General features: G+C 42.8%; 3 protein-coding genes and 1 long non-coding RNA gene across 7 annotated transcripts; 3 read left to right on the plus strand and 1 right to left on the minus strand.

Moving 5' to 3' along the window:
- Positions 1–27,182: 27,182 nt before the first annotated feature.
- LOC111081246 lies at positions 27,183–31,356 on the minus strand. 2 transcript variants are annotated; one of them, XR_005968134.1, is made up of 5 exons: positions 31,285–31,356; positions 30,086–31,229; positions 29,624–30,023; positions 29,441–29,543; positions 27,183–29,375 (listed from the first exon to the last, which is right to left on the minus strand). It is a non-coding gene; the product is annotated as an uncharacterized LOC111081246 (long non-coding RNA). The 2 variants fall into 2 exon arrangements; XR_002608602.2 differs by having other exon boundaries at positions 27,189–29,375; positions 30,086–31,325.
- Positions 30,673–89,404, plus strand: LOC111081676 (4F2 cell-surface antigen heavy chain-like). 3 transcript variants are annotated; one of them, XM_041594656.1, is made up of 4 exons: positions 30,673–30,816; positions 61,374–61,734; positions 88,056–88,113; positions 88,173–89,404. In XM_041594656.1, exons 3-4 carry the CDS (start codon positions 88,058–88,060, stop codon positions 89,320–89,322), a joined length of 1,206 nt encoding a protein of 401 aa, XP_041450590.1. In that variant the 5' UTR covers positions 30,673–30,816; positions 61,374–61,734; positions 88,056–88,057; the 3' UTR covers positions 89,323–89,404. The 3 variants fall into 3 exon arrangements, with proteins under 3 accessions (XP_041450590.1, XP_041450589.1, XP_041450588.1); XM_041594654.1 differs by having other exon boundaries at positions 30,674–30,816; positions 87,947–88,113; XM_041594655.1 differs by lacking the exon at positions 61,374–61,734 and having other exon boundaries at positions 87,947–88,113.
- On the plus strand, positions 48,494–49,913 carry LOC121404688. Its single transcript, XM_041594682.1, has 3 exons — positions 48,494–48,674; positions 48,811–49,229; positions 49,755–49,913. The coding sequence occupies exons 1-3, from the start codon at positions 48,494–48,496 to the stop codon at positions 49,911–49,913; spliced, it is 759 nt and encodes a 252-aa protein (XP_041450616.1).
- A 30,872-nt stretch (positions 89,405–120,276) lies between the features above and the next one.
- Positions 120,277–123,082, plus strand: LOC121404689. The gene is made up of 2 exons (XM_041594683.1): positions 120,277–120,318; positions 121,055–123,082. Exons 1-2 carry the CDS (start codon positions 120,277–120,279, stop codon positions 123,080–123,082), a joined length of 2,070 nt encoding a protein of 689 aa, XP_041450617.1.
- The last annotated feature ends 21,097 nt before the right edge of the window (positions 123,083–144,179 follow it).

The following is a 144,179-nucleotide window of genomic DNA, read 5'->3' on the forward strand; positions in this document are numbered from 1 at the left end:
ACCTTGTGCCCATGTCACGACATGACTTTATCGACGGCTTGCTAGACCTATCCCTGTCTCAAGTCAACCATGTGAAAAATTCCTTGGGTCGATTGCTTGATCTGTGCTTTGTCTCGGATCCGACCATAGCGTTGTTAACCCGAGCCCTTCCGCTCAGTATACCTGAAGACTCCTACCATCCTACATTCGAAGTGTCAGTCGATATTGGCCCTACTGTATTGGATCGAATGAGTAGGCTATCTGAACGTGTCCGCTGCTTTCGTAAAGCCGAGTTTACGAAGCTTAATAACCTTATTAGGGATTTTGATTGGTCCGCTCTGTACTTGTGCACTGACGTTATGAAAGGCACACACATTTTTTACAATGTACTTGACACATTTTTTGATTCTTGTGTCCCACTTTCTTGTTCGGTTAGATCTGGAAAGCCTCCTTGGCTTACCAAAGAAATATCCAGTCTAAAAACCTTAAAGTCAAGACTTTATAAAAAATTTCGAGAAGTTGGTTCTCCCTCTTCTCTTTCTCACTATGTAATAGCTCGGTCAAATTTCTCCGTTCTTAACGCTCAATGCTATAAGAACTACCTATCTCGATGCAGGATACGATTTTCACAGGACCCTAAACAGTTTTACAGCTTCGTAAATAGTAAGCGTAGAACGTCCGTACATCCATCCTCGTTATCTTTTCTCAATATGTCAGCAAACATTGATCAGGCAATTGCCGATCTTTTTGCCAAATTTTTCCAAACAACCTATTCTCATGAAAGCTACTCTGGTCAGCCGTATCCATACAGTTTATCAAGGTCGAATGGCATCTTCAGCCCCTTGTTAAATGAAAGCTCACTGCTTCATGATCTTCGACTAGTTAAGCCGGTGTTTTCACCAGGTCCCGACGGAGTTCCCGGCTGTGTACTCAGGTACTGTTCCGACGCTCTGTGTGGACCCTTGCTTAAACTATTCACCTTATCCATTAACTCTTGATGCTTCCCCCCCATCTGGAAGGAATCTTTTATTATTCCGCTCCATAAGAAAGGTAGCAAGTCTGATGCAAATAATTATAGGGATATATCTAAGTTATCCGCTATTCCTAAAATGTTTGAAAAAATTTTAACTCCGCACTTGCAACATCTCTGCCAATCACTTATATCTCCGTCCCAGCACGGATTTATAAGGCGACGATCAACAACCACAAATTTATTAGAGTTTACCTCTTTTATCATTAAAGGCTTTCAAGGTAACTTGCAGACGGATGTCATTTACACTGATTTTAGTAAAGCATTTGATTCTGTAAACCATTCCCTTTTAGCACAAAAACTTGACCTTTTAGGGTTTCCGCCTAATCTTTTGAGATGGATTTCTAGCTACCTTTGTTCTAGGTCTCAAACAGTCCTCTTCAAAAACTCCTTCTCTTCACCTGTTAAGGTTACTTCTGGAGTACCACAGGGCAGCCATCTAGGCCCCCTACTATTCACACTCTTTATTAATGATCTGCCTTCAGTATTAACAAACTCTCGAGTACTCATGTATGCGGATGATGTTAAACTTTGTGTCCAGTATAAGGACATTTCATTTCACTCTCGCTTGCAATCCGATCTCAATAACTTTCAATCTTGGTGTTGTGCAAATATGTTACACCTAAATGCCTCGAAATGCAAAGTAATGACATTTCATCGCTCCAGCCTCCTATTGGCTCCTTATATCCTCTGTGGTGGTTCTCTTGAGAGAATTACCTTGGTTGATGATCTTGGTGTTAAATTAGACCCAAAGTTGAAGTTTTCTGAACACATTTCTACCATGGTAAATAAGGCCATGGGTGTGCTTGGGTTTATAAAGAGGTGGTCAAAGGAATTTGACGACCCCTATATAACGAAGACTCTCTATATCTCGCTTGTTCGTCCGATTTTAGAATACGGCTCTTGTGTATGGTGCCCCCAGTACAAAGTACACCAGGACCGTATAGAATCAGTCCAGAAAAACTTTTTACATTTTGCTCTGCGTGGCCTTAACTGGGATGCAGGTGTGAGACTGCCATCTTATCCTCGTAGATTGCTTTTAATAAACCTTCCAACCTTAGTTAGTCGTAGAAAAATGCTTCGTGTGATTTTTATGCACAACCTGATCAAGGGTGATGTAGATAGCCCTGACTTGTTGAGCCGCATAAACTTTACGATTCCTATTAGATCTACTAGAATCTTCATTCCTCTTTTCCTTCCGCTTTGTAGATCGAATTATTCCTTGCACGAACCATTTAGGGTACTTTGCTCGGACTTCAATTCCCTCTACCACATAATATCAACTACTAATTCCCTTCCTCTTCTTAAATCACTAATACTAACATACCTTTCCCGTAATTAGTTATATTTTTTGCTATCTTTGCATGCTTAGCTCTTTGAGTTGTGTTTAGCTCTAATTTTCCTCGAATTTTAGTCTAACACCTATCTTTCCTGCATGCTCGCGATCGGTTCGGTAACACGCGTCGCGCGTCATGCGGCAGCGCCCCTCGGTCGGTTGGGCGGGAGGAGGGCTGCGTTTCTGCCTGGGTTCCGCGCGTAACAGGCTTCGGCTTGGTGTCGCATGGGCCACTTGATGGTGCAGTCATTGCATATCAACGTCCAGACAAAAAAAAAAAAAACGCTTCTCGGTTGGATTGTGTCTGGAAGATACAGTCCAAAGGTGACTGTCACCCAGGAAGCGAGGAACTGTCTGAGTTGTCGAGAAGAGTCAGTGGTGTCTATCGACAACACACTACAAAAGTTTTGGTCACTAGAAGAATTGCCATCTTCTAAAAAGCCTTTAACTCCTGAACACAAGTTATGTGAGGAGCATTATAGAAAGACTACTCAAGTCCTGCCTTCAGGTCGGTTTGAAGTACGGCTGCCGTTTAAATCCGATCCAAATTGCTGTGGCAATTCCTTCGAGATTGCTAAACGGCGGTTTTTGTCGCTCGAAAGAAGATTGTCCCGCGACCCTGAGTTGAAGAAAATGTACTTGGAATTCATGGAAGAGTACCTCTCCTTAGGTCATATGTCGCCGACTGACAATACTTATCCTTCTGCTCCACACTACGTAATTCCACATCAGTGTGTCCTTCGGCCCCAAAGTACGTCGAAGTACGTCCACGAAGCTTCGCGTCGTGTTCGATGCGTCGTCGAAGACGTCATCTCAGGTGGCCTTGAATGACATTCTGATGGTCGGACCGACTATTCAAGAGGAGTTATACTCAACGCTGCTTCGCTTCCGTCTGCACAGGTTCGCCCTGACTGCCGATGTAAAAAAGATGTATCGCCAAGTGATGGTGAATGAAGCGGACAGGCAGTTTCAGTTGATCGTGTGGAGAAGAGACCCATCTGAGTCCTTGAGAATATACCAGCTCAACACTGTAACATATGGGACTGGACCTGCCCCATTTTTGGCTCTTCGGTGTTTGAAAAGGTTGAGTGAGTCTGCAAAGCTCTCATTCCCAAAGGCTGCTAAAGTTATCGGGTCCGACTTTTATGTCGATGATATGTTGACTGGTGCTGGTTGCGTGGAGGAGTTAAAGACAATTAAGTCTGATGTGGCTCAGGTTCTTCAAACCGCAGGGTTTGAGCTGACCAAGTGGTTCTCGCACTCACCTGAAGTCTCAGCATCCGAGAGCACAGCTAAATCGATAACGATCTCGGAGTCAACCAAGGCGTTGGGAATATCGTGGCTACCGCATGAAGACGTCTTTAGGTTTCAAATTGACAGTTCAGTCATGGGTCTCCGAGCGACAAAACGGAACATATTATCGGTGACATCAAAGCTGTTTGACCCCCTTGGTTTGTTAAGCCCATTGGTAATCAAGGGAAAGATCCTACTGCAGGAGCTGTGGCTTAACAAACTAGATTGGGATGAGTCAATTCCAATGAATCTGGAAACATCTTGGAACTTTCTAAAAGAATCCTTGGGTCAGCTGGAGAAGATTGCCATACCTCGCTTTGTGCATACTGATCCCATGTCACCGATACAAGTACATGCCTTTGCCGACGCCTCCATGAGAGCTTATGGAGCATGCGTCTATATCCGTTGTAAGACTGCAGAAGGTTTCAAGGTCTCGTTGTTGACCGCAAAGTCGAAAGTAGCGCCGCTCAAGACGAAAACGCTTCCAAGGCTTGAGTTATGTGCCGCTCACCTTCTCGCAGATCTCTGTCACAGACTCAAATCGCTACTCGAGGTGCCGATTGAACGAATGGTATGTTGGTCGGATTCGGAAGTGACCCTTCATTGGATCCGATCCCACCCTTCGTCGTTATCAACATTCGTTGCGAACCGAGTAGCTGAGATTCAGGAGTGGTCAGATGATGCTACGTGGCGGCATGTTCCAACTAAACAGAACCCAGCAGACATAGTTTCGAGAGGTTGTGACATTGAGGAGATTTCGCAGTCGATCTGGTTTAGTGGACCAGCGTTTTTGAAGGAAGAAGAAGAGAGCTGGCCCAGAAATCCCCACTTCGAGCTTTCTGAGGAAGAGCTGAAGCTGGAAACCAGGAAGACAGCGGTCGGACTGACCGTGGCCGCTAAATCAAATGATTTAGTGGAAATTATCGAGGGATACTCGTCACACCTCAAGCTGCTAAGAGTGTTCGTTTACGTGTTCCGCTTCATCCGAAAATGTAAAGAAAAAAGTCTTGAATTTGAAGTCAGTCCGTCACCAGTAGAGTACGATGAGGCTTTTCACAAAATTGTCGAGCTGATCCAAAAAAACGAGTATCAGGAAGAGATCGAAAGGGTTCGTAAAGGCACCAGGTTAGGCCCCAGTCTTCAGCGATTGAATCCCTTCATCAACGAAGAAATGGGGACTTGGTGCTCCTTTTCGTTGTTGCGAGTTGGGGAGCGACTAGTTAACGCTCCTATGTCATACCATGCCAAGTTTCCTTTGCTGTTGACAAAACGCTCGCAGTTTGTGCAGACCTATGTTCGCTATCTGCATCAAACGAATTTTCATGCTGGCCCACGAGCACTTGTGAGCATCCTTAGGCAGCGTGTTTGGATAGTAAACGCTCAGGAGGTCTGCAGGTCAATGGTCAGGTCGTGCATTCGCTGCTTTAAATGCAAGCCTCGACTCCAGACCCAAATGATGGGAAATCTACCCGCAGACCGGCTCCGTGCTCTCCGCCCATTCGCAGTATGTGGCGTTGATTTTTGTGGCCCAGTCTATACGACACTAAAAATTCGTGGTAGGCCCCCTTATAAGACCTACATAGCGTTATTTGTCTGTTTTGCGTCCAAGGCGGTTCATCTAGAAATTGTCTCCGATCTAACGACTAACTCCTTCTTATTGGCTTTTCAACGGTTCGTTGGTCGTCGAGGATGTCCGCTCCGCGTGAACTGCGACAACGCGACAAATTTCGTCGGAGCAAGTCGCCACTTCGACGAACTGAGGAGGACGCTGGAGACGGAAGCGGACTCAATTCGATAGTTCGCAGCGAGAAGCGGCTGCGAGTTCGCCTTCCTGCCACCTCGAGCTCCGCACATGGGAGGACTGTGGGAAGCAGGAGTGAAGTCGGCCAAAAACCTCCTGCTGAGGTCGGCCGGAAGCGCGCTCTTCACCGCCGAGGAGCTGGAGAGCGTGATGGTGGGCATCGAGGCGGTGCTAAACTCGCGCCCTCTGGGATCAATAAGCCCCGACCCAAGCGACGGAGACGCCCTGACTCCCGGGCACCTGCTGATAGGCGGGCCGTTAATCGCACCCCCAGCACCCCGGACCCCGGACCAGGAGGGTCTGAGTTGCTTAAGGCGATGGCGGTTTGTCTCGTCAGCCAGGCAAATGTACTGGCAGCGATGGTCCCGGGAGTATGTGCTGGGCTTGCAAATAAGATGCAAGTGGCACCAGGAGCAGCCCAACGTCGAGGAAGGCGACCTCGTCATCGTCGCAGAGGACAACCTTCCGCCCCAACAGTGGCTCCTCGGAAGGGTCGTCGCAACACACGCCGGGCAGGACGGAAAGGTCAGGGTGGTCGACCTCAGGACGAGCAGCGGAGCGGTCTACAGGAGGCCGATCCATAAATTGGCGCTTCTGCCTATGTGTTGAAGTCCCACAGGCCTTCAACGGGGCCGGTGTCGCGTCAAGATGCAATTTTTTATTTGGAAAAAATTTGAAGTCTAGTGTAAGATAGTTTAGGGCGAAGCGGGAGCGCAATAAAGCTCTCTCTCGCTCTTGGCGAATTCGCCCCGCTTCGCCGCCCTAGATAAGTTAGGCTTAAGAATATTTTATAACGAGAAGGAAAAAAGAGTCGATAAATAGTATTGAATTCGAGCGCACGTCCCTTTTTTAGTCTCCCTCCGTCTTTCGTTAAATATATAAAATTTGCAGCCACCAAACTCGGTTTTTTTGTTAAAGTTCATTTAGAAAAACTATTCTAAAATTTCAACCATCCTCAGCACATGCGCGGCCGGCAGACAGGAAAACTGCGGTCTCAGCACACGGGCCATCGAACGTCAAAGAAATGCGATCACCCCACGCAGCAAAACACAACCAATAGCATGGAAAAGTGCCGATCAATACGCTAAAGCGAAACCCGAGCCCCATCAGGAGTCAAGAACTAGCACACACGTCGCGGTCACCCAGCCAAAATAATCGATTATAAGACTACGAGATAATAAAGAAACCGATTAAAACTTCAAAGAACCGGAAAGAGTTGTGATTTCGCTAACAATTCTATTTCAGCTGCTGGCAAAGTTGCTGGTTTTCTCAATAAAGACCTCGTGAGTTTTAAATATCTTCTTATTCAGAACCCTGGACAGATTGATGCATATCCCAGCCTCACCAGTGGCGCCCGAGCAGGGACTTTAAAGGATTTTTATTTGGAACATTTCAACAAAACCGAGATCAGGAACTTCGTGGATTAAGGACCCACTGCCATCAAAAGAAATATTGAATAGACAAGCTGAACTCAACAATAATTCACTCCCGTAATCCGGGTGCGAAAACAATCGCGAAAGTATACGAAGTGCCGATCCTAAAAGTGCCGTGACTCAGAGCCAAAATCAACGTAAAACCTCCATGGAATATCACGACGAGGAACAAACAGAGGAGGCATACCCTGCGGGAGATTTTTCCAATCCTGGGGTCAGCACCGGCTGGATCCACAAACTCCTTCGGGACGAGCTAGAAGTCCTCGCCGAAGAATTCGGATTCGGCAGCGAAGGAACGGTCGATGAGCGCCGATAGAAATTTGCCGCACTCTTCGCCGGGCCACTCGCGCAAGACGCCTGGGTTCGCTTAGGAACCCACTGCTCGAAGAACGCGCGCTCTCGTATGGGGTGAACACAAACCAACTGGCACGGGCCATGGCCGAACTCTTCACAGACCGTGCCAGTCGCTGGTGCCGCACCAGCGGCCTACAAAGTTCCTTATGGGAAAATTTCCGCCAGGAATTCTTAACGTTCTTTTTGCCACCACGGTATTTTCAAACAATTGGAAGAACAGATCCTAGCTCGCAAGCAAGTGGTGGGTAACTATTCAAAGATTTCCTCATCGAGATACGTCTACTCATACACCACGCCGGGTACGACGCGGTTAAGCAACTAAACGGGATCTACGACAACGCCCCACCAGTATACCAGATGTACGTGTGCCTCCACGAACTGCAAAACTTGTTACAGCTAGCACTGCTGGCCACGGAGCTCGAGAGTATTTAAAAGCGGACCATCCCGACCAATCTCGCACCCCCATGACAAACGCCAGATATGCAAGGCCGGCTATAGAGCAGAGGAGCGGCAACTCCAATCGGACACCATTTCGGAAGCCCCGTTGGGACTTGGCAGACTCACCAAGGAGACAAGACACCCATCGCCCACCCCCGCGCAGCCTGTCGCCGGTGTGGTGAATAATGGCATGCAGCATACGACTGCCATAATCCTTCGATCCTATTCTGCTGGGAATGTGGCAAGCGCGGCACACGGACCATCGATTGCTGTCGCCAAAACACGTCGGGAAACGACTCGCGTCCCCGACTGACACGGGATCAGCCGGGAACGACGTCTGCCCCGACCCACGAATAAAAACCCCGCTACACATGAACGAGAACCGGATAGTGGCAATGGTAACCATAGGAGGACAGGCAACGGAAGCCACCGTCGACACAGGGGCATCCCGAAGCTTTATTAGGGCAAACCTCGCCCGACAACTAGAAAACAACACCAACCTACAAGATGCATGCGTCCGCATACGCCTGGCCGACGGCTCAGTCAGAGAGATCACCCAGATTATACTGGCGCACATCAGACTGGATCAAAGAGAAGTTCAAATACCCCTCCTTGTCCTACCAAACATGTTGGATCAAGTTATCGTCGGCATGGACTTCCTATGCGCCATTGAAACAACGATCCAGTACGATACCACACTACTACAATTACGAGATCAGTGCCCCACACCACCTATCCACACCGTTCCAACCAACAACGTACAAGGCAACGAACCCCGACACCAGAAACTGAAGCCAACGGCGGCCGTCATACGTCCGCAACCTATCCTAACAATTTCGGCACCCAGCCACGCCAACATGACACCCATACAAACCTCAGCGAACACACGACCACGACCTACCCCAACGAACAAAACGACCCAGATCGCCACGAAGAACACGACACCCAGCCCAGCCCCACCCAGCCCAACTCCAAGAAACCACAAAAAATCAACCGGGAAAACGAGTCTTACGGTCACTATGGAGCAAACGCGTCCTAGGCCAACCAAAGGGGAAACATACCCCAAAGAAACTACGAAAATCTCACACACGAGACAAGCACTAACGCACTGAAACCCGGCGCTCGACACAGGAAGCCCAGGTCCTCAAAGGAGAAAGTGAACACAGAGACACTCTCAGAGGCGATAATCAGCCCTGAACCAAGACAACAACATCGACACTGACAACGGCAGCAACAGATCGATAGCCCAGCAACAAGGGAAACAGTCTGGCTGTAGTATAACACGAGTATTACACCCGGCATACCAAAATATCGTATCCATGGTCGATACCACACTCATTGTCGCCCACATCAGCGAATTCCCACGAAGAATCGAACCACCCAGCGCGTTCGACACAACCATCCTACCAGAAGACCCGAACCAACACTTTGACCCCGAGATCGAAGACGAGTCAGAACCAGCCCCGGATTCTTGGCCACCCGACATGGCGCCACAAATTCAAGCATTTTCTCCATGACACCTCAGACATCGCCGAGCATACCACGTATTCCCGAACATTGACGAAACAGTCAAATCGTTCTACGAAACTATTAACGACGCCCTTAATATATATGTTCCTGTCATCAAATCTTTGTCGTCAAAACCTCCTTGGTTCTCCAAGAATTTGTCTTATTTAAAGAATAGAAAAACTAGGCTCTATAAAAAGTATCAGAATACTGGATCTATGATTGTCTTCGCCCAATATTCCTCCGCTCGTTCTCAATTCCTCACTGTTAATAGTCTTTGTTATAATCAATACCTTTCCCGATGTAGTAAACATTTTCGTAGTGATCCAAAAATATTATATTCGTTCGTTAATTCTAAACGTAAGTCCAATGCATTTCCTCCATCCCTCCATTATCAAAACAAATCTGAATCTTCTGCTGCTGGTATTGCAAATTTATTTGCCACCTTCTTCCAATCAACGTAATCGTCACATATCTACCATGCATCTACTCCGTATCCCTACCATTTACCCTATGCCAACAGCATTTTTCTGCCTTTCTTTTAGGAAAGTGATGTTCTAGAAGGTTTGTTAACGATTGACATATCATTCTCGGCGGGTCCAGACAAGGTACCAAGTTGTATTTTAAAACACTGTGCCCAGTCCTTATGCAAACCGTTGACATATCTTTTCAACCTATCATTAGAACGGTCCTGTCTTCCAGTGATTTGGAACGAATCCTATATCATTCCGCCTCTCAAAAAGGGTTCAAGATCTCAAATTGAGAACTACCGAGGTATTGCTAAGCTTTCCGCCATTCCAAAGCTGCTTGAGTTCCTTATTACCAGGCAATTGCAACACCTATGCAGGAGTCTGATATCTCCATCGCAACAGGGTTTTTTTAAACATCGATCAACATTGACAAACCTTCTCGAGTTCTCTTCTGCAATTAACCGAGGATTTTAAAGCTCCCTGCAAACAGACGTAATTTTCACGGATTTTAGCATGGCTTTCGACTCCGTGAACCATTCTCTTCTCATTCACAAGCTTTCTTTAATTGGTTTCCCCACTAATCTTCTAAACTGGATTTCGTCATATCTTTCTAACCGCACACAACGTGTTTTGTTTACTAATGTGTTGTCGAATGTCGTTAATGTTACATCAGGAGTGCCACAAGGTAGTCATTTAGGTCCACTTCTGTTTATTTTATTTGTGAATGACCTTCCTCAAATTATAACATACTCCTCTACACTAATGTACGCTGACGATGTTAAAATCTATCTCTCCCACTCTGATTGGTACCTACACAAACGCCTTCAACTCGACCTAAACGAGTTGCAAATTTGGTGTTCAACAAATCTCCTCTTTCTGAACCTTTCTAAATGCAAACTTATGACTTTTTACTGTCGCACTCCACACTTTGTCTCGTACGCTCTAGGAATTCGTGCCCTCGAACGAATTTCGAGTTCTAATGACCTTGGAGTTCTTTTCGATCATAGGCTGTGTTTTAATAGCCATATAGCTGCAACTGTAAATAAAGCTAAGGGTGTTCTAGCGTTTATAAAGCGTTGGTCCAAGGAGTTTGATGACCCGTATGTCACCAAAACACTGTACGTCTCCTTGGTTTGTCCGATTCCGGAATATTGTTCTTGTGCGTGGAGTCCACAGTACAAGGAGCAACAGTCCATTCTCGAGTCGGTCCAAAAACAATTTTTAATTTTTGCCTTACGTAATTTTAACTGGTATTGGATAGAATCTTGCCACCTTATCAATCGAGGCTACATCTTTTAGACCTCCCTTCTTTGCGCCATCGCAGAATTTGTAACGGCGTTATGTTTGTACACAAGCTTCTAGTTGGGCTTGTTGACTCAGAAGCACTTTGTTTCGTCATGTGGTCGTCTAAGTCAATGTTTTATGTTAAGATTATTTTTGAATTGTTTTGAAGTCTAGTGTAAGTAGGTTAGGGCAAGGCGGGAGCGCAATAAAAGCTCGCTCTTTCGCTCAAGGCGAATTCGCCCCGCTTTGCCACCGTAGGTTAGTTAGGCATAGAATGAAGTGTAATGAATTTTTAGAATATAATCGTTGAAATTGAATTCGATCGAGCGCACCTAAATTATTTCGTCCCCGCTTTTAATAAATCTTTACGCCACCCAAGTATTTCGGTTTTGTATTATTAGAAAAACTATTCTAAATTTTCATGGCGCCCCCGGGTGGACGATAAAGAACAAAAATAAAGGAATCAAATAATAGTGACAGTGACACAGTGATAGCACAAATAGTGTAACAACGAGAAGGAACGTGTGAGTCGCTTCTGGGGACGCGACTCTACTTATACCCGTACTCAGTCAGTATATACATTTTTAAGCTTATGATTTTTAAGAATTTTAGATAAAAAAAAAAATTTTACATTTTACATTTTTTTGCTACATATGATATCTACATCTACATATACAATGTATATTCTACATCTAACATGTATATTTTACATGTTCCAATTAGATTCTACATCTCCTCCGCTAGGGGTTGCTCGCGCACTAAACGCGGCAGAGTGTGCGAGCGAGAAGGAAAATGAGTTGCGTTGTCGTTTGCGGGAGGGGGAGGGGAAGCAACTGAAAATTAATTTCTTCATTCTGGCTATAATTATGATCCGATCTGATTCAGATTCGGCAATCTGGTAGATATGGGCATTTTCTACGATACTGCGTTTTTAGTTTTATCATATCTTTAAAACTGTGCCTTCCACAGATTTTCGTCCTTTGTGTGGGCGGAAGGGGGCGGGGCGAAATTTTGAAATACACTTGTAGCAGTGTGATATCACATGAGTCTGGAAACCAAATTTGGTTTCTCTAGCTCTTATAGTCTCTGAGATCCAGGCGCTCATCAAGACGGACGGACGGACAGACGGACAGACGGACAGACGGACGGACAGACGGACATGGCTATATAGACTCGGCTATTGATGCTGATCAAGAATATATATACTTTATGGGGTCGGAAACGTTTCCTTCTCTGCGTTGCACACATCCACTTTTACCACAAATCTAATATACCCCTTAACTCTTTTTTGAGTACGGGTATAAAAATACGCCAACATTAGTATAAATAATATAACTAATTAATTCTATATTATAGAATAAAAAGTATTGTATAGTTGCCCGCGTCGTGTGTGTATCAAATAACAAAAGACGTGCCAAATCCATCGTGTCGGCCGCGCAATACCCTCACCCGCTTGCTAATCGTTGCTGCTACCCTGCTGGTTACCTGCCGCTTCACCATCAGACACCGTTGCTGCAACCCAAGAGACCTATGGCCCCTTGTGATTGCACGGACTGCAAGAGGAAAGTGGCAGCTGGACTTAAAGAGCCGAACGCAGAGCCTGAGGTATTTGTGCAAAAAATTGAAAGCTAGAGCCGAAGACATACATAAATACATATATAAATTGTCTTGTGCTGGAAAAATTGCACCTCGCTTTCAATTCTTGGCACAGCCGTATGATATAGTAGAGTTTGATTTGCATGCATTTAATTTATTAGTGCACATACATACATATATAACACCATATAACACATATGTACAAAAACCATACCATACTCTATTTGAACCGCTATTTGGACGCACAATTATATATATATCGTTTACCGCAATCACTGTCCCCCCCCCCCCCTTTCCCCTCTCGTTGTGTGAAATTCGCCAAAAAGTTGGTTCGTTAACCCAAGCCGCGGTGTATAACACTGCACCGGTGCATTCTTTTCGTCTCTCGCTTTCGCTTATCCACCGTTGCTTGCTGTGTATTTGGTGGGAGAATTTCGTTGCCGCGCTTGATCAAAACGGAGCGCCAAGTGACGCGCTACCCTGTTTTTCGAGGGTATATTGTTTTTCTTGTCACTTCGCAAGTGACGCGCTACCCTGCATTCTTAGGGTATATTGTTTTGGCTGTCAGTTGGAAAGTGACGCGCTACCCTACATTCTTAGGGTATATTGTTTTCGTCTCTCACTTGGAAAGTGACGCGCTACCCTACAGTGGTAGGGTATTTCGTTTTTGCTGTCACTTGCAACCAACTAAACACCTCGTACCTCGACATTCAATTATTTTCGTTCTTGTTGAACATTTATTATTTATTTATCTAATAAAAAATATTGGTAGTCGTCGCGTAGATTATAAATAGTAAAATGGCACAAGAAAATAAGTCTGTTCTCGATGACTTAAAAAGTAAGCTCAAGAACCGAGTCAAAAGCATTCGCCGCTTAGAGGATCGATTAGAGGGTAGCCAACAAGGCCAATCTATTGCAGGAGCAAATATAAAAAATGGATAGCAAAGATGAATTTGGAGCCGAGCTGGAAGAAATGGCCATTGTAACCAAGGCAAAGATAATGTCGCTTATTAAGATAATGTCGATGCCTTGAAGCTAACAAGCGATACGCAGCCCTCGGTATCAGCTTCTACGGCCCCAACTCGTGCTCGACTTCCGAAATTGTCCCTACCAAAATTTAGTGGTAAATATTTGGAGTTTACAAATTTTATTAGCCTTTTTGAGACTCTTGTTCATAATGATGACCGGTGATTGAAAAATTTAATCATTTAATTTCATGCCTCTCTAATGAAGCATTTGGAACAATAACGGCGTTCCAAGTCACCGAGGACAATTATGCAAAGGCCATGGCCAGCCTAAAGCGAGTATACGACAACGAGTGTCTAATATTTTCGAACCAAGTCTCCGCACTGTTTAATCTGCCAAAAATCTCACAACAGTCCGCATCGTCCTTAAGGAACCTGATCGATACAGTGTCATCGTTTTATGGTTCATTACTATCGATAGGAGACGATCCGAAGATTTCGAATGCAATGCTCATTCATCTCGTTTTGAACAGAGTCGACCCAGTGACTAGACAGAAGTGGGAAGAACAGCTTGACTTCGAAAAGTGGCCGCTTTGGTCCGACTTTGAAAAGGTTTTAAATCGTCGATACCAGCATTTGTCTGCGGAAGAGTCGACAAAGCCAAAGCACGAAAAAGTCATGCCAAGCAAATCGCACAATCGCTGTTCATTTGCATGCAGCTATTGCAATTCGGGAGACCATGTAGTGGCCAACTGCACGCCATTTTCACGTCTCTCGGTTATGCAAAGGTTCGAGTTCACAAAGTCTGCGTCTTTATGTATAATTTGTCTGCAAAAGGGTCACACTGTTGTAAGATGCAAGGTAGCCAAATGTCGAGCTTATTCCCGCTCACATCACGCATTGTTGTATCGATACACAGTGACTGATAATAGTCTCGCGTTGCCGCCACCCCCAGAGAGTTCTTCTCCTCCCTTAAATCAGGATCACCCTTGCACCTCTCATGCTCTGCATACGACTTCGTTCGACAGGGTGATTTTGGCTACGTCGATCGTAAGTGTCAGAACAAAAAATGGTGAACACATTTTGGCCAGAGCTCTCCTTGACTCTGGATCCCAAACAAACTTCATCACGGAAGACCGCGCCCACCGCTTACAGATCCGTAGAGAGGAGTCCTGTATTACCTTGCTTGGTATTGGTGAATCAAATTCTCAAGTAAAGAATAAAATACACAGTGTGGTGAAGTCGCGCATAAATGGTAGTGAGTTCTCCTTTGATTTTTGGATCCTGAAATCAATTTCAGGTTATCACCCTGACCAGTCAGTTAATGTAACTGATTGGAAAATCCCAGAGAACCTACCACTGGCAGACCCCTATTTCTACAAGCCAGAAAGAATAGACATGCTGATTGGAGCTGAATCATTCTTTGAGTTATTAGCTGTTGGTCAAATAAAGCAAGGTCCTGACTTTCCAACTCTTCAGAAGACCCTTCTTGGCTGGGTTGTTTCGGGAAAATATGTTTCCAAAAGTTCTATATTGTCTCGTGACCCTGAAGTTGAAGAAAATGTACTTGGAATTCATGGAAGAGTACCTCTCCTTAGGTCATATGTCGCCGGCTGACAATACGGTTCCTTCTACTCCACACTACGTAATTCCACATCAGTGTGTCCTTCGGCCCCAAAGTACGTCCACCAAGCTTCGCGTCGTGTTCGATGCGTCGTCGAAGACGTCCTCTCAGGTGGCCTTGAATGAGATTCTGATGGTCGGACCGACCATTCAAGAGGAATTATACTCAACACTGCTCCGCTCCCTCTGCACAGGTTCGCCCTGACTGCCGATGTGAAAAAGATGTATCGCCAAGTGATGGTGAATGAAGCGGATAGGCAGTTTCAGATGATAGTGTGGAGAAGAGACCCATCTGAGTCCTTGAGATTATACAAGCTTAACACCGTGACTTATGGGACTGGACCAGCCCCTTTTTTGGCTATCCGGTGTTTAAAAAGGTTGAGTGAGTCTGTGAAGCTATCATTCCCTAAAGCTGCTGACGTTATTGGGTCCGACTTTTACGTTGATGACATGTTGACTGGTGCTGCATGCGTAGAGGAGCTAAGGGCAATTAAATCCGAAGTATCTCAGGTTCTTCAGACCGCAGGGTTTGAGTTAGCGAAGTGGTTTTCGAACTCACCTGAAATCACCGCATCTGAGAGCACAGCAAAACCCATAACGATCTCGGATTCAGATTCGACTAAGGCTTTAGGAATCTCATGGTTGCCTAAGGAAGATGCCTTTCAGTTTAAAATTGACAATGAAGTCATGGGTCTCCGAGCGACAAAACGGAACATACTGTCGGTGACATCGAAGTTGTTCGACCCCCTTGGATTGTTAAGTCCTCTCGTCATAAAGGGCAAGATCCTATTGCAGGAACTCTGGCTTAACAAACTAGATTGGGATGAGTCGATTCCGATGCATTTGGAAACAGCATGGAATATGTTGAAAAATACACTGTCTCAATTGGAAGAGATATCCATACCTCGGTTTGTGTATTCCGATCCGATGTCACCGATCCAAATACATGCCTTCGCTGACGCCTCCATGAGAGCTTATAGAGCGTGCGTCTATGTCCGTAGCAGAACTGCAGAAGGTTTAAAAATATCATTGTTGACTTCAAAGTCCAAAGTAGCGCCGCTCAAGACCAAAACGCTCCCACGGCTTGAGTTATGTGCCACTCACCTTCTCGCGGATCTCTGTCACAGAATCAAGCCCCTATTAAAGGTCCCTATCGAACGAGCTGTTTATTGGTCAGACTCTGAAGTAACTCTTCACTGGATTCGGTCGCATCCATCTTCGTTGTCGACGTTCGTTTCGAATAGGGTGGCTGAGATTCAGGAGTGGTCAGATGAAGCTACGTGGCGGCATGTCCCTACAAAACAGAACCCTGCAGATATTGTGTCAAGAGGTTGTGACGTCAAAGAAATCGTCCAGTCAATCTGGTTTGAAGGACCATCATTTTTGAAGGATGAAGAAGAGACCTGGCCAAAAAACCCTCATTTCGAGCCTACAGAAGATGTCGAGCTGGAGAAGAGGAAGAACGCGGTCGGGCTGACCGCTGCGGTAGAAATTTCGGATTTGGTAGATGTCATCGAGGGATTCTCGTCACACCTCAAGCTGCTTAGAGTGTTTTGTTATATGTTCCACTTTATAAAAAAATGTAAGAACCCGAGCATAACGTTTGAAAAAACGGTTTCACCGACCGAGTATGATGAAGCCTTTCGCAAAATTGTTGAAGTTATCCAACATCACGAGTATCGTGAGGAAATCGAGAAAGTTCGGAAAGGATCTAGAGTTGGTCCTAGTCTTTAGCGGTTGAACCCTTTCATCCATGAAGACACTGGTACTTGGTGTACTTTTTCGTTGTTGAGAGTAGGGGGGCGACTAGCTAAAGCTCCTATATCATACGATGCCAAGTTTCCGTTGCTTTTGACGAAGCGTTCGCAATTCGTGCGGAGCTATGTTCGTCATCTGCACCATATCAATTTTCATGTCGGCCCACGAGCACTTGTGAGCATCCTTCGACAGAGTGTTTGGATCGTAAACGCTCAGGAGGTCTGCAGTCAGACAGTTCGATCGTGTATCCGCTGCTTTAAATGCAAGCCTCGACTGCTGACGCAACTGATGGGAAATTTACCCGCAGACCGGCTCCGTGCTCTCCGCCCATTTTCAATTTGCGGCGTTGATTTTTGTGGACCCGTCTCGACGACATTGAAAATTCGAGGAAGGCCCCCATACAAGTCCTATATCGCGCTTTTTGTTTGTTTTGCGTCCAAAGCGGTTCACTTAGAACTTGTATCCGACTTGACCACTGACTCTTTTTTATTGGCTTTCCAAAGGTTCGTTGGGCGCCGAGGATATCCCCAGATCGTCCATTGCGACAACGGGACGAATTTCGTCGGAGTGAGCCGCCACCTCAGCGCTCTGCAGAAGGCGCTCGAGGACGGGGCGGACGCAGTTCGCGAATTCGCGTCAAGAAAAGGATGCGAATTTGCGTTCATACCGCCTCGAGCGCCACACACGGGAGGACTCTGGGAGGCAGGTGTGAAGTCTGCGAAGAGCCTACTCCTACGGGCCGTAGGCAGCGCGCTCTTGACCTTCGAAGAGCTCGCCACAGTCCTCGTCGGGATCGAGGCCGTCCTGAACACCAGGCCGCTAGGAGCCCTCAGCCAGGACCCCAGCGACGGCGAGGCACTCACGCCCGGGCACCTGTTGATAGGCGGGTCGCTCATCGCCCCCCCAGCACTGCTGACTCCGGACCAGGAGGGTCTCAGCTGCTTGCGGCGATGGCAACTTGCCTCGTCAGTCAGGCAAGCGTTCTGGCGGCGATGGTCCAAGGAATATGTCCTGGGACTTCAAATTCGGGGCAAGTGGCACCAGCGGAAACCCGACGTCAAGGAGGGAGACCTCGTCCTCGTGGCCGAGGACAACATGCCTCCACAGGAGTGGCTCCTCGCACGCGGGGAGACGGGGTGATCGACCTTAGACGCACGTCGGCGGGCACAAGTGGCGCGTACCAATGTGTTGAAGCCGCTCAGGCCTTCAACGGGGCCGGTGTTTCGTCATGTCGTCGTCTAAGTCAATGTTTTATGTTAAGATTATTTTTGAATTGTTTTGAAGTCTAGTGTAAGTAGGTTAGGGCAAGGCGGGAGCGCAATAAAAGCTCGCTCTTTCGCTCAAGGCGAATTCGCCCCGCTTTGCCATCGTAGGTTAGTTAGGCATAGAATGAAGTGTAATGAATTTTTAGAATATAATCGTTGAAATTGAATTCGATCGAGCGCACCTAAATTATTTCGTCCCCGCTTTTAATAAATCTTTACGCCACCCAAGTATTTCGGTTTTGTATTATTAGAAAAACTATTCTAAATTTTCACACTTCTTGGCCTGCTTGACTTTTCTGATCCCCTTAGAGCTACCCGTACCTTTCGTCCATTCCGTTTACCCTTCTGTAGGTCTAATTACGCTCAACACGACCCTTTTCGAATCTTATGCTCTAATTATAATAATGTTTATCACACCCTATCCCCTGAATTATCCCTTAAAATTATAGCCAGTAAGATATACCTGTTCTTACAATCCACTAATTTTTAATTATTTCCTATATCCACTTTTTTTTTCCTTTAATTTTAATCATAATTTATGTTAGCAGATAGTTGCTAGTCTTCAATAAATAAATAAATACCATCGTCATGAGGGATAATCGACTCATCAAGCAACGATACCATCCCAAAAACCCGGCCATGATGCGAATCATCGCCCAAAAAGTAGACCAATTGATAACGGATGGTCTCATCGAGCCCTCACAGCGCCCCAATCGTACTCGTTCGTAAAAAGAATGGGAAATGGCGCATGGTCGTGGATTTTCGACAGCTCAACGAACATTCCATCCCAGACGCGTACCCACTGCCCAGAATCCACTACATCTTGGAACGTCTACCACTACTCTCGATCTGAAGAATGGATATTGGCAGATACCAATGGCCAACGGAAGTCGAGAAGCAACAGCTTTCACAATACCAGGCCAAGGCCTCTATCAATGGAAAGTGATGCCTTTCGGACTACATTCAGAGCGGACAACGTTTCAGCGGGCAGTAATTGGTGCCGATATGGAACCCTACGCATTCGCTTACCTAGATAATATTATCGTCATTGGGAGAGATTTTAATGAACACCTACACAATATAAAAGTGGTTTTTTCTCGACTACGAAGAGCAAATCTACTCATTAATTCGGGAAAATGCACTTTCTTTCAAAGCCGGATCAAATATCTGGGTCACATGATCAGCGACGACGACATCCATCACGACAAAATTGCCGCCGCCAAAGAACTCAGGCCTCCTACAAATCGGAAAGAACTTCGTCAGTGCATTGGGATGGCGTCCTGGTATCGGAGATTTGTACCAAACTTCGCGACAGTCGTCCAACCGATGTCCTGCCCACTCAAGAAGGGAAAACCATGGATATGGACCGAAGCATAACAAGCTAATCAACGACCATTTCGCCCTAAAATGGCTAAATACGCTAAATACGCCCGTACGGTAGAGTGGCGAGATGGGCCCTCGAGCTTCAGCAATACCAATATGACGTGCATTATCGAGCGGGCAAACAGAACGTAGTTGCAAATGCACTATCCAGGCAACCAGTGGGAACACTCGCACGGGTCGAAAAGGAGAAGACAGCCTGCCCCTGGCTCCAGCGCAGGATACAACAAGTCCAGGAAGAGCCTCAGAAATACCCCGACTACACTTACGCCAACGGGGAATTATATCGACATCTGGGCCATGGCGCCGACGACGACTACGTATCATGGAAACTCTTTTTATACCCGTACTCAAAAAAGAGTTAAGGGGTATATTAGATTTGTGGTACAAGTGGATGTGTGCAACGCAGAGAAGGAAACGTTTCCGACCCCATAAGTATATATATTTTTGATCAGCATCAATAGCCGAGTCGATATAGCCATGTCTGTCTGCCTGTCCGTCCGTCCGTCCGTCTTGTTGAGCGCCTGGATCTCAGAGACTATAAGAGTTAGGGTAACCAAATTTGGTTTCCAAACTTATGTGACATCACACTGCTACAAGTGTATTTCAAAATTTCGCCCCGCCCCCTTCCGCCCCCGCAATGGACGAAAATCTTTGGCAGGCACAATTTTAAAACTAAAAACTCAGTATCGTAGAGAATTCCCATATCTACCAGATTGCTAAATCTGAATCAGATCGGATCATAATTATAGCCAGAATGAAGAAATCAATTTTCAGTTGCTTCCCCTGCCCCCTCCTGACCACGACCAAGCAACTCATTCTCTTTCTCGCTCGCACACTCTGCCGCGTTCAGTGCGCGAACAACCCTAGCAGAGGAGATGTAGAATATGAATGATGTAAAATATACATTGTGGATGTAGATGTAGATAACAGATGTAGCAAAAAAATGTAATATGTAAATTATTTTTTTTAATTTTAAAATTCTAAAATATCATAAGCTCAAAAATTTATATACTGACCGAGTACGGGTGTAAGAAGAGTCGCGTCCCCAGAAGCGACTTCCTTCTCGTTTATTCTTAAAAAACTCGCATTTATCGAGTTGGCATTTAATGTTGGCTTGTTCAAGGGTAATACAAATTTTTTTTATTTATTATAACGGTATTTTATTTATCGAATCTTCCCTATTAGAGACTTACGAGCATACAAATCTTAGCCTAATATATTTATTTAATTAATTACACTTAATTCATAGTGTACGTCCCTAGCTAAGTATGATTGCTGGGTGAGGAGGTCTCTTCGCCGGAGTCGTGTATGGCTAGTGTGCCAAGTTAAAGACTGCGCAAGTCTGTTAGGATGGGCTTGAAGCTTGGCCTAGTACTTTGCTTTCACTTTGGCGATTTCATCTTTAACTAATCCTACATTTAAGACTTTATGGATATTTTCATTCCGTATGTACCATGGTGCCCCTGTGATAGTTCTTAGTATCTTCGATTGAGCTCTCTGGATTATTTCTAAATTATTAACGCAAGCATTTCTCCATAGCTTGGAGCCGTATGTCCAGATGGGTTTGAGAACTGCATTGTACAAAAGTACTTTGTACTTTGTACTCCAGTTTTAGTGTTTTGGTGAACGGGTGTTTATTAGCCAATGTAGATTACTAGCTTTAAATTTAAGTAGATTTCTCTTTGCGTCGATGTGTTTACGCCAAGTAAGCCTTCTATCCAGATGAACACCAAGGTATGTTACTTCGGTGGTTTGTGGAATGTTGATATTGTTCAGACATAATGGAGGGCAAGTTTGTCTGTTTAACGTAAAGTTGACATACTTGCACTTTTGCTCATTTGCATGTATCCGCCAGTCTGCTAGCCATTTTTCTAAGGCCACGAGATGAGATGATAAGTGTTCCGTGGCCCTTCTTGGGCACTTGGAGCGACTTAATATGGCAGTATCATCAGCAAATGTCGAAGTTGTTGTTAGGCTGTTTGTCGGTAGATCTTCTGTGAATATGATATACAGTGTCGGTCCAAGCACGCTGCCTTGCGGTACACCATCTTCAATTGGATGATATTCAGAGAGAAAATCTTTGCATCGTACTGCGAAACTTCTTTGCTGTAGGTATGTCTCCAAACGCGGTCGAAAGCCTGGGCGACATCCAGAAAAACAGCGGAGCAATACTTTCAAATGCATTTCGTATCTCAGAGGTTATACGGCTTACTTGTTCAATGGTTCCGTGTTTTTCGCGAAATCCAAATTGGTGAGTCGGGATGGCACCGTTGATGTGTAGGTGTTGTTTGATACGATTCAGGAGCAGCTTCTCAAATATCTTTGATAGGCAAGGCAGTAGGCTGATAGGTCTATATGATGATGGCTTGGACTTGTCTATTCCGGCTTTATGGATCATTGTTATGACTGGTTTCCTCCATTCTTGAGAATAATAGCCCCATTTCATCATGCTGTTGAATATCACAGTAAGGAAATATACTGCACAGCTCGTCAATTCTATGATCATTCTAGGGGAGATGAAATCGTGGCCCGGAGCTTTCTTTTGCTTTGAGATTTGGTCTTTAATGACCCTTGTGACTTCTCCTGATTGGAATATAACAGGCGGAGTAGCTTCGGGATTATTGGTTGGTGGGAGCACAAAGCTTTTTGTTGCTGGGTGTGGTTTGAAGACGTTTTCTAGATGGACGGCAAATGTATTTGCCTTCTCTTTGTTGCTGCGAGCCCACTCTCCTGTTGGTGTACTCAAAGGTGATTCACTCTCGATTGGTGGCCATACGCCTGATTTGCCTTTCACAGTGGGAATCGTTTGCTAGTTGGGGAGAGTTGCTTCATATAGGATATTTGAGCTCGGTTTTTTCATCTTCTAGGGCTCTGCGTAGTAGGTGGTTGGCTATTTTTAGCCGCTCTTTCGAGGCAGGTGATCTGTGTGCTTGCCACTCTCGGCGAAGCCTTCTTTTATCGCGTAGCAGCACTTCAATGTGCCTAGAAATACGACTGCTGTTGGAAAGTTTATTAGATGCTAATATTGGTGTTGAGTGTTTTGCTGCCAGTGACATTGAGGATACCAATGCTTCGACTGACCTATCAATGTCATCTTTACAATTAATGTTTGGGCAGCTATCAATATGAGAGCTTATGTACTTCCTGTATTTGAGCCAATCTGTTTTGCTAGAAGTTAGAAAGTGTGGGCGTTCCGAAAGCTGTGGATGGTTGTAAAGGTGAAGTAGAATGGGCGAGTGATTCGATGATAGATCTGTTAAGTGATCTACATTAATCTCAGCTTGTAGCACCCTTCGTGTAACTGCAAAATCAATCAAGTCGGGTTGCTCGTTTGGATCTGTGGGCCAATATGTGGACTTGCCCGGAGAGATAAAGTCTAGCTTGTGTCGTGGGGTTATTATAGCGTTATATAGTTGTCTTCCTTTCGGGTTGGTAAGTCTAGATCCCCAATGGGTGTGCTTGGCATTGTAGTCATCAGCTGCTATAAATCGGTCACCTAGTAGGTCGAAGAATGTTACAAATTCTTTTTCGGAAATGCAGAAACGTGGTGGGCAGTATACTGCGGCTAGGTTTAGGTAGCCGCACTGAATTTCAATATGAATTGCTGTTGCCTGTAGATAAGGTGTAGCAAATGAAGGCAATGGATAATGCCTAATGCGATTCTTGATCAGAACGCCAGTACCTCCATGTGCCTTACCATCGGGATGATTTGTCGCATAGAAGTTATAGCCATCGAGGTGAAAATAGTTTTTATTTGTTAGGTGAGTCTCTGATATGAGCATGGCGTCAATGTCGTGTTGAGCGAGGAACTGTAAGAGCTCGCATTTGTGCTGCGAAATGCCATTTGCATTCCAGAAACATATATTTAGACAGGACATTTAAACACATTTCTGTTTGATTAGGAGCTCCAGGAGGAGATTTTGGTTGCGGATAAGCTCCTGCATCATTTGTTGTATTGCTACCATTGTGTTAGTTATAGTTACCAGCATTGACTCAATTCCACTAGGCAACTGGGATGGATTAACAGGGGTATGTTGGGCAGAGATTTCTGGGATCTGATTTGATGCCTGATGCTGCATTGTTCCAGCTGTGGTTGGTTGAAGTGTCGGCTAGAGACTAAGGCGTACGACCCTTTGTTGTAACTTAACGCCTGAGCAAAAGAAACTCCTGGAGTCGTAGTTGATGGTATATATGGTAAGTTTTGTCGAACGACCGGGTTTCGAGCTGCAGTTATATGTTGGTTTAGGCGATTTTTCAATTCTTTATAGACAGGACAACCTCTCTAGTTGGCAGAATGGTTTCCCCCACAGTTGCTACATTTTTTGGCAGATCAGTCCTCCTTATTTACGGGGCAGGCCTCAGTGAGATGAAAATCACCACAGGCAACGCAGACTGCCCGTAGAGTGCAATAGGTTTTCGTGTGTCCATATTTCTGGCATTTTGTGCATTGGACCGGTCCATTTCGTTTGTGTGGTTCCTCAACGGTGATCCTACGGTGCAGTAGATATTTTGTTCGTCATTGACTTGTATTTTTGTTTCATTTATGTTACCCCTTTTTACGGACGAGACATAGAATGAGTTTGCGCCAATTGTATCAGTTATTTTTTTGACCAGTTAAGCACAATTTGCTTGTCGAACATAAATAGGTGGCGGTCTTAATTTGTTGATTCGCTACACTATGCGCTGACTTCGTTGGACCACTATCGCGATTGAAGAAGGGAAACACGATGATGCTAGTCTTCTTTGACACTTTCACGAAGTGGGTCGAATTGGTACCACTCAAAAAGGCCACCACCGCTACCCTGGAACTGGCTTTTCGAGAACGAATCCTGAGCCATTTCGGCATACCCAAACGTTTTGTGTGCGACAACGGCACGCAATTCACGAGCCGATCGTTTCGGTAATTTCTACAGACAGCAGGAGTACAACTGCAACATACCGCACCGTACTGCCCCCAGGAAAATCCAACGGAAAGGGCAAATCGGACGGTCAAGACCATGATTGCCCAATTCGTAGGGGATCATCAAAACACCTGGGACGAATTAATACCGAGAATATCACTCGCAGTAAAGTCCAGCGTCTCTAAGACAACGGCATTCAGCCCAGCTTTCCGACTGCATGGAAGGGAGCCCCGTTTGCCTGGAACGCTTTATGACGAAGTCACGACGCGCACAGGGAGCCCCCCAGAGACCGCTCTTGGCAAGGCAACCAAACTCAGCGAACTATTCACCATTGTCCGAAATAACATTCAGAGGGCAAGCCAAGAACAAGGAAGGCATTACAATCTCCGCCGCCGGCAATGGCACCCCAGTATTGGATCCCTAGTACTCCTACGACAACACCACCTCTCCAACGCGGCCGACGGATTCACCGCTAAGCTGGCACCAAAATACGATGTACCCTACCGAGTCAAAGGTTTTGCAAGCTAACATCAACGACTTGAAGGAATTCCACAAGAACAGGGATGTAACCGACGAGGTAAACCCCACCACTAGCCCCCCGCAACCTCCATAGGTACGACATCAGCATAAGAGCTAAAAACACGCCCATCCGAAAGAAAGGGAGTGGTGTAACGAACCATGGATCCCATGGTTCTTCACAAGCAGTCGATGCCACCAACGATTCCCCCAGGTGAAGATATCCACACCAACGAATTCAAAACGCAGCACAGGTCGAAACACAGAAAGACGTCGACCGAAGAAAGTAAGAAAAGCGCGAACTCAGCACACGCGAGGCCAATCGACGGAAAGGCGCTGGCCAAGATTATATAACCAACCCCCACCACAGCAAAACCAAGTAACCAAAGCTCTCAAATGACAAGGTCAACACCAAATAAAATGAAAACTCAGCACACGCGCCACCAAAATCCACGAAAATGGGAACAGCAAGAGAACTGCAAAATAAAGACTCAGCACACGGGCCATCGAACGTCAAAGAAATGCGATCACCCCACGCAGCAAAACACAACCAATAGCATGGAAAAGTGCCAATCAATACGCTAAAGCGAAACCCAAGCCCGGCTCGGAGCAACTCACAACGCTTCGAAATTCGGATTCGGGGTAGTGATGCTTCAGCGAGATTCAGGTGATAATTTTTGACATCCTGTTTTCTACATGAGTCGTACAACCAAGCCGTGCGAGGTTGAAGACTATGAGATAGAGCCTCGGTCCGGTTCTAAAATGAGACACGTGGATGCCTTGTCGTGTAATGTTGTAACTGATAGTTTGCTACATCGTTTGAGGGAGGCACAGCTGTTAGATGAATGGACGAAGGTGGTCAAAAGTGTTGTCAAGTCCAAAGGATATGAAGATTTCTACATATTGAACCAAGTTCTGTTCAAAGATCCCAATAAGGAGTTGTTAGTTGTACCTTCGCTCATGGAAAATGAAATCATTGAGATCAACCACCAGCTAGGTCACTTTTCTTGTAAAAAGACTCAAGATTTTATCGAGAAGTCATATTTTATTCCCAAGCTCATTTTATTTTATTTATTTTATTGTGTAGAGTGCATCTGGTAAATGCAAAGGCAGGTAGGCCAGAAGGGTTCATCCGATAGACAAGGGGGATAAGCCTACTATATTGATCATGTTGGCCCGATGGAGTTAACCAAAAAACGATATTATTACCTTTTCGTGATTGTGGATGGCTTTTCTAGCTACGTGTGGTTGTATCCTACTCGGAGCACAGGGGTTGATGAAGTTATTAGTTGTTTGGAGCGTCAGGCTGTTTGCTTTGGAAACCCGTACAGGATCGTTTCAGATCGCAATGCTGCTTTCATAGCATCTCTTTAAGGCGTATTGCGATAGGGAGAAGATTCAACTTTTGCTAATTGGAACAGACGTACCTAGGGGAAATGGACAGGTCGAGCGTATCCATAAAATAGTTGTCCCAATGCTATATAAATTAAGTCATGAAAGTCCAGGATGCTGGTATAAGCATGTAGATAAGATACAACAGATCATAAATAATACCGAGCCGAGGAGTACCAAAGTTTAAACTGCTAACTAAACTAAAACTGCTGCTAAACTGCGTATTTCAGGTAATGTGCAGCTCAGAGAATTGATACAGGGCTGTCTGATTTCAGAATTAGATGATGAGCGTGATAGCTTGAGAAAGGAAGCAAGAGAGAATATTCAGAACATGCAAGCTGAAAATAAGCGAGCTTTCGTTCCCTCTGGATGGCAGCATTATGAGAAGCTGCAAGACTTTCTAGGATCCTTCCGAATAAATAACTTGGGGCAAAGCACCCTGGACAACGAGAGTAAGTTAAATAATATGATGTATTTATTACGTTCATTATGTTATGTTCATTGCAGATATTAATCAGTTTTTTTCGGACGTGATTGAGGTGAACCAAGACGGATCCTGCAGCTCCAGCGCACTCTCTGCGAGCAATGGGCCCCACAGAAGCGCACCAAGCTATATAGCGTAGTGGCTCCGCTCGTAGAGGTGTCCCGAGATCGCCTAGCTGCTCAGAAAGAACACCATAAAAAGCAGGAGGATCTCCTCAAGGAGCTGATCCGAACCCAGACGACATTTCAAACGGATTTTATGCAATTTTTAAACAGCAGTAGTAGGTTTTTATAATACATTTTTTTTCTAATTAAATTTTAGTAATTATAATAAATGACTAAAACTAATTATTTAAATTTAGTCTAGGTTCTTATTTTTTATAAGTACATTTTTTTTTCTCTTTAAATTTAAGTTATTATATATTTATTATTTATTAATATATACAGAGTTATAAGCATAGATTAGGACCCTTAGTAGAAAGATGAAGCTTTGGCTGCTCTGGCCTTTAGCTACTTATTATATTATATTTTATATTACGTATTAATTAGGATAGTTAAAGTGAGACTGTATTTACATTAGATACGCTTATGATAGGGGGAGAGGGTTTACAATTATTTTATAGTAAATTATTATTTTCCCATATATATTTACATTAAACTTTATGGTATATGTCAGCATATTTGAGAAATGACAAATCAGTTGTAGATTGGGTTGGGTAGGTTTTTGTAGTAACGTAATGGGGTTCTTGTTGGAGAATATGTTATGTCTATGTTTGGATAGCGCAGCACATGATGTGGTGAATATTTGAGGATGAAGATTTTTGCAATAGTTGGCAATTGCTGTTCATTTTGGAATTAAGGTAGTGTTCGTGAGTTAGTTTCGAGTGTCCGATGCGTAGTCTGGTTATTTTGGTTTGGTCTGTTCGGGTTAAATTGAGATATCGGAAAAGTGGTTGGAGTGTGGAGGATGGGGGTGAGATGGTGCGGTACCTGTCTGATGTGGCGTTCATAAATTGGAGCTTCTCCTCTTGAAACATCTTTTTTATGTATTGGTCTATGTCTTTTTTGTTGAAGTTAATGGTGTTAATTGAGGGAAGGGAGTGTGCTGTTTTGGCTCCAGGTATCCATAAAAGTTTTGTTTTTATTCTGTGCGAGAAGAGTTCTAACAAGAGCGGGGTAGAAGCTTCTGTTGTTGGTGTTTACTATTGCATCTAATGAGGACAGGGAATCTGAGATGAACTTTCCTGGGGTTTTTCTAACTAGTTCGATTGCTTCTACAATTGCTATGATCTCTGCAGAAAAGACGGAAGAATAGTTGGGTAGTCTACCTAAACAAAGAATAGACATTTCTGTGGAAATTGCAAAAGTAATAGAGATGTCCGTGGCTGACCCATCGGTATAGATAAATTTGCGGTCCGAGTAAGATTCTCTAATGGAGAGAAAGGCAGTTTGGTATACTACGTTGTTTGTGTCGGTTTTTGTATATTGTCGAAGTGTGAGGTCGACAGAATTTTTTTTAAATAACCAGTATGGCGTTTCCTTTCTTCTCCTGATTGGACCAAGAGGTATTTTGAGTTGTCTACACTTGTTGATAAGGAAATCTAAGACTGAGGATGTGGTTCTGTTTTTTTAGTGCTGTTTTGGTCAGGAATTTGGCAAAAGGGGTATCTGAACTATTGTGAAGTGATTTAAAAAGTTTGGTTTTTGAGAACGTATAACGTTGGTCGAGGGGGGCGATATTCGCTTCAGACATGAGGTTTCTGGAGGGTGAAGTACGGTAAGCGCCAAAGGCTGCTCTGAGCGCGCAGTTTACTATTGGGTTTATTTTGTTAATGGTGGATTTAGGAGCTTTACCATACAGGAAGAGGCCGATGCTGTGTGCTTGTTTTTGTGTTTCTGTTTTACGAATTGAGTTAAAGTTGTTGTTGTTTATCGCGATTTTGCTGATAAGCTTTTGAGTTCGCGCGAAGCTGGGTTTTCGGTAGCACGTCTTATCTCCAGGGAGGTTGAAGTGATACTGAATTATATATTTATTCTATTTAATATGTTGCAATTGCAGATCGTATCTGTTGTGATGAATGAATATAATCAGCAGAAATATTTCTGCTATCGGGCTGTTCTCTCTGCTCACTTAAAAGAAGTTCCCAACATTCATTAGTTGTGCTGTTGTGCATGTTTAACATGTTGTGAAAGATGCAACAATACAATATAATGGCACTGTGGTTTTTATGATGGCTATCCAGGCATTTTTCAATTATGCGGAATCTGGCTTTAAAATGCCCAAACGCATTTTCCACAACACGCCTTGCTTTGGAAAGGTTGTAATTAAAAGTGCGCTGTTCTAAAGACGCGGAAAATGGGTACGGCTTCATAAGCTTTTTGAGAACCTGGATGCCGAGTCCCCAATCAGCATTACTGGAACCTTCACTCCGCTAATTTCCTTAGCTTTTTCCTCTAGCAAAGGCGACTATTCGATACGCTTGCCGAGGCTTGACTTTTGGTATATCATTGAGTCGTTGCATCTTCCTGCGGAGCCGATGTTTACATATGTAAAGATATTCAGATATAGCTGAAGTAAATTGAAATTAAATATTTTAATAATTGACAATATTTGTTTAGGTGCGAAAATATTACCTGTAGTCTACCATTGCAAATAATACGGTTGAATACCAGCCTTAATATTTGTGGTGGTCGACTGCCTCAGCTGCAGGTGGTTTTATTTCAATGTGACATCCATCTAACATAAAAATTAAGTGATGAAATTGATTTACTTATATTTATATAAATATATTATGGATGATTTTATTGCATTATTACCAATTGCACCTAGGCACTGAGGAAACCCAAATTCTTCAAATCCTTCGACACACTCGTCAATTTGCTCGGAAGTGAGATAGTATGAAGACCTGTATTCTTCTGAGAATTCTTTTATCAATGCCCTGCTAAACTCATGCAGGATATTGCAGACGCTGTTGGCTGACACGTCCAAAAGCCTACCGACTGTTCGGTACTCAGAAGAAGAGTCCAAAGAATATAAAGCTATGGCGATACGCTTCTCCAGAGGAATTGCGGCTCGGCAGTTTGTGTCCTTCTTCCGTAGTACTTCCAGGCGAGTAACCAACAGAGAAAAACAGGACCTGTTCATTCTACAAATTTCCTTAAAGAACGCCTCTTTGTTTTCGGATACATCCTTCTCCCAAAATAAACCGAACCGCTTCTGAAAAACATAACATATCTATTTGTACTTTAAACATTGTTGCATTTAGTAGAAGCACTCACAAATGACCAAAACCTTCCTGGCTTCAGTGTTTTCCAAACAGATATCTATTCTATTATCTCCACCTCGTCAAAGTTGTCCTCATCATCATCATCATGTCCAGCAACATGATTAGCTTGTGCAAGAATATGTTTTGCTGCTGAATCACATTCACAACCATTGCAATGTTATTTATTTATATTAATTTTAACTATAAAGTTTACAAATTTTCACCGCACGCAATTGTGAGCATCAGCTATTTCTCATCAATGGTGGATGGTCTCAGTGTGAATTGGTGTTTCACATCTTTCAAAAATTCCCACCGTTCCCCCGGGATGGGCTCAGTGTGCAGATGGCATTGTTTGGTGCTTCACATCTGTTAAGAATTTCCACCGTTCCTCCGGGATTTGCTTAATGTGTAAAGCCTATAACGTTATATTGGACATAGTTTTATCATTGTCCATCAAATCGCCAATTTTTTAACTTAAACTTGCTAAAATTAAAAATTCGGAGTAAATATTTTTTTTTTGTTATTGTCATTAGCTGTGCTTGCATAGATGATGAATGGTGCCAGTGGTCACATCTGTCGAAAATTCATCGTTCTACCGGCTATCGATAAAATATTGATATTGATAAAATTATAGACTATAAATAAATTATCTATATTACTGTTTTAATACCCGTATTTAAGACATCTCATGTTATTTGTCTAAAATTCGGTGTTGGTATTGATAGTGAATTCATAAAAAACAACGTATGTATATTTTTACATATATCTGCATCCACATCTACCTAATATAAGCTACCTAATATATACTATGTACATGTGTACATTTACTTACATATGTATGTTCGTTTACACAAATAAAACTTTAAATAAATTTGAATTTACTCTAAATATCATTAATTTACATAAGAAAATATGGACAAAGTCGAATTTATACCTGGTACTAAAAGAGTTACGGGGTATATGTACTATATTTGTGGTCAAAGTGGATGAGTGTAACTCCCAGAAGGAAACGTTTCCGACCACATAAAGTATATATGTATATTCTTGATCAGCATCCGTCTTGTTGAGCGCCCAGATCTCAGAGACTATAAGAGCTAGAGCAACCAAATTTTGTTTTCAGACTCAGGCTCCCTTCCGCAGTCAAAAAGGACGAAAATCTATGTTATCCAAAATTATGAAGATACGAGAAAACGCGGTATCGTATAAAATTACCGAATCTGGATCAGACCTCTTGCGGAGGAGATGTAGAATGTACATTGTAGATGTAGATGACAGATTGAGAAAAACCGTTCGTTCTCTTTCGTAGTGACCAGACGTGTTTTTGTTTTGCGCTCCGCATTTTCCTTTTGTTTAACTTAAACAGCCGGTGTTTTTTATCTATAATTTAACTCTCGAACTAACTTACATTAAAATCATACTTTTACCGCGGGTGCATGCCTGATAATTGTGTAAAAACACAACTTATTTAAAAAATTTTGTGCGTCGGTAAGTCGTGTGTTTGTGTTGTTGCTTTTCGTAAGTACGCCCTCTCATTACATTTAGCCGCTCTTTGTCGTAGTTATTGCCATCTATCACTCTCTCTATCACCTAACTCTCAATAACTGTTCTTTCGCTCTCGCTCTTGTAACTTTTTGTGTAGTAACGCTCTCACCTATAAGCTGTTGCTGCAACCACTCTCATCTCTCATCTTTTACCGATTTCGCTTTAAGAATGCTCTAAGAATTTACTCTGCACAGTGGTCTGATTGCTATATGTTTTGAACTTTTTTTTCCCAAAGTAAAAAAAAAAATAAAAGACATAAATATGGAATTTTCTGTCGTCTGTGCCAAAAAAACCTGCAAGAAGCAGATCACCCATGACCAGTCCAATATCCCCTGCTGGCTTTGCGAAAGCGTAGTGCACGCAAAATGTGTAGGGATCTCGGGCCGTGTAGGAGACGCCATTTCCCAAAACAACGGCCTACATTATAGTTGTGAGGAATGCCGTGCTGTGGAAAACGACATGCGTTCGTTCATGAGGCAGACGCGGAGTGGCTTCAAAGAGCTGATCGTAGGCTTTAAACAGCAATATGATCGGCTCTTGGCCATGAACACTCAGTTCAGCAGTTTACAGCTGCAGGCTGAGTCTCCGAGGCGCAAGAAGTCTACTCCGCGGGACTTGCAAGTGCCGACTGCCTCATGTCCGCCGGCATCTGAAAAACTTACTCCGACCACTCCCTTAGTGCAGCAGTTGATTACGTTTGCTACTCCAAGGGCAACGATCGCTGCTGGTGAGGCAGATTCGGGAGCCGAATGCGTCACCTCGGAGAGTATGCAGTTAGAAATGTCTGTAGAGTCCGTTACCTCACATCCAATGATGTGACCGCTTTTATACAAAGCAAAATAAAAGCCGTCGGCTTAAAGGTGGAAAAATTTAACTTTTCTTACGCCAGGGAGATATCTTCCTTCAAGATAAGCGTCCCCCCAACTCAATTTGAAACCATTTGTTCCGCCAAGTTTTGGCCAGAGCATTTGGTGGTTAAAGAGTTTAAGGCTAAGAAAACGAATAGGCCCCCCATTACTCTTCCTAGCATTCAACGAGTGCTCCATCTCCATCCTCATCTTCCACCTCTACTTCCACCCATCCAAAAAACTAACTTCCTCTCTTGTAGTTACCTACCAGAATGCTAGAGGCTTGCGTAGTAAGCTCAGCACTCTTTTCCTTGAGAGTCTCGCATTCTCGAGACCTGGTTAAAGCCGGACATCCTTAGTTCCGAAGTTTTGTCAGGTCGGTACACAATTTTTAGAAATGACCGTTCGTCTTGACGTGGAGGTGGGGTCCTCATTGCAGTGGACTCAAACTTCACGTCGGAACATTTCATGGTCCAGGTTCAACAAGACCTGGAATTCCTGTGCGTAAAACTGATTCTCCCAGGCTTTTCCATTCTCATTACTTGCTCGTATATTCCACCTTCCTCGGATAGCTTAATATACGAGGATCACCTGTCCGCTTTAAAAACTTTTTCTTCCTCGCTATCAGATAAAGACCATATGATAGTTCTTGGTGATTTCAATTTGCCAGGTACTGTTTGGTCTTCGATAAACGAGTCTAATAACCTTGTGCCCATGTCACGACATGACTTTATCGACGGCTTGCTAGACCTATCCCTGTCTCAAGTCAACCACTCCCGACGGAGTTCCCGGCTGTGTACTTAGGTACTGTGCCGACGCTCTGTGTGGACCCTTGCTTAAACTATTCACCCTATCCATCAACTCTTTAGGGTTTCCGACTAATCTTTTGAGATGGATTTCTAGCTACCTTTGTTCTAGGTCTCAAAGAGTCCTCTTCAAAAACTCCTTCTCTTCACCTGTTAAGGTTACTTCTGGAGTACCACAGGGCAGCCATCTAGGCCCACTACTATTCACACTCTTTATTAATGATCTGCCTTCAGTATTAACAAACTCTCGAGTACTCATGTATGCGGATGATGTTAAACTTTGTGTCCAGTATAAGGACATTTCATTTCACTCTCGCTTGCAATCCAATCTCAATAACTTTCAATAATGGTGCTGTGCAAATATGTTACACCTAAATGCCTCGAAATGCAAAGTAATGACATTTCATCGCTCTAGCCCCCTATTGGCTCCTTATAACCTCTGCGGTGGTTCTCTTGAGAGAATTACCTTGGTTGATGATCTTGGTGTTAAATTAGACCCAAAGTTAAAGTTTTCTGAACACATTTCTACCATGGTAAATAAGGCCATGGGTATGCTTGGGTTTATAAAGAGGTGGTCAAAGGAATTTGACGACCCCTATTTAACGAAGACTCTCTACATCTCGCTTGTTCGTCCGATTTTAGAATACGGCTCTTGTGTATGGTTCCCCCAGTACAAAGTACACCAGGACCGTATAGAATCAGTCCAGAAAAACTTTTTACATTTTGCTCTGCGTGGCCTTAACTGGAATGCAGGTGTGAGACTGTCATCTTATCCTCGTAGATTGCATTTAATAAACCTTCCAACCTTAGTTAGTCGTAGAAAAAGGCTTGGTTTGATTTTTATGCACAACCTGATCAAGGGCGACGTAGATAGCCCTGACTTGTTGAGCCGCATAAACTTTACGATTCCTATTATATCTACTAGAAACTTCATTCCTTTGTTCCTTACGCTTTGTAGATCGAATTATTCCTTGCACGAACCATTTAGGGTACTTTGCTCGGACTTCAATTCCCTCTACCACATAATATCAACTACTAATTCCCTTTCTCTTCTTAAATCACTAATACTAACATAGTTTCCCGTAATTAGTTATATTTTTAGCTATCTTTGCATGTTTAGCTTTTTGAGTTTTAGTCTAACACCTATCTTTCCTGCATGCTCGCGATCGGTTCGGTAACACGCGTCGCGCGTCATGCGGCAGCGCCCCTCGGTCGGTTGGGCGGGAGGAGGGCTGCGTTCCTGCCTGGGTTCCGCGCGTAACAGGCTTCGGCTTGGTGTCGCATGGGCCACTTGATGGTGCAGTCATTGCATATCAACGTCCAGACAAAAAAAAGAAACGTGCGAGTCGTTTCTGGGGACGCGACTCTACTTATACCCGTACTCAGTCAGTATATACATTTTTGATTTTGATTTTTTAGAATTTTAGAATTTAAAAAAAATTTTACATTGTTGCTACATCTGTTATTTACATCTACAATGTATATTCTACATATAACATGTAGGTTCTACATGTACCATTTATATTCTACATCTCCTCCGCCAGCGGGCGCTCGCGTAACGAGGCAGAGTGTGCGAGCGAAAAAGAGAATGAGTAGCGGGTCTCTATCTGAAGGAGGCGGGGGAAACAACTGAAAATTAATTTCTTTATTCTGGCTATAATTATTCCGATCTGAATCAGATTCTGCAATCTGGTAGCTATGGTCATTCTCTACGATACTGCGTACTCCTTTTTCTTTTATCTTTTTAAATGTGCCTGCCACAGATTTTCGTTCTTTGTTTGGGCAGAAGGGGGCGGGGCTTAATTTTGAAATACACTTGTAGCAGTGTGATATTCCATGAGTCTGGAAACCAAATTTGGTTTCTCTAGCTCTTATAGTGTCTGATATCTAGGCGCTCATCGAGACGGACAGAAGGACAGACGGACATGGCTATATCGACTCGGCTATTGATGCTGATCAAGAATATATATACTTTATGGGGTCGGAAACGTTTCCTTCTCTACTTTGCACACATCCACATATACTTTTACGTGTATAAAAACAGGAGATTATGTTTTATTGAAAAATGAAACAGGTCATAAGTTAGATTTTAAATATACTGGACCATATACGGTAGATAGTATAGGAGAAAACATTAATATAACAATTTCAAATATAAAAGACAAAAAAACAAAAAGTAAATAAGGATAGATTTAAACTTTTTATTTCATAATCATTTAATTTTACCCTGACGTAGACATGACACAGACATAGGCATACGTATAAAATTACCATAATACATCATGATACATGATACGGAAATAAAAATTAATAAATCAAAAAAAAAAATTTCAATAAATAAATAAACAAAAGAAAACGAAAAAATATTATACATATATTTATACATATAAACATACATTTTAGTTCACAAATTTTAAATATAGTTTTAAATAAGTTTATATACTACGTTATTTTTTAAAAAGGGAGGTGTAGTGAACCCATGCATGTACATTAGGCTGGGCCTGTTTGTAGTAGGGCGCTTCCTAGTGCAGCAGATAAGCCCTCAGAAGATCCAAAGTGTCCCGCAATGAATAGGCACAGTATGATGGTTAACAAATCGGTTTATTGGGCACTCGAAACGGCGCGGTTGTTTGATTATATGTGTGTATGTATGTGGGTGTGAATATAAACGATTCTATGTATCGACGCGTACCGGAATGTACGGGGGTGGGTAGAATACTAAACTCCCGCTTAGTGAGCTGGCTGCCCGCCAACTCGCTAGCGCCAGGCAAGAGAGAGCGCGCTCCGGCTGTTAACAACAGCCCCCTGCCAACTCGCTGCTGCTACTCTCAACAGGGCCAAACAATTTTTTTTTCGAAATTCAAACGGGATACCCCCTAGTTTTGTTACCTTGGATTTAATAGTAATTTACATGATTTAATTTTTTAGCGGTTGCTACCGAATTTTGCAAACAAATTTTGCAAAAATGTTTGCTGAATGAGTTGGATAACACTACTCGACACGATTTTTCCTCGAAGAACAAAACCAACTTTTTCTTAAAGATTTGGGGCTTAGAAATGGTTTGATGATATTTTTGTTTTTTCTATGGCCGAACTTTTTTTTTGACGAATTTTTGAAGTCTGGTATTTTTTAAGTATTTTAAAGTCAAAATGTAAAAAATACCGCACAAAAATCATACTTTTTGCATTTCAATGCTTTATATTTCCCAGACGGTAAGCTGAAATCACAAAGTGTTTGGGCTTAACTTCTAGCTGTTTTAATTATCTTTCAAAATAGCAAAGTTTTTTACAACCAGACGTAAGATACTAGAGTTATAAGAGAAAAACAAGCGCTACCTCTGAAAATAGCTTTAAATAAAATACCAGACTTCAAAAATTCTTCAAAAAAAACTTCTGCCATAGAAAAAAAACCATAATTCTTTAAAAAATTTTAAAGCCCCATATCTATCAGAAAAAGTCTGTTTGGATCCTTGAGGAAAAAAAAACTTCGATTTTGTCGAGTAGTGTAATTGGTAAAATCTATTGCATATTTATTGATACCATTAATATCGTCATTAATCAGTTATTGGCAGTAAAAAACCTGCACAAGTTTTTGCCAACTAGTTATGTAAATATATCAACCTCTGCTAATCATTAATTTTTTAACAGTAACTAAAAAAAAATCAAAATAACTTTTTATCAATATGAACTAGTTTCTGAATTTCAATATTATTTGAAAAAAAACCGACGAATTTTTTTTGTTTTTATTGTATTTTTACCTAAAAATTTTAATCTTCTTTTCGTGGTGTCAACCCCCGAACATTAAACTAATAATTTTAAAAAAATTGTATAATATTATTGAATAACAAAGAACAGAATTGATGGGTCCCCTTGAAAAAACAAAAAAAAAAAGTTTGTTGGTCAAATTTTGGCCCAGCCTAATGTACATCATGTACATATGTAAAACTCTGTTATATATATAAATATAAGCGCGTACATATACGCAGTGAATATACGCAGTAAACAACTAATGTTTATGTTACACATTCCTTTTGCACAGCAACGATCTGCGACTTGAACGCAGATCGGTCAGCTACCAAAACTGCTGATCAGGCATTTCCCCAAACTCAGGCAGAACCCAAGCGCCCTAACACTGAGGCGATGGGTCTCCCTCTCAAAAGCCCCTTAATGCTGATCATGCATTTCCATTAGACTCAAGCAGAGACCACGAGCACTAATACTAATGCGGTAGTACTCTTTTCATATAATGCATGGGAGAACTCTCGCTCTCCGTTATACATAAGAACAATTGTACCCAATCATCAACCAAATGAAGCAGTCGTGCTTGCTCTATGTACTTCTAATATAAAAATGGATTTCTAAAGTTTTAATACTGCGTATCTCTAAAATTGTGGCTGCCACAGATGTTCGTCTTTTGTGGGTGCGGAAGGAGGCGGGGCGAAATTTCGAAATGCACTTGTAGCAGTGTGATATCACATGAATCTGGACGAATCTGGGAAGGACGGATGGACGTGGCTATATAGACTTGGCTACTCTACTCGACACAATAGAACTTTTTCTTCCCGCTGTGGACCAAAATTACTTTTTCTGATAGATTTCGGGATTTAAAAATGTTTAATGGTTTAATTTTTTTTTGTGTTTTATGGTTCATTTTTTCAGAGGTAGTGCTTATATTTTTCACATAACTTATGTATCATATATCTGGTTGCATATAACTTTGCAGTTCTAAAAAGCTGACAAATGCAGCTATAAATCCCAGACACGTTGTAGCTGCAGCTTAAATTAAATTTAATAATTTTTTTGCGGCATTTTTCCCCGAAATTTTGACTTTAAAAACTCAGGTAAAGTCGAAAACAATTATTCTTGGCATGCATTTTTATACCCGTACTCAAGAGTTAAGGGGTATATTAGATTTGTGGTAAAAGTGGATGTGTGTAACGCAGAGAAGGAAACGTTTCCGACCCCATAAAGTATATATGTATATTCTTGATCAGCATCAATAGCCGAGACGATAGAGCCATGTCTGTCTGTCCGTCTGTCCGTCTGACCGTCTGTCCGTCTTGTTTGACGCCTGGATCTCAGAGACTACACGAGCTAGGGCAACCAAATTTGGTTTCCAGACTCATGTGATATCACACTGCTACAAGAGTATTTCAAAATTTCGCCCCGCCCCCTTCCGCCCCCACAAAGAACGAAAGACACAATTTTAAAGATACGATAAAACTAAAAACGCATTATCATAGAGAATGACCATATCTACCAGACTGCTGAATCTGAATCAGATCGGATCATAATTATAGCCAGAATGAAGAAATTCATTTTCAGTTGCTTCCCAAATCAACCGTCAACGACTACAGACGTATTTTTTAATCGCTCCGCGGTGAAAATTCAATAAAGTCAATTAATCGCGATTAATCATAAATTAAATTCGCGAAAAAAAGCGCTCGGGGTAGGCGTGGGTACTAGCGATCGTGCTGCCCATGAATACCATCCAATCGAGTAATAAAGACTAATAGAAATAATAGAAAAGAACAAGTGTCAACGTTTAAGAGCACCAGCTCGGTAAGGAACACAAGCACTGTAAGCAAAGCCAAAATGAGCCAAGCCCGGCAACAACAACAAGACGAGCGTCGGCTCTCGCAAGCAAAAAGCAACGCGTACTTCTCTATACGCTCGCCAAAGGCAGCAGTACCAACAAAAACTGCATCATTGCAAGTGAACGAGGAGAGAGCACGCTCTCTCTCCCCTGCATTGCAAAGTGGGTCATGGAGTGACCCCAACAACGACAACAACCACAACAACAACCACTGCAATTGCCCAGCGCCCGATACTGTCGACCCACTGCGACAAGCCCCAACTCTCCCAACCAATAAGTTCAAAAAATGCTAACGGAGCGTTAATTCAGACTGGGCTCGATCGCTATGTGCAAATCAAAAGAAAATTGAGCCCACAAAATGTGAAGAACAACAATGCAGCCAAAATAACTAAAATAACCGAGAACACTGTGCCACATAAGGCACTAGCAAACAATAGATTTGCGATACTAAGTGTCCCAAACGAAGATGAGATCACCCAAACACCCAAGGCCAAAAAATTAAGACCGCCACCTATTTATGTTCGACAGGCAAATTGTGCTGAACTGGTCAAAAAAATAACTGATACAATTGGCGCAAACACATTCCATGTCACGTACATAAAAAGGGGTAATATAAATGAAACAAAAATACAAGTCAATGACGAACAAAACTATCGATCAGTTGCGAAATATCTCGAAAATGAAAAAATGAATTACTACACCTACCAACTTAAAAGTAGCAAAGGATTAAAAGTGGTTATCAAAGGAATCGAACCAACATTCCCAATCAATGAGATAATAGATGGACTTAACGATAAGGGCTTCGAAGTCAAAATGGCAATGAACATAATAAATAGAAACAAAATTCCTCAGCCAATGTTCAAAGTAGAACTGACACCTGAAAGTATGCATATAAGGAAAAATGAAGTTCACCCAATATACAAGCTTCAATACCTACTGCACCGTAGGATCACCGTTGAGGAACCACACAAACGAAATGGACCGGTCCAATGCACAAATTGCCAGGAATATGGACACACGAAAACCTATTGCACTCTACGGGCAGTCTGCGTTGCCTGTGGTGATGTTCATCTCACTGAGGCCTGCCCCGTAAATAAGGAGGACCCATCTGCCAAAAAATGTAGCAACTGTGGGGGAAACCATACTGCCAACTATAGAGGTTGTCCTGTCTATAAAGAATTGAAAAATCGCCTAAACCAACAAATAACTGCAGCTCGTAACCCGGTCGTCCGACAAAACTTAACATATATACCATCAACTACGACTCCAGCAGTTTCTTTTGCTCAGGCGTTAAGTTACAACAACGGGTCGTACGCCTCAGTCTCTAAGCCGACACTTCAACCAACCACAGCTGGAATAATGCAGAATCAGGCATCAAATCAGATCCCAGAAATCTCTGCCCAACATACCCCTGCTAATCCATCCCAATTGCCTAGTGGAATTGAGTCAATGCTGGTAACTATAACAAATACAATGGTAGCAATACAACAAACGATGCAGGAGCTTATGCGCAACCAAAATCTCCTCCTGGAGCTCCTAATCAAACAGAAATGTGTTTAAATGTCCTGTCTAAATATATGTTTCTGGAATGCAAATGGCATTTCGCAGCACAAATGCGAGCTCTTACAGTTCCTCGCTCAACACGACATTGACGCCATGCTCATATCAGAGACTCACCTAACAAATAAAAACTATTTTCACCTCAATGGCTATAACTTCTATGCGACAAATCATCCCGATGGTAAGGCACATGGAGGTACTGGCGTTCTGATCAAGAATCGCATTAGGCATTATCCATTGCCTTCATTTGCTACACCTTATCTACAGGCAACAGCAATTCATATTGAAATTCAGAGCGGCTACCTAAACCTAGCCGCAGTATACTGCCCACCACGTTTCTGCATTTCCGAAACAGAATTTGTAACATTCTTCGACCTACTAGGTTACCGATTTATAGCAGCTGGTGACTACAATGCCAAGCACACCCATTGGGGATCTAGACTTACCAACCCGAAAGGAAGACAACTATATAACGCTATAATAACCCCACGAAACAAGCTAGACTTTATCTCTCCGGGCAAGCCCACATATTGGCCCACAGATCCAAACAAGCAACCCGACTTGATTGATTTTGCAGTTACACGAAGGGTGCTGCAAGCTCAGATTAATGTAGATCACTTAACAGATCTATCATCGGATCACTCGCCCATTCTACTTCACCTTTACGACCATCCACAGAATTCGGAACGCCCACACTTTCTAACTTCTAGCAAAACAGATTGGTTCAAATACAGGAAGTACATAAGCTCTCATATTGATAGCTGCCCAAACATTAATTGTAAAGATGACATTGATAGGTCAGTCGAAGCATTGGTTTCCTCAATGTCACTGGCGGCAAAACACTCAACACCAATATTAGCATCTAATAAACATTCCAACAGCAGTCGTATTTCTAGGCACATTGAAGTGCTGCTACGCGATAAAAGAAGGCTTCGCCGAGAGTGGCAAGCACACAGATCACCTGCATCGAAAGAGCGGCTAAAAATAGCCAACCACCTACTACGCAAGAGCCCTAGAAGATGAAAAAAACCGAGCTCAAATATCCTATATGGAGCAACTCTCCCCAACTAGCAAACGATTCCCTCTGTGGAAAGCAAAATCAGGCGTATGCCCACCAATCGAGAGTGAATCACCTTTGCGTACACAAACAGGAGAGTGGGCTCGCAGCAACAAAGAGAAGGCAAATACATTTGCCGTCCATCTAGAAAACGTCTTCAAACCGCACCCAGCAACGAATAGCTTAGTGCTCCCACCAACCAACAATCCCGAAGCTACTCCGCCTATCATATTCCAAACAGGAGAAGTCACAAGGGTCATTAAAGACCAAATCTCAAAGCAAAAGAAAGCTCCGGGCCACGATTTCATCTCTCCTAAAATGATCATAGAATTGCCGAGCTGTGCAGTGTATTTTCTTACTATGATATTCAACAGCATGATGAAATGGGGCTATTATCCTCAAGAATGGAGGAAATCAGTCATCACAATGATCCATAAAGCCGGAAAAGACAAGTCCAAGCCATCATCATATAGACCTATCAGCCTACTGCCTTGCCTATCAAAGATATTTGAAAAGCTGCTCCTGAATCGTATCAAACAACACCTACACATCAACGGTGCCATCCCGACTCACCAATTTGGATTTCGCGAAAAACACGGAACCATTGAACAAGTAAACCGTATAACCTCTGAGATACGAAATGCATTTGAAAGACGGAAGTATTGCTCCGCTGTTTTTCTGGATGTCGCACAGGCTTTCGACCGCGTTTGGTTAGATGGCTTAATCCACAAAATCAAAATATTACTTCCACAGAACATCCATGGAATAATGGAGTCATACCTACAGCAAAGAAGTTTCGCAGTACGATGCAAAGATTTCCTCTCTGAATATCATCCAATTGAAGCTGGTGTACCGCAAGGCAGCGTGCTTGGACCGACACTGTATATCATATTCACAGCAGATCTACCGACAAACAGCCTAACAACAACTTCGACATTTGCTGATGATACTGCCATATTAAGTCGCTCCAAGTGCCCAAGAAGGGCCACGGATCACTTATCATCTCATCTCGTGGCCTTAGAAAAATGGCTAGCAGACTGGCGGATACATGTAAACGAGCAAAAGTGCAAGCATGTCACCTTCACGTTAAACAGACAAACTTGCCCTCCATTATGTCTGAACAATATCAACATTCCACAAACCACCGAAGTAACATACCTTGGTGTTCATCTGGATAGAAGGCTTACTTGGCGTAAGCACATCGAAGCGAAGAGAAATCTACTTAAATTTAAAGCTAGTAATCTACATTGGCTAATAAACACCCGTTCACCACTAAAACTGGAGTACAAAGTACTTTTGTACAATGCAGTTCTCAAACCTATCTGGACATACGGCTCCAAGCTATGGGGAAATGCTTGCGTTAGTAATTTAGAAATAATCCAGAGAGCTCAATCGAAGATACTAAGAACTATTACTGGGGCACCATGGTACATACGGAATGAAAATATCCATAAAGACTTAAATGTAGGATCAGTTAAAGATGAAATTGCCAAAGTGAAAGCAAAGTACCAGGCCAAGCTTCAAGCCCATCCTAATAGACTTGCGCAGTCTTTAACTTGGCACACTAGCCATACACGACTCCGGCGAAGAGACCTTCCCACCCAGCAATAATACTTAGCTAGGGACGTACTCTAAGTAATTAAGTGTAAATAATTAAATAAATATATTAGGCTAAGATTTGTATACTTGTCGTAAGTCTCTAATAGGGAAGATTCGATAAATAAAATCCCGTAATAAAAAAAAAAAAAGTTGCTTCCCCTTCCCCCTCCTGCCCACGACCACCCTACTCATTTTCCTTCTCGCTCGCACACTCTGCCGCGTTCAGTGCGCGAGCAACCCCTAGCGGAGGAGATGTAGAATATACATGGTACATCTATAATCTACATGTTAGATGTAAAATATACATTGTAGATGTAGATAGCAGATATAGCAAAAAAATGTTAGATGTAATTTTTTTTTTTAATTCTATAATTCTAAAAAATCTTATGCTCAAAAATGTATTTACTGACTGAGTACGGGTATAAGTAGAGTCGCGTCCCCAGAAGCGACTCACACGTTCCTTCTCGTTAGTTTTAGAGAGACGCATTAATTAGGCGTCGTTCAAGGTTTAAAGTTTGTAAGAATCGATGGATAAACGGAAAGTTGAAGCCGTTTGCGTTGTCGTTTGCGTTTTCTTCATTCTGGCTATAATTATGATCCGATCTGATTCAGATTCGGCATTCTGGTAGATATGGTCATTCTCTATGATACTTTGTTTTTAGTTTTATCGTATCTTTAAAATTGAAGTCAGCGAAATCAATATCAATTGCGATCGATAGTGGGAGTTCGGAAGAGCTGACTATGCGAAGACGCATTGTCAGCATTGCGCGGTCACTGCGTCAAAGACAGGATGGGGCGATGATGGTGTTGATTGAAGTGGATCAAGCGGTTCCTGAGAATTACAACTCTAGGCGCATGTTTTGGGCAGGAAATGGAATTTACTTTGTGAGTACTTTGTAATGGAAATCTTGCGCAACATTATTGCAAGTGGGCAATAAACTAGGGCAATAAATTATTGTGTAAGATTTGGTTTGGTTTATGGTTTTATATTTTGTTGAACTCTTCTGGAGTTAACACTTCCCCTCTTATTTAATTTGTCCTCAAATGAATATTAAGAGGATGGTATGTTATTGATTTCATAGTTTTGTTTAGAGTTTACTGCTCTGGTGTCAGTGTCAATCTTAATATCTGGTGTTTCTGGAGGAATGTTAAGCATAACATTTTGCGGTTTTGGACAGATTTTTGATATTATGATCAGCACTATTGCGATCGTAAACAGCGTTATGATGGTCATAGTAATTATTGAGGAATGAGTTTTCAGGAAGTTGAGATGTTTTTATACCCGTACTCAAAAAAGAGTTAAGGGGTATATTGTATTTGTGGTAAAAGTGAAGGAAACGTTTCCGACCCCATAAAGTATATATATTCTTGATCAGCATCAATAGCCGAGTCGATATAGCCATGTCCGTCTGTCCGTCCGTCCGTCCGTCCGTTCGTCTGTCCGTCTTGATGAGCGCTTAGGTCTCGGAGGCTATAAGAGCTAGGGCAACCAAATTTGGTTTCCAGACTCATGTGATAACACACTGCTACAAGTGTATTTCAAAATTAAGCCCCGCCCTCTTTCGCCACCACAAAGAACGAAAATCTGTGGCAGGCACATTTTTAAAGATACAAGAAAAAGGAGTACGCAGTATCGTAGAGAATGACCATAGCTACCAGATTGCAGAATCTGAATCAGATCGGATCATAATTATAGCCAGAATAAAGAAATTAATTTTCAGTTGCTTCCCCCGCCTCTATCAGCCAGAGACCCGCTACTCATACTCTTTCTCGCTCGCACACTGTGCCGCGTTCAGTGCGCGAACAACCCCTAGCGGAGGAGATGTAGAATATGAATGGTACATCTATTTTCTACATGTTAGATGTTAAATATACATTGTAGATGTAGATAGCAGATGTAGCAAAAAAATGTAATATGTACATTTTTTTTGTAATTCTAAAATTCTAAAAAATCATAAGCTCAAAAATGTATATTCTGACTAAGTACGGGTATAAGTAGAGTCGCGTCTCCAGAAGCGACTCGCACGTTCCTTCTCGTTTTGTTTGTTCTTGTGTTAGCTTCCCAATACCCGTGTGAATTGTTAAAATATGGCTATTATTGTAATTTGTTAATTTTGTTGCTACAACTACTAATTGTAGGAAGAATGGTGATGGGATGAATCTGGAACAAAATGAATAATGAGAAAAAAATATAAAAAGTGTTTTTCGGGTATTTTCCGATTCGTGGTGATATAATCAGATGGAATCCCGCATTCGGAAAACTTTGTTGGGGGGAGATATATATTTATTTTATTTAATCGGAATTAATTTAATTATATAATATCGGAATATTAGCAATTTTTTATATTGCTTTTGGTTACAATTTTTCCTAAAATTTACTATTTCTTTTTTGAATCTTGGAGACAACTTAGAGCCTAGCCTTGTGTTTATTTTTACCCAAATTTCCTGACCTGGTGAATTTATTTTTATTGATTTTTTGTTTTTATTGTGGTTCTTTAAATCTAAGATTTGCTTTGTCTTAAGTTTATCAATATTACTTTGTCTGCTTATATCGTATTTTTCAGGGTTGGTTGTTACGTTTCTGCCAAAGAATACCTCCAATGGTCTTTTATTGGTTACTGAGTGTATAGAAAAGTTATATTCGTAAATAGCTCAATCTAATATGTTATATATTAGCAACATAAGCATCATATTGCATCAGCCATTTCAAATGTACCACACACACTAACACTATCACACCCGAATATATGTATGCGTAAAGAACGCTTGAGAGAGTAATAAAATTCAGTTCTATTCGAGTTCTCACCAAGAACACTATGTTTTCTTCATACCGAAACATAACATTTTGGCGACGAGGAAAAACAAATTGCCGCAAAATTATCAATTTGTGTATTTCGAGCGGTAGTCTAACCAACTAGAGATCGAACGAAAAATAAACAACAATGGAAAGAAATTCCACAGACATTAATGCATTGTTGGCTCAACAGCAACAATTTACAGAAAAGCTAATTCAACAACAACAACAATGGATGGAGGCCATTCTTGCACAAAACAGTGGTGTTAAAAGACCATCAGAATCAACAGCTTGTCCGCCGTTCCCAAGTTTTAATAAGGATCAACAAAATTGGGAGACGTATTTGCGACAAATTGCGCAGCATTTCGCCGCGTATTCCGTTATCTCCGTCGAGAAACAAAAAGCATATTTTCTTTCGTGGGTAGGCACGAATGTTTTTGAATTTGTAAAAAATCTGTTCGGTAGCGAAAATTTGGACCAGCTGTCATACGTACAAATCACAGAAAAATTATCGGAGCACTTTAAACAAAAGCGTCACGTTGTTGCTGCTCGATATGAATTTTTTAAACGTCAGATGCGGGACTTACAATCTCATAAGGAATGGGTAGCCGATCTACGTGGTATAGCTCGCGAGTGTCAGTTTGTTTGCAGTTCCAATGGGTGTACAAACAATTATGTTGACGAAATTATACGTGATCAAATAATCGTACACACGCCATTCGAAGCCATACGCACAGCCACTTTGCAAAAGCTTCAGACGTCTCTCGCAGACGTACTCTCAATTGCCGAATCTTATGAGGCAACAACAAAAACAGACGCAGTCATAAAGGAGAGAGAGAACAGAGCACTGGACATGAACGCTGTACACACACATAAACAAAAATCAACAGAAACGCAGTGGTATGGAATCAAAGGGAGGCAAGAGCACTCTCAAATCTTGCTCCAGTTGTGGAAATACACACATTCGTGAAAATTTTAAATTTCGCGATGGTACTTGCCATAAATGTGGTCGAAAGGGACCTGTCGTTTGCATGTCAAAGCAGTGCAAATATATGAGAGAGAGCGATCATCACAAATACCAAAACAAGGAAAAACACGCAAACAATTCACATCGTCTCAAGCCTAGTGAAGTTGGATGGAAATAAAAATGTAATCGACCTGGAAATTTTCAACGAAATTATTTCTTACCATATGGATTCTGGCGCAACTGTATCAGTTATGAATTTCAAAACATTCAAACAACTCAAAAGTCCAAAGCTGCAGAAGTATGACCGCATTTTGCATGCGTTTGGCCAACAACAAATTCCCGTGCTGGGGGAGTTGCACACGGAAGCCAAATGTGGCGATAAATTAGCAAATGTTGTCATAATCGTAACAAAAGTAGAAAACTCAAACAATCTGTTCGGAATGGATTTGTTCAATACATTCAATTTCAAAATTTAACAAGTTTCAAATGTGAATGTAGCGCAGGGTTCTCAAATGACTGATCTTTGTGACAAGTACAAAGAAGTATTTGAACCGGCTATCGGTACAATAAACAACTTTAAGGCAAGCATTTACTTAAAGCAAAATTTCGTGCCGAAATTCTACAAAAGCAGACAAATTCCATTTGCTCAAATGGAAAAGTTCAAGGAGGAAGTTAAGCGTCTCACAGATGCCGGAATTTGGAAAGCAGTCAAATTCCGCAACTGGTCATCACCAATAGTACTAGCCGGGTGGAGCACGCCACCATCTGTGGCGACTTCAAACAAGGTGTCAATTCCCAATTGAACATCGAGCATTATCCACTGCCAACACGTGAGTCTCTATTTCATATTATCCGTCACGGCGCCCATTTCTCCAAAATCGACTTGAAAGACGCATATCTACAAATGGAGTTAGATGATGCGGCAAAAGAAATTATGTTCGTGTTATGGGTCTCTTCCAGTACCAACTTTTACCCTATGGAATAGCGAGCGCTCCAGCTATATTCCAGCTTCATCTTGAACAACTTCTGAGTGGCATAGAAGGTTGTGGCAATTATCTAGACGACATAATTATCTCAGCTCCAACAGTTGAGTAGCACCTTGCTCGCCTCGAACAAGTCCGATGCATTCTACGAGAGAATGGCATTAAATGTAAGAGGGAGAAGTTTTTCTTCTTGAAAGATGAAATCGAATATCTCGGGAGAAGAATAAGCATCAAGGGCATCCTTCCGGATACCTCGGGACTAGAAGCTGTCAAGCAATTGAGGCCCCCCATCTATCTACAGCAGCTGGATGCTTTCATGGGAAAAATAAACTACTACTGCAATTTCATCCCGAACTTTTCTCAGCTAGCGTCTCCGCTCAATCAGCTTCGGAGGAAGAACGTAGTCTTCAAATTCGGTCCAGATCAGCAGCAGGCTTTCACAGCTTTAAAAACGCACATTGGATAAAACATTGGATGTCCACCAAGTTCGTTACAGCCAAATAGAAAAAGAAGCACTTTCGATTATATTTGGGGTAAAGAAATTTCAGCAGTACCTTTACGGCAGAAAGTTCATACTCATTACTGATCATAAGCCATTGGTCACCATATTCAATCCAAGCAAGCATCTGCCAACGATGACTTCGAACTTCAACGTTGGGCTATAATCTTGATGGCCTACAACTTTGAAATAAGATATCACAGCACCACAGCTCATGGAAATGCAGACGCACTCTCACGTCTTCCTATCAGCTCAGATGAAAAGTTTGACACAGAAGAGGCATGCTACAATGTCGTCGAGATGCCATGTCCAGTAAATGCCGACATTATCAGGAACAATATTAAAAGCGACCGTAAACAAGATCTTTCACTTCGTATCAACTGGTTGGCCAGAAAAACAGCAGGAATTGAAATACTGCCATATTTTAATCGTAGATTCGCCTTGACGATTAACAATAACCTACTATGTCTCCATTCTGATATAAATAGAATCATTATTCCTCAAGCTCTACGGAATAATATTGTCAACGTCCTCCACGAGGGTCATGAAACAACTGGCACGACAACATGTGTGGTGGCCAGGTATCGACGATGATATCGCAACAATTGCAAAGAATTGTAGCGTTTGCAAGATAGCAAATCCAGGCCCTGTAGAGGAATTCCAGAGCTGGCCAAAATCGACATCCGCCTGGGAAAGGATACACATAGATTTTGCCGGTCCTATATTTGACTCCATGTGGTTAATTGGCGTCGATGCACATTATCAGTTCCCGTTTGTAGTACAAATGACATCGACAACAACTGAAAACACTATAGCTGCACTTACAGCCATTTTCGCTATTGAGGGTTATCCTAAAACCTTAGTAAGCGATAATGGACCTCAACTTACATCAGACTCGTTCAACATGGTTCTGTCAGCAACATGGAATAAACCACATCACAACCGCCCCATTTCATCCAACATCAAACGGACTTGCTGAGCGTTCAAAACGTCCGTCAGCAAAAATATAAAGGATGGGTATCGAGTCAATACAGCCGTAACAAAGTACCTCAGCTCGTATCGTTTCACACCTAACTCGGCAGGTAAAACACCTGCAGAACTTCTCCATGGTCGTCCGGTTCGTACGATTTTAAGTCAACTCTTCGAGAAGCGAACTGAAAGCAAGCAGAGGCAGCCAACAAAGTATTCTCCGAACCAGAAAGTTTTTGCCAAAAACTATGCAAGGGGAGAAAAGTGGATAGCAGCTATCATAGGTAGCATAGCATAGGTAGTATGCTATTTATCCTTCCAACATCCACAGGTTTCATCAAGCGCCACATAAACTAGATAAAGCCAAGATCTGAGCCTGATGACTGCAGTTCCAGCCCCAACAATGACAACAATCAGATTTGGTGGGCACCTGAAGACTTAAGTCCGCCTGCATCTCCAACAGCACAAAGTCAAGAAGAAGAACCGTCATCCGATCCAGTACAGAATGCTCAACTCATTCCTGTCTTCAACGAAGTGCCTGCAGCATCTGAGCAAGACGTTCTACAACCACCAGCACTCGCGAACTAGCCGCTACACACCTCAGGATTACAGAAACCGTTAAAACAACTAACAAATCATAATTTAAGAGGGGAGATGTGTTATATATTAGCAACATATGCATCATATTGCATCAGCAATTTCAAATGTAGCACACACATGCGTAAAGAACGCTTGAGAGAGTAATAAAATTCAGTTCTATTCGAGTTCTCACCAAGAACACTACGTTTTCTTCATACCGAAAATAACATAATAGTTCTCGGAATGTGTTATATATTCCTTTGTTTTTCAAACAACGCATTTTTTCTGAGAGCGTTGAATGTAATCTTTCTACTTGTCCATTTAGTGAACTTTTGTAAGGGGGTGCTGTGAAAATCTGAATTCCTAACTGGTCTTTCATCATAAACGTTATGGAAGCTGAGTTCAATGATTTTTCATTATCAATGACAACACTCTTTGACACACCAAAGTAAAACAAAATATCGTGTAAAATGGGTTTTATATCATTAACGGATTTGGATTTGATAATTCTTCCCTGTGCTAATTTGGAAAATTTGTCTATTGCTGTCAAAACTAAGTTTTTCTCTGTTGAATAAATATCAATGTGTAGAGTATAAATATTCAGGTATTGGTGTTTCTATGATTTTTGGATTGGTAGGATGTCTATCGTATTTCACTTCTTTACAAATTTGACATAGTTTCACTATACTGATGATTTTCTGTTTAATTTTTGGAAAACAAAATTTGTCCAGTAGTTGCTATTGGTTCTTTAATGCATTTCTAAGGGCTCTAATGTAAAAATTTAATATTTCTTCTTCTTGTTGATATTCGTTGCTCAGATCTTCTACCTTTCTCTGTGTAAATCTAACTTTGTACTGAGAGAAATTTGATGGGTATATTCTTTGAATTTGTTCCATAATGGGTTCTGTTGTTTGAATTCCATTAATAACGGACGAGTTAAGATGTTTTCTCAGTTTTGTGGAATTTCGTGTCGATGAAATGCTGGAAATGGTTGGCTAAATTTATAATTACTATTATTTCCTGGAAAGATAAAAATTTGGTTTTTAAAAGCATTTATTGGGATTTAAGTACTGGGCAGAACTCTCACTAATATGTTGTGTAGTGACGGAATTTATTTCTTTAATTCTAGATAGGAAATCGGCAACAAGGTTGGCTTTTCCAGGTTTATAAATTAACTGATAATCATATTTTTCCAAGAATTTCTTCCATCGTTTTATTCTTGCATTACCGTTCCAGTCGCTCATAGAATGAATTAAAGGTCGATGATCAGTATAAATTGTCACTTTCGCTCCTCCATAGAGATAATTCATTAGGGAATTTTAATGCCCATATTATTGCATTTCTTTTTCGTTTGCTGCATAATTTTCTTCGGCTTTAGAAAGTGTTCGGGAAATTAATGATATTGGTTTATCATTCTGAGCAAGGAATGCTCCTAAGGAGAAGTTTGAGGTATCTGTCGTAAGTTGAAATTCTTTATTGAAATCGGGTTATTGTAGGATGGCTCGGTTGAAATTAATGTATTTTTAAGTTTTTGGAATGACGCCAGTGCTTTTTCGTTTAGGTGAATGATCTTTCTGCTTGAATTGATTTTTTTTATACCCGTACTCAAAAAAGAGTTAATGGGTGTATATTAGATTTGTGGTAAAAGTGGATGTGTGTAACGCAGAGAAGGAAACGTTTCCGACCCCATAAAGTATATATATTCTTGATCAGCATCAATAGCCGAGTCGATATAGCCATGTCTGTCTGCCTGTCCGTCCGTCCGTCCGTCTTGTTGAGCGCCTGGATCTGATCTCAGAGACTATAAGAGCTAGGGCAACCAAATTTGGTTTCCAGACTCATGTGATATCACACTGCTACAAGTGTATTTCAAAATTTCGCCCCGCCCCCTCAAAGGACGAAAATCTTTGGCAGGCACAATTTTAAAACTAAAAACTCAGTATCGTAGGGAATTCCCATATCTACCAGATTGCTAAATCTGAATCAGATCGGATCATAATTATAGCCAGAATGAAGAAATTAATTTTCAGTTGCTTCCCCTGCCCCCTCCTGACCACGACCAAGCAACTCATTCTCTTTCTCGCTCGCACACTCTGCCGCGTTCAGTGCGCGAACAACCCCTAGCGGAGGAGATGCAGAATATGAATGATGTAAAATATACATTGTAGATTTAGATGTAGATAACAGATGTAGCAAAAAAATGTAATATGTAAATTTTTTTTTTTAATTTTAAAATTCTAAAAAATCATAAGCTCAAAAATTTATATACTGACCGAGTACGGGTGTAAGTAGAGTCGCGTCCCCAGAAGCGACTCACACGTTCCTTCTCGTTTATTCTTAAAAAACTCGCATTTATCGAGTTGGCAGTATATAAAGTATATATATTCTTGATCAGCATCAATAGCCGAGTCTATATAGCCATGTCCGTCTGTCCGTCCGTCTGTCCGTCCGTCCGTCTTGATGAGCGCCTGGATCTCAGAGACTATAAGAGCTAGAGAAACCAAATTTTGTTTCCAGACTCATGTGATATCACACTGTTACAAGTGTATTTCAGAATTTCGCCCCGCCCCCTTCTTCCCCCACAAAGGACGAAAATCTGTGTCAGGCACATTTTTAAAGATACGATTAAACTAAAAACAAAGTATCGTAGAGAATGACCATATCTATCAGATTCCCGAATCTGAATCAGATCGGATTATAATTATAGCCAGAATGAAGAAATTAATTTTAAGTTGTTTCCCCCCGCCCCCTCCGGCAATGGACAACCTAACTCATTTTCCTTCTCGCTCGCACACTCTGCCGCGTGCGCGAGCAACCCCTAGCCGAGGAGATGTAGAATCTCAATGGTACATGTAGAATCTACATGTTAGATGTTGAATATACATTGTAGATGTAGATAACAGATGTAGCAAAAAAATGTAAAATGTAAAATTTTTTTCTGTGAATATGATATACAGTGTCGGTCCAGAGAGAAAATCTTTGCATCGTACTGCGAAACTTCTTTGCTGTAGGTATGACTCCAAACGCGGTCGAAAGCCTGGGCGACATCCAGAAAAACAGCGGAGCAATACTTTCAAATGCATTTCGTATCTCAGAGGTTATACGGCTTACTTGTTCAATGGTTCCGTGTTTTTCGCGAAATCCAAATTGGTGAGTCGGGATGGCACCGTTGATGTGTAGGTGTTGTTTGATACGATTCAGGAGCAGCTTCTCAAATATCTTTGATAGGCAAGGCAGTAGGCTGATAGGTCTATATGATGATGGCTTGGACTTGTCTATTCCGGCTTTATGGATCATTGTTATGACTGGTTTCCTCCATTCTTGAGAATAATAGCCCCATTTCATCATGCTGTTGAATATCACAGTAAGGAAATATACTGCACAGCTCGTCAATTCTATAATCATTCTAGGGGAGATGAAATCGTGGCCCGGAGCTTTCTTTTGCTTTGAGATTTGGTCTTTAATGACCCTTGTGACTTCTCCTGATTGGAATATGATAGGCGGAGTAGCGTCGGGATTATTGGTTGGTGGGAGCACAAGGCTTTTTGTTGCTGGGTGTGGTTTGAAGACGTTTTCTAGATGGACGGCAAATGTATTTGCCTTCTCTTTGTTGCTGCGAGCCCACTCTCCTGTTTGTGTACGCAAAGGTGATTCACTCTCGATTGGTGGCCATTCGCCTGATTTGCCTTTCACAGTGGGAATCGTTTGCTAGTTGGGGAGAGTTGCTTCATATAGGATATTTGAGCTCAGTTTTGTTATCTTCTAGGGCTCTGCGTAGTAGGTGGTTGGCTATTTTTAGCCGCTCTTTCGAGGCAGGTGATCTGTGTGCTTGCCACTCTCGGCGAAGCCTTCTTTTATCGCGTAGCAGCACTTCAATGTGCCTAGAAATACGACTGCTGTTGGAAAGTTTATTAGATGCTAATATTGGTGTTGAGTGTTTTGCCGCCAGTGACATTGAGGATACCAATGCTTCGACTGACCTATCAATGTCATCTTTACAATTAATGTTTGGGCAGTTATCAATATGAGAGCTTATGTACTTCCTGTATTTGAGCCAATCTGTTTTGCTAGAAGTTAGAAAGTGTGGGCGTTCCGAAAGCTGTGGATGGTTGTAAAGGTGAAGTAGAATGGGCGAGTGATTCGATGATAGATCTGTTAAGTGATCTACATTAATCTCAGCTTGTAGCACCCTTCGTGTAACTGCAAAATCAATCAAGTCGGGTTGCTCGTTTGGATCTGTGGGCCAATATGTGGACTTGCCCGGAGAGATAAAGTCTAGCTTGTGTCGTGGGGTTATTATAGCGTTATATAGTTGTCTTCCTTTCGGGTTGGTAAGTCTAGATCCCCAATGGGTGTGCTTGGCATTGTAGTCATCAGCTGCTATAAATCGGTCACCTAGTAGGTCGAAGAATGTTAAAAATTCTGTTTCGGAAATGCATAAGCAGTATACTGCGGCTAGGTTTAGGTAGCCGCACTGAATTTCAATATGAATTGCTGTTGCCTGTAGATAAGGTGTAGCAAATGAAGGCAATGGATAATGCCTAATGCGATTCTTGATCAGAACGCCAGTACCTCCATGTGCCTTACCATCGGGATGATTTGTCGCATAGAATTATAGCCATCGAGGTGAAAATAGTTTTTATTTGTTAGGTGAGTCTCTGATATGAGCATGGCGTCAATGTCGTGTTGAGCGAGGAACTGTAAGAGCTCGCATTTGTGCTGCGAAATGCCATTTGCATTCCAGAAACATATATTTAGACAGGACATTTAAACACATTTCTGTTTGATTAGGAGCTCCAGGAGGAGATTTTGGTTGCGCATAAGCTCCTGCATCGTTTGTTGTATTGCTACCATTGTGTTAGTTATAGTTACCAGCATTGACTCAATTCCACTAGGCAACTGGGATGGATTAGCAGGGGTATGTTGGGCAGAGATTTCTGGGATCTGATTTGATGCCTGATGCTGCATTGTTCCAGCTGTGGTTGGTTGAAGTGTCGGCTAGAGACTGAGGCGTACGACCCTTTGTTGTAACTTAACGCCTGAGCAAAAGAAACTCCTGGAGTCGTAGTTGATGGTATATATGGTAAGTTTTGTCGAACGACCTGGTTTCGAGCTGCAGTTATATGTTGGTTTAGGCGATTTTTCAATTCTTTAACGACAGCCCCAGGACAACCTCCTATTGGCAGAATGGTTTCTCCCCCACAGTTGCTACATTTTTTGGCAGATCAGTCCTCCTTATTTACGGGGCAGGCCTCAGTGAGATGAAAATCATCACAACTTCATTTTTACTTATATGCATACTTTTAGGTGTCAGTTCTACTTTGAACATTGGCTGGGGAATTTTATTTCTATTTATTATGTTCATAGCCATTTTGACTTAGAAGCCCTTATCGTTAAGTTCATCTATTATCTCATTGATTGGGACTGTTAGTTCGATTCCTTTGATAACCACTTGTAATCGTTTGCTACTTTTAAGTTGGTAAGTATAGTAATTCATTTGTTCATTTCCTAGGTATTTCGCAACTGATCGATAGTTTTGTTCGTCATTGACTTGTTTTTTTGTTTCATATATGTTACCCCTTTTTATGGACGTGACATAGAATGTGTTTGCGCCAATTGTATCAGTTATTTTTCTGACCAGTTCAGCACAATTTGCCTGTCGAACATAAATAGGTGGCGGTCTTAATTTTTTGGCCTTGTAGTATCGCAAATCTATTGTTTGTTAGTGCCTTATGTGGCACAGTGTTCTCGGCTATTTTAGTTATCTTAGCTCCATTTTTGCTCTTCATATTTTGTGGGCTCAATTTTCTTTTGATTTGCACGTAGCGATCGAGCCCAGTCTGAATTAACGTTCCGTTAGCGTTTTTCGAATTTATTGGTTGGGAGAGGTGGGGGGCTTGTCGCAGTGGGTCGTCAGTATCGGGCGCTGAGCAATTGCAGAAGTTGTTGTTGTGGTTGTTGTCGTTGTTGTGGTCGAAGACACAGTTTTGAGCGAGGGCATTGTACTAGTTGTTGTCGATATTAGCAAATCGCTGGTTAGGCAGAACGAGTTGGGGGATCGGCAGGGGAGAGAGAGCGTGCTCTCTCCTCGTTCACTTGCAGTGATGCAGTTTTTGTTGGTACTGCTGCCTTTGGCGAGCGTATAGAGAAGTACGCGTTGTTTTTTTTCTTGCGAGAGCTGACGCTCGTATTGTTGTTGCTTGGCTCATTTTGGCTTTGGTTACAGTGCTTGTGCTCTTTACCGAGCTGGTGCTCTTATACGTTGACATTTGTTCTTTTCTATTATTTCTATTAATCTTTATTACTCGATTGGATGGTATTCAGGGGCAGCACACGATCACAAGTACCTATGCCTATGCCTACCCCAAGCGCTTTTTCGCGATTTAATTTATGATTAATCGCGATTAATTGATTTTCACGGCGGAGCGATACAAAAATACGTCTGAAGTCGTTGACGGTTGAGAGCTTTAACAAATATGGTTCTAAGATTGTTAGTGTTCAGGCCAGCAGCGCTGTTAACATAGCAGCGTTAACAGTCGGTTGACAGTGTTGCTAACAGCGGACTGTTAGCTCGCTCTCTCTCTCGTGCCCTTTGCTCTCGCGCTGCTCAGTCACGATCCACTCGACTCTCCAGCACTGGCGCTAGAATTATGCTGCCCAAAATACATAGTGTCTCTTCAACTACGAACCGATTACAAGCGCACATCAGCCCCCAGCTGTATCAATTGACGGCCCCGACTACTTTTATTTGGGAATACGGTCTTTGGGAACCTCCAACATCCACCCTTCTACAATCATTGGTCCTTCGAGCCGGATCTTCGCCTTCCCTATAAGGAGGAGTCCAATCAGCAAGCATCGGTGGATTACATTCCGAAGATAAGTACGATTGCGTCTTCCCAAATCGATTCCTAGTGCGAATTGTTTTATTCCCCGCTAAGTCCGAGTTCCGCGATATATGTATATATATTCTTATGTACATATGTATATGTTCATCCAGTGCTATCCAGATTCTTTGTCGTGTTCCTTTGCATCCGATTTCTCCAGTGTGAACTAACAAAAACTACGCCGACGCAAAACATCAAGTCGCCACCCACTCCAAGACCAGCCAGTAGTAGTCCAGCTGCAAGGACCCAATCGGTTCTATTCCCATCTCCCGTCACCCTCCAGGTGCCAGCTCGGATCCACGACGATCCAGCCAGCCGTTACCAGTCCCGTCAGCTCTAGACCCTCCATGACAATGGCTCAATCCGCCACCACTACTGCACGAGCAAGACTAGTCGCCGCCATTGGCCGTCTGTCTCACCTAGAAGCGCGCATAACCGCCGCTCCATCCGCCTTACTTTCCGAGGTCCACCGAGGCCAAATCCTGAGCATGTGGGCGGAGGTCGAGGCGGAGTATAAGGCTGGCTCCGCAGCGATGGTTGACGATTCTCCAGAAGTACAAAAAGACATCCGAGAGAAGTACGGCGAATGCTACGGTGTATTTGAGCAGTGCCTAGCTGACCTCAATGCTCAGCTGGCCCAAACAGCAGTCCATCCGTCTACACCGCAAACCTACCAGGGCGGCTGTCGACTGCCCCCTTACGACATTGAGTTCTTCGCAGGAGATTACGTCCGCTGGCCTACTTTCCGGGACTTATTTACGGCAATTCTAGGCTGTCTCCGGTAGAGAAGTTATACCATCTCACCACTAGGACAAGTGGCGATCCTAAGTCCATAGTCGAGAAGTCCCCGCTCACCAACTCTGGTTTCGAATCGGCATGGGCGGCTCTCCGAAACCGTTACGAAAATAATCGGCTCATGGTGACCAACCAGATTAACATTCTCCTCTTTCTGCCTCGCGTCGAGTCCGAGACCAGTCGGGCTCTGAAAGAGCTCCAAAGCACTATGCAAGCGGTCCTAACCGCCCTTGGTCAATCCAAGGTCTGCACCGACAATTGGGATAGTCTCCTCGTGACTATCTGTGCCTCCAAATTGCCTAAATCTACCCGGGCTTTGTGGGAAGCGTCAGTCACTGACAAGAAGGAGGTACCTCCATGGACGGAAAATCGACTCCTTCCTAACTCAGCGGTACTTGACGCTAGAGGCCATGAAGTGCGACCCATACATTTCCAAAGGCGATCTGAATCCACCACCGTCCAAAGGTAATCAGAATCAGCAACACACCAGAAGTCAGTGCAATCCGTTCCGTTCCCAAGGAAATCCTGTTCCAAGGACGCCTCACTCGTTCCATAGCAACGGTAATCCAGGCAAGAGCACATGTGATCTCTGTTCCAAAGATAATCACCCTATCCAACTATGTCCTCACTTCCTGCACATGACCGTTAATGCTCGTTCCAGCTGCATTAAGCAAAAGAAGCTTTGTTTAAACTGCTTCGCAAAAGGCCATCAACTTCGAGAATGCCAAAGCACCCACAATTGTATCACTTGTGGGGGCCGGCACCTCACGCTTCTCCATCGTATCAATCCAGTTTCCAGAGAGTCCAATTCCACATCCGTACTTAATTCCACAGCTTGGCCAGACGTAAACCGGCAAGTACCTGCCGCACAAAATTCAAGTTCTTCCGAACCTGCGACGAATGTTCAGACGTATTTCGCTTCCGGCACAAGTTCTGTCCTTTTAGGCACAGCAATCATTAGTATTTGCCACCTGGGAACAAATTTCCGCGCCCGCGCCCTGATCGACTCAGGCTCTGAAGCAACGTTTTTACGGAACGTCTTTTCAACACGATTCAATTGCCATTCCAATGTATCCAGACTCAGGTCTCGAGCCTCAATAGACAGTATCCGCTCAATCCGTATCCGCTCTGTCGGTTTTCCATTCGCTCTCCGACTGAGCCGGGTTTACAATTAAACGCCGCAGCCTCCGGAACTGGCAAAGAATCTTCCGTTGCATCCGATCTCGCAAAGTTTCTTGAAAGACTAGCCAAGCCTTCCCTTGGCGGATCCAACGTTTTTCGAGAACTCACCAATCGATGTCCTGATTGGAGCCGATATTCTTCCATCCGTAATGTTAGGCTGCTTACAAACCAACATATGTGGCTCTCTCCTCGGGCTAGAAACCATTTTTGGTTGGGTGCTCAATGGTCCCGTGTCCAATACGGCGAGCCATCAAGTTGCATCCTTTTCAAGTCAAATTTCCAGAGTAGCTTCCAATGTCCCAAACGTGCCCGTCATCCGTTCCAAGCTCATTTCTAATGCTTCTTCGACTTTTTCAATCCCCCCTAGCCTTCTACATCTAGACATGGCTTCTCGATCCCGTTTCGACAGCACCGTAGAGAGCAGACGTTCCCGAGGTACTAAGACCTACCAATGCCGAGTCTGCTCTGAAATCCATCCTCTACGGAAGTGCCGCCGCTTTCTCCGCCTGGATTCGGAAAGGAGGCTCCAAGCTGTCCTCCACTTCAGCTACTGCACCAATTGCCTGGCTCACTAGCAATCCGGCCAGGATTGTCGAAGCGGTGATCGGTGTAAGGTGTGTAACCGGATACACCACACGTTGCTTCACATGGACAATGTGCAACACGCACACATTGCAATCCTGCAAGGGGGGAGGACTCGACCTCCGCCCACATGCTCAGGATTTGGCCTCGGCGGAACTAGGAAAGTTAACCTTTTTTGGTTTAATTCGTATGGAGCGGCGGTTATGCGCGCTTCTAGGTGAGACAGACGGCCAATGGCGGCGACTAGTCTTGCCCGTGCAATAGTGGTGGCGGATTGAGGCATTGTGATGATGGAGGGTCTAGAGCTGACGGGACTGGTAACGCGAGCGCTGGCTGGATCGTCGTGGATCCGAGCTGGCACCTGGAGGGTGACGGGAGATGGGAATAGAACCGATTGGGTCCTTGCAGCTGGACTACTACTGGCTGGTCTTCGAGTGGGTGGCGACTTGATGTTTTGCGTCGGCGTAGTTCCGGAGGCGGAAGAGATGCGTAGCCGACTTGGCGAAGTCACAGGCAAAGGGTCGCTCTGGATCGAGGTTCCCAAACAATGAGTGGATTAAATTGATACACTCGGAAAAGAGGAACGTTCACACTGGCTGTGGCAATATTTAAAAAAATATAATATATCAACCTCAGCTGGACTTCTTAATTTTCACCAATCGTTAATTTTTTAACACCAACTACAAATAAAAATACCTAATTATCAATATGAACTAGTTTCTAAGATTCAATATTATTAAAAAAAACCGACGAATTCAATTTTTTTTAATGTAAATTTACCAAAAAATTTGTATTTTCTTTTCGTGGTAGCAACCGCCAAACAATAAACAAAAAATTTGAAAAAATTGTATAATTTTATTGAATAACAAAGAACAGAATTGGGGGGTGTCCCCTTGAAAAACTTTTTTGATTAAATTCGGGCCAGACTAGTCTGCACTTAGCAGAATAGAGGTTTCTGACATAAATGCAATGGCAATAATGTGTAGAAATGGTTTGTTAGTTCTGCTTTGACATTTTGAAGCGATGCCACGTGGTAGAACTACAAATGACTACAAATGTTTTCACAATTCTTCAGAATTTTTCACAATTGCTCACTTTTTTTTGTAATGCTTAATTAAAGAAAAACAGAATGCTTTTAATATTTTAATTAATTTTAAACATCTTGCTCCGAATTCGGCTTAAAAAGGGTGGCTTTACTGTATTAACTTCGAAAGTCCGAATCGCCCTTTGTGCCCCCCTCGGACTGCAGCGGATCGAGCGCGGAATCGTTAAGTGAAAATTCAGTCAGCGGATTGAATAGTGATTTACTAAAAGGCTTATTATATTAACTTAAAATGTATAATTTTAAATTATTTGGATGAGGGTTAATACACCAAAATGCGATGCAATCGTAACTTAATTATTGTTGCCATATAGTCCATTCTTATTTAGGCAGAAATGTAAAATTTCAGCCCGATACAGTGATAGGTTTTTTTTATTTGAAAAATTTTTGGTTTTTGAGGAGCTTGTCACTAGTTTGTGAATGGAAAAAAAATAATTGCGTTCGATCATAAAAAAGTATTTTTTGAGAGGCAAGACGGCGAAGGAAACAAAAATTTGGATAAATATTATGAGGCTAATGCTTCTTCAGATTACCACAGAAAATATTGCTTTCAAAGTGCTGGTCGAAACTCCACTGCCGATGAAGTCCGTCCTACGTGGCAGCCTCTCTGATAAGGTTACACAAGTAAATGTCAAAAGAAATAGATGAAATGGTGTTGGCTGACGGGATAGTGAAGGTGTACTAGCTAGCAAATTCCACAAGGATTATAACTGAGCGCACACGCCAATTTTTGCGCGAGATCTGCATATGAAAGGCGCCGCGCTTGCAGACTCCAGACTAAAAACACGAGCGCACTCCGAAACAGTGTTAGGCCAGTCTCCAATTGCTTCCCCATCCATCTTATTCGCCTGATTTTGCTCCATAAACGGTTAACGGCTTTTATCCGTGGATTACTAATAGCGCTGCTGCCTATAACAGTATAAAATAATTATACGTCTTTTTTTACAACATTTTTCAGAATCATCTTTAATATGAAAAAAATGGGAGTACCAACGGAATCTACATTTCTTGATGTCAAGCTGCCCCAAACTATTCTTGAATCCCCTTCAACATCGACTTTTTTGCCAGATGAAGAGGCTGCTTTTTGTCCATTACTTCCAAGTAGAATTTTAGGTCCCATAGCACATCCATTGAGCCCCAATCATATGAATAAGGACGGTATTACATCAAAGATAATCAGTTTAGATTGTAAGGCCGAGTCAAGTTCTACAGATAGTAGTAGCGGGATTGCTATCGACGTCCAAGAATCTACTACCAACAACCTATTCCATAATGGAAGCTATCAACATCTACAAAATAACAATATTAATACAGAAGAGGTAATTTATTTGCATGGTATTTTAACTCAAGACTTATTTAACAACCAGTAGGGAACTAGTTTTGATACTTGGGAATTTTTAAGAAAAAATGGTCAAATTTTGACAAAATCTGAAATTCTGATTACGGCTAATGATTTATTCTCCACACTCATCTGTAAGCGGCCGGCTTCCTCAATCTCTTACCGATCACCATTCTTTCCTGGCATCCGCGTCTTCTTCCGACTGTCCTCTAGCGTGCGCCTCCTGGCTAGCCGGACGCCTGATTCAATTCTCCTCTGATGATCCGTCAGCGGCACCATTTAAGCAGGCACTCGGTGACGATCCTCTAGCCCTTGCTTCCGGTCTAAGAACTTTTCGACTTCATCTTTGTCCTTTTCTCTATCCTCCACTTCCCATAGTTAGGGCGCCTTTTGCTTAGCACGGAACTCATTCCTACTGCCTTACACCTCATCAACTGTCTCGCGTACTTCTCCACGGACCTCTGTCGTTGGCTCTCTTTTATAAGATAGATCTTCGCGCCAGACGCAATCATTCTGCATGGCAAAAGCGCAGAATTTTTACGAACAGTCAACTTCACTCAGTGAGGACTGGGAGAGGGGCGAACCATATTTACACTGATGGCTCAAAGTTTTACGGCCGTGTGGGTGGAGGCATATACTGTAACGAGCTCAACATCAGTCAATGCTTTAGGCTTCCGGACCACTGGATCATTCCAAACGGAGGTTTTAACAATAAATAAGACTAGCCAGGCTGGGCACTACCACACCTCTCCTATCGGAGAGGAAGCAAGTAGCGATGCCCTTGGCTACGTTTGAGCTTCCAACGCATGAAATTTTTCAGTTAACCATCACCTGCAAAATTTCCAGATCGATCTGGCCAAGTTGATCGAAGAAACGCTCGGAAGAGCTATACAGACTCAGTAGAGTGCAGTGCTCCGCGGTCACCTGAGACAATACGGGATGCTAGTAGATTGGCACACACTCCACTTTTCTGTCTCTGGCCGGCCTTGGAAAACCGTAGACTACGGCTTCTTGGGGCTTCTTTCCTCACGGACATTTCGGACCTATCCGAAACCAAATCAGGGATCTTGTCCAAATACATCGCAACAAGTTTCTCACCACGGTTCAGGCTATGAGAAGGGGTTCACGCCCGTGCGGCATCACAACGGTCCTATAGTAGGACCAAGTGAGCTGTTATCCAACGAATAGTCTGTAAATTTCCATTCTAGATTAACAGTACTTGGTCGATGGCTTGATTTTACCTGCATCTGCGCTGGATCGCTGCAGACCCAGTACCTAGTCGTGAGAGCTCTCTGATCTCGTTCGTCGCCGGCCCACTACAATTGGTTCGGAGATCGCTGCAGCGGCTGGCAGCAGCTGACTTCGCTGAGTGTCGCCTTGACCCTATTATATTTATATACCCGGTACTCAAAGCGTATAGGGTTAAAGGATAGAGTCTAAGATTTGTGTAACAGGCAGCTCGAAGTGTTCCATAGAGTATAAATATTTTTATGAATATTAACAGCCATTCAGAATATTTGAAATACGGACCTATGATCGTAAAATGGTGAAAAAATTCCTTGGGAGATCGTTTTAGTTAGCATTTACGTCCAGTGTCTGCATCGTCATCTTCAGCCACTTCGTGGGCAGAACGTTTCCTGGCGCGTGGCATGACCCTCTCGCTTTCATATCCAAAAACTGACTAACTGCGCAGTTCTTTTCTAATCGCGCTATTCTTTTTTCAGTTCATCACTCACACATGCAAGAATATGCCAACACATATTCAAGCCTTGAGTGTACTTCGTTTAGGTCGCTCTTGATCTGCCTTTTTGCAGACTTCTTCTTTTCTTTTATGCCTACACCTGGATGTGTCAGAAAAAAGGTGTTTACAAATACAAATTCTTTGTCTTCCTTTTTATCTCTGTTTTTTCACATGCTTTCAAAATATAAATAATAAATAATTTATTACTCTTTTATATAGAGCTACTTTCCTTAAATCTTACTTTTTTCAAATTGATCTAATTTTACTGCCTTAAGATACGGATTACCGCAAGTTAATCTGGTCAAATTTATTGAACGATTGTTAACTCTAAGTTCATATCACAATAAACCGGCCAAACAACATTATTTTCGTTACCATAGCTCACAGTTTAAATCACATTAAAACGGTCGATTACACTAGTTAACACGACATTTACGTTTAATTTTTTAACGAATTATGGTTTTTATACCCGTACTAAAAAAGAGTTATGGGGTATATTGTATTTTTGGTAAAAGTGGATGTGTGCAACATATAGAAGGAAACGTTTCCGATCCCATTAAGTATATATATTCTTGATCAGCATCAATAGCCGAGTCGATATAGCCATGTCTGTCTGTCCGTCTTGTTGAGCGCCTAGATCTCAGAGACTATAAGAGCTATGTCAACCAAATTTGGTTTCCAGACTCATGTGATATCACACTGCTACAAGTGTATATCAAAATTTCGCCCCGCCCCCTTCCACCTCCATAAAGGACGAAAATCTGTGGCAGGCACAATTTTAAAGATACGATAAAACTAAAAACTAAAAAACTAAAAAAAAGGTATCGTAGAGAATGCCCATATCTACCAGATTGCCGAATCTGAATCAGATGGGATCATAATTATAGCCAGAATGAAGAAATTCATTTTTAGTTGCTTCCCCCGCCTCCTACAGCAAGAGACCCGCTACTCATTCCCTTTCTCGCTCGCACACTCTGCCGCGTTCAGTGTGCGAGCGCTCTTTAGCGAAGAAGATGTAGAATCTAAATGGTACATGTAAAATCTACTTGTTAGATGTAGAATATACATGTTAGATGTAGATGTAGATAACAGATTTAGCAAAAAAGTGTAAAATGTAAAATTTTTAAGACTGCATTAATCATAAGCCAAAAAATGTATATACTGACTGAGTACGGGTAGAAAAGTAGAAAAGTCGCTTCTGGGGACGCGACTCTCACGTTCCTTCTCGTTCTTTATGGTTTACTTTTTCTTTTAAGAATTTTTAAAAATCTGGTATTTTTTAATGGTTTTTTTTAGAAGTTCACATAACTTAAGTATTTTTTGTCTATTTTTTCATGTGTTAGGTTTGGTTAACGAACCAGATATAAGTTTGCATAGATCTTTGCAGTTCTGAAAAGCTGACAAATGCAGCTATAAATCTGACCCAGACAATTTGTAGCTGCAGCTTAACGCCTGGAAGATATTAAGGTTTCAAACTAAAAAATTTCATCATTTTTTGCGGTATTCTTTTTAAATCCCGAAATCTATCAGAAAAAGTCATTTTGGTCCACAGCGGGAAGAAAAAGTTCAATTTTGTCGAGTAGTGTTATTATTTATCAACTTAAGCTTATACCGATCCCCATCTAAAACTTCGTTCACTAAAAATGGACCTCTATACTTCGGGTCTTATATGTTTTGGTGCTTTTTTTCATTCTTAAGCAGTACATACCCCTTGTAAAGCATCCTGCCAAGATCGCTGGTTCGTTTCAACCGCAGTTAGCATGGACTGAAGAGTACACATTACTCGCTCCACCTGGCCGTTGGCTCGACTAGCCCCTATTGCAATTAAATGCAAATCTATCTTTTGTGCAGAGCAGAAATCAGGAAACACTGTACTAGAAAATCTACGACCTTGATCTGCAATCAAGCGCGAAGGAATACCAAACAACGATATTGACGCCTTCACAGCTTTTTATACAGTTTCCAGCATCCAGTCTTACTGTATGGAAACAGGGGTAAAACTTGGTAAATCCATCTATTGGTACAATTACGTACTAATTTTGGTCGTTTTTACCACTAAGCTTTCCAGTAATGTCGATATGGACAGTGTACCGGCGAAGTTGAGAGTGTCGTTCTGATGTTTTAAAGCAAGCCAAATTTCCAATCCCAACGAATCCAATGCACTTTTGGTTATTTTACAATTCTTTTATTAACCTTTATTTTATATAAATGTATGTGGTGGAAAAAAGCGCAGCTTAAAAAAATTTCGTGTTGTTCCCTCTCTCTTCTTATTTCCCGATTGATTTATGTCTATTGGTTATCGATAGAAAATAATTTATACTGACCAAAGTTGCTTAAAACAATTTATATGTGATTAGTACATATTGGCGGCAACATTCCCCCCATCGTAAATGAGACATCTGGGCATTTTTTACCCCCTTCTACGCCGACATCTAGTACAGCTATTTTCGTAGCAGGTCTCTCCATGACGCCTCGATGAGTTTGTATGGTTGCATGACTGACTTGTCCATCTCTTGCTGTGACTCCGTCGATAATGCGTCCTTTTGGCTATAGGTTCCTGGGCAGGTTTTCATCCACAACAATTACAACGCTTCCGACGACTATTGGATCGGACTTCTCAAACCATTTTGTGCGTTTGGTAAGGACCGGTGTACATCCTTTGACCCAACGAAATTGTCGCCGAAAAGTTGAGTTTGATTCCAGCGCTGACGCAAGTCCATTGGTTCCGTTGTCTGAGAAGATTTCAACGGAGTTCCACGGCTTGCCATGAAATTGTGAAGGCACATAATGCATGAACTGGTGTCCTATTTGTATGCGATCTCAAAGTGCATAGCTCGGAGTCTCTTTTTCTTATGCCTGCCGACTTTTACTAGAATTGGCCCGAAGTAGTCTACGATGGTATAAGTGAATGGTTTCTCAGAGCCAATCTTGCTGGTGGAACTGGTGCCATTTGTGGCGGCTTTGGGACTGCTGCGTCGTTTTTGCATTTTTAGTATGCACTGCGTACAGTTTTGTATAAGACGCGAATTTTCGGAATTTAGTATGATGATTTTACGCTGTTGCTGATCGTCTCATGAGCCTTATAATGATGCTCCTCTTGGTAGTTCCTTATGATTAGAAATGAAATATAGCTTCGTCTTGGTAGTATGATGGCGTCATCTGCAGTTCATTTCGATGGACCTACATTGCGGCCGCAAGATTCATTTATGGTCGATGTACGGGTTCAGTCCTCTTAGAACACTTTGCTTGATAAGCGGCAGTACTGTTGATAACGTGCTGACGTCATTGGAATACTCGCCTGCTTAAAGAGTAGATTCTCTGCTTGAGTGATTAAATCTGGATTGATCTTGTTTGGTGCGATCTGGCTTTGCCTTAGAGCCTTTAAATTGTCAATGTACAGAAGAAATGTCGCCAAAGGTCTGTACACAAGGTAGCCATTGAGAAAAGTACTCGACGTTTATAAGTTCTATGGACTTCCCTTTCGTGACAAATACGTGCTTCTTTATTTCCGTTGTATCGATATCCTTGACGTTAAAACTATATTCTGGCCACTGATTACACTAGTCAAGACTAGAATTAGGCTGTGGCCCAAAATAACTTTTTCTTATAAATTTTGGGGTTTACAATTTTTTAACGAATTATGGTTTTTATACCCGTACTCAAAAAAGAGTTAAGGGGTATATTAGATTTGTAGTAAAAGTGGATGTGTGTAACGCAGAGAAGGAAACGTTTCCGACCCCATAAAGTATATATATTCTTCAGCATCAATAGCCGAGTCGATATAGCCTTGTCTGTCTGTCCGTCTGTCTGTCTGTCCGTCTGTCTGTCTGTCCGTCTTGATGAGCGCCTAGATCTCAGAGACTATAAGAGCTAGGGCAACCAAATTTGGTTTCCAGACTCATGTGATATCACACTGCTACAAGTGTATTTCAAAATTTCGCCCCGCCCCCTTCCGCCCACACAAAAGACGAAAATCTGTGGCAGGCACATTTTTAAAGATACGATAAAACTAAAAACGCAGTATCGTAGAGAATGACCATATCTACCAGACTGTCGAATCTGAATCAGATCGGATCATAATTATAGCCAGAATTAAGAAATTAATTTTAAGTTGTTTCCCCCCGCCACCACCGGCAATCGACAACGCAACTCATTTTCCTTCTCGCTCGCACACTCTGCCGCGTTCAGTGCGCGAGCAACCCCTAGCGGAGGAGATGTAGAATATGAATGGAACATGTACAATCTACATGTTAGATGTAGAATAGACATAGAATAGACAGATGTAGCAAAAAAAATGTAAAATGTAAAATTTTTTTTTTTTAATTTCTAAAAAATCATAAGCTCAAAAATGTATATACTGACAGAGTACGGGTATAAGTAGAGTCGTGTCTCCAGAAACGACTCACACGTTCCTTCTCGTTTTTTTATGGTGTAGTTTTTTTTAAGAATTTTTTAAAATCTGGTATTTTTTTAATATTTTTTTCAGATGTACTGCTTCTATTTTTCACATAACTTAAGTATCTTATATCTGGTTGCATAGAACTTTCAGTTCTGAAAAGCTGACAAACGCAGCTATAAATCCGACCCAGACTTTTTGTATTTTCAGCTTAACGCCTGAAAGATATTAAGCTTTCAAATTCAATTTTCATCATTTTTTTGCGGTATTTTTTCCCGAAATTTTGACTTTAAAAACTCGGGAAAGTCGAAAAAAATTATTCTTGGCCAACATTTTAATAGCTTGTGATTCAATTTACACAATTTGCATATACAGCTTGGAGCCCAGTCTTCGCCAAAACTTTTTGGACTGATTTTAAAGTTTTCTTTATTCTGTTCTTGAAACTATTCGGTAAAAACTAATTTTTCTTCTTTGCTGGTTATGACTTTCCGCATATGTAGTAAAATGAGTCTGCTTTGTAAATACATGAAAGTGAACGGTTTGATATATCCATTTCAATGGTTTTCAATTAGAAACAAGAAGTATTTTTTGAACACACACGATCGTATTCTGATGGAAGTCAGAACTGCACTGAAGCAGGGATACTAAAGGTACAGAGTTATATATCCTTTTCTATGAATAGTTAGAAGGGAATAGGTATAGTTTGTGCGCGACCAGCACCTGTGAAGGAAAAAGGTCAACATTTGACCATAACAGGTACTTATGTATATCTATCCACACCAAGGTATAAGGAGTAAAAGTAACTGTCAACAACATTTAATGCCAAAGGAACACGTTCAAGTAGCAAAAATTGAACCCTTTTTCGTTTTCTTTGTTCCCAATTGGCAGTTAGACCAGCAACGTACCGGAGGGTATTTTTCAGGTGAAATTAGTTTGGAGTCGTTTTGGTCAAACGTCTGCAAGTTGACCGTTTATCCATATATTTTAATGAGAAATACCTTAAACGAAGCCTAATGAATGCGTCTATATAGAACCAAAAATGTTGACCAAGAATATTTTTTTTTCGACTTTTCCCGAGTTTTTAAAGCCAAAATTTAGGGAAAAATACCACAAAACATTTTGAAATTTGAATTTGAAAGCTTTATATCTTCCAGGCGTTAAGCTGCAGTTACAAAGGTACGATTTATAGTTGCATTTGTCTGCTTTCAGAACTGCAAAGTTCTATGCAACCAGATATAAGATTCTTAAGTTATGTGAAAAATAGAAGCACTACCTCTGAAAAAAACCATACCATATTTTAAAAATTCTTTAAAAAAAATTACACTATAAAAAAAATAATAAAGTACTACAAAAAGATTTAAAATCCCGAAATCGATCAGAAAAAGTCATTTTGGTTTACAGCGTAAATAAAACGTTCAATTTTGTCGAGTAGTGTTTGTTTGGTTACGCAGCCAAATAGTGGCCAAATGCATAGATTATATCCAGTGGTGCAGCAGTAGAGTAAATCCTTATTATTGTTCGTTGTTTGCACTGCCCACTGTACTAAATTGTCATTTACCTACAAACTCATGCACGCATTCATGCTCCCTCACGGCAGCAGCCTATGCAGCCGTTCTCTTTCGCCTCTTCACCCCACACCTTTCTTTCTATCGCCTTTCGCTATCACTCTCTCGATCTGTCGCTCTCTCGCTCGCATTAGGGCACAGGCAATTCGGCCCGCCTGCCCATTGAATTAGTCTTGATCTTGCAATCACTGCGCATCGTCTTGGAATCGAGCTATTCAATCCGACACCGTCTTGAACCGACCCCCGCGTCTTCAATCTGACCCCGTTTTGAATCCAGCTAACTATCCTTTCGACTCTGTATCGCTTATTTACTTCACCACAATAAACTGTGAATATATATATTGAACAATCATCGCCTTTTTAATAATATCGCAATACAACGCTACTGAAGAAGCTCAGTAGCTCAACATTTGGTGACCCCGACGTGATATAAACATTAACTCGTTAAATTTTATCACAAAAAACAATAACATTTGTCGTTCTTTTAATTCGCATTGAACCACGGTTTTTTCGGTATTCGGCTGTGCACAAGCAACAAAAACGGTGCTCGCTTGCGGTCTGCTCGGTGCTCGGTCTGCTTTGCGATCTGCTTGAGGTTCTTGCTGCATTTACTGCAAGCGTTCGTTCTTCTTTGCGGTCATCTTCCCGCTAGGAACGTTTTCTAGCGCCTGCGCCGAAATGGGTGCGAGGAACGACGGTGCAGTGACCGCTGCTGGAAACAGTCTGGCTTTCCTAAAGCGGAAAGCACCAGCGTTATTTGAACGGATGAAGCAGCTAAAAGTTGTCTTGGAGAACGCTTCCCTATTCGACCACTTCATGCTCGTTGGCAGGCTGAAGCAAATCGAGGAGCTGCACGGCACTTTTAAAACCGTGCACAGTGAACTCGAGAAGCTAGACTTCGACGAGATTGGGAGTGAACTCGCCGATGACTTTGAGGAGCTGTTTGTGACGCTCAATGGGATCATTCTCGGAGAGATCACTAAGCGGTCCACTTCCGTAACTCCGCATCCTGCGTATGGTCACGGAATCACACCGGCCCCATTTCAAGTGGATTCGTGCGCGATTTTGGAGCCAATTGGACTGACCGACAGAAACCAATACCAATCGAAGCATCCGTTTCTTGTGCCGGCTCTTCATGGTGGAGCAGGAGACGAGGAATCCTATTCAAAGTTAGAAGGCGGCCTCGATTGCATCAACACAGGTGGACTTGCGTCGGATGTGGTTCCTGCTCAGCCTACGACCTCGTTTACGGACCTTCAGGCCTTGTGGGTTCTCTGCAAACGCTTCGTTCCGGCCGATGTTCATCCGAACGAACCCACGCTCTCTGCTGGCGGACGTAATTCTGGGCATCGCGCTGGACCTCAAGCTGTGCTGGGCCAAAGACCATCCCGACATTGGCCTATTGGGGGGAGGGCAGAAATTGCTAATCCCTCAGTCATTTCAGGAAATCATGCTGATCTGGACACATCACTTCCAGTGCTTGGTTTGAATGCGCTATTCTTTTTCGCCTCTTCTTATTCTGTCGCTGAGCATCACATGACATGGCTCAACTTCAACCGATTAGATGTCGGACAACGCGTTGCTTTCTTGCAGCGAATCTACAGGTATCGACGGAAGGAAGAACGGCCCCATCAACAACAAGCTTTGTCTGCTGAACCCTGTATGCTGTTGAAGGAAGTTTGTTAAAGACCCGTGATCTTCAACGGGGGGAGTATGTTTGGTTACGCAGCCAAATAGTGGCCAAATGCATAGATTATAGCCAGTGGTGCAGCAGTAGAGTAAATCCTTATTATTGTTCGTTGTTTGCACTGCCCACTGTACTAAATTGTCATTTACCTACAAACTCATGCACGCATTCATGCTCCCTCACGGCAGCAGCCTATGCAGCCGTTCTCTTTCGCCTCTTCATCCCACACCTTTCTTTCTATCGCCTTTCGCTATCACTCTCTCGATCTGTCGCTCTCTCGCTCGCATTAGGGCACAGGCAATTCGGCCCGCCTGCCCATTGAATTAGTCTTGATCTTGCAATCACTGCGCATCGTCTTGGAATCGAGCTATTCAATCCGACACCGTCTTGAACCGACCCCCGCGTCTTCAATCTGACCCCGTCTTGAATCCAGCTAACTATCCTTTCGACTCTGTATCGCTTATTTACTTCACCACAATAAACTGTGAATATATATATTGAACAATCATCGCCTTTTTAATAATATCGCAATACAACGCTACTGAAGAAGCTCAGTAGCTCAACAGTGTTATCTGTGGATGTGAAAAAATCAGGTCCTTGCAGCCACTGCTGAATTTCCATTGAGCTATTTACTTTGGTAGCCTTGTCCGCAACGTTTAATTAGGTCGGAATCCAGCGCCATTGCTTGATATCAAAATTTTCTAGTATTTCCCCAACGCGATGCAAACTGCTGAACATTTCGAGGATCCATCTTCAACCATTGAATCTTTGAATCCGACCAGTAGGTGATGCTGTCAATTTTCAGGCCACGTGCTTTGCTGATATTTTGCGCCGTCCGTATTCCAATTAATGCAGCCTGCAGCTTTATTCGTGGATTTTTCGCTATTTGCTATTTCCTGAGCCTCTTGTTCGTTTTCCATAGTGTCGATATAGTCATCAACATAATGTGCCTTGTGGGTACTTCTGGCGATATGGTTCAACGCTCTTGTTCGGCACACAGTGTGTGATGCATGGTGCAGCTAATACCGAAAGTCATTGCTTTCATAACATATGTGATGGTTTCTCCACTATCTCTATTTTACCACAAAAATCGCTGTGCCTGTATATCCTCTGCCCGAATGTTGATTTGATGAAACATCTCAGCGATGTCGCCGCAAACCTTGGCCCACTCTAAATGCCCGAAGGACTTCCAAAAGTTGTGTCAGTATTTCTGGACCTGTGAGAATGAAGTCATTTAGCGCTGCTCCATGAGCTTTGGCGGCTGTCCCCCAGACGAGCCTGATTTTGTTAGGTTTGTTCGGATTGAGTGTTTGAGTGTTTGTTCGATGAATATTGGCAAATATCAGACACCGAATGTATTAAATAAATGGAGGCACTTATGTTTTTTTTGTTGTATTAATTTATTTAAACTTTAACGTAGCTTACACCTAGTAACAAATACTAAGAACAACAAGGAACTACGAGAAGGGACGTGTGACTCGCTTCTGGGGACGCGACTCTACTTACACCCGTACTCAGTCTGTATATACATTTTTGAGCTTATGATTTTTTCGAATTTAAAAAATTTTAAAAAAAAATGTTACATTTTACTTTTTTTTGCTACATCTGTTATCTACATCTACAATGTATATTCTACATCTAAAATGTAGATTTTACATGTACCATTTAGATTCTACATCTTCTCCGCTAGAGGGCGCTCGCACACTGAACGCGGCAGAGTGTGCGAGCGAGAAAGAGCATGAGTAGCGGGTCTCTTGCTGTAGAAGGAGGGGGAAGCAACTAAAAATGAATTTCTTCATTCTGGCTATAATTATGATCCGATCTGATTCAGATTCGGCAATCTGGTAGATATGGGCATTCTCTACGATACTGCGTTTGTGCATGCCACAGATTTTCGTTCTTTGTGCCGGCAGAAGGGGGCGGGGTACTTGTAGCAGTGTGATATCACATGAGTCTGGAAACCAAATTTGGTTGCTCTAGCTTTTATAGTCTCTGAGATCCAGGCGACAAACAAGACGGACAGACGGATAGACAGAAATGGCTCTATCGACTCGGCTATTGATGCTGATCAAGAATATATATCCTTTATGGGGTCGGAAACGTTTCCTTTTCTGCGTTGCATACATCCACTTTTGCCACAAATACAATATACCCCTTAACTCTTTTTGAGTACGGATATAATAAGGGTTATGGACAGGGGGCTGCTGGGGGTAAGGATCGGGCGTCGAGCGGTACTGTCGCAAGGCATTTCTTCGCCGCCGCGAGGACACCTACAGCCTTCTCTCCAGGGACCTAAGCGTTGTCATAACGCTACAGGCGAAAACCGCAGCCGCTTTCCATACTCTCGGCTCAGCCAGCATCAGCGGCACCAAAATTTCCGCGCTTATCCTTGCAACAGCTTCCAACTCTTGCAGCTCGTAGCCGAACATATGGCACTCGAAAAGGAGCGTCTTCCACTATGCAAGTGCCACACTCTGGGCACCAATTCTCCGTCTCTAATACGTCATAGCAAGTCGCCTAATGCTTCTCCGTTGGTCCTAGTGAAAAAAAGTCAGGAAAACTTCGAATGTGTGTTGATTACCGTGCCCTGAATAAGCGAATTGTTAAAGATAATTTCCCGCTGCCCCTTATTGAGGACTATTTGGAGTTTTTAGAAAGCAATCGCCGTTTTTCCATTATAGATTTTAAAAGTGGGTATCATCAAACAGGCGTAAAAGAAAAATCAGTTCCGTACACATCGTTTGTGACACCGCAAGGACAGTATGAGTATTTGAGAATGCCCTTCGGGCTAAAAAATGAATCCGCTATTTTTCAGAGATTTATGTCAGAGTAGCTTAGAGACTTAATTAGAAATAAAAAGATTATATTTACATGGATGATATATTGGTAGCGACTAAAACCGTTGAGGAACACATGGATATATTAAAAAGATTGTGCATTCGGTTTAGCGAGCAAAATGTAGAGATAAATCTGAAGAAGTTCAAGGTGGAATAGTTCCTAGTGATTCTCATGCAAAAGATTTGAATAAGTATCCACTTTCTCAAAATGTAAAACCACTGCACTCATGCCTTGGATTCTTTTCGTATTTTCGACGTTTCATGTTGTCATTCGCAACGACAGCTAAGCCGTTGGTGCAGTTGCTAAAAAAAGGTGGGCCGTTTTCCATGAGTAGAGAACAGTTAAAAACATTTGAAACTCTTAAGAATGCGTTAGCAAATCCCCCGGTATTAGCCATTTTTAGTCCAAATAGACAAACTACATACAGACGCAAGCTCACACGGCTATAGTGCAATATTGATGCAAAGACAGGATGATGGAAAGATGCACCCTGTGTCCTATTATTCCGGCAAAACAACAGAAACAGAATCTCGGTATCATAGTTTTTAACTAGAGACATTGGCAATAATTTATGCATTGAGACGGCTTAGAGCATATCTGGAGCATAAGTCTTTTAAAATAATCACAGATTGCAAAATATTAGTACAGACGTTAACTATAAAGTCTATTAATCCTAAAATAGCACGGTGGTCCCTAGAGTTAGAAAACTATGATTATTCCATTATGCATAGACCTGGGGCAGAGTAGAGTACACTCGTAGTGGAAATCCCGATAAGGGGAACAAATGTGTTGAGGATACAGCTGAGAGGGAGAAGTTAGAGTTTCAGGAGGAAGGCTTATTGAAATCATTGATAGTTGGGGTAGTAGGTGTAACGCCAGAAGATGTTGATTTAATATTACAAACTGAGCAAATGGAGGATAAGGAGGTAGCTAGGATTCGGAAAATGCTAGAGGATGGACGTAGACTTTAAAATGGTAGATGGGATTGTATACAAGAGAAATAATTAGGAAACTTTGATTTTATGCACCAATGTGTATGGAAGAGCAGTTGATAAGACATGCAAAACTTGGACATCTATCAGTAGACAAATGTGTGAATGACTTGTTGTGGACCTACTGGCTTCCATCCATGAGAAGTAAAGTGACAAGGATCATTAGAAATTGTTTACCGTGTATAATAGGATAATAGGACGTTCCATAGTAGTCCAAAGTCATGTGTACCCTTTTATACTCTACATATTGATCATTTGGGTCCCTTGCCAAGTGTTAGATCTAAGCGAAAGTACCTTCTTGTTGTAATAGATGCATTCACTAAGTTTTTTAAATTGTTCCCGATTAATAGCACCAGCACTCGAGAAGCAAAGGATGCCTTAAGAAAATATTTCGATTTTTATAGTAGACCTACTAGGGTAATATCAGACCGTGGGACCTGTTTCACTTCGTTAGAGTTCTCTAATTTTCTGCAGGAAAGAGTGATAGAGCCAATTAAGGTAGCCACAGCGGCACCGCAAGCGAATGGTCATGTCGAGCGGGTGAATCGTGTTCTTACTCCTATGTTAGGGAAATTGTCTGAGCCATTGGAGCAAGGCGATTGGTATAGGTTGATGAACAAGGTAGAGCACGCTAATAATGTTAACAGTAGTACGAAAGAGACACCTAGCATATTATTATTTGGAATACCTCAGAAAGGACCTGTTGTAGATGAATTGTCTGAATACCTAGAGGAGAAGTTAGCTTCACATCATAGAGAGTAGGAAACTTTACGAGAAACAGCATGTAAGAACATACGGGATTCGCAGATTAAACGAGAAGGAACGTGTGAGTCGCTTCTTGAGATGGGACTCTACTTATACCCGTACTCAGTCAGTATATACATATTTGAGCTATTAATTTTTAAGATTTTTGAATTATTGAAAACAAATTACATTTTACATTTTTTTGCTACATCTGTTATCTACATCTACAATGTATATTCTACATCTAACATGTAGTTTGTACATGTACCACTTATATTCTACATTTCCTCCGCTTTAGGTTTCTCGCGCACTGAACGCCGCAAAGTCTTTTAAGTCTCGCCGAGCGAGAAAGAGAATGAGTAACGTGTCTCTGGCTGGGGAGGCGGGGGAAGCAACTGAAAATTAAATTTCTTCATTCTGGCTATAATTATGATCCGATCTGGTTCGGCAATCTGGTAGATATGGTCATTCTCTACGATACTGCGTTTTTAGTTGTATCGTATCTTTAAAATTGTGCCTGCCACAGATTTTCATCCTTTGTGGGGGCGGGGCGGAGTCTGGTAACCAAATTTGATTGCCCTAGCTCTTATAGTCTCTGAGATCTAGGCGCTCAACAAGACGGACAGACAGATATGGCTATATCGACTCGGTTTTTGATGCTGATCAAGAATATATATACTTTATGGGGTCGGAAACGTTTCCTTCTCTGCGTTACACACATCCACTTTTGCCACTAATCTAATATATGGACCCCTTAACTCTTTTTTGAGTACGGGTATAAAAATGAGAAAATGTATGCTAATAAACATAGAGCTCTATCAAGATATGAACTTGGTGATTATGTAGCTGTCCGGCTTGTAGACACAACACCTGGGGTCAATAAGAAGTTCACGCCTAAGTATCGAGGAGCGTACAGGATTAACAGAGTATTTGTAACACTCCAAAATATATATAACACTAGTCAACACGACAATTTTTCTTATAGATTTACATTTTTTAACGAATTATGGTTTTTAATGGTTTAGTTTTTTTTTTTAAGAATTTTTTAAAATCTGGTATTTTTTTATTTTTTCTTTCAGAGGTAGTGCTTTTATTTTTCACATAACTTAAGTATCTTATATCTGGTTGCATAGAACTTTCAGTTCTGAAAAGCTGACAAACGCAGCTATAAGTCCGACCCAGACTTTTTGTATTTTCAATTTTTGTATTTTGTATTTATTTTTGTCGGAATCCAGCGCCATTGCTTGATATCAAAATTTTCTAGTATTTCCCCAACGCGATGCAAACTGCTGAACATTTCGAGGATCCATCTTCAACCATTGAATCTTTGAATCCGACCAGTAGGTGATGCTGTCAATTTTCAGGCCACGTGCTTTGCTGATATTTTGCGCCGTCCGTATTCCAATTAATGCAGCCTGCAGCTTTATTCGTGGATTTTTCGCTATTTGCTATTTCCTGAGCCTCTTGTTCGTTTTCCATAGTGTCGATATAGTCATCAACATAATGTGCCTTGTGGGTACTTCTGGCGATATGGTTCAACGCTCTTGTTCGGCACACAGTGTGTGATGCATGGTGCAGCTAATACCGAAAGTCATTGCTTTCATAACATATGTGATGGTTTCTCCACTATCTCTATTTTACCACAAAAATCGCTGTGCCTGTATATCCTCTGCCCGAATGTTGATTTGATGAAACATCTCAGCGATGTCGCCGCAAACCTTGGCCCACTCTAAATGCCCGAAGGACTTCCAAAAGTTGTGTCAGTATTTCTGGACCTGTGAGAATGAAGTCATTTAGCGCTGCTCCATGAGCTTTGGCGGCTGTCCCCCAGACGAGCCTGATTTTGTTAGGTTTGTTCGGATTGAGTGTTTGAGTGTTTGTTCGATGAATATTGGCAAATATCAGACACCGAATGTATTAAATAAATGGAGGCACTTATGTTTTTTTTGTTGTATTAATTTATTTAAACTTTAACGTAGCTTACACCTAGTAACAAATACTAAGAACAACAAGGAACTACGAGAAGGGACGTGTGACTCGCTTCTGGGGACGCGACTCTACTTACACCCGTACTCAGTCAGTATATACATTTTTGAGCTTATGATTTTTTCGAATTTAAAAAATTTAAAAAAAAATGTTACATTTTACTTTTTTTTGCTACATCTGTTATCTACATCTACAATGTATATTCTACATCTAAAATGTAGATTTTACATGTACCATTTAGATTCTACATCTTCTCCGCTAGAGGGCGCTCGCACACTGAACGCGGCAGAGTGTGCGAGCGAGAAAGAGCATGAGTAGCGGGTCTCTTGCTGTAGAAGGAGGGGGAAGCAACTAAAAATGAATTTCTTCATTCTGGCTATAATTATGATCCGATCTGATTCAGATTCGGCAATCTGGTAGATATGGGCATTCTCTACGATACTGCGTTTGTGCATGCCACAGATTTTCGTTCTTTGTGCCGGCAGAAGGGGGCGGGGCACTTGTAGCAGTGTGATATCACATGAGTCTGGAAACCAAATTTGGTTGCTCTAGCTTTTATAGTCTCTGAGATCCAGGCGACAAACAAGACGGACAGACGGATAGACAGAAATGGCTCTATCGACTCGGCTATTGATGCTGATCAAGAATATATATCCTTTATGGGGTCGGAAACGTTTCCTTTTCTGCGTTGCATACATCCACTTTTGCCACAAATACAATATACCCCTTAACTCTTTTTGAGTACGGATATAATAAGGGTTATGGACAGGGGGCTGCTGGGGGTAAGGATCGGGCGTCGAGCGGTACTGTCGCAAGGCATTTCTTCGCCGCCGCGAGGACACCTACAGCCTTCTCTCCAGGGACCTAAGCGTTGTCATAACGCTACAGGCGAAAACCGCAGCCGCTTTCCATACTCTCGGCTCAGCCAGCATCAGCGGCACCAAAATTTCCGCGCTTATCCTTGCAACAGCTTCCAACTCTTGCAGCTCGTAGCCGAACATATGGCACTCGAGAAGGAGCGTCTTCCACTATGCAAGTGCCACACTCTGGGCACCAATTCTCCGTCTCTAATACGTCATAGCAAGTCGCCTAATGCTTCTCCGTTGGTCCTAGTGAAAAAAAGTCAGGAAAACTTCGAATGTGTGTTGATTACCGTGCCCTGAATAAGCGAATTGTTAAAGATAATTTCCCGCTGCCCCTTATTGAGGACTATTTGGAGTTTTTAGAAAGCAATCGCCGTTTTTCCATTATAGATTTTAAAAGTGGGTATCATCAAACAGGCGTAAAAGAAAAATCAGTTCCGTACACATCGTTTGTGACACCGCAAGGACAGTATGAGTATTTGAGAATGCCCTTCGGCCTAAAAAATGAATCCGCTATTTTTCAGAGATTTATGTCAGAGTAGCTTAGAGACTTTATTAGAAATAAAAAGATTATATTTACATGGATGATATATTGGTAGCGACTAAAACCGTTGAGGAACACATGGATATATTAAAAAGATTGTGCATTCGGTTTAGCGAGCAAAATGTAGAGATAAATCTGAAGAAGTTCAAGGTGGAATAGTTCCTAGTGATTCTCATGCAAAAGATTTGAATAAGTATCCACTTTCTCAAAATGTAAAACCACTGCACTCATGCCTTGGATTCTTTTCGTATTTTCGACGTTTCATGTTGTCATTCGCAACGACAGCTAAGCCGTTGGTGCAGTTGCTAAAAAAAGGTGGGCCGTTTTCCATGAGTAGAGAACAGTTAAAAACATTTGAAACTCTTAAGAATGCGTTAGCAAATCCCCCGGTATTAGCCATTTTTAGTCCAAATAGACAAACTACATACAGACGCAAGCTCACACGGCTATAGTGCAATATTGATGCAAAGACAGGATGATGGAAAGATGCACCCTGTGTCCTATTATTCCGGCAAAACAACAGAAACAGAATCTCGGTATCATAGTTTTTAACTAGAGACATTGGCAATAATTTATGCATTGAGACGGCTTAGAGCATATCTGGAGCATAAGTCTTTTAAAATAATCACAGATTGCAAAATATTAGTACAGACGTTAACTATAAAGTCTATTAATCCTAAAATAGCACGGTGGTCCCTAGAGTTAGAAAACTATGATTATTCCATTATGCATAGACCTGGGGCAGAGTAGAGTACACTCGTAGTGGAAATCCCGATAAGGGGAACAAATGTGTTGAGGATACAGCTGAGAGGGAGAAGTTAGAGTTTCAGGAGGAAGGCTTATTGAAATCATTGATAGTTGGGGTAGTAGGTGTAACGCCAGAAGATGTTGATTTAATATTACAAACTGAGCAAATGGAGGATAAGGAGGTAGCTAGGATTCGGAAAATGCTAGAGGATGGACGTAGACTTTAAAATGGTAGATGGGATTGTATACAAGAGAAATAATTAGGAAACTTTGATTTTATGCACCAATGTGTATGGAAGAGCAGTTGATAAGACATGCAAAACTTGGACATCTATCAGTAGACAAATGTGTGAATGACTTGTTGTGGACCTACTGGCTTCCATCCATGAGAAGTAAAGTGACAAGGATCATTAGAAATTTTTTACCGTGTATAATAGGATAATAGGACGTTCCATAGTAGTCCAAAGTCATGTGTACCCTTTTATACTCTACATATTGATCATTTGGGTCCCTTGCCAAGTGTTAGATCTAAGCGAAAGTACCTTCTTGTTGTAATAGATGCATTCACTAAGTTTTTTAAATTGTTCCCGATTAATAGCACCAGCACTCGAGAAGCAAAGGATGCCTTAAGAAAATATTTCGATTTTTATAGTAGACCTACTAGGGTAATATCAGACCGTGGGACCTGTTTCACTTCGTTAGAGTTCTCTAATTTTCTGCAGGAAAGAGGGATAGAGCCAATTAAGGTAGCCACAGCGGCACCGCAAGCGAATGGTCATGTCGAGCGGGTGAATCGTGTTCTTACTCCTATGTTAGGGAAATTGTCTGAGCCATTGGAGCAAGGCGATTGGTATAGGTTGATGAACAAGGTAGAGCACGCTAATAATGTTAACAGTAGTACGAAAGAGACACCTAGCATATTATTATTTGGAATACCTCAGAAAGGACCTGTTGTAGATGAATTATCTGAATACCTAGAGGAGAAGTTAGCTTCACATCATAGAGAGTTGGAAACTTTACGAGAAACAGCATGTAAGAACATACGGGATTCGCAGATTAAACGAGAAGGAACGTGTGAGTCGCTTCTTGAGATGGGACTCTACTTATACCCGTACTCAGTCAGTATATACATATTTGAGCTATTAATTTTTAAGATTTTTGAATTATTGAAAACAAATTACATTTTACATTTTTTTGCTACATCTGTTATCTACATCTACAATGTATATTCTACATCTAACATGTAGTTTGTACATGTACCACTTATATTCTACATTTCCTCCGCTTTAGGTTTCTCGCGCACTGAACGCCGCAAAGTCTTTTAAGTCTCGCCGAGCGAGAAAGAGAATGAGTAACGTGTCTCTGGCTGGGGAGGCGGGGGAAGCAACTGAAAATTAAATTTCTTCATTCTGGCTATAATTATGATCCGATCTGGTTCGGCAATCTGGTAGATATGGTCATTCTCTACGATACTGCGTTTTTAGTTGTATCGTATCTTTAAAATTGTGCCTGCCACAGATTTTCATCCTTTGTGGGGGCGGGGCGGAGTCTGGTAACCAAATTTGATTGCCCTAGCTCTTATAGTCTCTGAGATCTAGGCGCTCAACAAGACGGACAGACAGATATGGCTATATCGACTCGGTTTTTGATGCTGATCAAGAATATATATACTTTATGGGGTCGGAAACGTTTCCTTCTCTGCGTTACACACATCCACTTTTGCCACTAATCTAATATATGGACCCCTTAACTCTTTTTTGAGTACGGGTATAAAAATGAGAAAATGTATGCTAATAAACATAGAGCTCTATCAAGATATGAACTTGGTGATTATGTAGCTGTCCGGCTTGTAGACACAACACCTGGGGTCAATAAGAAGTTCACGCCTAAGTATCGAGGAGCGTACAGGATTAACAGAGTATTTGTAACACTCCAAAATATATATAACACTAGTCAACACGACAATTTTTCTTATAGATTTACATTTTTTAACGAATTATGGTTTTTAATGGTTTAGTTTTTTTTTTTAAGAATTTTTTAAAATCTGGTATTTTTTTATTTTTTCTTTCAGAGGTAGTGCTTTTATTTTTCACATAACTTAAGTATCTTATATCTGGTTGCATAGAACTTTCAGTTCTGAAAAGCTGACAAACGCAGCTATAAGTCCGACCCAGACTTTTTGTATTTTCAGCTTAACGCCTGAAAGATATTAAGCTTTCAAATTCAATTTTCATCATTTTTTTGCGGTATTTTTTCCCGAAATTTTGACTTTAAAAACTCGGGAAAGTCGAAAAAAATTATTCTTGGCCATTTTAATAGCTTGTGATTCAATTTACACAATTTGCATATACAGCTTGGAGCCCAGTCTTCGCCAAAAATTTTTGGACTGATTTTAAAGTTTTCTTTATTCTGTTCTTGAAACTATTCGGTAAAAACTAATTTTTCTTCTTTGCTGGTTATGACTTTCCGCATATGTAGTAAAATGAGTCTGCTTTGTAAATACATGAAAGTGAACGGTTTGATATATCCATTTCAATGGCTTTCAATTAGAAACAAGAAGTATTTTTTGAACACACACGATCGTATTCTGATGGAAGTCAGAACTGCACTGAAGCAGGGATACTAAAGGTACAGAGTTATATATCCTTTTCTATGAATAGTTAGAAGGGAATAGGTATAGTGCGCGACCAGCACCTGTGAAGGAAAAAGGTCAACATTTGGCCATAACAGGTACTTATGTATATCTATCCACACCAAGGTATAAGGAGTAAAAGTAACTGTCAACAACATTTAATGCCAAAGGAACACGTTCAAGTAGCAAAAATTGAACCCTTTTTCGTTTTCTTCGTTCCCAATTGGCAGTTGGACCAGCAACGTACCGGACGGTATTTTTCAGGTAAAGTTAGTTTTGAGTCGTTTTGGTCAAACGGCTGCAAGTTGACCATAGATTTTAATGAGAAATACCGTAAACGACGCCTAATTAATGCGTCTATCTAAAACCAAAAATGTTGGCCAAGAATAATTTTTTTCGACTTTTCCCATGAAACCATGAAAAAAATACTAGATTTTAAAAATTCTTTAAAAAACGTGACACAAAAAAAAAATAATAAAGTACTAAAAAAAATGTTAAATCCCGAAATCTATCAGAAAAAGTCGTTTTGGTTCACAGCCTAAATAAAAAGTTGAATTTTGTCGAGTAGTGTTATTGCCTGACAGATTTTCAGAATCGACCACGAGAACGAGAATCTGTGGTAGCCACAATTTTGAAGATAAGAGAAAACGAAAAACGCAGTATCGTAGAGAACGACCAGAATGACTGGTTTTGATCGGACTAATATTATAGACAGCATGAAGAACTTAATTTTCAGTTTCTTACCCTGCACCTCTCAGAGCTGCAGACGCTACTTATTATCTTTCTCGCTCGCACACACTCTGCCCTGGGCAGTGCGTGACCTTTCGCGGAGAAGATGTAGAATCTACATTTAAGATCTAGAATATGGGCATTTCCGCCGAATGTTTAAAAATGTGTTAATAATCATCGTTTTTTTTGTATATACTTATTGTTTACTAGCTGTAGAATTCAGATTAAAAAAAGTCGAGCGGATTCGATATAGTTTATGTGTGTACAGTTTATATGTTATAAGTAGGCGAAATATGGGTGTGTGTAGGTGTAACGAAAGAAAAAGCGAGAAATGAAGACGCAGGATCTGTTTAATATGCGAGAGAAGTGGGTGATAGATCAAGACGTAGGAAACGTGAATGCGATAATGATGGCGATCAATTAAAGACTATAAGAGAGCAGGCGGACCGAATTACCCGTGCCGTAATGCAAGCGAGAGAGAGAACGAAAGAAGCGATAGAAGCTCGGGCTGCTGCTGAGCCGAGTACGAGCGATGGATAGGGAGAGACAATGCGAGAGAACAGGCTGAACCTGCAGTAGCAAAATGAAGAAAGAGATATAAAGAGGCGAAAGAACGGCCGCTTCCGTGAGTAATTACACTAGTCAACACTAGAATTAGGTTTTGGCCCAAAATTTAGATTCTTATAGATTTCGGGGTTAAAAAAAACGCAAATGTTTGCACACTTTCTACCAAATCTCTTCATTGTAATCTATTAAGAAGAGAAAAATACAAAGAGACCGAAACAAAGTTCAATTAACGATTAAATTTTATTTTGCATCTTATCTATGTTCTAATCGTACGTTCGCGACCGAAAAAATTATTTTATTGTAATTGCTCCGCATTAAATGTAATGTAAACTACATGTTTTAAACAAGTTTGGTGTAACTTATTTAAATATAAAACTAATATAAAATATTCTAAAGACGCAACTCTACTTATACCCGTACTCAGTCAGTATTTACATTTTTGAGCACATGATTTTTTAGAATTTTAGAATTAAATTAAATTTTTTTGCTACATCTGTTATCTACATCTACATATATTATGTTTCTTCTACATCTAACATGTAGATTATACATGTATGTACCATTTAGATTCTACATCTCCTACCCTAGGGGTTGCTCGCGCACTGAATTTCTTCATTCTGGCTATAATTATGATCCGATCTGATTCAGATTTAGCAATCTGGTAGATATGGTCATTCTCTACGATACTGAGTTTTTATACCCGTACTCAAAAAAGAGTTAAGTTATTAGATTTGTGGTAAATATGGATGTGTGCAACGCAGAGAAGGAAACGTTTCCGACCCCATAAAGTATATATATTCTTGATCAGCATCAAAAACCGAGTCGATATAGCTATATCTGTCTGTCCGTCTGTCTGTCTGTCCGTCTGTCCGTCTCGTTGAGCGCCTAGATCTCAGAGACTATAAGAGCAAGAGAAACCAAATTTGGTTTCCAGACTTATGTGATATCCCACTGCTACAAGTGTATTTCAAAATTTCGACCCGCCCCCTTCCGCCCAGGCACATTTTTAAAGATACGATGAAACTAAAAACGCATTATCGTACAGAATGCCCATATCTACCAGACTGCGGAATCTGAATCAGATCAGATCATAATTATAGCCAGAATGAAGAAATTAATTTTCAGTTGCTTCCCCTGCCCCTTCCTGACCACGACAACGAAACTCATTTTCCTTCTCGCTCGCACACTCTGCCGCGTTCAGTGCAGAGCAACCCCTAGCTGAGGAGATGTAGAATCTAAATGGAACATGTACAATCTACATGTTAGATGTAGAATATACATTGTAGATGTAGATAGCAGATGTAGCAAAAAAATTTAAAATGTAAAACTTTTTTTTTTAATTCTAAAATTCTAAAAAATCTTATGCTCAATAATGTATATACTGACTGAGTACGGGTATAAGTAGAGTCGCGTCCCCAGAAGCGACTCACACGTTCCTTCTCGTTAGCTGTATCGTATCTTTAAAAATGTGCCTGCAACGATTTTCGTCCTTTGTGTGGGCGGAAGGGGGCGGGGCGAAATTTTGAAATACACTTGTAGCAGTGGGATATCACATGAGTCTGGAAACCAAATTTGGTTGCCCTAGCTCTTATAGTCTCTGAGATCTAGGCGCTCATCGAGACAGACAGACAGACAGACGGACAGGCAGACATAGCTATATCGACTCGGCTATTGATGCTGATCAAGAATATATATACTTTATGGGGTCGGAAACGTTTCCTTCTCTGCGTTACACACATCCACTTTTACCACAAATCTAATATACCCCTTAACTCTTTTTTGAGTACGGGTATAAAAAATTTGGGGTTACTATTAGCCAAACTTTTTATTTTGATTTATAAGTGTATAAGTAGTGTAAGTGTATAAGCGTAGAGTCGCGGCCACATCAGCGACTCACAACGTTCCTTCCTCGTAAATCTTAATATATTTATTAAATTTATTTCTAATCACACCTAAAATTGTACACACAAGTAACCAAAAAAATTGCGAATTCCTGTTGACCTCTGTTCTCTGTTCCTTAATTCTCGAATTTTTTGTTTTGTTTTGATATCATATTATGCGATGGCCAAAACGATGGCATATTTAACTAAAATATTTCAATTTTTATTACAAGATAAATATTGCAAAGCAATTTGGGAATGAAACACTATCGATTTCAAAAAGTTACGAAAACCGGAGAACACATTTAAATATTGTAAGGTCCAATCTCAGGCTGAGGTATGCTTCAGTCTGTCCAGGGTCCTGAATTACAAGTTATTTATAATTCGCAGGACTTTATTTGGAAAACCAGGAACTCGGCCAGCAACTGAAATAGAATTGGTTATTTGGAATCAAAACACGATTGGTTTATGTTGAAGTTTTAATTTGTATCTTTATTTAATGTGTTTGAAGCGTGTTAATTCAAGTGAACTGCTAGCTAACTTCCGAACGAACTGACTCGAACTGCCAACCGAACTGAACTCCGAACTGAACTCTCTTAGTACCGGGAGAACTCCGATATATATAGTGTTTTTTCCTATTCTTAATAGTAGGGCCAGTGCTGCTAGGTATGATTCGATGGCACGTGTGCTGAGTCTTCAGGTTTCCTGTCTGCTGCGTGTGCTGAGTCTTCACTTCGTTGGGTGTTGCCCTCGTTATTTGAGAGTTTTGGTTACTTGGTTTTGCTGTTGGTTATATGGGGGGTTGGTTATATAATTTTTGCCAGCGCCTTTCCGTCGATTGGCCGCGCGTGTGCTGAGATTCTCGTCTTTCTTCTGTCTGCGTCTTTTGACCTGCGCTGCGGATTTGTTGGTGGTGATATATTCTTCTTGATGTATCGTTGGTGGCTCCGACTGCTTGTGACGAACCATGGGATCCATGGTTCGTTACAATATACCAAAATTCGGAGCATGTCTAATAATAATACGAGTATGTACAATAGGCTGCTCCAAAATTTGACCCAAAAAATTTGTTTTTGTTTTTTCAAGGGGACACCCCTTTGTTCAGAAGTTCAGCTGAGGTTGATATATTTAGTTAACTAGTTCGCAAAAACTTGTGCGGGATTTTTACTACCAATAGCTGATTAATGACGATATGAATGGTATCAATAAATATGCAATAGATTTCACCAATTATCCAACTCATTCAGCAAAAAAATGTTTAAACAAAAATAGGAGGTGTCCCGTTTGAATTTCGAAAAAAATGTTTGGCCCAGCCTAATATGCACTTAAATAAAATGAGCGAGATATTTATAGCAGCCAATGGCAGTTCATTGATGTAAAGTAATGGAGAGATAGAGAGATATTCACCGGACGGTTTTGTTACAGATTACACTACTCGACACGAGTTTTCCTCAAGGAACAAAATCAACTTTTTCTTAAAGACTTAGGGCTTAAAAATGGTTTGATAAAAAACGAAATTTTGACTTAAAAAACTCGGGAAAAGTAAAAATAAAATTATATCCTGTGACCTTTATTTTTTGTGAATTTTTTTCATTTTTTAGGTTTGGTTAAGGAATTTTATCTCCAAAGTTTCTCCATAGATTTTAATGAACAATACCTTAAACGCCTAATTAATGCACCTATACACAAAAAAATATAGGTCACAGGATATAATTTTTTTTCGACTTTTCCCGAGTTTTTTAAGTCAAAATTTCGTTAAAAATACCGCAGACGGTAAGCTGAAATCACCAAGTGTTTGGGCTTAACTTCTATCTTTACAACCAGACGTAGGATACTAGAGTTATGGGGAAAAAAGCGCTACCTCTGAAAAAAGCTATACAAAAAATACAAGAATTCAAAAATTCTTCAAAAAAAAGTTCTGCAATAGTAAAAAACCATAATTCTTTATACAATTTTAAAGTCCCATATCTATCAGAAAAGGTTGGTTTGGATTCTTTAGGAAAAAAAAGTTGGATTTTGTCGAGTAGTGTTATTGGTCATTAGATGGAATACATAATGCATATATAATTCATAATACATACTAACATATGTATATGTATGTATACTGACAGAGAACCAGGTATGTGCATTGCAAAAGGCCGCGACTCATAGCGTACTTACTGGTTTACCTTTCACCATACTTTATCAAAAATGTCCACTTTACAAATTACACATTTAAAGTTTTTTTCAAAGTAATTTGTACATTTACATAAAATTATTATTTTCCTTCTTGTAAAACTAGGATACCCACTTCATTGGCAAAAAATCGCCAGACGCTCCCTCTTTTGTATCATGGAACTGGCCGCTAATTCGGAAATGTACTTTTTTTATTTTTGTCTCTACTATTTTAGCTATGTGCTCTATAGTTGTTGCAAAAATATCTAATATGCCCAAATCTTGTAATCCAAAGTAAGATGTTATATAATTAAACATGTACGTATTACTTATGATTCTGTTTTGTATTACAGAACAACATGGTACCGTGGAGGTGTATTTTACGAAATGAGATTTCAGGATTCGGAGTATGCAGGAATTAATGATATAAATGAAATTATCAACCACCTTGATTACCTCTCCTCATTAGATATAGCAGCAGTCAGGCTTAATTCTATTTTTCTACCAGGAAATATAGATAATGTCACATCGACACTTCACATAGATCCTGCAATTGGGACTGCATTCCAGCTAAAGGTTTTAATCGATGCCTTAAAATCCCGAAATATAGCTCTGCTCTTAGATATACCATTACATACAATATTTGTTGAAATCCACAGCAACCAAGAAATAGTCTATAATCAAATTACTAGAACAATAACTTCGTGGGTTGACAATGGAATAAGCGGATTTTATTTAAAAGGACTTGATTTGTTTTTAAATGATTTGGCGCTTCTTAAATGTTTAGAAATATGGAAACGTATAGTTGGCAAAAATAGAATTCTGATAATTAACGAGAATGTTTTAAAAGGAAAACCAACTTCATTATTAACAGAAATTCAGCAACATATTGATCTTGTGGACGTTTGCCTAGACCTGGAAGGTGGCACAAAAAAAATTACAAAGCGCATAGAAAATATTTTAGAAAACATGCCGCCAGCCGAATATTCAGCTTGGATACACTGGTCGATTATTGATTCCAAATTTAAATATCAGCACGATCGAGATTCATCCAATTCGAATTTAATAATAGCTGGCACAATAATGCAGCTTATGCTGCCAGGTACACCAAATATAATGTATGAGGATGAAATGAATGGAGGAATATATAACAATATAAAAATTCATAAGCCAACTGATAGACTTAAAATTGTAAGAAATATGATATCTTTGCGAAAGCGTTCCCCCGCTATATATAAAAGTATAATTTGTAAGTCAAATAGTAATATTCAGAATACCTTAATTCGACATACCAATGACGACACACTTATTATCGTACGCAACTACCCACGAAGAAACTCTTTTGCATCTGTTACAAACTTAGGCCAGAATAAAATTACATTAGACTTGACATCGACATTTTATAGTGGCACTCGAATGCTCACTAATGAAACCAATAAAATATTTTTTAAAAATTTTGAAATAGATCCGTTTGATACCATTGTTGTTAAATTAGATAAGTAGAATGCATCTTTTTTATTATATATTAATTTTATGTTTCAGCTAAAATTTAATAAATAAACCATACCTAAACCAAAAACTAGAAATAAATAATAGTGGTTGTGGAAGTCAATCTTCAAACAAATGTGAAGACTGCTTTAAGGCACGACAGAAGAATCATAAAATCATAACACTTAATATCTACCATCATTTGGACTTTTCTGTATTTTTCCTTAGTTCTCTTATTATCCTAGTCCATAACAATAATCGACACGATTTTTCCCCAAGGAACCAAACCAAATTTCTGAAAGATTTGGGTCTTAGAAATTGCTGTTTCAGATGTTTTTTTTAAGAATTTCTAAAAACTGGTTTTTTATGCTTTTTTCAGAGCTTTGTTTTTTCACATATCTTACGTATATTACATCTGGTTGTAAAGAGCTTTGCCTTTCTGAAAAGCTAGTTGATGCAGCTAGAAATTACATTATATATCACAAAGCAATACTTGTAAGCTTGGTATTTAAATCCAATTTTGCTATATATTAAATTAAAAAATGTCAAAACAAGCATTGCTTGATCCATATTAAACAATACCTTAAACGACGCCGAATTAATGCACCTATACAAAAAAATCATCGTTTTTATACCCGTACTCAAAAAAGAGTTAAGTTATTAGATTTGTGGTAAATATGGATGTGTGCAACGCAGAGAAGGAAACGTTTCCGACCCCATAAAGTATATATATTCTTGATCAGCATCAATAGCCGAGTCGATATAGCTATGTCCGTCTCGATGAGCGCCTGGATCTCTGAGACTATAAGAGCTAGAGAAACCAAATTTGGTTTCCAGACTTATGTGATATCACACTGCTACAAGTGTATTTCAAAATTTCGCCCCGCCCCTGTGGGAGGCACATTTTTTAAAATACGATAAAACTAAAAACGCAGTATCGTAAAGAATGATCATATCTACCAGATTGCCGAATATGAATCAGATCGGATCATAATTATAGCTATAATGAAGAAATTAATTTGTAAGGTCCTATTTAAGGCTGAGGTATGCATCAGCCTGTCCAGGGTCCTGAATTACAAGATATTTCTAATTCACGAGGACTTTATCGGGAAAACCAGGAACTTTGCCAGAAACTGAAATAGAAATCACAACACTTTTTGGTTCTTTTAATTTTAATGGTTTTCTTTATTCTTCCGTATTCTTCCGTATGATTATTCTACCCGGTTATGTTATGTTTTAATTGTGCTACGACGCGTATGGTAGTTTGATTCGACTGCCGCCCCCGATGGTTGGTGGACTGCCTTTTTGTAGATCGGCCGGCCTTCCATGAATGTCTTATAGATATCTTATTTCTACTCCAGACCGTGGGAAGGGTTCTTACATAAATATCTATGGTCGAGGTATAGTCTGATCGGTAACAGAAGGTTACCTAATCATTTGCCCTGCAGTCAATGTCCAATATTCCCGGTAAGGAAAGTCGGAGACTGCTGACTGGCTTGCGCATGTGGGGGGTTTTGCTCGGTAATCGAGAGTTACCTAAGCAATCGCCTCCCAATAGGTGTCCAATGTCCCCGGTGAGGTGATCGATATGCACCGGTACCGTGGGAAAGGAATGTAACTTTAGGGAAATTTGAGGTTAGCGTTTATTTATGCGGTTATACATGTAGAGATATTTAAAGACAGGTGTTCCTGTATTGTGACGAACCATGGGGAACCAAGTTTTCATTTCTTTGGGTGTTGAACTCGTCATTTGAGAGCGTTCGTGACTTCCGTTGTAGTGGGGGTTGGTTACATATTCTGGGTCCGCGGGTTTTTGGTTCTTGGCTGCGCGTGTGCTGCGTACTCGTCTTTAGGTTCGTTGGCTTTGGCTGGTCAGCTGCCAATATATGGAAACCAAAGTCGGGGCTAGGGGGATTGCGGGGGGCTAGTGGTAGTATTTGCCTCGTCGGTGGCATCCCTGTCCTCGTGGAATTCCTTCAGGTCGTTGATGTTAGCAACCTTCGCTTTTCGGCTGCCCGGATGCTGTAGTTTTACAATGTTCGGTGATGCAAAACCTTTGACTCGGTAGGGTCCATCGTATTTCGGTGCCAGTTTAGCGGCGAATCCGTCGGCCGCGTTGGAGAGGTGGTGTTGTCGTAGAAGTACTAGGGATCCAATAGTGGGGCGGAGGTTGTAATGCCTTCCTTGTTCTTGGCTTGCCCTCTGGATGTTATTTCTGACACTGGTGAATACTTCGCTGAGTTTGGTTGCCTTGCCAAGAGCGGTCTCTGGGGGGCTCCCTGTGCGCGTCGTGACTTCGTCATAAAGCGTTCCAGGCAAACGGGGCTCCCTTCCATGCAGTCGGAAAGCTGGGCTGAATGCCGTTGTCTCAGAGACGCTGGACTTTACTGCGAGTGATATTCTCGGTATTAATTCGTCCCAGGTGTTTTGATGATCCCCTACGAATTGGGCAATCATGGTCTTGACCGTCCGATTTGCCCTTTCCGTTGGATTTTCCTGGGGGCAGTACGGTGCGGTATGTTGCAGTTGTACTCCTGCTGTCTGTAGAAATTACCGAAACGATCGGCTCGTGAATTGCGTGCCGTTGTCGCACACAAAACGTTTGGGTATGCCGAAATGGCTCAGGATTCGTTCTCGAAAAGCCAGTTCCAGGGTAGCGGTGGTGGCCTTTTTGAGTGGTACCAATTCGACCCACTTCGTGAAAGTGTCAAAGAAGACTAGCATCATCGTGTTTCCCTTCTTCAATCGCGGTAGTGGTCCAACGAAGTCAGCGCATAGTGTAGCGAATCAACAAATTAAGACCGCCCCCTTATTATTGTGTTCGACAGGCAAAAATTGTGCTTAACTGGTCAAAAAGAATAACTGATAGCAATTGGCAAAAACTCATTCTATGATACACGTACCAACGTAAAAGTAGAGGGTAGACATAGGAATGACAACAAAAATACAAGTCAATGACGAACAAAATGGCAATGTACATAGCACAGTAGAGATCCACCAAGTTGAGGAACCACACAAGACGAAATGGACCGGTCCCAATGCACAAAATGCCAGAAGAATGGACAGCACAAAAGCCTATTGCACTCTACGGGCAGTCTGCGTTGCCTGTGGTGATTTTCATCTCACTGAGGCCTGCCCCGTAAATAAGGAGGACTGATCTGCCAAAAAATGTAGCAACTGTGGGGGAAACCATTCTGCCAACTAGAGAGGTTGTCCTGTCTATAAAGAATTGAAAAATCGCCTAAACCAACATATATCTGCAGCTCGAAACCCGGTCGTTCGACAAAACTTACCATATATACCATCAACTACGACTCCAGGAGTTTCTTTTGCTCAGGCGTTAAGTCACAACAAATTCTCTAGCCGACACTTCAACCAACCACAGCTGGAACAATGCAGCATCAGGCATCAAATCAGATCGCAGAAATCTCTGCCCAACATACCCCTGCTAATCCATCCCAGTTGCCTAGTGGAATTGAGTCAATGCTGGTAACTATAACTAACACAATGGTAGCAATACAACAAACGATGCAGGAGCTTATGCGCAACCAAAATCTCCTCCTGGAGCTCCTCATCAAACAGAAATGTGTTTAAATGTCCTGTCTAAATATATGTTTCTGGAATGCAAATAGCATTTCGCAGCACAAATGCGAGCTCTTACAGTTCCTCGCTCAACACGACATTGACGCCATGCTCATATCAGAGACTCACCTAACAAATAAAAACTATTTTCACCTCGATGGCTATAACTTCTATGCGACAAATCATCCCGATGGTAAGGCACATGGAGGTACTGGCGTTCTGATCAAGAATCGCATTAGGCATTATCCATTGCCTTCATTTGCTACACCTTATCTACAGGCAACAGCAATTCATATTGAAATTCAGTGCGGCTACCTAAACCTAGCCGCAGTATACTGCTTCTGCATTTCCGAAACAGAATTTTTAACATTCTTCGACCTACTAGGTGACCGATTTATAGCAGCTGATGACTACAATGCCAAGCACACCCATTGGGGATCTAGACTTACCAACCCGAAAGGAAGACAACTATATAACGCTATAATAACCCCACGACACAAGCTAGACTTTATCTCTCCGGGCAAGTCCACATATTGGCCCACAGATCCAAACGAGCAACCCGACTTGATTGATTTTGCAGTTACACGAAGGGTGCTACAAGCTGAGATTAATGTAGATCACTTAACAGATCTATCATCGAATCACTCGCCCATTCTACTTCACCTTTACAACCATCCACAGCTTTCGGAACGCCCACACTTTCTAACTTCTAGCAAAACAGATTGGCTCAAATACAGGAAGTACATAAGCTCTCATATTGATAGCTGCCCAAACATTAATTGTAAAGATGACATTGATAGGTCAGTCGAAGCATTGGTATCCTCAATGTCACTGGCAGCAAAACACTCAACACCAATATTAGCATCTAATAAACTTTCCAACAGCAGTCGTATTTCTAGGCACATTGAAGTGCTGCTACGCGATAAAAGAAGGCTTCGCCGAGAGTGGCAAGCACACAGATCACCTGCCTCGAAAGAGCGGCTAAAAATAGCCAACCACCTACTACGCAGAGCCCTAGAAGATGAAAAAACCGAGCTCAAATATCCTATATGAAGCAACTCTCCCCAACTAGCAAACGAGTCCCACTGTGAAAGGCAAATCAGGCAAATGGCCACCAATCGAGAGTGAATCACCTTTGCGTACACAAACAGGAGAGTGGGCTCGCAGCAACAAAGAGAAGGCAAATACATTTGCCGTCCATCTAGAAAACGTCTTCAAACCACACCCAGCAACAAAAAGCTTTGTGCTCTCACCAACCAATAATCCCGAAGCTAATCCGCCTGTTATATTCCAATCAGGAGAAGTCACAAGGGTCATTAAAGACCAAATCTCAAAGCAAAAGAAAGCTCCGGGCCACGATTTCATCTCCCCTAGAATGATCATAGAATTGACGAGCTGTGCAGTATATTTCCTTACTGTGATATTCAACAGCATGATGAAATGGGGCTATTATTCTCAAGAATGGAGGAAACCAGTCATAACAATGATCCATAAAGCCGGAATAGACAAGTCCAAGCCATCATCATATAGACCTATCAGCCTACTGCCTTGCCTATCAAAGATATTTGAGAAGCTGCTCCTGAATCGTATCAAACAACACCTACACATCAATGGTGCCATCCCGACTCACCAATTTGGATTTCGCAAGAACACGGAACCATTGAACAAGTAAGCCGTATAACCTCTGAGATACGAAATGCATTTGAAAGTATTGCTCCGCTGTTTTTCTGGATGTCGCCCAGGCTTTCGACCGCGTTTGGAGTCATACCTACAGCAAAGAAGTTTCGCAGTACGATGCAAAGATTTTCTCTCTGAATATCATCCAATTGAAGATGGTGTACCGCAAGGCAGCGTGCTTGGACCGACACTGTATATCATATTCACAGCAGATCTACCGACAAACAGCCTAACAACAACTTCGACATTTGCTGATGATACTGCCATATTAAGTCGCTCCAAGTGCCCAAGATGGGCCACGGAACACTTATCATCTCATCTCGTGGCCTTAGAAAAATGGCTAGCAGACTGGCGGATACATGCAAATGAGCAAAAGTGCAAGTATGTCAACTTTACGTTAAACAGACAAACTTGCCCTCCATTATGTCTGAACAATATCAACATTCCACAAACCACCGAAGTAACATACCTTGGTGTTCATCTGGATAGAAGGCTTACTTGGCGTAAACACATCGACGCAAAGAGAAATCTACTTAAATTTAAAGCTAGTAATCTACATTGGCTAATAAACACCCGTTCACCAAAACACTAAAACTGGAGTACAAAGTACAAAGTACTTTTGTACAATGCCGTTCTCAAACCCATCTGGACATACGGCTCCGAGCTATGGAGAAATGCTTGCGTTAATAATTTAGAAATAATCCAGAGAGCTCAATCGAAGATACTAAGAACTATCACAGGGGCACCATGGTACATACGGAATGAAAATATCCATAAAGACTTAAATGTAGGATTAGTTAAAGATGAAATCGCCAAAGTGAAAGCAAAGTACTAGGCCAAGCTTCAAGCCCATCCTAACAGACTTGCGCAGTCTTTAACTTGGCACACTAGCCATACACGACTCCGGCGAAGAGACCTCCTCACCCAGCAATAATACTTAGCTAGGGACGTACTCTATGAATTAAGTGTAATTAATTAAATAAATATATTAGGCTAAAATTTGTATACTTGTCGTAAGTCTCTAATAGGGAAGATTCGATAAATAAAATACCGTAATAATAAAAAAAAAATATTTATTACCCTTGAACAAGCCAACATTAAATGCCAACTCGATAAATGCGAGTTTTTTAAGAATAAACGAGAAGGAACGTGTGAGTCACTTCTGGGGACATGACTCTTTTTACACCCGTACTCGGTCAGTATATAAATTTTTGAGTTTATGATATTTTAGAATTTTAAAATTAAAAAAAAAAATTTACATATTACATTTTTTTTCTACATCTGTTATCTACATGTACATCCACAATGTATATTTTACATCATTCATATTCTACATCTCCTCCGCTAGGGTTGTTCGCGCACTGAACGCGGCAGAGTGTGCGAGCGAGAAAGAGAATGAGTTGCTTGGTCGTGGTCAGGAGGGGGCAGGGGAAGCAACTGAAAATTGATTTCTTCATTCTGGCTATAATTATGATCCGATCTGATTCAGATTTAGCAATCTGGTAGATATGGGAATTCTCTACGATACTGAGTTTTTAGTTTTAAAATTGTGCCTGCCAAAGATTTTAGTCCATTGCGGGGGCGGAAGGAGGCGGGGCGAAATTTTGAAATACACTTGTAGCAGTGTGATGTCACATGAGTTTGGAAACCAAATTTGGTTACCCTAACTCTTATAGTCTCTGAGATCCAGGCGCTCAACAAGACGGACGGACGGACGGACAGGCAGACAGACATGGCTATATCGACTCGGCTATTGATGCTGATCAAAAATATATATACTTTATGGGGTCGGAAACGTTTCCTTCTCTGCGTTGCACACATCCACTTGTACCACAAATCTAATATACCCCTTAACTCTTTTTTGAGTACGGGTATAAAAAGAGTTTCCATGATACGTAGTCGTCGTCGGCGCCATGGCCCAGATGTCGATATAATTCCCCGTTGGCGTGCGAGTGTTCCCACTGGTTGCCTGGATAGTGCATTTGCAACTACGTTCTGTTTGCCCGCTCGATAATGCACGTCATATTGGTATTGCTGAAGCTCGAGGGCCCATCTCGCCACTCTACCGTACGGGCGTATTTAGCGTATTTAGCCATTTTAGGGCGAGATGGTCGTTGATTAGCTTGTTATGCTTCGGTCCATATCCATGGTTTTCCCTTCTTGAGTGGGCAGGACATCGGTTGGACGACTGTCGCGAAGTTTGGTACAAATCTCCGATACCAGGACGCCATCCCAATGCACTGACGAAGTTCTTTCAGATTTGTAGGAGGCCTGAGTTCTTTGGCGGCGGCAATTTTGTCGGGATCGTGATGGATGTCGTCGTCGCTGATCATGTGACCCAGATATTTGATCCGGCTTTGAAAGAAAGTGCATTTTCCCGAATTAATGCGTAGATTTGCTCTTCGTAGTCGAGAAAAAACCACTTTTATATTGTGTAGGTGTTCATTAAAATCTCTCCCAATGACGATAATATTATCTAGGTAAGCGAATGCGTAGGGTTCCATATGGTCACCAATTACTGCCCGCTGAAACGTTGTCCGCTTTGAATGTAGTCCGAAAGGCATCACTTTCCATTGATAGAGGCCTTGGCCTGGTATTGTGAAAGCTGTTGCTTCTCGACTTCCGTTGGCCATTGGTATCTGCCAATATCCATTCTTCAGATCGAGAGTAGTGGTAGACGTTCCAAGATGTAGTGGATTCTGGGCAGTGGGTACGCGTCTGGGATGGAATGTTCGTTGAGCTGTCGAAAATCCACGACCATGCGCCATTTCCCATTCTTTTTACGAACGAGTACGATTGGGGCGCTGTGAGGGCTCGATGAGACCATCCGTTATCAATTGGTCTACTTTTTGGGCGATGATTCGCATCATGGCCGGGTTTTTGGGATGGTATCGTTGCTTGATGAGTCGATTATCCCTCATGACGATGGTATTTATTTATTTATTGAAGACTAGCAACTATCTGCTAACATAAATTATGATTAAAATTAAAGGAAAAAAAAGTGGATATAGGAAATAATTAAAAATTAGTGGATTGTAAGAACAGGTATATCTTACTGGCTATAATTTTAAGGGATAATTCAGGGGATAGGGTGAGATAAAGATTATTATAATTGGAGCATAAGATTCGAAAAGGGTCGTGTTGAGCGCAATTAGACCTACAGAAGGGTAAACGGAACGGACGAAAGGTACGGGTAGCTCTAAGGGGATCAGAAAAGTCAAGCAGACCAAGAAGTGCTTCTGAGTCAACAAGCCCAACTAGAACCTTGTGTACAAACATAACGCCGTTACAAATTCTGCGATGGCGCAAAGAAGGGAGGTCTAAAAGATGTAGCCTCGATTGATAAGATTGGCAAGATTCTATCCAATACCAGTTAAAATTACGTAAGGCAAAAATTAAAAATTGTTTTTGGACCGACTCGAGAATGGACTGTTGCTCCTTGTACTGTGGACTCCACACACAAGAACAATATTCCAGAATCGGACAAACCAAGGAGACGTACAGTGTTTTGGTGACATACGGGTCATCAAACTCCTTGGACCAACGCTTTATAAACGCTAGAACACCCTTAGCTTTATTTACAGTTGCAGCTATATGGCTATTAAAACACAGCCTATGATCGAAAAGAACTCCAAGGTCATTAGAACTCGAAATTCGTTCGAGGGCACGAATTCCTAGAGCGTACGAGACAAAGTGTGGAGTGCGACAGTAAAAAGTCATAAGTTTGCATTTAGAAAGGTTCAGAAAGAGGAGATTTGTTGAACACCAAATTTGCAACTCGTTTAGGTCGAGTTGAAGGCGTTTGTGTAGGTACCAATCAGAGTGGGAGAGATAGATTTTAACATCGTCAGCGTACATTAGTGTAGAGGAGTATGTTATAACTTGAGGAAGGTCATTCACAAATAAAATAAACAGAAGTGGACCTAAATGACTACCTTGTGGCACTCCTGATGTAACATTAACGACATTCGACAACACATTAGTAAACAAAACACGTTGTGTGCGGTTAGAAAGATATGACGAAATCCAGTTTAGAAGATTAGTGGGGAAACCAATTAAAGAAAGCTTGTGAATGAGAAGAGAATGGTTCACGGAGTCGAAAGCCATGCTAAAATCCGTGAAAATTACGTCTGTTTGCAGGGAGCTTTGAAATCCTCGGTTAATTGCAGAAGAGAACTCGAGAAGGTTTGTCAATGTTGATCGATGTTTAAAAAAACCCTGTTGCGATGGAGATATCAGACTCCTGCATAGGTGTTGCAATTGCCTGGTAATAAGGAACTCAAGCAGCTTTGGAATGGCGGATAGCTTAGCAATACCTCGGTAGTTCTCAATTTGAGATCTTGAACCCTTTTTGAGAAGCGGAATGATATAGGATTCGTTCCAAATCACTGGAAGACAGGACCGTTCTAATGATAGGTTGAAAAGATATGTCAACGGTTTGCATAAGGACTGGGCACAGTGTTTTAAAATACAACTTGGTACCTTGTCTGGACCCGCCGAGAATGATATGTCAATCGTTAACAAACCTTCTAGAACATCACTTTCCTAAAAGAAAGGCAGAAAAATGCTGTTGGCATAAGGTAGATATGTGACGATTACGTTGATTGGAAGAAGGTGGCAAATAAATTTGCAATACCAGCAGCAGAAGATACAGATTTGTTTTGATAATGGAGGGATGGAGGAAATGCATTGGACTTACGTTTAGAATTAACGAACGAATATAATTTTTTTGGATCACTACGAAAATGTTTACTACATCGGGAAAGGTATTGATTATAACAAAGACTATTAACAGTGAGGAATTGAGAACGAGCGGAGGAATATTGGGCGAAGACAATCATAGATCCAGTATTCTGATACTTTTTATAGAGCCTAGTTTTTCTATTCTTTAAATAAGACAAATTCTTGGAGAACCAAGGAGGTTTTGACGACAAAGATTTGATGACAGGAACATATATATTAAGGGCGTCGTTAATAGTTTCGTAGAACGATTTGACTGTTTCGTCAATGTTCGGGAATACGTGGTATGCTCGGCGATGTCTGAGGTGTCATGGAGAAAATGCTTGAATTTGTGGCGCTATGTCGGTCGGCCAAGAATCCGGGGCTGGTTCTGACTCGTCTTCGATCTCGGGGTCAAAGTGTTGGTTCGGGTCTTCTGGTAGGATGGTTGTGTCGAACGCGCTGGGTGGTTCGATTCTTCGTGGGAATTCGCTGATGTGGGCGACAATGAGTGTGGTATCGACCATGGATACGATATTTTGGTATGCCGGGTGTAATACTCGTGTTATACTACAGCCAGACTGTTTCCCTTGTTGCTGGGCTATCGATCTGTTGCTGCCGTTGTCAGTGTCGATGTTGTTGTCTTGGTTCAGGGCTGATTATCGCCTCTGAGAGTGTCTCTGTGTTCACTTTCTCCTTTGAGGACCTGGGCTTCCTGTGTCGAGCGCCGGGTTTCAGTGCGTTAGTGCTTGTCTCGTGTGTGAGATTTTCGTAGTTTCCTTGGGGTATGTGTCCCCTTTGGTTGGCCTAGGACGCGTTTGCTCCATAGTGACCGTAAGACTCGTTTTCCCGGTTGATTTTTTGTTGTTTCTTGGAGTTGGCTTCGGATTCGTGTTCTCCGTTGTGGGCCAGCGCTTTGACTTTGCTGGGGCTGGGCTGGGTGTCGTGTTCTTCGTGGCGATCTGGGTCGTTTTGTTCGTTGGGGTAGGTCGTGGTCGTGTGTTCGCTGAGGTTTGTATGGGTGTCATGTTGGCGTGGCTGGGTGCCGAAATTGTTGGGATAGGTTGCGGACGTATGACGGCCGCCGTTGGCTTCAGTTTCTGGTGTCGGGGTTCGTTGCCTTGTACGTTGTTGGTTGGAACGGTGTGGATATGTGGTGTGTGGCACTGATCTCGTAATTGTAGAAGTGTGGTACCGCACTGGATCGTTGTTTCAATGGCGCATAGGAAGTCCATGCCGACGATAACTTGATCCAACATGTTTGGTAGGACAAGGAGGGGTATTTGAACTTCTCTTTGATCCAGTCTGATGTGCGCCAGTAGAATCTGGGTGATCTCTCTGACCGAGCCGTCGGCCAGGCGTATGCGGACGCATGCATCTTGTAGGTTGGTGTTGTTGTCTAGTTGTCGGGCGAGGTTTGCACTGATAAAGCTTCGGGATGCCCCTGTGTCGACGGTGGCTTCCGTTGCCTGTCCTCCTATGGTTACCATTGCCACTATCCGGTTCTCGTTCATGTGTAGCGGGGTTTTTATTCGTGGGTCGGGGCAGACGTCGTTCCCGGCTGATCCCGTGTCAGTCGAGGACGCGAGTCGTTTCCCGACGTGTTCTGGCGACAGCAATCGATGGTCCGGGTGCCGCGCTTGCCACATTCCCAGCAGAAAAGGATCGAGGGATTTGGCATTCATATGCCGCATGCCCTACTTCACCACACCGGAGACAGGCTGCGCGTGGGTTGGCGATGGGGGTCGTAATCATGCGATGTGCTACCTCGGGCTTTGCCGTACTCACTGGGTTGGATGGCTGTCTTCTTGGTGAGTCTGCCGAGTCCCAATGAGGCTTCCGGAATGGTGTCCGATTGGAGTCGCCGCTCCTCTGATCTGTAGCCGGCCGTGCGTATCTGGGCGTGTGTCGTGGCGGTGCGAGAGTGCTCGGGATGGTCCGCTCTTGAATACTCTCAAACTCCGTGGCCAGTAGTGTAAGCTGTGACAAGTCCTGCAGTTCGTGGCGGCGCACGTACATCTGGTAGGCTGGGAGGGCGTTGTCGTAGATCCTGGTTAGCTCCTTGGTTGCGTCGTACCCAGCGTGGTGCATAAGTAGACGTATCTCGATGAGGAAATCTTTGAACAGTTCCCCCGCCACTTGCTTGCGGGCTCGGATCCGGTCTTCCAATTGTTCAAAATACCGTGGTGGCAAGAAGAACGTTAAGAATTCCTGGCGGAAATTTTCCCATGAGGAACTTTGTAGGCGGCTGGTGCGGAACCAACGACTGGCACGGTCTGTGAGAAGTTCGGCCATGGCCCGCGGCAGATGGTTTGTGTCCACCCCATACGAGAGCGCGCGTTCTTCGAGCAGTTCGATGAATGATAGAGGGTCATCTTGGCCGTCAAACTGGATTCCCCACTTCCGGATGCGTTCCGCCATTGGTGCAGCGTGGTTGTAGTGGTGCCCTTCCATGGGTCGGTCGATCGCTGGCAAGACCCTCGGTACGGGTGCTGGGTGGGTCTCTGTAGCTAGGGGCCTTGGAAACGGGGCTGCAGGAGTGCGGTATTCGGTGGCTGCGGGGACTCGTAATCCGGTCTTAGAATCCATTTGGCGAGTGTCGGATGGTCCAGGAGTAGTGGGCAGTGGTGACTTGGAGCGAGAGCGTGAGGCTGGTTTGGCATAGTGCCTCTCGAACTCTCCTAGGCGGACCCAGGCTTCTTGCGCGAGTGGCCCGGCGACTAAAGCGGCAAATTTCCTTCGGCGTTCATCGACCGTTCCTTCGCCGCCGAATCCGAATTCTTCGGCGAGGACTTCTAGTTCGTCCCGACGGAGTTTGTGAATCCAGCCGGTGCTGACCCCTGGATTGGAAAAGTGTCCCGCAGGTATGCCTCCTCTGGTTGTTCATCGTCGTGATGTTCCATGTTGATTTCTGTTGATTTTTGGCAATGAGTCACTGTTAAACGGCACTTTTAGGGTCGGCACTGCGTATACTTTCGCGTTTGTTTTCGCGCCCGGATTATGTAAGTGCGCGGACTTGTTATTGATTAAATTTTCTTTTTGATGGCAGTGGGTCTTTAATCCACGAGGTCCCTGATTTCGGTTTTCTTGAAGTTTCCACGAAAAATCCTTTAAAGTCCCTGCTCGGGCGACACTTGTAATGTCCTATTTCAGGCTGAGGTATGCATCAGCCTGTCCAGGGTCCTGAATTACAAGATATTTCTAATTCACGAGGACTTTATCGGGAAAACCAGGAACTTTGCCAGAAACTGAAATAGAAATCACAACACTTTTTGGTTCTTTTAATTTTAATGGTTTTTTTTATTCTTCCGTATTCTTCCGTATGATTATTCTACCCGGTTATGTTATGTTTTAATTGTGCTACGACGCGTATGGTAGTTTGATTCGACTGCCGCCCCCGATGGTTGGTGGACTGCCTTTTTATAGATCGGCCGGCCTTCCATGAATGTCTTATAGATATCTTATTTCTACTCCAGACCGTGGGAAGGGTTCTTACATAAATATCTATAGTCGAGGTATAGTCTGCGCGTGCAGACGGGCTGATCGGTAACAGAAGGTTACCTAATCATTTGCCCTGCAGTCAGTGTCCAATATTCCCGGTAAGGAAAGTCGGAGGATGCTGACTGGCTTGCGCATGTGGGGGGTTTTGCTCGGTAATCGAGAGTAGCAGTGTGATGTCACATGAGTTTGGAAACCAAATTTGGTTACCCTAACTCTTATAGTCTCTGAGATCCAGGCGCTCAACAAGACGGACGGACGGACGGACAGGCAGACAGACATGGCTATATCGACTCGGCTATTGATGCTGATCAAAAATATATATACTTTATGGGGTCGGAAACGTTTCCTTCTCTGCGTTGCACACATCCACTTGTACCACAAATCTAATATACCCCTTAACTCTTTTTTGAGTACGGGTATAAAAAGAGTTTCCATGATACGTAGTCGTCGTCGGCGCCATGGCCCAGATGTCGATATAATTCCCCGTTGGCGTAAGTGTAGTCGGGGTATTTCTGAGGCTCTTCCTGGACTTGTTGTATCCTGCGCTGGAGCCAGGGGCAGGCTGTCTTCTCCTTTTCGACCCGTGCGAGTGTTCCCACTGGTTGCCTGGATAGTGCATTTGCAACTACGTTCTGTTTGCCCGCTCGATAATGCACGTCATATTGGTATTGCTGAAGCTCGAGGGCCCATCTCGCCACTCTACCGTACGGGCGTATTTAGCGTATTTAGCCATTTTAGGGCGAGATGGTCGTTGATTAGCTTGTTATGCTTCGGTCCATATCCATGGTTTTCCCTTCTTGAGTGGGCAGGACATCGGTTGGACGACTGTCGCGAAGTTTGGTACAAATCTCCGATACCAGGACGCCATCCCAATGCACTGACGAAGTTCTTTCAGATTTGTAGGAGGCCTGAGTTCTTTGGCGGCGGCAATTTTGTCGGGATCGTGATGGATGTCGTCGTCGCTGATCATGTGACCCAGATATTTGATCCGGCTTTGAAAGAAAGTGCATTTTCCCGAATTAATGCGTAGATTTGCTCTTCGTAGTCGAGAAAAAACCACTTTTATATTGTGTAGGTGTTCATTAAAATCTCTCCCAATGACGATAATATTATCTAGGTAAGCGAATGCGTAGGGTTCCATATGGTCACCAATTACTGCCCGCTGAAACGTTGTCCGCTTTGAATGTAGTCCGAAAGGCATCACTTTCCATTGATAGAGGCCTTGGCCTGGTATTGTGAAAGCTGTTGCTTCTCGACTTCCGTTGGCCATTGGTATCTGCCAATATCCATTCTTCAGATCGAGAGTAGTGGTAGACGTTCCAAGATGTAGTGGATTCTGGGCAGTGGGTACGCGTCTGGGATGGAATGTTCGTTGAGCTGTCGAAAATCCACGACCATGCGCCATTTCCCATTCTTTTTACGAACGAGTACGATTGGGGCGCTGTGAGGGCTCGATGAGACCATCCGTTATCAATTGGTCTACTTTTTGGGCGATGATTCGCATCATGGCCGGGTTTTTGGGATGGTATCGTTGCTTGATGAGTCGATTATCCCTCATGACGATGGTATTTATTTATTTATTGAAGACTAGCAACTATCTGCTAACATAAATTATGATTAAAATTAAAGGAAAAAAAAAGTGGATATAGGAAATAATTAAAAATTAGTGGATTGTAAGAACAGGTATATCTTACTGGCTATAATTTTAAGGGATAATTCAGGGGATAGGGTGAGATAAAGATTATTATAATTAGAGCATAAGATTCGAAAAGGGTCGTGTTGAGCGCAATTAGACCTACAGAAGGGTAAACGGAACGGACGAAAGGTACGGGTAGCTCTAAGGGGATCAGAAAAGTCAAGCAGACCAAGAAGTGCTTCTGAGTCAACAAGCCCAACTAGAACCTTGTGTACAAACATAACGCCGTTACAAATTCTGCGATGGCGCAAAGAAGGGAGGTCTAAAAGATGTAGCCTCGATTGATAAGATTGGCAAGATTCTATCCAATACCAGTTAAAATTACGTAAGGCAAAAATTAAAAATTGTTTTTGGACCGACTCGAGAATGGACTGTTGCTCCTTGTACTGTGGACTCCACACACAAGAACAATATTCCAGAATCGGACAAACCAAGGAGACGTACAGTGTTTTGGTGACATACGGGTCATCAAACTCCTTGGACCAACGCTTTATAAACGCTAGAACACCCTTAGCTTTATTTACAGTTGCAGCTATATGGCTATTAAAACACAGCCTATGATCGAAAAGAACTCCAAGGTCATTAGAACTCGAAATTCGTTCGAGGGCACGAATTCCTAGAGCGTACGAGACAAAGTGTGGAGTGCGACGGTAAAAAGTCATAAGTTTGCATTTAGAAAGGTTCAGAAAGAGGAGATTTGTTGAACACCAAATTTGCAACTCGTTTAGGTCGAGTTGAAGGCGTTTGTGTAGGTACCAATCAGAGTGGGAGAGATAGATTTTAACATCGTCAGCGTACATTAGTGTAGAGGAGTATGTTATAACTTGAGGAAGGTCATTCACAAATAAAATAAACAGAAGTGGACCTAAATGACTACCTTGTGGCACTCCTGATGTAACATTAACGACATTCGACAACACATTAGTAAACAAAACACGTTGTGTGCGGTTAGAAAGATATGACGAAATCCAGTTTAGAAGATTAGTGGGGAAACCAATTAAAGAAAGCTTGTGAATGAGAAGAGAATGGTTCACGGAGTCGAAAGCCATGCTAAAATCCGTGAAAATTACGTCTGTTTGCAGGGAGTTTTGAAATCCTCGGTTAATTGCAGAAGAGAACTCGAGAAGGTTTGTCAATGTTGATCGATGTTTAAAAAAACCCTGTTGCGATGGAGATATCAGACTCCTGCATAGGTGTTGCAATTGCCTGGTAATAAGGAACTCAAGCAGCTTTGGAATGGCGGATAGCTTAGCAATACCTCGGTAGTTCTCAATTTGAGATCTTGAACCCTTTTTGAGAAGCGGAATGATATAGGATTCGTTCCAAATCACTGGAAGACAGGACCGTTCTAATGATAGGTTGAAAAGATATGTCAACGGTTTGCATAAGGACTGGGCACAGTGTTTTAAAATACAACTTGGTACCTTGTCTGGACCCGCCGAGAATGATATGTCAATCGTTAACAAACCTTCTAGAACATCACTTTCCTAAAAGAAAGGCAGAAAAATGCTGTTGGCATAAGGTAGATATGTGACGATTACGTTGATTGGAAGAAGGTGTCAAATAAATTTGCAATACCAGCAGCAGAAGATACAGATTTGTTTTGATAATGGAGGGATGGAGGAAATGCATTGGACTTACGTTTAGAATTAACGAACGAATATAATTTTTTTGGATCACTACGAAAATGTTTACTACATCGGGAAAGGTATTGATTATAACAAAGACTATTAACAGTGAGGAATTGAGAACGAGCGGAGGAATATTGGGCGAAGACAATCATAGATCCAGTATTCTGATACTTTTTATAGAGCCTAGTTTTTCTATTCTTTAAATAAGACAAATTCTTGGAGAACCAAGGAGGTTTTGACGACAAAGATTTGATGACAGGAACATATATATTAAGGGCGTCGTTAATAGTTTCGTAGAACGATTTGACTGTTTCGTCAATGTTCGGGAATACGTGGTATGCTCGGCGATGTCTGAGGTGTCATGGAGAAAATGCTTGAATTTGTGGCGCTATGTCGGGTGGCCAAGAATCCGGGGCTGGTTCTGACTCGTCTTCGATCTCGGGGTCAAAGTGTTGGTTCGGGTCTTCTGGTAGGATGGTTGTGTCGAACGCGCTGGGTGGTTCGATTCTTCGTGGGAATTCGCTGATGTGGGCGACAATGAGTGTGGTATCGACCATGGATACGATATTTTGGTATGCCGGGTGTAATACTCGTATTATACTACAGCCAGACTGTTTCCCTTGTTGCTGGGCTATCGATCTGTTGCTGCCGTTGTCAGTGTCGATGTTGTTGTCTTGGTTCAGGGCTGATTATCGCCTCTGAGAGTGTCTCTGTGTTCACTTTCTCCTTTGAGGACCTGGGCTTCCTGTGTCGAGCGCCGGGTTTCAGTGCGTTAGTGCTTGTCTCGTGTGTGAGATTTTCGTAGTTTCCTTGGGGTATGTTTCCCCTTTGGTTGGCCTAGGACGCGTTTGCTCCATAGTGACCGTAAGACTCGTTTTCCCGGTTGATTTTTTGTTGTTTCTTGGAGTTGGCTTCGGATTCGTGTTCTCCGTTGTGGGCCAGCGCTTTGACTTTGCTGGGGCTGGGCTGGGTGTCGTGTTCTTCGTGGCGATCTGGGTCGTTTTGTTCGTTGGGGTAGGTCGTGGTCGTGTGTTCGCTGAGGTTTGTATGGGTGTCATGTTGGCGTGGCTGGGTGCCGAAATTGTTGGGATAGGTTGCGGACGTATGACGGCCGCCGTTGGCTTCAGTTTCTGGTGTCGGGGTTCGTTGCCTTGTACGTTGTTGGTTGGAACGGTGTGGATATGTGGTGTGTGGCACTGATCTCGTAATTGTAGAAGTGTGGTACCGCACTGGATCGTTGTTTCAATGGCGCATAGGAAGTCCATGCCGACGATAACTTGATCCAACATGTTTGGTAGGACAAGGAGGGGTATTTGAACTTCTCTTTGATCCAGTCTGATGTGCGCCAGTAGAATCTGGGTGATCTCTCTGACCGAGCCGTCGGCCAGGCGTATGCGGACGCATGCATCTTGTAGGTTGGTGTTGTTGCTCAGTTGTCGGGCGAGGTTTGCACTGATAAAGCTTCGGGATGCCCCTGTGTCGACGGTGGCTTCCGTTGCCTGTCCTCCTATGGTTACCATTGCCACTATCCGGTTCTCGTTCATGTGTAGCGGGGTTTTTATTCGTGGGTCGGGGCAGACGTCGTTCCCGGCTGATCCCGTGTCAGTCGAGGACGCGAGTCGTTTCCCGACGTGTTCTGGCGACAGCAATCGATGGTCCGGGTGCCGCGCTTGCCACATTCCCAGCAGAAAAGGATCGAGGGATTTTGGCATTCATATGCCGCATGCCCTACTTCACCACACCGGAGACAGGCTGCGCGTGGGTTGGCGATGGGGGTCGTAATCATGCGATGTGCTACCTCGGGCTTTGCCGTACTCACTGGGTTGGATGGCTGTCTTCTTGGTGAGTCTGCCGAGTCCCAATGAGGCTTCCGGAATGGTGTCCGATTGGAGTCGCCGCTCCTCTGATCTGTAGCCGGCCGTGCGTATCTGGGCGTGTGTCGTGGCGGTGCGAGAGTGCTCGGGATGGTCCGCTCTTGAATACTCTCAAACTCCGTGGCCAGTAGTGTAAGCTGTGACAAGTCCTGCAGTTCGTGGCGGCGCACGTACATCTGGTAGGCTGGGAGGGCGTTGTCGTAGATCCTGGTTAGCTCCTTGGTTGCGTCGTACCCAGCGTGGTGCATAAGTAGTCGTATCTCGATGAGGAAATCTTTGAACAGTTCCCCCGCCACTTGCTTGCGGGCTCGGATCCGGTCTTCCAATTGTTCAAAATACCGTGGTGGCAAGAAGAACGTTAAGAATTCCTGGCGGAAATTTTCCCATGAGGAACTTTGTAGGCGGCTGGTGCGGAACCAACGACTGGCACGGTCTGTGAGAAGTTCGGCCATGGCCCGCGGCAGATGGTTTGTGTCCACCCCATACGAGAGCGCGCGTTCTTCGAGCAGTTCGATGAATGATAGAGGGTCATCTTGGCCGTCAAACTGGATTCCCCACTTCCGGATGCGTTCCGCCATTGGTGCAGCGTGGTTGTAGTGGTGCCCTTCCATGGGTCGGTCGATCGCTGGCAAGACCCTCGGTACGGGTGCTGGGTGGGTCTCTGTAGCTAGGGGCCTTGGAAACGGGGCTGCAGGAGTGCGGTATTCGGTGGCTGCGGGGACTCGTAATCCGGTCTTAGAATCCATTTGGCGAGTGTCGGATGGTCCAGGAGTAGTGGGCAGTGGTGACTTGGAGCGAGAGCGTGAGGCTGGTTTGGCATAGTGCCTCTCGAACTCTCCTAGGCGGACCCAGGCTTCTTGCGCGAGTGGCCCGGCGACTAAAGCGGCAAATTTCCTTCGGCGTTCATCGACCGTTCCTTCGCCGCCGAATCCGAATTCTTCGGCGAGGACTTCTAGTTCGTCCCGACGGAGTTTGTGGATCCAGCCGGTGCTGACCCCTGGATTGGAAAAGTGTCCCGCAGGGTATGCCTCCTCTGGTTGTTCATCGTCGTGATGTTCCATGTTGATTTCTGTTGATTTTTGGCAATGAGTCACTGTTAAACGGCACTTTTAGGATCGGCCCTGCGTATACTTTCGCGTTTGTTTTCGCGCCCGGATTATGTAAGTGCGCGGACTTGTTATTGATTATATTTTCTTTTTGATGGCAGTGGGTCTTTAATCCACGAGGTCCCTGATTTCGGTTTTCTTGAAGTTTCCACGAAAAATCCTTTAAAGTCCTGGCTCGGGCGCCACTTGTAATGTCCTATTTCAGGCTGAGGTATGCATCAGCCTGTCCAGGGTCCTGAATTACAAGATATTTCTAATTCACGAGGACTTTATCGGGAAAACCAGGAACTTTGCCAGAAACTGAAATAGAAATCACAACACTTTTTGGTTCTTTTAATTTTAATGGTTTTCTTTATTCTTCCGTATTCTTCCGTATGATTATTCTACCCGGTTATGTTATGTTTTAATTGTGCTACGACGCGTATGGTAGTTTGATTCGACTGCCGCCCCCGATGGTTGGTGGACTGCCTTTTTATAGATCGGCCGGCCTTCCATGAATGTCTTATAGATATCTTATTTCTACTCCAGACCGTGGGAAGGGTTCTTACATAAATATCTATGGTCGAGGTATAGTCTGCGCGTGCAGACGGGCTGATCGGTAACAGAAGGTTACCTAATCATTTGCCCTGCAGTCAGTGTCCAATATTCCCGGTAAGGAAAGTCGGAGGCTGCTGACTGGCTTGCGCATGTGGGGGGTTTTGCTCGGTAATCGAGAGTTACCTAAGCAATCGCCTCCCAATAGGTGTCCAATGGTTGTCCATGGGGAACCATGGTTCGTTACAAATTTTAAGAAAGACCAAGGTGCTACCTGCTCGCATTGTACATATATAATTACATTAAAAATTCGCGTGCTGGTTTAACTCAAAACACAAGATCGACTGGACAGAACAAAAATAAAGATAGGGAAAACAAAGTAAAATTGACTACTTATTGCACGGATATATATTGCACGTCATGATATTCTTGCACCAGCTGAGGTGTTGTTGTAATGCTGCGTTGATGTTGCAACGACAGCAGACTGCTTACCCTACCATGATCATCCTAGCCGCAAGACCAAATTAGTGGCCGATGATCCCTGAAACAACCACCACATTAACCTATCTCCATACTACAGCGAGGCATGGCTCCCCACAACACGAACAAACTAGAACATATTAAAATTCATTTAAACTTATTTATTAAAGACAGAATTCCATTTTTCCTAACCTAAAACTCTAGAATCACGGAATTCAACAATATACGAATTCCGAATATACCCAGACAATGACAAAGGGTATGTTTAGGTCGGCTATCCCAAAAAAAATTACTGGTTTGCAATATAACTAAGTAAAAATATAAAGAGTACAATTTTATACATAACATTAGTAAAAATGAAGAAAAGAAAAAAGAAAAGAAAAAGAAAATGAGGTGGCTCAGAGGGGGCCTAGCTGAGGCCACCGGACGGGCCGCAGGTTGCGGATAGCGAACGGCCTGCCCTAGTGGGTAGGTCAGCTGCGAATAAGCGGGCATCTTAAAGAGTATGAACTTAGTTGGCTCTGAGGGAGAGTACCGAAATAAGCAGTCCCGGACAACCAGCGGGTGTTCGCGACGCAGCAACACTGACGATGCGCTTGTGGTGCCGCCTCTCATTAAGTAGCTCACACAATCCCATCCCTACACAATACCTACCCACATCCCAGCCCCAACACTCACCTCACACCGGGCCGGACTAAGGTGTCACTCGACCCGTGCCAAGAGTCAGCCTGGCTGGGGGCCCGGTATAAAAACTAGCCCAGTCGTGAACGGAGAGCTCAGGGACTTGGCAGCCCCCTGTTCTAATTATGCCTTACCCGGGTAACGCAGAGCTCTGCCGGGGTGGACCGTTCCCCTTCTCTGCAGCTCGTGGGAACTATATGGACAAATTCGATAACATAAACAATAACAAAAACAAAAACGAGAGAGGCACTCCCCAAATGCCTACAGGGAGAAATCCCAAGCGAGAGAAGCCAACGGCCCAAAGGCCTGGCCAAATCCGCTCAGACGCAGGAAAGACCTGCACGGTGAAGGACGCGGGTATGAATCCGGGTGGGTCCCATCCCAAACCTGGGATGGGTGGAAAGCCAACACCCAAAACTGATACCATGGTAGGGCAGCTAAGCAATATTGCGGCTGCTCAACCTTCCGGTGAAGCGGCGGGTGATGGCTTGCCATCAACCAACGTCCAAACCGAAAAATTCAGCTATGCCGAAAAGAGGAGTGCTGGGCACATACTCCGTCGGCAGAACGCCAGCCAGGAAGTCAGTCCAACAGCAGACTGGCTGAAGAAAGTGGAATGGGCCTCGACGGTGTTGCCCAACTTCAGTGTGGAGCCACAGAAGGTGGACGCACAACCGAAGAGGCAGCGCTCTCAAGAGACGCCCGGACCAGCCGCGAAGCGCTCCAGGGTGTTACCAAACGTATCCTTCGCGCAGATTGCCAAGGAGAGGACGCTGATAGGCGTTCTCGACAAAGGCAGCGCTGAGGGGAAAATACCCAGAGGCCAATGGAGTGGGTGGAAGCGGCACTGACCGACCGCTGCTTCGAGCTTCTCGAGGAAGGATCCCGGACCACCCCCAGTCTGCAAGACATGGGATGGTTCCAGGGGAGCATTAAAGTGGTGGCCTGCGAAGATGAGCGCTCCGTGAAGCTATACAAAGCTGCGGTGGCGCAAATCGGAGAGGTCTACGCTGGGGCGAAGCTCGTCGCTGTGGACTGGAGCGAGGTGCCCAGTAGACCGAGGGCCCGTATATGGGGTGCCGGCCACCTTTAAGGAGCCCGAGCGGATCCTCACGATGTTGCAGAGATGCAACCCTACACTGCCAACCTCAGATTGGAAGGTGGTCAAAGTGGATCAAAGGGCCCCACAAATCCGGCAGTGGTAGTCCTAAACAAGGAATCGCTAGCCCCGATAGAAGCATCCAAGGGAGAGCTCAACTTTGGGTTCAGCTCGGTGACCATGAAGGTCTACAAGTCGGATGCAGCGGCCGAGGCGCGTTCTGTCAACAACCCAGTTGAGCAGGACGTTGCCTCGGAGATCGAGGCACCCGAAGTAGACCCGGAGCCGGAGCCGGCCCTGGAGAGCTACTCCTCGGAGACGGAGCTGATGCTCGATTTTGAGGCGCTGTGTCGGGACGATATCCTTGACGGCTCTGACGCCGATATAACAGTGGTGGAGAATGATTCCAACGAAGTCTCTGAGGCTTCTGCAGATAAATCTCCACCACTGTAAAGCAGCATCAGCTGCCCTAATACTCCGCTTAGCCGCAAGCGGAGGGGACATAGTCCTAATCCAAGAGCCCTGGGTGGTAGGAGGCAGGGTCTGTGGATTACCGACGAAGGACTACAAGCTGATTTTAGGACAAATTGAAGGTAAAATTAGAACCTGTATACTAGCAAGAAAGCACTTAAATATCTTTCTGCTCCACAATTTTAGCAATGGCGACAACATGGCGGCTAGCCTAGAGCTACAAGGGACACGCCTGAACCTGGTGTCGTCCTACATGGCTCACGAGGAAAGCGATCCTCCCAGTGACCTCGTTCGCAAGATTGCCAGCGATAGCGAGAGGTCGGATACAAGCCTACTAATAGGCTGCGATGCCAACGCTCATCACACCCAATGGGGGAGCTTGGATACAAATGTAAGGGGTGAGTCACTTTTCAGCTTCATCCTGAACTCCAACCTAATTATTGGTAATCGGGGTATTGACCCCACTTTCATCATAAAAAACCGTCAAGAGGTTATTGACCTCACAAGCTGTCAGACATAATGAAAAGTTGGAGAGTCCTAGAGGACCACTCCTTCTCCGACCACAGGTACATCGAGACAATCCTATCGCTCGAAAGCACCACACCCACAAACTATACTAATCCCAGGAAAGCCAACTGGGATACATATAGTGCAAAAATGGAGGAATTACTCCCCCTCCTAGCCCCAAAATGCCCGGACACACAAGACGATCTTAATCGTCTTGTGGACAATTTCACGGAAGCTTGCAACAAGGCCTTCATGGCAGCTTGCCCCTCAACCAAACCAAGAGGGAAAAAGAAACCCCCCTGGTGGTCTAAACATATAGATACCCTCCGGAAAGACTGCAGGACTCTCTTTAACAGAGCCAAAAGCAGCAGCGAGGAAGCGCATTGGGAAAATTACAAAAGTAGGCTAACCCTGTACAAAAAAGAAACAAGGAGAGCAAAAAGGGCCTCTTGGCAAAAATTTTGCTCCGAAATTGAAGACACGTCAGAAGCCGCAAGGCTACGCAAGATACTGTCAAAAACATCCCCCTCGGTGGGATACCTCAAGAGAACGGATGGTACGTGGACAAACTCTAGTGAGGACTCCCTACACATTCTACTCGATACTCATTTTCCTGTGTGTACGACCATCGAGCCGGCAGACACCCCAAGTGAAGGCCCGGAAACCTCGATGGGGCACATCCTCACAAAACGGAATATTAGCTGGCCAGTAAACAGCTTTAAACCCTACAAATCGCCTGGCCCGGACCAAGTCATTCCGGCTCAGTTACAAAAAGCCGGGGACATGGCCATCAACTGGCTGCAAAGTATCTTCAGGAAGATACTGACAGTGGGAAAAATCCACCGAGCTTGGCTAAAGGCTAAAATAGTCTTTATCCCCAAAGCAGGGAAACCCTCACACACAACCCCAAAAGACTTCAGACCAATAAGTCTATCGTCCTTTCTTCTCAAAACCTTTGAGAGACTAGTCGGACTGCAGCTGAGGACAACCATAAATCCTCAGTGGCTGTCTGGCGCACAACATGCCTACCGAAAAGGAAAATCCACGGAGACGGCACTCCATGAAGTAATCTCGGCGGTAGAGAAATCTCTACACGTCAACGAATACTCCTTAATCGCTTTCCTAGACATTGAGGGAGCTTTTAACAACGTCATACCAGGAGCCATCACAGAGGCCCTGACTGACCTGGGAGTGGATCGTCACTTGATGATGCTCATAGATCAATTGCTCACATGCAGGACAGTGACATCATCAATGGGATCGTCCACTCAGTCAAGGTATGTCAACAGAGGCACCCCGCAAGGTGGTGTCCTGTCTCCCCTTCTATGGAACATAGCAGTCAACAAGATTCTGTGTGACCTGGAAGGGGGAGGGCTGCAAGGTGGTAGCATACGCGGACGACGTTGCCATTATCTTCTCGGGAAAATTCCCTCAAACACTCAGCGATCTAATGACCGCGAAGCTCGCGCGACTGTCAGAATGGACAAAGTCGCGTGGACTGGGAGTTAATCCCTCTAAAACGGAACTTGTGTTGTTTACAACCAAATACAAAATCCCGTCCCTCAACCCAGCAATACTAAACGCATGCAGGCTCTCCTTAAGCGACAGTGCCAGTTACTTAGGGTTGGTAATTGACAAAAAACTTAGCTGGAACCTGAGCATCAAAGACAGAGTGAAGAAGGCTACGATAGCCCTCTACACTTGCAAGAAGGCCATTGGGCTAAAATGGGGCATGAACCCAAGAATAGTCCAATGGATTTACCTGGCAATAGTTAGACCAATACTGCTCTACGGAGTCGCAGTGTGGTGGCCTGCCCTATCGAAGGGGACCATCACTAAACAACTAGGCAAGGTGCAGCGTACTGCAGCCCTATGCATCAGTGGAGCTTTGAGCACAACACCAACGGATGCGCTAAATGCTATACTATGCCTGCAGAGCCTTGACCTTGCAGGTAAGGAGCAGGCAGAAATGGCAGCAATCCGTCTTAGAGACTCTGACCAATGGGTGTCACATCACACCGGTCATGCGTCCATCCTAAATGGAAACAAAATCGTCCCCACAAAAACGCACTACTGCGTTCCGAGGGAGTATACAGATACCCCCTTTGAAACAATCATCCCTCACAGAAACAACTGGCTTGAGGGACCACCTGGTCCAAAGGGAGCCATTCGAATCTTCACTGATGGCTCAAAGCTGGACAACAAGGTCGGAGGAGGAATCTACTCCGAACAGCTGAACATAAGTCACTCCTTCAGGCTCCCGGATCACTGCTTGGATCTTCCAAGCGGAAGTCATAGCGATCAAGGAAGCTTTGAGCTGTCTTCAGGAACTAGCCCCTGCGGCAACTCATATAAATATCTATAGTGATAGCCAAGCTGCGATCAAATCGCTGAATGCGATAACAACAAGCTCGGCTACCGTGGAAAACTGTCGCAAATCTCTTCATGAGATGGCTTATCAGTTCGTCATCAGCCTAATATGGGTCCCGGGCCACCAGGACATTGAAGGCAACTGCATAGCGGACGAGCTGGCCTGAGCTGGTACAACAATCCCCCTTTTCAATGATAAGGAGGATATTCGTATGCCAATGGCCACCTGCAAGCTCAAAATAAAAGAACATTATAAGCGACTAATAAATGACAGATGGCAAACTGTGCCACTATGTCGCATAACTCGGCAAACATGGCCTAGCATTAATAGGAAGCGCACCGATGAGCTCTGCAAACTCAGTAGGAGTAGGTGCAGCTCAGTCATACGCTCCCTTACGGGTCACTGGCTAATAGGCACACTTGCAAACAGGCTGGGCGCCCCATATAACGACTTCTGTCGAAGCTGTAGAGATGAGGACGAGGAGGAGACTATGGAACACCTGTTCTGCTCCTGCCCGGCTCTCAGTAGAAGGAGACTTCAATACTTGGGCGCTCCTTTTCTAACTGACATTTCGGACATGTCTACAATAAGTCCCAGACGGATCGCAGGCTTCATAAGGGCATCCGGATGGGATAATGGATAACATAGGGTCTCACGAGGGAGAATGGGAACGAAACATGCGGTATCACAATGGGCCGAAACCGGCCTAGGTGTGTCGGGTCTCTGACAACCCCGACAGCCGCCTCAACCTAACCTAACCTAGGCCTGCGTTATAATTTTTTTCTTTTCCTTTTGTTTTTCTTTTCGCCCTCTCAGTATTGAATTTTTATCTCTTTTCTATGCACTTTTCATTTCGGCTCTCATTACTAATATGGCGAGTATCAATAAGTGGCTGGGAAAAGAGAGACACTTACGAAAATTAAAAGGGAACGACGATTAAAAATGTAAAACGGCATCTTCTACCGCTCTCAAAAAAACTATTTTTAACTATTCCACTACACTTATGCTATTTTTATCGGCTCACTCGTATATGGCAATTATGATGAAGCTCCTCTGCGTTTTTTTTTCTATTCCAGTCAATTGGGGTTTTCTTACTTAGGGTTTTGCTTTTTCACTATCACTCTTAACTTATCACGCTCTAATTAGGCTAGAGAGGCAGATACACGAAAAGAAAACTGATATAAGTTATAAAGGAAAAGGGTATTTTATAACCCCGACGTGTTTCGGCTTAAATTCCGCAGCTTCTCCGTCCCGACGATGTCTTCGGAGGTGCGAATTGCAACTAATTCGGCTCCAAATTGCAGAGAGCGATTATCTCTGCGTAGTTACGCATATTAGAATGCGGCGAATTCCCGACCAGAGGTATTCATGCCAGCTGATTTGTTGCTGGTTTTAGTAAGGCGAATCGCTCTCAATTAGTTAATAGTCAGCTGCTAATAAGCCAGCGATGGACTTGGCAATTCGATTTTAAAATTTGCACTAAGTGCCAATTCTGCAATTGCACATAGAAAAAAAAATGGTTGCTCTACAAGTTGCCCAAAAATTTGCACTGAAACCAACATCTGGCCGACTTACCGCTTACACTACTCGACAAAACCGAACTTTATTTTTCCTCAAGGATCCAAACCGACTTTTTCTGATAGATATGGGGCTTTAAAATTTTTTAAAGAATTATGGTTTTTTTTCTATGGCAGAACTTTTTTTTGAAGAATTTTTGAAGTCTGGTATTTGTTTTTTAAGCTTTTTTCAGAGGTAGCGATAGTTCGAAAAAATGAACAAAAAATACCTTTTTGAAGGCGGCGGGCCCAACTGCCAATTGGGAACAAAGCAAACGAGCAAGGGTTGTACATTTGGTACCTGATCGCGTTCCTTTGTTCCCAATGGGCAGTTGGGCTCGCAACCTTCAAAAAGGTATTTTTTGTTAATTTTTTCCATATTTTAGGTTTGGTTAACGAATTTTAGCTCCAAAGTCTCTCCATAGATTTTAATGAGCGATACCTTAAACGACGCCAAATTAACGCACCTATACACAAAAAAATAGAGGACACAAGATATAATTTTTTTTCGACTTTTCCTGAGTTTTTAAAGTCAAAATTTCGTAAAAAATACCCCACAAAAATCATAATTTTTGCATTTCAATGCTTTATATTTCCCAGACGGTAAGCTGAAATCACAAAGTGTTTGGCATCAACTTCTAGCTGCGTCAATTATCTTTTCAAAATAGCAAAGTTCTTTACAACCAGACGTAAGATACTAGAGTTATGTGAAAAAAACAAGCGTTACCTCTGAAAAAAGCTTTAAAAAAAAATACCAGTTTTCAAAAATTCTTTAAAAAAAAGTTCTGCCATAGAAAAAAAAAAAAATATCATCAAACCATTTCTAAGCCCCAAATCTTTAAGAAAAAGTTCGTTTTGTTCCTTGAGGAAAAATCGTGTTGACTAGTGTTATTGGCGATTGAACCCTTGTTATTTCAACTCGTTATCTCGGTGCTGCTCCACAATTTTGTCTACTTTATAATTTCTTCGATCTTTTTTTAAATTTTGAGCAGAAAAACAATGTGATTTAACCTCGGCGCGGTTTTAGATAGTCGCTATATAATTAACTTGTTCCAGAGACGTCCTCTTCGGGTGCGGACCAGCATAGAAAAGATTATGACAGTAGCTGGGCTCACCTACCAGAACCTGTTAACAGCGAAAGTGCCCCATCCGCCATTGCCAAATAATTAACATCAATAGATAGTTACAACACTCTCCCTCGCGATCGTTGCCACCTTGCACCGCCGATTATGAACACTAGGGTCGCTAGCATAAGCTACAATATTCGCCTAAGGATATTTTAATTTCTCCCACAAACTCTGCAGAAGCACAAAAAATAAATTATCGGCCAGGGACTGAAAAAAAAACCTTATTATTTTATATATCATCGAAATCTGTAGTGGTTGATGGTCGTGTTTTACTTCGCTCCTCCTAAAAAGTTTTACTTTCGACGTTTAATTGAAACCAATTGTGTTTTATTAGTGTACCCTGTGTTGTAAACCGACCGTGCAATCTGCAATCACTACCTGTGCTCGTTTGTGTTCTAATTTCATATTTGTTCAGAGTGAAGACGGCTCTGGCTCTGTGGGCATTCCAGCCACATATCGCTGTTAGCGTTGCAGCTACACAAGCGGTCGCCCTCGCTCTCGCCCTCGTACTTAAGAGCATTTTTCCCCACGGCGACGCGCTCTCGCGCGCATACTCACCACGCTTGCGCTCCCGCTCACGCGCCCGCTCTCGCTGCCAACAGCCCTCGGCAGCTTGATCGCCACCGATCTATAATAATTCGCTTTTGCACCCCAAACAAAACGGCCGGCTTTTGCACGCGACTACCTATTTAGCTAAGTGACTAAAACTACGAATAAATCTGTACATATTGAAGAACTTGGACCGCTGCATCTTGTATTTATTTTGGGAATCGATCCTGGGATTTCGCACCGCCTCTACGCTCAAACATTGGTCCTTCGAGCCGGATATACTTCGCCTTCCCCAACCATATCCAGCATTCCATCACGGCATCGCCTTCACCACCAGGATCTCAAGATAAGTACGATTTTCGTGTGCCACAAATCCCTTCCATTCGCGATTTGTGTTCCAAAATTCCGAAAAGTCCGAGTTCCGCGATATAAGTACATATATATATTCTTATATATGTACTTATTTCTTCATTCTGTGCCATCCGTTATCCGTGTCTCTTCTTTTTTCGACACCGCCATATTATCGGCGATTCCGGCCGTTCTCCCGTCATTCACCTCCAACTACCAGTGATACGGTAGTTTTTTTCGATTACTTGTGTCTGTCCATGATTTGCGGACAAATTAATTAAATAAAAATTAAACAAAAAAAAGTGCATTCCGAGCATATGTATGTACGTACATTCCAGCCCATAAGAGCGGCGTACATACACACACATCTACATCCGTGTCTCTACAAGTGCATTCCATGCACGACCCACCCCAATAAAAATATACACTGGCACACTCCGAGTGCAACTACAATTAAAATTAAGTGTTTTATTTCCATACCTATAACCACACATATATTTACTTCCATACATTCATACATTTATTTCAATAGTTGGCCGCAATATATTGCCAACTATATATGTACATAACAGAATTCCATGCAAAAAAAAATACCACTGCCCGTAGAAAAATACCGCACTCCATACTACATATGTAAATATTCCGCGCAAGTGCCAAATTTAATAATTCGAGATTTCATACAATTCGTGCACTCCAGCCACTTTTCTCGACCGCTACCCCAACTCCAACATTCTCCACTTTCCAAATAAATTACTCGCGACCAAGGCACGGCGCACTTATTTGGCAATTTCCACTGCCAGTTGGCAAATTGGTGTTTCGGTTTTTTTTGTTGTTTTTGTTCCGTGCATTAGAGGTGGCCCAATCCAAGGCCCAACTAACGGCATCACAACACGAGTGGAACAATAAATAAATCAAATTGATTGATTGATTGATTTGATTGAATTGATTGATTTAATTGATTTTTTTGTATTAAATTGGTTGATTGATGGAGTGATTTATTTTTCCACAATCAGAAAATTTATTTTTGATTAGAAAATCATTATTTATTTTTTGTGTGGTGTCCGTGTCACTTCCGTCCGCCTTTCATCCGCCAATAACCCGGTTCTGCTCACGATTGCGTCAAAGTGGTAAACGGAGGATCATCGCACTAACAATATTTCCCAAAATATTGCCACCACCAGTGTGACCGTTCCTCTCCTCAGCTCGGCTCAATATAAGGTCACTCATTGTTTGGGACCTCCACCCTACAGGTGATCTCAAACAATCCGAGTCGATCTGATTATTGCATTCCTGCTAGCTTGAGGTCTTTTTCTCTGCCAGCCGACCGTAACTGGGTTATCTTTTCGAAACGATTTTGGTTGCCTGACGGCTTTTTTCGGGTCAATTCAACTCACTCAGAGCGCATTACCGCCGCCCCATCCGCCTCTTTGTCCGAGGTCCGTCAAGGCTAAATCCTCAGCATGTGGACGGACGTCGAGGCCGAGTACAAGGCCTGCCCCGTGGTGATGACTGACGAGGATCCAGAAATCCAAGCGGACATCCGTGACACATACGGCGAATGCTATGGGGTATTTGAGCCTCAGTGCCTCAGTGACCTCAATGCCCAACTGGCCACATCCACAGTTCTTCCGCCTTCTTAGCCAGTCCAACAGGGCGGCTGTCGACTGCCTCCCGTCAACATTGAGGCATTCTCAGGGACGTTGTCCGCTGGCCCACATTCTGGGATCTGTTCAGAGCGGTCGTGATCAACAATCCTAGATTGTTTCCGGTAGAGAGGCTGTACTACCTTACCGAGAAGACCAAATTGCCGAAGTTGAGCCGGGCGTTGTGGGAAGCGTCCGTAACGGACAAAAAAGAGGTGCCGCCCTGGAAGGAAATCGACTCCTTCCTCACTCAGCGCTATCTGACGCTCGAGACTATTGAGAGCGACCCTTCCACCGCACGAGGGGCTACGAATCCGCCACCCTCCAAAGGCGTCCAAAATCCACCCACCTCTCGAAACCACTCCAATCCATTCCGTTCGCAAGGCAGTCCGACGCCAAACAAGGTGCACTCTTTCAATACCCAAGTGAGTCCGAAGAAGCGAACGTGTGACCTCTGGTCCAAAGAGAATCACCCGATTCGAGTTTGTCCCCGCTTTCTCAACATGTCCGCTGATGCACGTACCAGCTGCAATAAGAAAAAGCAGCTGTGCCTAAATTGCTTCGCAAGAGGTCATCTGCTTCGCGACTGCTCCAGCAGCTTCAGCTCCAGGGCCAGGCATCACACGCCTCTGCATCGTGCCCCTCCTGCATCCGGCGTGACGGCTTCGACATCCGCCAAACTCCCAGCTCATCCAAATCTCAGCCCAACGTACAGAGCTATTTCGCCTCCAGCACAAGTACCGTTCTTCTGAGCACGGCACTCATTAATATTTGCCACCTGGGGACCAATTTCCGTGCCCGCGCACTGATTGACTCAGGCTCCGAGGCGACGTTCATCACTGAACGTCTCTTTAACATTATTAAGCCACCGTTTGAAGCCATACAGGCTCAAGTCGCAGGTTTAAACCAAACCGTAGTGGCTAAGGCGCAAAGGCACGGTCACTTCATGATCGGGGCCGCCTCCAGGCCTGGCCTCAAAATCGAGACCGTGGCATATGTTCTGCCTCAATTAGCAGGTAACCTTCCCTCATATCCGATATCGCAGCACTTCTTGGACAAGCTTTCAAACCTTCCGCTGGCAGACCCCTCCTTCCACCGAAGCTCGCAGATTGATGTGCATTTAGGCGCTGACATCCTTCCTTCTATCCTGTTGAGCGGCTTCCGGTCTGACATTTGCGGCTCGCTGCTAGGACAAGAGACCATCTTCGGATGGGTCCTATCCGGTCCGGTATCAGCTGACTCGACTCGGACGGTTTCCGCCTTCACCACGAAGCTCTCGTTAGATTCGGACGTCCGACTCGAGAAGCTTCTCACCAAATTCTGGGAGGTGGAGGACCTTCCGGGGAGATCGACGAGTGAGTCAGATTATGTGTGCGAGGAAAACTTCCGCAAGACCACTAAACGAGGCCCCGATGGGAGGTATATTGTTACTCTCCCTTTCAAGTGTCCAGAAAATGTCGATCTAGGACACTCCAGGTGCGCGGCACAGGCCCAGTTCCTTAAAAACGAGCGGCGTCTGCAGCGGAATTTGCCGCTCAAAGAGCAGTACGACGCCGTTATCCAGGAATATTTAGAGCTAGGCCACATGACAGCGGTTACACCCAGTCATGACACCGGCCATTACTACCTTCCACATCACGTCGTGTTTAAGCCCGACAGCACCACAACCAAACTGCGCGTGGTCTTCAACGCATCCAGCCCGTCTTCCAACGGGAAAAGCCTCAACGACACATTGCATTCGGGGCCAGTCCTTCAGTCTGACTTGACCACGCAAATCCTGAGGTGGCGAGTCTTCCGCTATATCTTCAATGCCGACATCAGCAATATGTACCGCCAGATCCAAGTGTCTTCCCAACACACGCCCTATCAGCGAATACTCTTTCGCGACCGTAATGGGGACGTGTGTGACTACGAGCTTGCCACTGTCACCTTCGGAGTCAATTGCGCACCGTACCTCGCCCTTCGCGTCATTAAGCAACTCGCACAAGAGGTGCGCCCACAGTTGCCAATGGCAAGCGACATCCTGGAGAGCTACATGTACGTGGACGACGTGCTGGCTGTTGCTCACACTCAATCGCAGGCAATCTCCGCCATTTCAGAATTACGCAAAGCGCTCGACTCCGCAGGGTTTCCACTCCGAAAGTGGACAGCGAACCACAAGGGCGTACTGCGCGACATTCCGGTCGACCACCTACTTCGAGCTGACTTCCTAGAGCTTGACGAAAGTAGCATCGCTAAGACATTGGGGATGCGATGGCAAGCCAGTGCCGATGAATTCTTCTTTGCTCCTCCCGAAGTACTTCAGCGGGAGTCCTGCACGAAGCGCAATGTGCTATCGCAGATTGCGCAGCTGTTCAATCCAGCGGGATGGCTTGCCCCCTTTGTCATCCAAGCCAAAATGTTCATGCAGGAAATTTGGCTAAGAGAGTTAGGGTGGGATGACGTCCTCCCTAGCGATCTATCTCACACCTGGGAGACGTTCCTGAAGAGTTTTCCGGCCATCCAGGATATCCGCATTCCGCGGTGGTTGCACGTTTGTCCAATGGCCAAGGTGCAGATACATGGCTTCTGCGACGCGTCTCAACGTGCCTATGGGGCAGCGATTTACATCCGAGTTGAGTGACCGCAGGGCATTGTCTGTGCCCTTCTCACAGCTAAAACCCGCGTGGCCCCCGGGAAAACGGTTTCCTTGCCTCGACTCGAACTGTGCGGAGCCGTCCTTCCGACAGAGCTTTTCGAGGCCATCCTTCCACAACTGCCACTGGACACCAGCCAAGTATCCTTCTGGACCGATTCCACGATTGTGTTGGCCTGGCTGAACCGACCTGCATGCGATTGGACCACTTTCGTGGGCAATCGAGTAGCCAAAATCACTCGATGTTGGCCCAGCGAGCTGGAGCCACGTCCGATCCGAGGACAATCCGGCCGACCTGGCCAGTCGAGGGCTAGGACCCTCTGACCTGGTTGGAAGTGATATGTGGTGGCATGGCCCTGCTTGGTTGCGTGGTCCAAAATCGGAGTGGCCATGTCCGCGGGACTCAGTCCTTGAGACTGACCTGGAGAAGCGAGTTGTCAAGGTGCACCATGCCACCAGCAGCGCCTCCGACATCCTCAGCCGTTTCTCCGACCTCGGGCGCGCTCTGCGCGTGATCGCCTACGTTCGGCGGTTAAAGGGCAGACGACCCATGTCTCCAAGGAGCTGAACGGAAATGAGGTCGCTGCCGCTCTCCAGGCGGTCACACTGACAACCGAACGCTTCCATTATGCTGGGGAGCATCGGTGCCTGCTAAACAAACAGCCACTCCCTACTTCGAGTTCTCTTCAAAATCTTAATCCGTTCCTTGACCAGAACGGAGTCATGCGGGCATGTGGCCGAGTCCAAGCCTCGGCGTCCATGTCCTACAACGAACGTCTCCTGGTTTGCCTGCTGGTTCGATTCACCCATCATATACCCCTACATGGTGGGAACCAGCTGGTCATCCGCCTTATCCAGGCAACATACTGGATCCCTCGGCTACGTCACGTAGTGAGGGCAGTGATCCATTCTTGTAAGGTTTGCGTCCTCCATCGTAAGCGACTCCAAACCCAACTAATGGGCGACCTTCCTGCCTCACGAGTCACATTCTCCAGGCCGTTCACATACACCGGAGTCGACTTCGCCAGCCCCTTTGACGTTAAAAGTTTCACAGGTTGCGCATGTCGCAGGGGTATGTGTGCGTGTTCGTCTGCTTTTCCACTTAAAGGCCACGTCCGATTTATCCACCGACACCTTCCTAGCCGCCTTCGCTCGTTTCGTCGCGAGACGAGGGTGTCCTCATGAAGTTCTATCCGACAACGGCAGGAATTTTGTCGGCGCGTCCCGCTCTCTGGCTGTGGATCTTCTCGAGGCCATTTGCACTCGGATTTCTGCGGTGTACAGCCAGCAGGGGCTATCGTGGCGGTTTATCCCTCCCGGAGCCCCACATATGGGGGGCTTGTGGGAAGCAGGTGTGAAGAGCTTCAAGGCTTTGTTCCAACGGTCGATGTGTACATCCAAATACACCTTAGAGGAGTTCGCGACCTTACTTTCGAAAATTGAGGCATGTCTTAACTCGCGACCAATCTCTCCTATGTCTGAGGATCCAACGGATCCGTTGGCTTTGAGCCCAGGCCATTTCCTGATTGGTGTTCCGCTATTATCCGTGGCAGAGCCAGAAATACAGAGCCATCCTAAACCGCTGGCAACATCTCAAGGCTCTCAACCAGCAATTCTGCTCGCGCTGTAAGACAAAGTACCTGCGAGAGTTGCACAAGCGTAACAAATGGCAGCATCCGACAAGAGACCTCGAGGTTGGAGACCTCGTGGTGATCAAGGAGGAGAACATCCCCGCTCAGGAATGGCGTGTGGTAGACCTACTCACGGCCCGCTGCCTTATCAAGAGACCGATCACGAAGGTGGTTCTGCTGCCTATGGAATCGGAGGTCCTTTCCACCTATTCTCGCGTAGGCTCCGATTCATAAGCCTCCGTCCTTTTGTTATGCTTAAATCCAGCTTAGTTATCCGTATCCGTACCCGTATCAGTATCCGTATGCCAACCCGTGCCAGCTCTTTACTAATGCTTCGTTGACTCCTTTCTTTCATCCTAGTTTTTTCCAGAAGGCAGATATGGCCCCTCAAACATCCTCACGGTCCCGATCCAGCCGCAGGTCGGATCGCACACGGGCACGAGGTAAGACCTCCTTCCAGTGTGTCGAGTGTCGAGTGTGTCCAGGAGTACACCCACTGAGGAACTGCCGGAAATTTATCCGTTTGAGCGTCGAGAAGAGACTCCGAGCAGTCCTCCTACATAAATATTGCTCAAACTGCCTGGCTCACGAGCACTCGGGCAAGGACTGCCGCAGTGGAGGCCTCTGTATGGTGTGCTCCCGCAACCACCACACGCTGCTCCACCTGCCCGGGACTCGGCGCCCTGCTGGCTCCTCTTCGGCACCGTCGACTTCACCTCCGTCTTCCCGCCCCGAACCACGCCCTCGTCTTCCGGTCAGCCGCCCTGTCATCGGAAACCCAGCCCGACAGCAAACTCCTTGTTTCAGCACCGGAGCATCAACGTCCTCCCGACGGCAATGGTGGTCCTCGCAGCGCAGCAAGCCACTTGGGTGATGAGTGCGCTGATCGATCCCTGCACGCCGGTCAGCTGCATCGACGTGGAGGGGGCCAGGGAGTTGAAGTTGCCCACCACCTGCATCGGGGACGAAAAGTTATGCACCGCCATGATCCGGGCGAAGACAGGAGACTTCAAAGTGGAGGCCGTCTTCAAAATCGAGCCCCGTCTGCGCCACTGTCCGTGCTCGCTTCGACGACAAGAAGTTGGCCAACGAGCAATTTCATAAGCCGACGACCATCTCGCTCGTCTTGGGTGCAGACCTCTATCCAAGGGTCATCCAACCTGGGTTCCTCGCCCGCGCAGACGGCCTTCCCGAGGCTCAAAGCACGGTGTTTGGATGGATTGTGTCTGGTGCGTGCACGCAGACGTAAAATCTTTGCAATCCTGCAAAGGGGGCGGGGGGGAGAATGTTCAGAGTGAAGACGGCGCTGGCGGGGCAACCGCTCTGTGGGCATTCCAGCCACATATCGCTGTTAGCGTTGCAGCTACACAAGCGGTCGCCCTCGCTCTCGCCCTCGTACTTAAGAGCATTTTTCCCCACGGCGACTCGCTCTCGCGCGCATACTCACCACGCTTGCGCTCCCGCTTGCGCTCCCACCGATCTATAATAATTCGCTTTTCCATCCCAAGCAAAACGGCCGGCTTTTGCACGCGACTACCTATTTAGCTAAGTGACTAAAACTACGAATAAATCTGTACATATTGAAGAACTTGGACCGCTGCATCTCGTATTTATTTTGGGAATCGATCCTGGGATTTCGCACCGCCTCTACGCTCAAACAATATTAAAATTATTTTTTCATTTCTTCCGTGCATTCGTATTCACAGCTGTGTTGTTGTTGACGATTGCTCGATGAACTCTCTCTGAGCCGCTCTCTACTCCATTCTTGCCGTTTCTTCATACATACTTGCACTGACGCCCTCTGTTTGTCGCCTCTCCGTGCCCGCCTAAAGCTCTGTGTTTATCTCGTCTCTCTGTTTATCCCGTTTCTCTGTATTTAAGCTTTGATTGCTAACTGCGTTTCGAGCGGCCACCGTCGAACGCTTGTTGTTGTTTTTGCGATCTTTGTTATTGTTTTTGCGTTTATCTGAGTGTTACAAGCGTGAGAGACAGCTTTACCATAAACACCGACTTGATTGCTACCTTTTCCCCATCTATTTTTTTCTTTTTCTTTCGGTCTACACTCTTATAATGAGTACTTGCTGTGCCAAAAAGTGCCGCACGGTAGCCGTAAAGCAAATTTTCACCTACTGCTGGCTGTGTGACAACATGGCACATACGGTATGCGCTGACCTCGGCCAAATTGGTGGACGCGTAGTCGACTTGATTAAGTCTCGCTGTGGCCTTAACTGGACATGCTGGAACTGCAGGCAGATTGAATGCGACATGGGAGTTTTTATGAGACAAACTCATAATTACAGGAAAAGTTTCTTTCTATCGAGTCTCACTTCAAAAATCTTAAAATTTTGACTGAGTCGCCTAAAAGAAAGAAAGGTAACAACAGTCTGCCCACTGGTAATAATGGTGTTTTCCTTGCAGTTCCTGGATCTCCTCTACCCCCAATTCGTTCACCGTCTTTAATAGACTTTGGTGCTGTGGAACTTGGATGTAATGGGGCACCGACTGTGGCTTCTGCATCCGCCTTCTCAACAGCCGCCTCTCCCGTGCCTGTGTCTGACTGGGATGTCAGGCGGGAAGTCAATGACGATCCTGTCACTGGAGCTTCGGTGCCTTCGGTGGAGGCTCCGTCTGCCTCGGCATCCATCGTCAACCCAGAATATGGCCCATTATCTGCAGATTCTGCCCTTCGGGGCAGAACATACTATCTGTCACGTGTTTACCAATCGTCCCTCTAGCCCTGAACGACGAGTGGGTGTCCTTCCAACTCCATTTCCGACTGCTTTAACTTCTGTCCGTCCAACTCCATCTCCGACAGCTTTACCCTCGGCCTCAAAAAACTAATTTCTCCTCTTTCCCCTAAGATAACCTATCAGAATGCTCTTGGCCTGGGCAGTAAGCTTAACAAGCTATATACTGACAGTGCATCTTTCGAGACTTAAATAATCGCTTTTTCCGAAACCTGGCTCAACTCCTCTATTTATGACTCCGAGATTCTCATTGACAAATTTAACATATTGAGGTATGATCGTCCATCTCGTGGTGGCGGTGTCCTGATTGATGTTCGTTCGGACATAGCTTCCCAAATCTTTCATGTCGAAGGGCATAATAACATTGAAATTATTGTTGTTAAGCTTTGCTGGCCCTCTTCTAATCTCTTTATATCCTACTCTTACATTCCGCCGTCCTCCGAATTCTCCACCTATATGCTTCACGTTTCCCAACTTCGGTCTGTTTCGACCCAACTTAATGACTCTGATCGTCTTATAGTCCTTGGAGACTTTAACCTACCTAATATCTCATGGTCTCCTTCTGTGGACTCTAACCTGATGTTCCCATCTATTCAGCATGATTTTGTTGATTCATTGTCGGATAAATCGTTGGGTCAGGTCAATGCTATATCCAATAACTTGGGTAGGCTTCTTGATCTGGTGTTTTCTTCCGACATATCGAATATCATGGTCTGCAGAGGGTCTTCTCTATCTTTCCCAGAAGACTCTTATTTCATATGTCTGGACGTTGATATGCAATGACTGCACCATCAAGTGGCACATGCGACACCAAGCCGAAGCCTGTTACGCGCGGAACCCAGGAAGAAACGCAGCCCTCCTCCCGCCCAACCGACCGAGGGGCGCTGCCGCATGTCGCGCGACGCGTGTTACAGAACCGATCGCGAGATTGCAGGAAAGATAGGTGTTAGACTAAAATTCGAGGAAAATTAGAGCTAAACACAACTCAAAGAGCTAAACATGCAAAGATAGCTAAGAAATATAACTAATTACGGGAAAGGTATGTTAGTATTAGTGATTTAAGAAGAGGAAGGGAATAAGTAGTTGATATTATGTGGTAGAGGGAATTGAAGTCCGAGCAAAGGACCCTAAATGGTTCGTGCAAGGAATAATTCGATCTACAAAGCGGAAGGAACAAAGGAATGAAGTTTCTAGTAGATCTAATAGGAATCGTAAAGTTTATGCGGCTCAACAAGTCAGGGCTATCTACGTCACCCTTGATCAGGTTGTGCATAAAAATCACACCAAGCATTTTTCTACGACTAACTAAGGTTGGAAGGTTTATTAAAAGCAATCTACGAGGATAAGATGGCAGTCTCACACCTGCATCCCAGTTAAGGCCACGCAGAGCAAAAAGTAAAAAGTTTTTCTGGACTGATTCTATACGGTCCTGGTGTACTTTGTACTGGGGGCACCATACACAAGAGCCGTACTCTAAAATCGGACGAACAAGCGAGATGTAGAGAGTCTTCGTTATATAGGGGTCGTCAAATTCCTTTGACCACCTCTTTATAAACCCAAGCACACCCATGGCCTTATTTACCATGGTAGAAATGTGTTCAGAAAACTTTAACTTTGGGTCTAATTTAACACCAAGATCATCAACCAAGGTAATTCTCTCAAGAGAGCCACCGCAGAGGCTATAAGGAGCCAAAAGGGGGCTGGAGCGAGGAAATGTCATTACTTTGCATTTCGAGGCATTTAGGTGTAACATATTTGCACAACACCATGATTGAAAGTTATTTAGATCGGATTGCAAGAGAGTGTGAAATGAAATGTCCTTATACTGGACACAAAGTTTAACATCATCCGCATACATGAGTACTCGAGAGTATGTTAATACTGAAGGCAGATCATTAATAAAGAGTGTGAATAGTAGGGGGCCTAGATGGCTGCCCTGTGGTACTCCAGAAGTAACCTTAACAGGTGAAGAGAAGGAGTTTTTGAAGAGGACTCTTTGAGACCTAGAACAAAGGTAGCTAGAAATCCATCTCAAAAGATTAGGCGGAAACCCTAAAAGGTCAAGTTTTTGTGATAAAAGAGAATGGTTTACAGAATCAAATGCTTTACTAAAATCAGTGTAAATGACATCCGTCTGCAAGTTACCTTGAAAGCCTTTAATGATAAAAGAGGTAAACTCTAATAAATTTGTGGTTGTTGATCGTCGCCTTATAAATCCGTGCTGGGACGGAGATATAAGTGATTTGCAGAGATGTTGCAAGTGCGGAGTTAAAATTTGTTCAAACATTTTAGGAATAGCGGATAACTTAGATATACCTCTACAATTATTTGCATCAGACTTGCTACCTTTCTTATGGAGCGGAATAATAAAAGATTCCTTCCAGATGGGGGGGGGAAGCATGAAGAGTTAATGGATAGGGTGAATAGTTTAAGCAAGGGTCCACACAGAGCGTCGGCACAGTACCTGAGTACACAGCCGGGAACTCCGTCGGGTCCTGGTGAAAACACCGGCTTAACTAGTCGAAGATCATGAAGCAGTGAGCTTTCATTTAACAAGGGGCTGAAGATGCCATTCGACCTTGGTAAACTGTATGGATACGGCTGACCAGAGAAGCTTTCATGAGAATAGGTTGTTTGGAAAAATTTGGCAAAAAGATCGGCAATTGCCTGATCATTGTTTGCTGACATATTGAGAAAAGATAACGAGGATGGATGTGCGGACGTTCTACGCTTACTATTTACGAAGCTGTAAAACTGTTTAGGGTCCTGTGAAAATCGTATCCTGCATCGAGATAGGTAGTTTTTATATCATTGAGCGTTAAGAACGGAGAAATTTGATCGAGCTATTACATAGTGAGAAAGAGAAGAGGGAGAACCAACTTCTCGAAATTTTTTATAAAGTCTTGATTTTAAATTTTGTAGACTGGATAACTCTTTGGTAAACCAAAGAGGCTTTCCAGATCTAACCGGACAAGAAAGTGGGACACAAGAATCAAAAAATGTGTCAAGTACATTGTAAAAAATGTGTGTGCCTTTCATAACGTCAGTGCACAAGTACAGAGCGGACCAATCAAAATCCCTAATAAGGTTATTAAGCTTCATAAACTCGGCTTTACGAAAGCAGCGGACACGTTCAGATAGCCTACCCATTCGATCGAATACAGTAGGGCCAATATCGACTGACACTTCGAATGTAGGATGGTAGGAGTCTTCAGGTATACTGAGCGGAAGGGCTCGGGTTAACAACGCTATGGTCGGATCCGAGACAATGCACAGATCAAGCAATCGACCCAAGGAATTTTTCACATGGTTGACTTGAGACAGGGATAGGTCTAGCAAGCCGTCGATAAAGTCATGTCGTGACATGGGCACAAGGTTATAAGACTCCTTTACCGAAGACCAAACAGTACCTGGCAAATTGAAATCACCAAGAACTATCATATGGTCTTTATCTGATAGCGAGGAAGAAACAGTTTTTAAAGCGGACAGGTGATGCTCGTATATTAAGATATCCGAGGAAGGTGGAATATACGAGCTAAAGACTCTTATCATCCCACACTTGAAATTTCCGTGCAGTTGCCGTCCTCTGATCCCATCAAATCTCCCGTTAAGCCACCGTCTATTTTTTGCTTCAGGAAAGCAGATTTAACGTGCTTGAATCTTGCACTTTCTCAGATCGATTGGTCAATTCTCGACGACTTTCATGCAATTGAGCCGGCTACAAATGCATTTTATTGTTCCTTGTTCAATGCCTTTAATACCTACATATGTACCTTTAATTTCACCTTCGCCTCATGGGGTCCTCTACAAGAAGTTTGTAGATCTGCTGGAACTTTTAGGTTCGGGGCGGGCATTGAAATGACCGAAAGAACAGTAGGCAGTGGGAAAATTGCTGAAGCGGTTATTTCTGTTGGTTTTGGTTATTATTAATGCTTTTATTCGTTTTACTTGTTTACAATTTCGAGACCTGCTGGTCTTGCTCGATCTGCTGTGGGCTGGTGGACTGCTCAGTGCAGTGTCTTGTGTTCGGGCTGATGGACTGCCTAGTGCAGTGTCATGGGTTGGGCTGATGGACTGCCTGGTGCAGTCTCTTGTTTTCGGGGTGATGGACTGCCTGCTTTTTCGGCCGATCTTGGCCCTTTTATGCAGCTGGCGATCGCACCTGAGACCGTGAATTTCCGAGGTCTGTCTTCGACCCGGAAATAATTAATTATTGCTAACTTATGATTATTAGGTGACAATAATTGTGGGGCGTGGTAATTGGGTCGAAGCTTGTTGCTTCGTTGACAATGGGATAGCGGGTCAGTGGGTTTGAGGAAAATGTGTTGCTGAGACTGCAGTTTGGGATGGGGCTTAGGTTATAGCTGAATTTGGGTCGGTAGGTCGATAATTTTATGCTGGCTTAACTTATTTTGCAATAACGCAAATGACATTTCTTATGTAGGTCGTCGATTGCGAAATGCGCAAGAGGTGGGGTGTTTTAGATTGGTGTGTGGACACACCGCTATTTGTGAAGAACCGTGGCTAGAGCCTTGGTTCGTTGGCTCTGTGTATATCAGTTTGATTATTCTTCCCGACTAGCGTGGATACGCTGAAACTCCGCTGTTTGTGACGAGCCGTGGCTATAGCCGGGTTCAAGTGTGTTTGTTTCGTGCGTGAGATCCTCGTGGTTTGTTTGGGATGCGTGTTCCCTGTTGTTGGCCTAGGACGCGGTTGCTCCGTAGTGACCGTGGGACTCGTTTTCCCGATTGCTTGGTTGCGGTTTGCTAGTGTTTACCTTGGATTCGTGTTCTCCGTAGTTGTAGTGTACCAGAGTTTATATATATTTATATGTATATAAATATATAGGTCCTCGATATCAGCAGATGACGGAAACTGAATTTTAAGGACTGCGTACAGAAAGGTTTGGTCGTGTGCACTCTTGCTAGGCTCGGACCTAGCTCGCCGGATTGTCGGGGTTCTTCCTCCCCAAACTATACTTTTGTACTCCACTACATTTAATAAGATAAAACAATAAAATTATGTTAAAAAAAGCGCCGACACGCTAAATAAAAGCCCTACTGAACCCATTTCTATCTGGAGGGAACTTAGATGTCGATTGTCCCTCTCTTCTCTACCCACCCTACCATGACAATGCGTGAGAACTGCTGCATTATCCCTTGATCAACCTTTTTAATCAGATTCACCACATTTTATAAGATCCTGGCATGGATAATCGACAGACCATTACAAAAGGTTAAAATATTCATTTCAACTTCATAAAGCTTCATATTTTAATACAAAAGATATTTTCAGTTCGGGTAACCATAATGTTACAAACAAGAAGGCAGAAAATTAATATTAATATTTGAAATCGGGTACTAATTTGTTAACTACTAGATATTATTCAATTAAATTCATTAAATCATTGTAAAGAAAGGGAAACTATTGGTATAGATATATAGTATATATATATATATGTATATAGTAACATATCCATAATGCCCTACACCCACATACGCATTAAGTATACGTTAAACACTTGACATATTCATAACCACACCCATACACGTTATGCATATGCCCAGCACTCACCCTTACACCCAGGTATTCGCATCTATATGAAATAAGATAAATATATAAGAAGATACCCCAACACCTGAATAAACAACGCATGATTCGTCCATACCGAAATCAACAGGAAGTCCCATGCAACCCAAAACTCTGGAATGCAATAGAACGTCGCTGACCAATACGTTATCAGCTCGTTCCCACACTCCACACTATGACTAATTCAGAATCAGTCCCACTCTCCAATAGAAGGGTGAACTCTTGTAAACAAGTGAGTTCTCAAGATGAAAGCTGACACCAATCACCAGCTGCGGCTGCCTGTTTCATCCAAGCCGACGCATCTCCCAAGCCTCCCACACATAGGCCAACGCATCGCTTATCAGCCGCTCTTACCAAAGCAACGCCTCTCGCAACCGAAGCTTCGTCTCTCTCAGCCGAAGCCATCATCACTCAATTACGAAGACGAAATATCAGCCGAAGCCGAATGCTTAAGGAGATAAGCTTTAAGCTTCCCAACAGAGGTCTCGAGATCAATAACTCGAGAACAAGAAGACAGTTCCGTTTGAGACTTTGTAACATTGAGTTGGGGAATTCATTATCATATCCTATGTTCTATTTTATAAGTTCGGTTAAATAAAATATCTTTTTAAAAACCTACTTGTGAACTCGGGAATTCTTATTGGCGCAGCCGGTAGGATATACAAACACTAACGTTATTGTTCCGGTACTAATCTATTAGAAGCAATCTAAACGACTAGATTGCTGGAGATTAGCGAAGCTAGTTAGACAAAGTGAATCCGCCAAAGAACCTAGGTGCAACGCAGCACTAGGCCAAACACAAACGTTAAACCAAACAATAATTGTGTAACCCAAAATCGCAACGATTATATAAATCACCAACAGCAACGATTTAAATAAATCAACAAGTAAATAATCCATTGAGTGAAACACGTGAAGTGAATTAAAATCAATTAAAAATCAAAATGGCCTTACCACCTGCAACCCTTAGTGAAATTCACCTAAATCAAGCACTACTGTCAATTCGACAAGTGCCAGCCTATGACGGATCAGCTGGAAAGCTGAGCTCCTTCATTAAACGCGTTAAGTACATACAAGAACTGTACCCGAAGCAAGACGCCAGACAGTCACGAATACTGTTTGGAGCAGTTGAGGTGCAGCTGACCGAAGAAGCACAACGACTCTCACAAATGGTGCAACCCAACACTTGGATGGAACTGAAGAATGCTCTGATAGACGAATTCAAGGACCACACACCATACGAAGAACTTCTGCGACAAATCTATTTTACAAAATTCAATGGGAGTCTTCGTAAGTTTATAGGAGATCTAGAAACTAAAGCCCTTGTAGTTACCAATAAGCTAGCATTAGAAAACAGTGCAGCCAACACCCTGATCTATCACAACGCATTAAATAATACAATTAAAGATGTAATATCGCGTAAACTCCCAGATAGGACCTTTATGACCTTAGTCCGAAAAGACATAACAACACTGTCTAAACTTAAACGAGAAGGAACGTGTGAGTCGCTTCTGGGGACGCGACTCTACTTATAGCCCGTACTCAGTCAGTATATACATTGTTGAGCATATGATTTTTTAGAATTTTAGAATTAAAAAAAAAAATTTTACGTTTGCGGGAGGGGGCAGGGGAAGCAACTGAAAATGAATTTCTTCATTCTGGCTATAATTATGATCCGATCTGATTCAGATTCGGAAATCTGGTAGATATGGTTATTCTTTACGATACTGCGTTTTTAGTTTTATCGTATCTTTAAAAATGTGTCTGCCACAGATTTTCGTCCTTTGTGTAGGCGGAAGGGGGCGGGGCGAAATTTTGAAATACACTTGTAGCAGTGTGATATCACATGAGTCTGGAAACCAAATTTGGTTGCCATAGCTCTTATAGTATCTGAGATCTAGGCGCTCAACAAGACGGACAGACAGACAGACAGACAGACGGACAGACAGACAAGGCTATATCGACTCGGCTATTGATGCTGATCAAGAATATATATACTTTGTGGGGTCGGAAACGTTTCCTTCTCTGCGTTACACACATCCACTTTTACCACAAATCTAATATACCTCTTAACTCTTTTGTGAGTACGGGTATAAAAAGCCGCTCAAGAGAAGGCTTGTACGAAGCTAAGATAGAAAATAAGAATACCAATAAAGATCAGCATAAACCGCAGCATTCCGCTCAGAAGAATAATGGGAATTATTACCCAAACTTTAGTAGTAATACACAACAGGCTCAGAATCCATTTGGTTCAGGTACATCTAGGCACAATATAAAACATCCCGGACTGAAACAGGAGTTTCGTAACTCCTTGAATAAAGGTCAAGCACAGAATCCAGCGAATTATCAAATGAATCAGAACCAAGCTAGTGACAGCAGGTCCAATCAACCTACTAAAAGGATTCGGGAAAGTCAAAGCGACCAGATGAAAATGGATGTAAATATTCATCAAACAGCCTCGGAAGAAACCGAGGGGGATCCTATATAAACATAAAATTAAATAACAAAATACTTAGAGGTATCGTGGATTCGGGATCATCAATAAACATCATAAAAGAAAACATTCCGAATGCCCCCATAAATATAGAAAACCTCAAGGTCCATACCATCAACCAGTTAAGTTAACCAAAAGTATAGTTATGACCCCAACAAAGTCTGTCCCAGTGAGCAGAAGTTCTACCTGTATAGCTTCTCGGACAACTACGATATCCTTCTAGGAAGAGAATATCTGATGGCTAGCAAAGCCATAATTAATTACAGTGACAATACTGTAAGGTTAGGAGAAAGAACATTCCCAATCATTATTAGTGGAGAAGCAATTGAAGAAGTTAAGACCGCACATAAGTGCAAAGATACATCTTCGGAAGAAGATAATATCGCACAGAAGTGCCTTGACTCATCCTCAGAAGGGGATCAATACTTCACTTCCGCTATCGATAATGAACTAAGGGAATGTCACGAGCTAAGGCTAGAGCATCTGAACGATGAAGAGAAAGAAAAACTGAAGAAGGTGTTGTATGAATTCAGCGATGTGCAGTACAGAGATGGTGACAATTTGACCTTCATAAGTACTGTCAAACATCCAATTCAAACACAACATGAAGATCCGGTATACAGAAAGCCATACAAGTATGCCCAAATACATGACGAAGATGTCAATAAGCAAATCAAAGAAATGATTGAACAAGGAATAATTCGAAAATCGAAATCGCCTTACTGTTCCCCCATTTCAATGATTCCGAAGAAGATAGACGCTTCCGGAAAACAGAAGTACAGGTTAGTCGTAGACTATAGAGGTCTCAACGAGATAAACATAAAGGATAAGTTTCCAACTCCAAGAATGGATGAAATCCTAGACAAATTAGGAAAGTGCCAATATTTCACCACGATCGATTTGGCAAAAGGTTTCCATCAAATCCCAATGGAACCCAATTCGATCGCGAAAACAGCCTTCTCCACCAAACATGGTCATTACGAGTATGGTCGAATGCCATTTGGGCTAACCAACGCCCCTGCCACATTCCAAAGATGCATGAACGATCTTTTGGAAGACTTAATTTTCACAGACTGTTTGGTGTACTTAGACGACATAATAATTTTCTCCACTTCATTGGACGAACACCTTCTGTCTCTAAGAAAAGTATTTGGCAAGCTGAGAGACGCAAACCTCAAGCTACAAATGGATAAGTGTGAGTTTCTGAAGAATGAAACTGAGTTCCTAGGTCATATAGTTACACCCGAAGGAATAGTACCAAATCCTAACAAGATCACAGCCATCACAGGGTTTCCCATCCCCGAAACCACGAAACAAATCAAGTCATTCTTAGGACTATGCGGATTTTATAGGAAGTTCATTCCTAATTTCGCTAACATAGCCAAGCCTATGACGTTCAAACTAAAGAAACAAGCAATAATAGATCCTAAAGAAGAGAAATATGTCGAGGCATTCGAGAGACTAAAAGTACTCATCACCTCAGACCCAATTCTCGTGTATCCAGACTTTAACAAAATGTTTTCTGTTACTACCGACGCTAGTAACATGGCTATAGGTGCAGTCCTATCGCAAGACCATAAACCGATCTGCTACGCCAGCCGGACGCTGAACGAACATGAGATCAATTATTCCGCTTTCGAGAAAGAATTGTTAGCAATTGTTTGGGCTACTAAGTATTTCCGATCATACTTGTTCGGAAGAACATTCGAAATACTTAGCGACCATAAGCCCTTAGTATGGTTAAACAACCTCAAAGAACCAAACATGAAACTACAAAGGTGGAAAATCAAATTAAACGAATTCGACTTCAAAATCAAATATCTACCTGGCAAAGAAAACCATGTAGCGGACGCCCTTTCCCGAGTTAAAATTAACGAAAATCTACTCGGAGAAGTCTCTGACAGTGCAGGCGCCACAATACACAGTGCGCAAGAAGACAATCTCAATCATATTCCCATTACAGAACGACCAATCAACTATTTCAATCGTCAGATTGAGTTGATCAAGGGAGATGAAGATAAAGTGACTACACAACACTATTTCCATAAATTGATTATCAAAATCACATATAAGGAAATGACCAACACCTTGGCTAAAGAACTCATTAAGGAATATCTATGTACCAAAAAGAGTGCATTATATTTCCATAACGAGACTGATTTCCCAATTTTCCAACAAGCGTATTTAGAAATTATCAATCCAAACAATTTCACAAAAGTTATGAAATCAAGTTCAAAACTCATAGATACACCCAATTACGCGGAATTCAAAGAATTGATAATGAAAAACCATAAAGAATTACTTTACCCTGGAATAGAGTAAACCATCAATTGGTTTAAGGGAAAACACTACTACCCTGACCACCAAAAATTGATACAAAATATAATAAACGAATGCACAACGTGTAATATTGCCAAGACCGAGCATAGAAACACCAAGTTGTCATTTGAAGTAACACCGGATGTCTTAAACATCCGAGAACGTTACGTAATGGACTTCTATCTGATAGGTAACCAACTGTTCCTATCATATATCGATATATACTCAAAATTCGCTACACTAATAGAAGTGAACAGTCGTGACTGGTTAGAAACCAAAAGGGCGATACTACAAGTCTTTAATGAAATGGGAAAACCCCAAGAAATTAAAGCCGACAAAGATTCAGCCTTTATGTGCGCAGCATTGGCTTATCGCGGAAGATGTCAAGATCCTAATCACATCCAGTAAAAATGGAATATCAGGAAGTCCAGAGTACGACACTCAACTGAACAAGGTGAATCAGATCACCCAGTTGAACCAAAGTCGTAACGACTTTGAAGTAGGCACTAGGTTTAGAAAATCACCTCTAGTGAAGTCCATAATAATCAACCCTTTCAAAAAGACGGGTGAAATAACCAAAATAGATGAAAAACACTACGAAGAAAAGAATAGGGGAAGAAAGATAGCACATAACAAAAACAAATATAAAAAGAAAAAGAAAATTAATATTAGCAAATACGATAATTCCAGGCCGCCCATCGAATCGGAAAGTAACGATCAACGACAACATAATTGAAATCATCGTCATCATGACATTAATGATCCTTACAACAGTAGGATAAAATATTGAAATAAATCCGATTGAGCCCAGAAACGGATACCTCATATTTAAAACGGGATCAATCGACCTCCCGATTAACTATGAATACCATTACTTAACAGTTAATGTAACAAAAACTGAAGAAACCTATCAAAACCTTCTAGTAATGGCTAATAAATTTGAAAACGTAATCCAAGTAAAATACCTAGTAGATAAATTAAATAGGGAAATAAATGGCTTAAAAATTGCTAAACGCAACAAGAGAGGCCCAATAAATATTGTAGGTACGGCCTATAAATACTTATTTGGCACACTAGATCAAGAAGACAAGAAAGAATTAGAACAGAGAATAGAAAATCTCGCCACACATATCATCCAAACAAACGAACTAAATTTAGAAGTAGTAAACCATGGAATTGAGATAATAAACCAATTAAACGAAGAAAACAACAAAAATCAACAATTAGAAATTTTAATCTTCAACCTACAACATTTCACAGAATACATAGAGGATATAGAAATGGCACAACGACTCTCACAAATGGTGCAACCCAACACTTGGATGGAACTGAAGAATTCTCTGATAGACGAATTCAAGGACCACACACCATACGAAGAACTTCTGCGACAAATCTATTTCACAAAATTCAATGGGAGTCTTCGTAAGTTTATAGGAGATCTAGAAACTAAAGCCCTTGTAGTTACCAATAAGCTAGCATTAGAAAACAGTGCAGCCAACACCCTGATCTATCACAACGCACTAAATAATACAATTAAAGATGTAATATCGCGTAAACTCCCAGATAGGACCTTTATGACCTTAGTCCGAAAAGACATAACAACACTGTCTAAACTTAAACGAGAAGGAACGTGTGAGTCGCTTCTGGGGACGCGACTCTACTTATAGCCCGTACTCAGTCAGTATATACATTGTTGAGCATATGATTTTTTAGAATTTTAGAATTAAAAAAAAAAATTTACATTTTACATTTTTTTGCTACATCTGTTATCTACAAATATTATGTATATTCTACATCTAACATGTACATCTCCTCCGCTAGGGGTTGCTCGCGCACTGAACGCGGCAGAGTGTGCGAGTGAGATGGAAAATGAGTTGTGTTGTCGTTTGCGGGAGGGGGCAGGGGAAGCAACTGAAAATGAATTTCTTCATTCTGACTATAATTATGATCCGATCTGATTCAGATTCGGAAATCTGGTAGATATGGTTATTCTTTACGATACTGCGTTTTTAGTTTTATCGTATCTTTAAAAATGTGCCTGCCACAGATTTTCGTCCTTTGTGTAAGCGGAAGGGGGCGGGGCGAAATTTTGAAATACACTTGTAGCAGTGTGATATCACATGAGTCTGGAAACCAAATTTGGTTGCCATAGCTCTTATAGTCTCTGAGATCTAGGCGCTCAACAAGACGGACAGACAGACAGACAGACAGACAGACGGACAGACAGACAAGGCTATATCGACTCGGCTATTGATGCTGATCAAGAATATATATACTTTGTGGGGTCGGAAACGTTTCCTTCTCTGCGTTACACACATCCACTTTTACCACAAATCTAATATACCCCTTAACTCTTTTGTGAGTACGGGTATAAAAAGCCGCTCAAGAGAAGGCTTGTACGAAGCTAAGATAGAAAATAAGAATACCAATAAAGATCAGCATAAACCGCAGCATTCCGCTCAGAAGAATAATGGGAATTATTACCCAAACTTTAGTAGTAATACACAACAGGCTCAGAATCCATTTGGTTCAGGTACATCTAGGCACAATAATAACAATCCTGGACTGAAACAGGAGTTTCGTAACTCCTTGAATAAAGGTCAAGCACAGAATCCAGCGAATTATCAAATGAATCAGAACCTGCTGTCACTAGGTCCAATCAACCTACTAAAAGGATTCGGGAAAGTCAAAGCGACCAGATGAAAATGGATGTAAATTTTCATCAAACAGCCTCGGAAGAAACCGAGGGGGATCCTATATAAACATAAAATTAAATAACAAAATACTTAGAGGTATCGTGGATTCGGGATCATCAATAAACATCATAAAAGAAAACATTCCGAATTCCCCCATAAATATAGAAAACCTCAAGGTCCATACCATCAACCAGTTAAGTTAACCAAAAGTATAGTTATGACCCCAACAAAGTCTGTCCCAGTGAGCAGAAGTTCTACCTGTATAACTTCTCGGACAACTACGATATCCTTCTAGGAAGAGATTATCTGATGGCTAGCAAAGCCATAATTAATTACAGTGACAATACTGTAAGGTTAGGAGAAAGAACATTCCCAATCATTATTAGTGGAGAAGCAATTGAAGAAGTTAAGACCGCACATAAGTGCAAAGATACATCTTCGGAAGAAGATAATATCGCACAGAAGTGCCTTGACTCATCCTCAGAAGGGGATCAATACTTCACTTCCGCTATCGATAATGAACTAAGGGAATGTCACGAGCTAAGGCTAGAGCATCTGAACGATGAAGAGAAAGAAAAACTGAAGAAGGTGTTGTATGAATTCAGCGATGTGCAGTACAGAGATGGTGACAATTTGACCTTCATAAGTACTGTCAAACATCCAATTCAAACACAACATGAAGATCCGGTATACAGAAAGCCATACAAGTATGCCCAAATACATGACGAAGATGTCAATAAGCAAATCAAAGAAATGATTGAACAAGGAATAATTCGAAAATCGAAATCGCCTTACTGTTCCCCCATTTCAATGATTCCGAAGAAGATAGACGCTTCCGGAAAACAGAAGTACAGGTTAGTCGTAGACTATAGAGGTCTCAACGAGATAACCATAAAGGATAACTCCAAGAATGGATGAAATCCTAGACAAATTAGGAAAGTGCCAATATTTCACCACGATCGATTTGGCAAAAGGTTTCCATCAAATCCCAATGGAACCCAATTCGATCGCGAAAACAGCCTTCTCCACCAAACATGGTCATAACGAGTATGGTCGAATGCCATTTGGGCTAACCAACGCCCCTGCCACATTCCAAAGATGCATGAACGATCTTTTGGAAGACTTAATTTTCACAGACTGTTTGGTGTACTTAGACGACATAATAATTTTCTCCACTTCATTGGACGAACACCTTCTGTCTCTAAGAAAAGTATTTGGCAAGCTGAGAGACGCAAACCTCAAGCTACAAATGGATAAGTGTGAGTTTCTGAAGAATGAAACTGAGTTCCTAGGTCATATAGTTACACCCGAAGGAATAGTACCAAATCCTAACAAGATCACAGCCATCACAGGGTTTCCCATCCCCGAAACCACGAAACAAATCAAGTCATTCTTAGGACTATGCGGATTTTATAGGAAGTTCATTCCTAATTTCGCTAACATAGCCAAGCCTATGACGTTCAAACTAAAGAAACAAGCAATAATAGATCCTAAAGAAGAGAAATATGTCGAGGCATTCGAGAGACTAAAAGTACTCATCACCTCAGACCCAATTCTCGTGTATCCAGACTTTAACAAAATGTTTTCTGTTACTACCGACGCTAGTAACATGGCTATAGGTGCAGTCCTATCGCAAGACCATAAACCGATCTGCTACGCCAGCCGGACGCTGAACGAACATGAGATCAATTATTCCGCTTTCGAGAAAGAATTGTTAGCAATTGTTTGGGCTACTAAGTATTTCCGATCATACTTGTTCGGATGAACATTCGAAATACTTAGCGACCATAAGCCCTTAGTATGGTTAAACAACCTCAAAGAACCAAACATGAAACTACAAAGGTGGAAAATCAAATTAAACGAATTCGACTTCAAAATCAAATATCTACCTGGCAAAGAAAACCATGTAGCGGACGCCCTTTCCCGAGTTAAAATTAACGAAAATCTACTCGGAGAAGTCTCTGACAGTGCAGGCGCCACAATACACAGTGCGCAAGAAGACAATCTCAATCATATTCCCATTACAGAACGACCAATCAACTATTTCAATCGTCAGATTGAGTTGATCAAGGGAGATGAAGATAAAGTGACTACACAACACTATTTCCATAAATTGATTATCAAAATCACATATAAGGAAATGACCAACACATTGGCTAAAGAACTCATTAAGGAATATCTATGTACCAAAAAGAGTGCATTATATTTCCATAACGAGACTGATTTCCCAATTTTCCAACAAGCGTATTTAGAAATTATCAATCCAAACAATTTCACAAAAGTTATGAAATCAAGTTCAAAACTCATAGATACACCAATTACGCGGAATTCAAAGAATTGATAATGAAAAACCATAAAGAATTACTTTACCCTGGAATAGAGTAAACCATCAATTGGTTTAAGGGAAAACACTACTACCCTGACCACCAAAAATTGATACAAAATATAATAAACGAATGCACAATGTGTAATATTGCCAAGACCGAGCATAGAAACACCAAGTTGTCTTAAACATCCGAGAACGTTACGTAATGGACTTCTATCTGATAGGTAACCAACCGTTCCTATCATATATCGATATATACTCAAAATTCGCTACACTAATAGAAGTGAACAGTCGTGACTGGTTAGAAACCAAAAGGGCGATACTACAAGTCTTTAATGAAATGGGAAAACCCCAAGAAATTAAAGCCGACAAAGATTCAGCCTTTATGTGCGCAGCATTGGATAGGATTAAAATCTATGGAGAGACTTTGGAGCTAAAATTCGTTAACCAAACCTAAAATATGGAAAAAATGAACAAAAAATACCTTTTGGAAGGTTGCGAGCCCAACTGCCAATTGTGAACAAAGCAAACCAACAAGGGTTGTACATTTGGTACTTGATCGCGTTCCTTTGTTCCCAATGGGCAGTTGGGCTCGCAACCTTCCAAAAGGTATTTTTTGTTCATTTTTTCCATATTTTAGGTTTGGTTAACGAATTTTAGCTCGAAGTCTCTCCATAGATTTTAATGAGCGATACCTTAAACGACGCCAAATTAACGCACCTATACACAAAAAAATAGAGGACACAAGATATAATTTTTTTTCGACTTTTCCTGAGTTTTTAAAGTCTAAATTTCGTAAAAAATACCGCACAAAAATCATCGTTTTTGCATTTCAATGCTTTATATTTCCCAGACGGTAAGCTATAATCACAAAGTGTTTGGGCTTATCTTCTAGCTGTTTTAATTATCTTTTCAAAATAGCAAAGTTCTTTACAACCAGACGTAAGATACTAGAGCTATGTGGAAAAAAACAAGCGCTAACTCTGAAAAAAGCTTAACAAAAAAATACCAGATTTCAAAAATTCTTTAAAAAAAAGTTCTGCCATAGAAAAAAAAAATATCATCAAACCATTTCTAAGCCCCAAATCTTTAAGAAAAAGTTCGTTTTGTTCCTTGAGGAAAAATCGTGTTGACTAGTGTAATAAGCATAGCTGGGTATCTAATTGTCAAATTAAAGAAAATACCTAAAAATATAACTATTCAATATGTAAAACCTAAGGAAGAAGACGAAAAAGAAGAATAAGAAAATAGTACCCCAATAGTTATAGAGGAAATTCCCTCCC

The sequence above is a fragment of the Drosophila obscura genome, unplaced genomic scaffold (assembly GCF_018151105.1).
Source record: "Drosophila obscura isolate BZ-5 IFL unplaced genomic scaffold, ASM1815110v1 contig_31, whole genome shotgun sequence".
NCBI classification, from domain to species: domain Eukaryota; kingdom Metazoa; phylum Arthropoda; class Insecta; order Diptera; family Drosophilidae; genus Drosophila; species Drosophila obscura.

Excerpts from the sequence above, each read along its gene's own strand:
- LOC121404688 (XM_041594682.1), top strand. The coding sequence starts at position 48,494 with ATGGCCTACAACTTTGAAATAAGATATCACAGCACCACAGCTCATGGA. Across the intron at positions 48,675-48,810 it reads GAACAATATTAAAAGCGACC|AATCATTATTCCTCAAGCTC; the intron begins GTAAACAAGATC and ends TGATATAAATAG. Across the intron at positions 49,230-49,754 it reads CATCAGACTCGTTCAACATG|CACAAAGTCAAGAAGAAGAA; the intron begins GTTCTGTCAGCA and ends CATCTCCAACAG.
- LOC121404689 (XM_041594683.1), top strand. The coding sequence starts at position 120,277 with ATGTGGACGGACGTCGAGGCCGAGTACAAGGCCTGCCCCGTG. Across the intron at positions 120,319-121,054 it reads AGTACAAGGCCTGCCCCGTG|CAGCTTCAGCTCCAGGGCCA; the intron begins GTGATGACTGAC and ends CGACTGCTCCAG.
- LOC111081676 (XM_041594654.1), top strand. The coding sequence starts at position 61,387 with ATGAAAAAAATGGGAGTACCAACGGAATCTACATTTCTTGATGTCAAG. Across the intron at positions 61,735-87,946 it reads ACAATATTAATACAGAAGAG|GATACCCACTTCATTGGCAA; the intron begins GTAATTTATTTG and ends TTGTAAAACTAG. Across the intron at positions 88,114-88,172 it reads CCCAAATCTTGTAATCCAAA|AACAACATGGTACCGTGGAG; the intron begins GTAAGATGTTAT and ends TTTGTATTACAG.